Source organism: Bactrocera tryoni, chromosome 4, assembly GCF_016617805.1.
Source record: "Bactrocera tryoni isolate S06 chromosome 4, CSIRO_BtryS06_freeze2, whole genome shotgun sequence".
NCBI lineage: Eukaryota > Metazoa > Arthropoda > Insecta > Diptera > Tephritidae > Bactrocera > Bactrocera tryoni.
In genome coordinates, this window is record NC_052502.1 from 46,060,604 (window position 1) to 46,204,782 (window position 144,179).

At 36.1% G+C, this 144,179-nt stretch overlaps 1 protein-coding gene across 2 annotated transcripts; it reads right to left on the reverse strand.

Annotated features, from left to right (window-relative positions):
- Window positions 1-669: 669 nt before the first annotated feature.
- On the reverse strand, window positions 670-79,683 carry LOC120775324 (irregular chiasm C-roughest protein). 2 transcript variants are annotated; one of them, XM_040105463.1, is made up of 10 exons: window positions 79,211-79,683; window positions 4,529-5,438; window positions 3,904-4,104; window positions 3,671-3,847; window positions 3,496-3,598; window positions 3,043-3,170; window positions 2,535-2,961; window positions 2,130-2,457; window positions 1,739-2,058; window positions 1,182-1,675 (listed from the first exon to the last, which is right to left on the reverse strand). In XM_040105463.1, exons 2-10 carry the CDS (start codon window positions 5,279-5,281, stop codon window positions 1,182-1,184), a joined length of 2,931 nt encoding a protein of 976 aa, XP_039961397.1. In that variant the 5' UTR covers window positions 5,282-5,438; window positions 79,211-79,683. The 2 variants fall into 2 exon arrangements, with proteins under 2 accessions (XP_039961398.1, XP_039961397.1); XM_040105464.1 differs by lacking the exon at window positions 79,211-79,683 and having other exon boundaries at window positions 670-1,675; window positions 4,529-5,281.
- Window positions 79,684-144,179: the final 64,496 nt, after the last annotated feature.

The following is a 144,179-nucleotide window of genomic DNA, read 5'->3' on the forward strand; positions in this document are numbered from 1 at the left end:
TGAATATTGTATTAATTTTTTTTTTTAATTTTACTTTACGTTATTTGCAACTATTTTTAATTTTAATTAAAAATTAATTTATATTATAATTTATATTAATATTTAATACTTTATCGAAAAATATTTAATTAATATTTTATTTTCACATATTTAATTAAATATAAAATTTTTGGCGTATTTTATTAATTTTTTTAATTTAATCTGAAGTTCGTTGCAATTATTTTAAATTAAAAAAAAATTATTTTTAAATTATATTGTGTTAATGTTTTTTATTCCACTTTATTTTAATTTATTGCAATATTTTTGGTTTTAACAATATTTTAATTAGAATTAAATTAAATTTAGTTCATTTATTTATTTATCACTTTTTATATATTTATTTTTTTTTATATAGTTTTAACAGTTATGTTTGATTTGTTTTAAAATTTTTATAATTTTTAAATTTAATGTAATTTTCAAATTTAATTTTCTGTAATGTTTTAATGTAATTTAATAAATAATTTTATTTTTATTTTCTAACTTTATTTTTATAATGTTATTAAATATATTTTTTATACCAAAAATTTCATTTATTTTATTTTTATTTTATCTATTATATATTTCACTTTATATATTATTTCATCTTTTGTTTTATTTATTAATATTATTATTTTAATTTAATGTTTCATATTTTCCACACACCCCCTGTAGTTCTAACATTCAATGTAGGTATTTTCATAATTTTATGGTTAAAACTTTACAACTTTCACTAATTGACTAAAATCTCTGCTTGCTCTATCAGTTAGTAGCGATTTACAATAGGTTTTACGTTTACAGTTAAAAATTTACACTACAGATACGCTAATGATATGGGCGGGTCAGTCACTCACAGCTAACTGACCTGTAAATAGTCTTAAATACATACTCGTTAGATATACATATATGCATATAGTGGCACATACATACATACATATGTGTAAACATACATACATACATACATATATATGCGCGTGTGCGTAGCATTGACATTTAAGGACGCGTGGTTCTGACTGCGACTGTGGCAGCATCTAAGTGTGTCTCTGCGGCGGCGATTGAGTAGCGTGCGTGTGAATAAAGTACAAGGTGCTTCAAATTGTATACAGTGTGCTGCTGTGTACGTGCTTGAAAGGTGCCGTTAGTGGCGCTAGCGCCTACGCTTTCTCTTAGACGTGCGTAGCCAGTGCGCCTTGTTTGGCACTGCCGTTCGACGGTAGGATGAATTGACCGGAGGGGCTCTGCGCTACCGCCACGGACACCGGCGCCGTTGTTGTGACCGGTGTGGCTGTGGTGAGTGGTGCGCCCTGTGTGAGCGGTGTCATGGCCGCAAGCGTATTACTGCTGGCGGTCAAATTCGAACTGCTACCGCTAATGCTTCCGGCGCCGCCATTACTGTTGGCGCCCGTCATGCCGATGCCAGCTGTGACCGCGCTGTAATTTTTCAACGCATTCACACCGATGCCGCCGTTCATGTTCACATGCTGTTGGCTGGGATGGTGGTGATGACGTTGGTAGGGTGGTGGCGCAGGTGTGGCGGCGGGGTTGGCCGTGCTTGGTGGTGGCAGCGGCGGTAGTAGTGAAGAGTTCGAGCGCAGATAGGGGTTGCCGTAGATGGCGCTGAAGCGGCTATCTATGCCGTTCTGCAGTAGCGACTGACCGGCTGGAAGTTGAACACATATTGTTAGTAAACTGAAGGCAGCTGCATTGATGTAACTAAACTTACCGAGGAATCCGTTACCCATTTGAGCGGTGCTCTGTTGTGGCTGTTGCTGCATATCGTTGCGATTGCGTGGCAAACTCAGATTGCCGGTCGTTGTAACGGGGTTTGTGTAGTGCGGCAATGTGGCCGAGTTGATTGTGCTGGTTTGGGATTTGTTGACGTTATTAGCGACACCAGCGCCGGGCTTGCCGCCCTCGGTAGGTGCGCTATAGTCGAGCGCATATTCAAAGTAGGGCGCATAACCGTTGACAGTCTCCTTGTAGTCTTGATTCTTCAAATTCTTAATATGACATTGACGGCTATAACTGAATTCGCCGGAAAATCTGTGAATAATTAAAGAAAAAATGGTTATTCAAGTAATCGAAAAATTGCTTTAAATGAAGCTGCGCCTCACCTGTCGTCTAATTTCACTGGGCCAGCCAGTGGCACTCCCAATGTGGCGCCCTTCATTTGGACATCTGGCATTGGTGCTTGTGTGAGATTGATCGCTAAACCGTCGCTACCAGCCTCCGAGTAGTCCACATCGTAGGCTTTGGCACGCAATTCGTGTTTCAGACCGGACAGTTTATCGCCACCACGTGACGCCTCTGGTATGACATCCGCTGGTATGGGCTTCTTGTTATTGCGCTTCATATAGACAATCACCAACATCACAATCATGATGACAATAGCAACCGAAGAGAGTGAACCCATCACAACCAGCAGTATAGGCACCGAACCCGCTGGAAAAGCGAAATCGCGAACGGTTATTGAAAGTTGGAAAGTTAGGTAAAGTAAAATACAAGTAAGTTCAACTTACGCTCTGGTTTCAAATTAATCAACAACGAATCGTTGCCATATGAATTCTTCACCGTACAATTGTAGCGTCCGAAATGACTGGATCGGCTCTCTTTAATAATAAGTGCTGCACGCACACCCTCTGGCAAATGTTGCTCTTCGAATATATAGATATCCGGGTCGGCTGTGCTCATATTAATCAGCTTGTCATCGAATGACCATAAGATCTGCTCGGCTTTAGGCACACTAAATGCCACACAGTCGATCTTCGCACGACTTCCCACCGCACCGAATTGCACCTTATGTGAGGTGATAATGGGTGCACGCTTAACGTAAATTGTGGCCTCAGCACCGATCTCTGGAAAGCCAGTTACTATAGCCTTGCAGTAATAGCGTCCTGCGGTCTCGGTGGTCACCTTCAAGTTAAGATTTGCTGTGTTGCTGACAACCTGATTTGAAAAATATTGAAAAGGTAATTAGTTAGTTGAAAGTAGCCTGTAAAGAGGGGTCTTCAGCGGTATATTACTTACTTTGTCTGTGTTTTCGTTGATCCATTCAATTTCAGGTGTCGGGTTGCCATCGACGTCACAAAGCAAATTCGCGTTCGTGCCCAAATCTGCTTCAACTGAAATGGGACGCTGTTTGAAGACGGGTGCATCTAAAAGAGAAAACTTATTTAGGGCTTCTGTTTATAAAAAGTTGAACAGGCTATATTCTAGTGAAATTTTTTCATACCGGATAAGCTCTTGAGACTTTAAGGGCCGAAATTTTGATATAAAAGCAAGCTCTTAGGCTTATAAATCTAAGGTTTCTTTTTTTAACGATGAGGTTAAGTTTGCTTTCTGACCTCATTTTACTAATCTTCTCAAAAGAGAACGCTGATCACATATAGTAGATAATTTTTTACACACACACACTCTCTCTCTCTCTCTATCATATACTCTCAATTTGTCAAAAAGTTGTGAAGTAACTGTAATACTTACAGCTGATATCCAAAGTTTCAGTCTCTTCACTCTTGCCTACGGCATTGACTACCTCACACTTGACCAAAGCTTCGTGATGCTGTCGCGTTACATTGTGTATGATCTGTATAAAATATCATGAAAGTAAATATTTACTATTAGCTCCCGCTAAAGTTTAGTGCAAATGGAAGCTCACCATTTTCGTTGTATAATCACCAGTGACCAATTCTTCATTTATGAACCAACGATAGCTTTGCGCCGATGGATTTGCATCCGCTTGGCATGATAATATAACCTCGGAGCCTTCCAGTATGCGCCCGCCCGCCAAGGCACCGCTAATAACTGAAACCACCACCTTCGGTGCATATTTGACCTGAAAGAAATCGTAAATAAATATATTGCTAAAACAAATTTTTACGAATGACTCACCTCTATAAGTATTTTGGCGGCGCGATAAGTGCGATCCGCCGTATTCTGCGCTTGGCAAGTAAATGTCGTATTGTGGTGTTCCTTCTTGGGCACTAGCTTTAAAATCGACTTGGCCGTTATGCGACGAGAGTCCGATAAGGGTTCCTTCACGTATTCGATGCCTTTAGTGAGCACATTGCCGAGGCCATCAATCCAAGTGATCTGAAAGCGGGAAACAATTTATTTGGTGAATTTGATAAAATTTGAAATTTAGCGAGCGAAAAAGATAAGGCAAAATGTTGTTTGACTAATTTTGGTAATGTAGTTCCGCACTGCATTATCTTGTGTATATGAAATTGCTACGGTTCTAAAACCTGCTACAGCGAAGAGAGCGCCCTCTAGTTGAATTCATGAGCAGCGCTCAAACTGTGCACACAGTGGCACTGCAACTACTTTTGCGCTCGCACATCAGCTGTTGCGTGATTTTAATTAAAGTGAGTAATAAATTCCGGCGGATGCGTGTACAAGCAATAAAATGTGAGTTTTTGGTGTTTTAAATTAATTAAAAGTGTTTAATTTGGTGCATTACACTGTTTAAAGGGCGAACAACATTTTGCAAAGAGAAAGAAAACTGTGTACCACTCACCTCAGCCGCTGGCTTGCCACCAGCCGACACACACTCCAACTCAATTTCGCGGTCTTCCGTTGTGAATATAACTTCACCCTGTGTGATTTTCGGCGCTTCCGGCGGCACCAGCACTGTCAATTCGGCGAAACGCGAACGTATGCCCGCCTCACCCGCCGGGCCGGGTCCCACTTGGCACTGATATTTGGCGTCATCGTCCAGCATCACCGGATAGATATCTAGCGAAAAGTCACCCTCCTCATCGCTACCCACCATCGAGTAGCGTTCGAAGCCGCTCAAATTGCGATGCTGCCCCAGGCCAAAATCATCTTTCGTCCACTGCAGTGCACCCATTTTGCCCATCACCCGACAGGGCAGCGTAACACGTGAACCCACAACAGCGGTTTGATCCTGCGGCTCCATGGCGAAGCGTTGACCTTCGGTTGGTGATTTCTCATCATTACTATGATGACTGTTGGAACTTTTACGCGACTTCGGTTTGGCTTCTGCGGAGTGCCAGTGTGCGCTGAGCAACAACAATGATATTACTAGTATGCTGAAAAAGCCGGGGCGCGTTGCTGTGCAACACCAGTGTGCGGTGTGTGGAATGTGTTTTTGGTGGCATTGATAGTTATGCGGATGTGTTCGCTGGCTGGTTGCACATTTACAGTTGCTGTCTTTGCTGCTGTTGTTGTTGTTAGCGCTCCTGCTGTCAAGAGTGCTGCGTGGCCGGGACGTAAGTGCAAAATATGTGCGCTTTATTGATATGGACATTTTCGTTATTTAGCTATTGTTGTTGTTGTTGTAGCAGACGCCGTAGCAAATAATATCGTTGGTGGCGTTGCTTTTGTTTCGCCTTGCAATAAAACGCGATTTCGTTGATATCTCTTTTGTGTAGGCCCGTACACAAACCGTGTCAGGATGCGAGAGCCTGCAATTGGATAATAGTAAAAATGGTAAGCATGAGTGCCGATAAATACACATAACTGTATATACTCGTATTCATATACATATACATATATAGCAAATGCATGCAGGCGTTCGACACATATGACACTTTTGTGTTGCAAATTGTGTCATCTGAACCTCACTCTTTCTTTTAACGGCATTTTCATACTAAATGGCAGAGGAGTAAAAATATGGACAGAGCTTGCCAGCAACGTAAATATCTCCAAGCCACCTCTGTGGAGAAGTTATGGAACTTTTATAATAATCATAACTACAACATGTGTGTGTGTGTGGTTCGGGGAGGAGTAAACATATAGTATAATGTTGCATTGTTGCGAATGTGCATAAAACGAAATATTTATGCGATGATTGCAATTCGCTTGTGAAAATATTTGCGTGTGTGGAATAAAAAATAAATAATGCGATACTAAAGAGTGCACTATTTTAACGCCCCCGTTATAAACGATATTGTGAAATGTGAAAATGTGGATAAGAAAACAATGCAGAATGCTTGAAAACTGTAAATATGGAAGGAAGACGTGTGTATTAATAGGGAGAATAAGTAATATACAACAAATTTTAATGATGTAGTGAAACATAAGAATACATTTTTAAAAGGCAAAACAATTGATTAACAAAAAATTGAAAAATGTGATGTGAATTTGGACGAAGCCACTACTACAAGTATTTTAACTATTTAAATCAAATACCGTGATATAAAATCAAGAAAATAAAAGTTAAAGTTTAATTAAAAACATAAGTGTGTTGAAAGCGAAAGACACAGAAATAAATAAATATACAATTGACTAATGCCAACAAAAAAAATAATAATAATTAAAGTTGTGTTGCAAACTTTTAACTTCAATAAATAATAAAATGAACCTATAATTAATTTTTAGATAAGTTTCAGTAAAAAACAAAGATGCTAAAAATCTTAATGAAAAAAAAAACCAAATATATCGCAGAAAAGAAAATTTTACAGGTAATAAAAATAAAGTAAAATTACCGTTTAAATGAAACATTGAAAGCTTAAAAGTAATGCGAATAGTTATAAAGCTGAAAATAATAAGCTGAAATAACGAAAAATATATAAAGGAGGACTACAGAGAAAATTAATATTTGAATGAACTTGAAAATATTGCACTCTTCCCGAAAATTTTATATGTTGCAGCAAAATTTTATACAAAACTTGCAGCTCGTGGATATTGAAAAGAAAAGACACTAATATAAAATATTGTAAATACTAATGTAATAAATTATAAATACATAAATCGGGAATATAAAATATAAAGAATTTTTAATTCGTGAAAAATCAAAAAGTGGAAAATAAATAGATTGGTGAAAATGAAAAAGTGTGAATGGATAATAAAATTTGTTCTTAAAAAAGATATAATAAGCAATTAAAATTTTGGAAAAAATTAATAATTAAAAAATAATAAAGCAAAATTCATAAAAAAAATGTTGTGAATAAAAAAAGTATTTCAATTAAAAGTGCAAATAAATTTTAAGGAGAATAATTAATTAAAAAAAATTGTGTTTGCTTTTTTGTTTTCAATGTCAATATATTTAGAATCTATTAATTAAATTAATAGAAAAAGTGAAAATAAAAAAATAATATGTGCAAATAATTTGTGAAAAAATAATCTTTAAAGTATGAGTATACAATTAAGAAAAAAATGAAAAATATCCCGTCAAAACAAAAGTGAGTGGAAAATAAATCGGTGAAAATAGAAAGTATTAAAACTTTTGAAAAAATTATGTGAAATAAGAAATTGACGATGCCAATTAAAATGGCAAATAGTTCGTGCAAAACGAAATAAGTGTAAATTATTAATTTAAAAAAATATTGAAAATAAAGAATAATAACTAAATAAAATATATAAATATAAAATAAATTATAAAAACTTAAAAAAGTTGTAAGTAGTAAATAAATTGCAAATATAAAATCAATAAAAAGGTGTTGTAAATTAATAATGCAAATAGTGTGCGAATAACTAAAAAAAGTGGAGGTGACAAATATTTGCGAATAAGAGATGGGTTATGAAAATTAAAAGAGTAAAATCAAACGAAAAAGAAATCTGTGAAATAAAAATGGAAATGCTAAATAAAATGTTAAATAAAAATGTGCGAAAAAAATTGTGAATAATATGTGAAAATAAGTTGTAAAAATAATAACAATTTTAATATTTTGCTATATATAAATAATTAAAAATGTGTTGAGGAAGAAAAACATAGTGTAAATTAAGAAAAAAAAATCAGTGATAAATAAATCGGTGAAATTGTGAAAAAATTATAATCATGTGTGTAAAATCAAAAATGCGAATAACTGTAAATAATTAAAAAAAAATAAGAAAGAATGGAATTGATAAATAAATTATTAAAGATAAAGAAAAAAAGGATGTTCATACAATTAAAAATTATAATTAAATTATATATAAAGATATTATATAAAAATGTTAATAATTTGTAAATATAAAAAAAAGTAGATGTGAAAATAAAAAATTATAAATGAGAAAAAAACTAAGTAAAAAATCCAAATAACTAAAAAAAGAATGAAGTAATAAATGTATTAATAAATAAAGAAAAACAAATGTGTGCAAAAAATGAAATCATAAGTAATAAATAAATCGACAAAATTATAAATTACTTAAAAGCGTGAACAAAATAAATATGGCAAATTATTTAAAAATATTATAAAAGTAGAAGAGGTAAACAAATAAATGTTACAAAAAAAAAATTATAGTTGTAATAATATAATTATGAATCTAAAGTTAAGACTTAAATTCAACTGCATATGTATGAGAAAATTTTGAAGTAACAAAAAAGGTCCGAGAAATTAAGAAGCCGCAAAAACTGTTTGTTTATTAAAAAAATTGGTGAGTAATTTTCCTTTTTTTTTATTTTTTTCCTCCATTTACTGTTTATTATTATATTAGTTATTTTTACATATTATTAGTGCTTATTGTTTTTTTCTTATAGGAAAAATATAACGTCTGAAATATATTTTTGTTAAATTTTCTTCTTCCATTCTAAAATTCAGCTTTTCTAAAATATTAAGGAACAACAATTGTAAATAAAATTTGTTTAGTGGCTTTTTAAGGATGCAAGAATATTTTCCATTTTTAATATTTTTGACATACATATTTGCTTTTACTAGGTTCGAAGCTTGTTGAACCACTTGAGATTACATTATTTTCTGGGAAGCTTGTTTGATTGTCGAGTAAATATCGAACGTATAGCAGTTTCATGAAGTCTATCCACTGAGATTTTTAGTTGAGATTGTTCAGCTCAGTTTGGATTAGGATAATTAGATTTGTTTGTGAAGGGTCAAACAACTAAGTATACTTGTAGTTAGATATGTAAAAATTTCTGCAGATATTTTAGTTTGAGATCCGTGCCAAAGATAAATTTCATATAAGAACTTAATTCTGATTGTTCAGCTATAATGCTATAATATAGATACCAGCAGTTTCGACAAATGAGCAACTTCTTGTAGAAAAAAAGCCGTAAAAAATTTCCTGACCAATAAATAAACACAGCTCATCCCGCTGATCATTTATACATATCACTGTGATCAAATTAAAAGGTGAATTTTTAATTTATACTATGCGTGTTTTTCGTATCGGTAAATTTTTTTCTGTAAGTTGGTAGTACTGTTAGTGGCATCTATGCTAAATTTCATGTCAAAATAATCATTAGTATTTGAGAGACGCGTCGTTTTGTGAGGCTCTAAAAGTGAATTTTTCGATTTTTACTATGTCAACAACCACGCAATCACCCCATTCGCCTGATTTACCTTCGTGTGACTTCTGGCTATTCAGCAAATTCACATGATCACTCCGAGGATACAGTTTTGATTCAATTGAGGATATAAAGGCTGAATCGAAGGAGGCTCTGATGGCCATAAAGACGGAGGATTTTTCCAAGTGCTTAGATGACTGGAAAATTCGTTGGCATAAGTGTATTGCAGCGGGAGGGGATTACTTTGAAGGAGATGAAATGGACAAAGTTCACCTTTCAATTTGATCACAGTAGTATATATTTTATAGAGTCTCCGATGCTTCGTTCAGTGTTTTAGCAACATCGTGGTGAACTTCAGTGTATTTAAAAAGCTTAGTATACAAATTAAGCTTAAGAATTCAATAGGGACTTAATATACATGTTTTTGTGGGTCCTTAGCTTTTACGCTTGAACCCAAACCAAGAATAAGCAATTTTAAGCTTTACACTCCTTAGCGCCTTTAAATTACGCAGTCATCATCACTTACGTTATTTTATATAGCTACATTATCTATAAACCCTGCTATCTGGCAAACTAATGGGCATACAAATTCAACATATTTTCCTTTAACCCATTACCTTGGCGGAATGTGCATAAAATACGATTACATTTGCGATTAAGATTTTTATGAGCAACGCAACCTGAGTAATTTTTATACGAAATTATAAGGAAAAACATTAAGGTTTATAGCGCGAATGGCATTGCGAAGCAACAATGCAAGGTAGCGCGGGTGGTTGTTGGCGACCAGGCAGACTGGCGGTTTTGCTATTTAAGCGTGGACATGCGTGGGCGTAGAAGTACATGTTTACAAGCGCTATACACACATATAACTGTATACTTTATATAAATGTGTACATATATGTATGTATGTATGTGTGCATATGAGCGCCTTGCTGCTATTCGCCACGTTGAGCGCGCATTAACCGAAAAGCAATATCAAGGATGGCAATACGAGTATCTGGCTTACCTTGTTTATATGTATGTTTATTTGTATGTGTGAGTGCTGCGGCATTTTGCGCATTACTTTAAAATATATTTGTTTGTATGTATGCACCCACGTAACAGCCAACTACCCACAAACTTACACATTCATATGTATGTACGTGGATGTTTGTAGGTGTATGCGCTTGCTGGTGTGTGTGTATGTACATGGCAGTCGAATTAGCCAAATGCAATGAAACGCTGTTGCGGTAATGGATTCTTTTGTGGCGGCTGCAATGCCATGTTGCTGCAGTTCTCCCATACTTACCGTTACTTTTGTTGTTGTTGTTGGTAATTTTTTCATGCAGCGCACTCAACGCAATAATGATTTTTCCATAGAAAGGAATTAACTGTAAACACACACAGTGGGCGCCCACTAATTCATTTTTTATTCCTAGTTTGCGGGTGTGTGTGTTTGCGTGCGTGTTGCATGCATGCAAGTGTGCACGCGTGGCTGAGTATAAAATGGATTTCCGCTTTGTGCAGTGTGAATGCATACAAGTGAGAAAAATATATAGAAAAGTACCGTGGCAGTATAGAAGTGCAACCACAACAAGGCTGCTCCGCCTGCCACCTGCCGCCCGCCTGGCTTTTCACCGATTTCGCAAATACAAGCTCATTTTTTAGGCTGACGTATTTATTTTTCGCTCAGTTTTCGCTTTTTCTTCTGCCGCTCGAGCTTTCAACATTTCGGCTTGCAGTTTTTCAGTAATTTTCCAAAGCTGATGTAATTTTAGTAAACGCTTGGCAATGACGTCGGCCGCAGTGCGGCAGTGTAACGGTGCGTCATTGTGTCAGTCAGCTAGGCTGTAAATTTGTTACGCCAACCCACACAAATGTGTTGGCTTTCAGGGTCACGGCGCACATTGCACTGCCTCATTTTATTATAGACTTGCACATACACATATACACACATACATACATATAGGCATATTTACATTTATTCATTCTATATAAGCACATCAAAGCATTTGTATATATGCATATATACTTTTGCTTTTGACTTTTGGCCTGGCGCCCAGTCGTGCTGTCGCCTTGTCGTCCTGCCGCACTATGTTGCATGTTGTGCGGTGGCTGAGTTAGCGAAGTTTTGTAGGTCAAGTTTGTGCACACACATACATACACACATAAACATTTATATATATAGGCAGACGAAGCATTTCAAATTTCAATGCGCCTATATATATTCACACACACAAAGAAGTATTTTTAAGTATGTGTGTGTGTGTTTGCTCGCCTAGTTTTTGCTTGCACTGCCGACAGCAGTTAATGAAAGTGCACCAACAAACGCCCAGCTAACCACAATCATTTTATTTACTTGCCGTAGTCGCATGTGTGTACCGTTATATATTATATATATACATATATAGATATATATTACATTTGTGTGTGCTGACGCGCCATGCATCCTTTTAAAAGCAGCCAGCTTAATGCCAATTTAAATTCAACTCGAATGAATGCTTTAAAAAATGTTCACCATTTGCGGCTATTCGGGGGCTAATCGGCCCATTTTGTTTGCTTGCAAGCTGCAAATTTAAAATGCATCTTTATTATTTATATGCACATCAAATATGAATGGCGGTGGGCTGTGTGTGGGTGGGTTTCGTATGCCGTATGGCTTTGTAATCAGTTGGCCTTGGGAATTTTGAATTACTTAATGGCAGTGATTATTTGCACTTCGAGGGCTTTTTTGTTTTTTTGCTATTTTTATTTAGTGAATGCTTGCTCGGTGAGCTTAGAGAGTGTTTGTTGAATTTTGGATGTGGTAATAGGTAGTAGAGACGGTAATAGGTAGAAGAGTCGGTTATTAAAATGGGTTTGCTTTAAGATATTGCTGTCATGAGAGGAAATGCACTACTGCTGGCTTAAGAGGCATCTTTTGAGACTTTTACATTAATTCTTCATAGAAGAATGAGCTGTGTTGTTTATCGTGACATTAACCACACGTGCTTTTCTCACCCACAAGCCGTCTGCTCCAATTCAAAACCTGGTATGGAAAACTCTTTTATTTAAAAAGACGTCGCTTCAATCACCGCACATATTGTTCTGATCGGACCATTATAGCATATAGCTGTCACATGAATGAGTCGTTCATATTCAAGAAAATTGTAAATAACCGTCCTTTGTTTCTGTATATATGTACACTTATGTTCACATAATTAAATCGCTGCATTACAAAATCACGTTGCTAGAAAGACAACACCTAACGACTATAGTCAAATAGTACGGATGAGCAAGGTGGATAAATTTTTGACGTCAAGGGAAATTAGAGCACAAATGGAACATAAGCATGGTGTACGAGTATCAGCAAACAAAAAAAAAAAGATTACAGGAAAACTCCTCAAATGTGCGAATCGCACGACACAAACCGAACATATCAAGCAAGAACATCAAACGAAGGCTATTAATTGAGAGAGAGCATTAGCAAAGGAATCAGAGCTCTGGGATCTAGCGGTATGGAGTGATGAATCCAAGTTTAATGTCTTTGGGATTGACACCAGAACAAGAATTAAATACAAAGATACAAAAAAAAAACTGTGAAACATGGTGGATCATCTGTCAAGGTATGGGGATAGACCACTTGTACAAGTTGAGGGCAAAGTAACTGGTAGTAGTTACAGAGACATTTTAGCAGAACATTTGAATGGAAATTACGCCATGATTCACCACTAACTTGGATTTTTCAGCAAGATGACGACTCAAAACATTGCTTCAGAATTGTTAAGGACCCTCTAGCAATAAATCACATCAAGTGTATCGAGTGGCCTGCTCAAAGTACGGACTTAAGCCCCATAGAGAATCTATGGAGGATTATTAAGAGGACAGTTGCAGTGAGAAAACCCTCGAATAAGGTTAGATTGTGGCAAATCCTATTGAATGTGATTTTGAAAAAGTGGTTCCCAACAAAATACCAAACTAAAAAATAAATTTTTTTTTAAACAATACATCGAATTCTTTTATCTGACATTTTTTTGTAGCAGGTGGCCTAATTATATGTGCACGATAAATACATATTAACAAAGACGAAAGCAGATTTTTATGAATTTGTATATCATGACGTTCATGTGGCTTAATTGTGTCAACACAAGTGTATAAAGAATGTGCATTTATTCTTGAATATATTCCATTTGAAGTTGTGCCGGCACATAGTTCGGTGTTATGAGCATATTTGTAAGAATTTTTAAACCAAGTGTAATCGGTGAGAAAAATTCTGCTCAACAGCTGGACCGTGCGGCCTGAAACTTTTACATGGCATTCATAGATATACATATTTGTCGATAATCGAGATAATTATCGAAGAAATAAGCGATTAATTTTGATTATTGCTCAAGTGTACATTTTTTTATTTTTCAATTTTTTTTTTTGGATTTTCAAAAATCAAAGAATCAGAGTTTGACTAGTTCTTTGATCATTACGTTTATTCATCTATTGTAATATTTTTTTTTTATATATTTAATTTTTTGGATTTTTTAAGCAGAAACTTCTTTCTCACCTCCAGACACCTTTTTTCATCGACGCTCTTGGAGATTGGCTAGTATCAAGGGAATCCAAAAATTTTTAAAATTAATCGTCGATTATTAAAGTACATTAACTTTTGTAAATGTATGTTAATTTTATTTATTTCTGAAATAAAATGCTTTTTTTCGCACTTGCAAGTCGATATAACCCTTTAAGGTTTTCGATGTTAATGTGAAATTTTATTTATTCTAAGAATAATGTCCCAGTTTTGTATGTCTAAAGTCTAAGTTACATTTCCCTTTTTCATAAAGATTTATATTAAATTGCGTTTTCGTATGTCTAATTAAGTTAAATTTTCCATTTTATAATGACTCATATTAAATTGCTTTCCTTCCCAGAATTCATAATATTTTCCTTAATTAGTCTGACATCTGTGCAAATACATATGTGCTAACTACCTGCCATGTTGAAGTACAAACGTATCTACGAGTATAAATGAGAATGCTTGAGCGATCGCCTAAAAGTTGGCAACACGTGCGAGAATTACCTAATTTGAGGCAAGCATGTTAAAGATAGGTATAAACTCTTAAGCTTAGGCAAAGCCTAATAATATCTACCTGTCATATATCAAAGAAATGTATGTGCGTAGCACGCATAACGCGAAAATAACACATATAAATAATTTTTAAATCATTTCAAAATGTCTAGCTAGGTTGAAGTTGCTTAAAAGGATTGAAATATATGGAAAGGTTAAGCTTCTTAAAAGTGTGTTTATACTCAATCATAGATAGATCCATAGACCTACATATATAGCAGAATCAAGTGTTAGTTTTATGTGCCTCTCTATTCTGATTCCACTTTCATACAATAAGAAACAATCAACAAAGTTATAATATTAAAACAAACATTAACACCGTAAATGTAAAATCCTTAAAAGTCGCTAACCTGGCAATATTAAAGAATTTAATCTCAACCTGCTCAACATGTATACAATTTTTTTTTGTTTGGTTTGCCTTGCTAAAATTCATTTTATGGCTTCTGCATTTGTAAATAAACCGCTCTGCTAAGCGCGCCACCACATAGCCACGCACATATAAGCGCGCACTTGAAGTGCGGCTGTCAGCCGCTTACTGTTGAACACACACATATAACACAGACACACATACACATACTTATTTGAAATTTGACTGATCTGTGTCTGCTGGAGAAATATTTTCTGAAATGAGTGATTTCGTTATAAAAATTTTCATTTCCTTTTTAAGGTTGCGTCTATAATTGAGTTTTAGACACCCACCACCACTACATGCACAAGCGCGGTGGCCTTCTATACAGCAACACATTTGTAGCCACGAGCGTGAATCTAAAATGTTGAAAAATATTTCTTGTGGAAAAGTAGATCTCACACAAACACAAATATGGTGTGTTTGTATTACTTTGAATAACGGTATTTTATGTGTCATATAAAAATGTGTTTGTGTTTGTGCTTATTTCCACTTCTATATGTCATCGCAATTATGTCAGGTGATACCATAAATCATAAGAATACATAAAGTGGCGTGTAAAGATATCAACATTATATAATATGTATGTTTGTGTGAGAAAATGGTTATTCTACACTTATTCTTTGGCACGCAGGTGTTTATGTGGACTTTTGGTATGGTCATTATTTGGTAGTATTTTGCGTGTGAACGAATTTTGTCATCGAAAGTGGCATCAAGTAGCGTATTTTAAATTTTTTCTAGTAATCGATTAATCGATAACTTTTTGTTACTCGATTTTCACTCAATGTGTTTCTCTAACCTAATCGCTTCTCTTTCTCTCTTTTCGCTAATCACTTTCTATTTATCGATTAGTCGATAATTTTTTACTCAATATGTTTCTCTAGCTTATAGATTAATTAAAAATTTTTTTAAATCAATAAATCACTTTCTAGTAATCGATTGGTCGATGATTGTTTACTCAACACTATAACCTACATATATATTAATTTAAAAATTTCCATTATTCGATTAATCGATAAATCACTTTCTAGTAATCGATTGGTCGATGATTGTTTACTCAATATGTTTCTAGAGCTTATGAATAATTTACAATTTTTCCATTAATCGATAAATAAATTTCTAGTAATCGATTAGTCGATACTTTTTTACTCAACATGTTTCTTTAATCTATAGATAAGTTTAGATTATTACATTAATCGATACCTTTTTTTAATCGATATTACTCAATATGTTTCTATAACCTCTTTCTCTTTTTTCGCTAATCACTTTCTATTTATCGATTAGTCGATAATTTTTTACTCAATATGTTTCTCTAGCTTATAGATTAATTTAAAATTTTCCTAAATCAATAAATCACTTTCTAGTAATCGATTGTTCGATGACTGTTTACTCAACACTATAACCTACATATATATTAATTTAAAAATTTCCATTATTCGATTAATCGATAAATCACTTTCTAGTAATCTAGCCGATATTTTTTTAATCAATATGTTTCTAGAGCTTATGAACAATTTACAATATCTTTCTATAACCTATAAATAAATTGAAAATTTTTCCATTAATCGATTAACCGATAAACCACATTATAATAATCGATTAATAGAAGATTATTTTACTCAATATGTTCTATAACCTAAAAGTTGGAATCTCTAAACCTAATTATTTTTTAGCAATTAAGTGTTATTTTTCCCTTTCTCTCTATCTCAACAATTCATCTCTGCTATTCTACCAGAGTGCACCTTCCTCTAATTATCCTATTAATAAAAAAATTTAATATTTTTACTTTTTTGCTTTATTTGGCAATTTTTCACGGATATTTAAGGCTGTAGAGGCTACCAAAAGAAGGTCCATAGCATTCCTGCAAAGGAGTGTTGAGTCCTATGCTGTTTGTTTAACATTCTAAGGCGGGTTTTGAAAGCCAGATCTTTCAAAAGTATTATTATTTATAGCTGAGTTTATAAAAATATTAAACAACTTTTCTAAATTACTAATAATAAAATTTTTAAAATTACTAATAATCGATGAAAATCAGATTAATTGGTTTAATCATAGTTCTTCCTTCATCCATTTTGAACCAGAAATACATATCCCTAAGCACTGTAACTTCAAGCATTCAGCATTTACACTCCCTCCACTTTTTCATTTCTAACACTCCCTAAAATGTGTCGACAGAAAAAATGCGCTAGGTCATTGAGCCAATCCTTTTTGTCATTTCTCTTGACCGTTTTGCAATTTCCTCCGCTCACTGCTTTAAAGGTCGCAGGTCTGCACCAACGGCCCTGCTGTGTGCGCGCCAAGGCGGGTCAAAAGCATTTCAGCGTTAACTGACAACGGGCGATTGCGGCTTGTCGCTTGTTGCTGCTGCCATTTTTTCAGCGCATTTTTTGTACTTGCTGGAATTGTATAATTTTATTTGGTCACAGCATATACTGGCTAGCTTAGCCAGCGACCGAGTAAGGGCTCTACGTTGGTTCACAGCAATGGCGCGTTTCCACCAAACCAGCTATGTGGTCTACTAAGCTGTTAGTTCTCGCTTGTCTCTCGTTTTGTCGTTTTTCGTGCCATAGCTGTGGTTGTTGTTGACTTTACTAACTGGCTTTTTAAGGACTGTGGATTTTTATTAATGTGCGCCGTCGCGTTTATTTGCGTTTATTTAATGTTAGCTGTTCGGCTGACCAGACATACACACACCCAACTAGTGCTTTCTGGTATTCGTAGTTGCCTACATATACGGTTTTTGCAAATAAATAAGGCGCCTGTCTGTAGTAAAGCGAAATTCATCGCCAACTTATCGCATTGTTTGCCAAAAGGGCGTGTTTAATGGTCTATATTACAATTTGCACATTTGTACAAACAAACATGTTTCGATATTCATATGTACATACGCACATGTGTTGTTGTAAGCATATTAATGGTACAGTTGATTGTAAGGTTATTAACACATTAGCGCCGCTTCTTGTCATGCGCCACTTTATTGCCGCTTAATTTTCTATAAATGTGCGAAGAGGAAAGTTTTTAGAAATACATTATTAACATAAAACCATTAATAAAATTTTGAAATTGTCTTGTTCATTTCATTTAAATGTCATTTTTATACCTTGCACAGGTTATAATAAGTTGGCCACGATATTTATAAAACCCAGAAGGAAATGTTGGAGATCCTGTAAAGTATACATATAAATGATCAACGTGACGAGCTGGGACAATTTAACAATGTTTGTCTCTCTGTCCGCCTGTCTAGTTTTTGAGATAGTGATCTCAAATTTGAGGGCGATGTTATTTACAGTGCTTTAGGCCGCCAAATAAATGAGTATGGTCGCGAAGGCTTTAAAATTTAGCTTTTAAAGTCAATCATCATTCAATTAACGAAAAGAAATACTGCTTAATGGCAAAATGCTTTAAATCGCAAAAGTTTTTAAAGTTTGAAAAGTGAACTTTCTGAATATGTGATGGTTATTTTTGAGAAACGAAAATTAGAAGGTTAAATTTTAGTTTGAATGAAAAAACGAAAATTCCAATGTAAAATGTATGGGAACCTAAAAAAAATAGCGACCCCTTAGAGTTAAGCTACAGCGCCTGGCCTGGAAGATTTATTGTTTGTCAATCACTAACATTTGAGGGGGTAAGAGTTGAAAAAAAAATTCAATTTTTTTTTTTTTTAATTTTAATTTTTTTTTGCAGCACCCTAATATATACAGGTATTTGAAATACCACTCTTATGGAAATTTAGATTTTTAACATCTAAAAATCATAAGAATTTTCAATTTGCTTTGTGTTATTGTCGTTAGTTTTTTATTATTTTTAAGCTAGTTTTGTAAAGTCACTGTCATAGAAATCCTCCTCCTTATTGGCAAAAAACTTAGACTAACGATCTACACAAGTTTTTCTTGAGGCGTATACTCCACCAGCCAAATCATTCGGTATAGACAGGAACAGGTAATAATCACTTTGTGCCAGATTCGGGCTATACTTGTATGTTGAAGAATATCCCAACCAAGCATGCTGGCAAGTTGCCAAGCTCACACATATTGTGATCTGCCGTTGCTCTAATGAAAAATAATTATTTTCCTGTTGGCCAAAGCTACTCGACGATGGCTTCTTTAGACTGTCAATTAGCCTTCCAGAACGTGGTGCATCTGGCTTTTACAGTAGCAGGACCTTAAACACTATTCACATTTTTAGTATCCTATCTTATTTGGAACAAAATTTTATCTTGCTAACGCCATAACCAGAATTTGATCGATAATATTCCTTGCGTTTTTGGCTTTAAATTCGGACAGAATCATTGATCGTTGCGTTGGTGCATTATCATCGTGGAAAATCTATGAATTGTTCTTCCACAATTCCGGCCGTTTTCGACGGATGATCTCACGCCAACGGCTCAATACGGCCAAATAGAATTCCTTATTGTCTGTCCATCCGGAACACATTCATAATGCACCAAGCCATGAATATTAAAAAAAAAACAGTGATCATTTTAATTTTTGAGCGGCTTTGGTGTGTTTTATTTGGTTTCACCTCGTTTTTTCTTCCATTCAATTGTTTCCATGTCAAACTCATATCTCATCGGGAGTTATAATGCTCTCCATGAATGTGAGATCGGAATTTGTACGATCAAGCATGTCCAAAGAGACCTGTTTACGGTACTCGTTTTGAAAAAATTGAGCTTTATCGGGACGAATCGAGCAATAACGCGTTTCATCCCAAAATATTCACCAAAACCATTCGAATGAACTCGAGAGAGATGTCCAGCTCTCTTGCCATGTTTTAAACCCTTTTCTGATGACTTTCAAGCACCATATCTTTCACTTTTTAATATTATTTTAATCAGACGAAGAGGTCGAAAGTCGTCCAGAACAAGGCGTGTCTTCAACGATATCTCGATTTGTACCACCGGTAGACTTGTGTTTTTGATAAAACTGAATCATCGAAATTTGGTTAGAAATATAAAATTTCACACAAATTTTGTTTTCTAGATCTCGAACAGAAACCCTTACTTTTTAACACTAAACAACGGCCAATATATTCATATGCCTACATACATACTTCTAATTGTTAACTATATATGAGCAGATGGACCGAACATATGCTGTAAGAGCTACCCTATGAGTCTCAGTAAGATCCTTTCTTCTCTTGTTTTTGTACTTTACGCAGTTATTGTGTCGCAGCAACTAAATTTGTACACGCCCACGCCCACGCCCACTTCATCTATGCCTAACGTTGAAACTGAAATTTATTACCCGAAATTGTCGTCGTCGTGTCGCCGGTTGTTTGCACTTTGTTTTGTTTGGCCCGACCGAAATTGGAATTAGGAAATCCACACTTGTCGCGGTGTGTAAATAAACACACACACACGTGTGCACATCATCACAGCATGTTTACAACCGCACAAACACACGCGAATGTTCACCGCTTTGTAGTACGAAGCATCGATGAGAGATCGCCGTCGTTACAATTTCATTCCGTTGCACTTAGCTTAGCCGAGCTTAGCGCAGCTCTCAGCACGGATGGCGCCACTACTAGCGGCCTAACATTACCATTACATGCAGCTTTGTTTCAGCAAGCTGGTGCGCCTAAAAGTATGCCCCCTACATACCCTTACATACACTTGTTTGTCTGTATATGTGTGTGTGTGACTACAGTGAGCTTAGCGCAATCCTCCGCGCTGTTTGTATAGGCAACATTCGCAATATCCGCTTGCCTGATTGCCCCAACTGCCATCATCAGCGACAGCGTTGTTGTTATTTGCCCGTCAATAGCGCACGAACATGTGTTTTGTGCCGGTTTTTTCTAATTTATGACATTTCGAAGGCGCATAACTGACAAATCGCGCACAAACGCACTCACAAAGCCCCGTACACACACTTACATACACATAGTATGTAAACAAGGAGGAAGGCAACAATCGCTCGACAATAGTTCGTAGGTGTGGCAGCATGTAGCTGCTATTGATGCGAGGCTGCCTGCCAATAGCGCAGAAGAACCAGATGAAAAACAATCAAAGAACGCGCTAGTAACAATCATACACCCAGCGACACACACACACATATGTGCGCTTATGCAAAGCGCTCTGTTAAGTACACAGTGGGATTTCAAAAGCGCACAACAGCTCGGCCTCCCATGTGCCGAGTGCAAACACAAATTGAATTGTTGTTGTTGTTGTAGATGTGAGCGGTTAATGCCAAACGCCAAATGCTGGGAATTTGATTACAAATTTATGCCATAAAAAAGCGGAACTGTATACATGTGTACTCGTTACACTTTCATTGTTGTTGTGAATGTTGTTTATTAGGGTGGTGTTGGCCCCCAGCGGTGCAGTACGGCATATGGTCGTAGTTGTATATGTAAGATAGCATCTTGCAACAAATTGGGAATCACAGTGTTTTCAGTTTGAAGAAATTTTGTTTTTAGAAATAAATATGGAAAATAATACCTGTTTCTCAGTGTTGCTCAAGGTCTAAGGAAGAACTTGGCTACAAAGATACAACTGAAAAAAAACTCAGGAGGAGTCGCTAGCATGTGTGTTACAGCCTTTTCGCACAGCCAAACTAATTTAGTACATTAAGTTTATAATTGAGAAACCACTTTTTTACTTTCGCTCAGTCGTCTACTCGATTCACTATAGCTTCGATTAGTGATTAACGATAGCCTCGGTTAACGAAAGACGCAGTTCACGATCAGCTCTTATACTTGCTTATGTTTTTGATTTTGCATATTTTCAGCAGGTTGCTATTTTAGTAAAGCACACAACCTCATTTACAGCCTAGACAACAACCCACAGAGTCAAAAACAGTCAAATTTATCTTGGGGATAACAAACCACAGAGTTTCATTCCGGTTTATGCTAGATTTCAATTCAATTAATAATTAATATAGTAAAATATGGATTATATTTTGTTTGGTAAATAGAACTCCATTAGATTCAATTAGCGCTTTAATCTAGCAAAGGCCGATTAATTGATCAATTAACGCCTGTCCGAAAAGACTACTCGACTAATCTGAGGTTTAATTAAGTCCAGAAAGATTTTTCGCACACGCTTATTGACAGAACACAGAGTTTGAATTGAGTCTGTAGTTCAGAATCTCATTGGAATAAAAAATATATCGGTGTTGAAGCAAAAATTATAATTTTTAGAGCCCTAAGCAGCATTTTATTCGGAAACCAAAGCAAATTGGTGAAATGATGGTAAAAGGAGTTCAGTATGTATTTAATAATATATATTTAAGATATATCAAGACCGTGCCAAATAATTAATAGCAAAAACAAGGAAAAACATTGACTAACTAGACGACATTTTCAATACAATGCTAGGAGTACAAAAGTAAGCCGATTGAGACAGCAAATGGCGGCATACTTTTCCCGTTCTTTTGACATTTCTCTTCACTAAGAATTGCCATTTCTTCTTGTAAAGATATACGATCCAACAACGAGTAAAAATTATTAAAATTTACTACCGTAATTTGGAGTCAGTGGCCTCAATCTTAAGAGCGCTACGTCTAAATGATGGGCGTCATAATCGTCCTGTCAGATCAACAATTGAGCGTCTAGTAGAAAAATTTGAATCCACAGGCACAGCAGAAAATGTTCCCGTACCAGGGAGACAAAGAAGACTCAAATCAGTCTCTGCGACGTCCCTACGGCCTACATCCTTATACGATTGACGCAAGAACTGAAGCCGCTTGACCACTAGAATCGTATGTTCGTGATGGGGGTGAGCAACAACTTGAAAATTATTCAGATTTTCATCAAAAAATCGACTTCAGCGATGAAGTGCTTAATGGCTTCGTCAATAAGCGAAATATGCGTTATTGGTCAGGGGGCAATCTATACGTACTCCATGAGTCACCTTTGCATGCTGAAATTATTGGTTTGGTGCGGTTTATGCATCGGCATCGTCATTGGATCGTTCTTCTTCCGTGATGATCAAGACCGGCACGTTACTGTGTATGGGAATCGCTACCGCTCAAAGACAACCGAATATTTTTGGCCCGAATTGGATAATATGGACTTGAATAATATGTGATTCCAACAAGACGATTTACTGAAGACCAAGTGTTTGAATTGGTCTCCTCGGTCGTTACGATTTGACGCCGTTGGACTATTTCCTGTGAGGCTACGTCAAGTCTATGGTCTATGGCAACAAGCCGGCGACGATTGATGAACTTCGTACGAATATGGAACGTGAAATTGAAGCAGTATCAGGCGATTTATTCTTGAAAACCGTCGACAATTGGGTTCAGCGTCTGGACTTCTGCAAGTGTGCCCTTGGCTTAGAATATGCTTTCACAGAAATAAAGAATTTCATTGATATTCCAAACCATTTTTGTGTTTTTTTAAGAAAAATTTTGTGGCGCTTTTATTGAAAATGGTCGAGAGATCGCTGCAGACATGTCTCTTTCTGGACGACTTTTGACCTCTTCAACTGTTGAATGTATTGAAAAAGTGAAGGATGTGGTGCTCTAAAATCGTTAAGTAAGTGTTAGAGAGATGGCAAGAGAACTCTCGCGAGTCCGCTCGAATGATTTTGGTGGATACTTTGGTTATGAAAATCGGTTTTACTCGACTCGTCCCGATATCGCATATTGTACATACATATAAGTATTTGTATATATGTATGTTATGTTAAGTTGGAACTCCTGTTATCATTGTTCTGTGACGGCTGTTGTTGCCACTGTCGGTTGCAATTATGACAATGTGCTATTCAAGCCGCTGCTATGTAGCTGTTATTGTCTATGCTTATTGTTTAGCTTTGAGGACTGAGCTGTGTACATATTATATGTATGTATATTTGATGCTATGTTGCCATGGCGGAGGATATGCGGATTGTGAGGAAGCAAGGCAGCGAGGAAGCGCTGCTGATCGCATTGTTGAAGTCGTCAAATCGCGAAAATGTTTATTTACATGTTTACCGTTAGGAAATGAAAGCATCCTACACTGGCTGCATGAACAACCATAACACATACCACTACATGCATATTTATACGCCCACATATATGTAGCTGTAAGGGCGTAGCTCTGCGGCATGCTTGTATGTGCGCTTGGAACGTGCTGTTGGGGGGCAAGCGAGCGTCTGGCGGCGCATGTGCTGCACTGCAAGTGTATACAACATATAAACGTCTGCATGTGTGTGCGTTGGCGTGTGCGCTGCGACTACATGTGTGCACGAACACTTCCGGTGTAGAAGGATAATAAACACATGACACCCCCAGCAACGAACATTTAATGCCAAGACAAGCGAATAGACAAACAACAGACATTGAAAAAGTGACGGGTAAACCATACACGCGCACATACACATGCACAGACAATGCAATGTTGACGGCTGAAAGAGGTAAGGAGCTCGGTGGCGGCCCTTTAGGTGCCAGATAATATTTAGGCTGCGGTTATGTATTTGTGTGTGTATGTGGCTGCAAGTAACTTATAAATAATACACGCATAAAAAACATATAAAGTCGGGCAGCCGTGGGAAGAGCAACAACTGGCAGCGTGCTCCTGCTGCTTTAGTTGCCACTAAATGCTAGTGCGAGTGCTGCTGGGGTGCTGATAGTTTTGTCCGTTGCTGACATGTGCCAACGCAGCAGCAAGCACAACAACAATAGTGTGTAATACAACAAAAGCAGTGCTGTACAAATAAACTGGCGTTTAATAATAACAAACAGCCGAACGTTTATGCCGAATAGGAAATACTAATAAAAAGAGAGGCGTCAACTTGAGAAGACAAATAGAAAAAAAAATAAGACAAATAAATAAAAGACAGACAAAGAGAGTTTTAGTCACATTACTAAGAAGATGACAAGAAGCAATCTCAGAAAAAAACAAAAAAAAAAACCTAAAAACAAGCGTAAACGCTATGCTACCCATAACTACCTACCTAAATGCTACCTAAAACGCAAAGTAACGTAACATCACTTTTCATAACTTTACAGGAGAAGAAAAAACGATATAATAGAAAACATTCATATTGGAACAAAATTTTAGTTTCGGTTATCAAATGGTTATCTATTGGTTATACATTGGTTATATATTGGTTATAGATTGGTTACATCTATGAGCGGAAGCTGAAAATTTTATGCTACACACATATGTCACATCAGTTTACATCGTAAGCAATTAAAAATTCAATTAAAATTTTTTTGATGATACGTTATTTTGCATTTTAGGTGACTGCAAATAAAGAACTTCCCTATACAAGAACTTGAGCGGCCAGTTTGTATGTGTTTGGAGACTGTAGTGCTGCCTTGAGCAATAATTCATGCCAAATTTTGTGAAGATAAGTAGCTCGCCAAATACAAAAATTTTTCATGCAAAGACTTATTTTTCTTGGGTCAGTTTGTATGGCAGCTACAATTTCTTCGTAGATTGTTTCTTTGGGCTAAAATCGAAGCCAGATTTCGTTAAGATATCTCGTCAAAGACAAATTTTTTCTATATAAGGACTTAATATCCAATAGTGATTCGATATCAGGTGTTCCGATAAATTAGCAACTCCTCGCGGAGAAACGAAGGTATGCAAAATAACACTTTGATATCTCAAAAACTACTAGATTACGACTAGGCAGAAGGAGAGACAAATAGAAAGAAGAACATGACGTGACCATTTATATACTATATGTACAGACTTTATCGAATCTCTAATGTTTTATTCTTGGTTTTGTAAGCTTCGTGGCAAACTTAACATACCCTCTTCAGGCAGCTGAATATGGGGTGCCAGGGACAGAGGTGCATAAGTATATCTTCATGGTAGTATGTATTCATGGAATATTTCAAATTGATGAAGCAGACGTGTAAGGCAAGCAAAAAAATTGTGTTTGAAATAACAAAGCACAATCAACTATTAATAATAGAAACAAACTGCTGCACACCAGCGCCACTGCCCCAAGGAAACTAGATACTTACGATCTTCCAAGCCGACAACTAGGCCTTGCCAACTGCCATACTACATACACGTCTATATACATACACATACATAGGTATCTTCGAAATATACATATGCACGATACATATACACGATACGGAGTATGTATGTGCCTTGGAGAGCGCATTGATGCGTTATGCAACACAATGTGGCAGCCAAGTGATGGACACAAGTGATGATTATTGCATGAAGCAGGTGGAAAATTGAATTTTTTCTATGTGATTGCGCAATGGCAGAAAAATAGGTGAAATAGTTGAAGGCGAAACGCCGAGCAACAGCAGCTGATGCATTGGCAAAAAACGTTCTTGGAAGTTAGTAATTCTAAACTCTCCGACCGGCCAGTGTTCATACAGTTGCACGTGCAGACAATGAAGCTTACAAATTGCTGGTCATTGTTAGTGGCGCTGCAAGTTGTGCGAGTTACGTTTGACAGCTCAGATTGAACAGTTTGATTGGGTAGGCGCCGACGTAGAGTTGGCTCAACCCACAAGTCCCACCTATTGTGCACCTGTGTGTGTATATGTTTTCCTTCGAATTTAAATGAGTACGAAAGTTGCAAGCTGCACCATTTTTGTATTGCATTTCCTTTGCCACTTGCTACGGCGAGAATTATAATTTAAAACCTGGATAATTTTCTATAAGCCTGCAAATGAATGCTTGTAAATGGTGTGCCAAGGAAGTGGGCGGCATTTAGAAAACGTAATTTTGTTTTTACTTCAATATGTCGTACAGTTGAGTTGAATCAATAGCTAGTTTCGGAAATTTACTTCTTTAATTTACGACGTCAGGCTAAAAATGATTTATTGAAAAAAAAAGAAGTACCAATGTTCGATAAAAGTAGCAATCGAAATGCGAAGTACAAGCCTGAGGTTCTGAGAGTCTTCTGGCAAGAAATCTAGATATACAACACTTGTATTTACGTAATCCATTGATTGTTGCGATGTGTGGGAAGTGGCGCTGTCTTGTTGAAACCAAAAGTTCCCGAGATCACGAGCTTCAATTTCAAGTATTATTTTCTCATCTACATCATTTTTGAAGAAATTTGGATCAATAATTCCACCGGCCAACAAACCACACCAATTCGTTGTTTTTGCTGGATGAAATGGAAGTTCTTGAATTTCCTCAGGTTGCTCTTTGTCCCAATTGTGGCAATTTTGCATGTTTACATACCCATTGAGACAGAAATTGCCCTCAACGCCGAACAAAATTTGGCGCGAAAACGTCGGATCTTCTTGGAACTTTTCAAGCGTCCATAGACCGAGGCGAAGTCACTCGGAAAGATGGAGCGGCTTCAGTTCCTGCACAAACTGTATTTGGTACGCTTTCAATTTAAGATCTTGACGTAAATCTTAGAAGTCAGCTCTTATATGGAATACATTAACACTCATTGAAGTAAAACTTAAGCTCTTACAGGTATGAAAATTCTAGCGTAAAGTAAACAAATTTTGAGTTGTATAACATTTGACTTTTGAGAAATTAACATTTTTTGCTTAATTTTTCCTACAGGGCATTTATAGAATTTTTGATTTTTATATCCTGAACAGGGTATATGTATAAAGGATTAGATCGGACCACTACAACATTTACTGATCAATCAAAATCAAGTTCTTGTATGGAAAACTTTTTTCTTCCCCCCTCTTCCTATAGTTGAACCCCGTCGGAACAGCTCGTTTTCTGAGCCTACCGTTGGTTGGCCTCGATGACACCCTATCGGAAGCTTACCATCCTAACAGAGACTAGATAACAACAACAACAACAACAACAACGAGATTAAGATTTTTTTATATCCTTTTCAAAAGCAATGAACCTATAGAGACTATTATAGCTTCGGTGCTGCCGACAAAAATGTTTGTTTTTGTTTTCAATATTAGTTAACAAGATATTTTTTAACAACTGACAATGTAAACATAATTCGTCAATAACACATGAAGCCGTTGAAGCGGTTATGTCGCTACAAATTATACCCTTAATGACATGAACATCTTGAAAACAAGAAAATTCAAACGAAATTAAATCGTGAATAACTCATAATGAAAGAAAAGTAGTAATTTGAAAATTTAATATTAAATAAACAACAATAACAAATAAATATGGGAAGCTCTACTCGCTTATTATACAACAAATTGGAAATTCTCACTGAATTTGTTATATCGTCTGCTGAAAGCGCCAGCGAGTGAGGCAAACCAAAAAAGTACAAGCAACTTGAGCGCCCAAATGTAACCCATAAATAATTTATGAATGTACACATGTGAAAAAATGCGATCCAAACGATTGGTTGCCATCAAAGCAACGTTGAGAAGGAGTCGGACAAATGTAGGTGCTTTGCACGGCATTACTTAGAGTGAGTTGCAAGGGAGGACTCAGTAAGTTGCAAGGCGTTGGGCGCGCCAGACGCACGGCTGCCGCAAGGAGCCAATATCCGTTGAGGCCGCATGCCTGCTGGTGGCGCAGAAACACGCCGGGACAGCTGCAAAACGACTGGCAGCAGTTTGTTGTAGCCGCGTCCTGCCGGCCCAACCAACCGCTAAGCTTTATGAGTCTGGCCGCCGCGCAAAACTTTTATTACACTTTGTTGTGGCACTAATGGCATTGCCTGGGAATACTAACATTTCAGGCGCCGCAAAAGTTGTAAAACAAAAACGCACAAGGCGAAATGAAAGTGAGTAGCGTATGTGTGTGTGTGAGTGTGTGACAAGTAGAAGAAAGTAGTAATGCGATCGGTTGTGTGTGATTGGCAGCAAGCGATTATTGCAATTAAACTCATTAAAGCGGCACAAACAAAGCGTAATTGATATTGATATTTTTCTTCAGTGTATGCATGAGTCGGTTGCCATGTGTTTGTGTAACAAATTTTTCTGTCCGTGTGTGTGTTTATCGATATGCGTTTGTTTGAGTTTTAGTAAATTGCTTTTTGTTATGTGCTAGCTACGCTTCATCAAGCTAGAATAACGCTAAACTGTGAAAAGCTTGTCGAGCTAGTCTCAAGTATACAAGTATATGTATTGTATATGTATCTACCATAGTCTCTTTAAATACGTGTCTATTATTTCGATTACTATTGCACACATTGGTCTGTTATTTCCTTCAGTCATGTAAATTTACTTCTTGCCACGAAAAGTTAGTAAAATTTCATAGCTCACGTACGCAGTCATTCGCATACTTTGTCAGTTTTTGCTTGCTGTCTGTCGGGTCTGCAGAAAACTGCATAAAATATTCAATACTTTTTTATTGTTTATCGATCGCTGGGCTGCACAAGATATGCGCCAAGCAAGTTGTTGTTGTTTTTTGGGTACACAATATTTCATATTTTTGTATTTGTAGTCGACAAATATATTGGTTAATGGCAAAATTTTTGAACTGAAGTCGAACTAGTACCAAAAGGACCATATATGTACCAGCTGCATTTCTTAATGAGCTCTTTTTATAAGGAATTTTTTGTATTTGTTGTCGAGATATATTAATTTAAGCCAAAATTTTTGGACTAAAATCGAATTAGTACCAAAAGGACCATATTTGTACCAATTGCATTTTTAATGAGCTACTTTTAATAAAAATTTTTTGTATTTGTAGTCGACAAAAGTATTAGTTTGAGTCAAAATTTTTGGACTGAAATCGAACTAGTACCAAAAGGACCATATGTGTACCAATTGCAGTTTTTAATGAGCCAGCGATTTTTTGTGTTTGTAGTCGACAAAAGTATTAGTTTGGGTCAAAATTTTTGGACTGAAATCGAACTAGTAGCAAAAGGACCATATGTGTACCAATTGCAGTTTTTAATGAGCTAGCGATTTTTTGTGTTTGTAGTCGACAAAAGTATTAGTTTGAGTCAAAATTTTTGGACTGAAATCGAACTAGTAGCAAAAGGACCATATGTGTACCAGTTGCAGTTTTTAATGAGCTAGCGATTTTTTGTGTTTGTAGTCGACAAAAGTATTAGTTTGAGTCAACATTTTTGGGCTGAAATCGAACTAGTAGCAAAAGGACCATATATGTACCAATTGCAGTTTTTAATGAGATAGCGATTTTTTGTGTTTGTAGGCGACAAATATATTAGTTTGAGCCAAAAATTTTGGACTGAAATCGAACTAGTACCAAAAGGACCATATATGTACCAATTGCAGTTTTTAATGAGCTACTTTTAGCAATTTTTTGTATTTCTTGTCGAAATATATTAATTTAAGCCAAAATTTTTGGACTAAAATCGAACTAGTACCAAAAGGACCATATACATATGTACGTACCGATTGCTGCTTTTACGAGCTCTTTAAATAGCAATTTGAGAAAAGTGCTTCTAATCGAACTGGTCTATACTACTAAATTTTGAATTTTAATATATTTAGCTGCAGCAGATGGCTTATTATTCGAAAATTTGTAGCTTATTTTAAGCTCGAAGTAGAACCATTTTAAATTTTACTGTTTAACTAGCTTTATTTTCGCATCAAAATTAGTGCTTTCGGTTCATAATTGAATAAGATTTCTGCATTTTTTTCGGACTAGTATGAAATTGGTACATTTCTGATCGAAATCTTTCAGATGATTGAAGGAAAATATTTTTAGCGGAGTAGTCCGAATTGTGGTGCTCAGCAATCATAAAATAGTTCAAACTCAGTGTACTTCCCTGCTCAATGTTTGCTTCATAAAAACATATAAATTTATGAAGAGCCTGAGTAGCCAAAACGGCCTTGGCGCTTTCGCTATGGCTAAGTATCCGACCCGTTGTCTCACTCCTTACTTTTGTTACGCCGTGTTAGCTATGCATTATTTATATGATTTTCCCGCGATAGACAACGGTTTTTGTGAGAATATAATAATATTTCTCTTATTTATATTGTTTATATTCGATTTGTCTGTATATTCACATTAAAAATGTAACTGAAAGTCGTGGTGAATGGAGCGGCGTTATCGATTATTGTTAACTCATATTGGATATATGTATGTATGTATGATATATGTATGTATAATATGCATAGAAATATTCATGTTTGCTTATTCAAAGTATATATTTGCCACAATTGAGGAATGTGACCAACCTCTTCAAGGGGAGGATCTGAATCGCCCCTTGTAATATTTAATACTTTTTCTAAATTTAAAATTTTTTCGACGTTTTCATGTTTTTCCGATGCATTGAGACAATTCAGGTATTATTTTGAAAAATTTTTTTTATTCGTATAAATAAAAAAGCTACGAATATAATGATAAAACAAATTAAATATTCCTGGTACTTTACCGCTTGTGATAATTTTCTTCAATGTTAATAATTGGTCAAAACATTGCCGCACATTTCTTTCAATTTTCTTTTCATAAAATCCTAAAGCTGTTGGTATAGAGTATCTTACCTGAAAGGAAAGAAAAAAATGCAATTAGATGATTTATAATCAATGATAATCATATTTTTAAATAGAAGAGTTTTGTATAGTTTATAATCTGATCAAATTTGATTCGGACACGTTCATTTGAACTGCAAGCTAACCGAATTCTCATAGATATTTTTCCTAAATTGGTACAAACTTTTTAAAGTTTCAAGTTCAAACTTCATACGTCAATGAGTGTATGTTTGAACTACGATTGTGCGTAATTTTTAATCGACAATAAGTTAAAGAAACAGTGCTTGAAAATAGTCGTGTTAGCATCAGAGAGATAGGCATAGATAAGTTGCTGTGCCCTTAACAAGTTCTTGTGGATCGATTCAACACATCTTGCTTAATCTTTCCTTTAATGTTTTGGTTAATCTTTTGGTTAGTGTTTAAGGTATAAAGTGTACCAATGTTAGACTATTAATAAATACCTGATTCTTTTGCAAAAACGACGTCGCTTAGGTGCTGCAAAAGAGAAGTTTGATAACGTATCTGAGAACTCTACTTTCATCAAACAAAAAGAAGGAAGAAGTCAAAAAGGAGGGGTCGGAGTCCGAGAGGAAGACGACGACATGGGTTTCGGTCTCTTCGACAAAACAACTCGAAACTAAAGTTAGTCTTTACTTGTGATGAGATATGGGCTTATGAATATGACGGCGAAACAGTCCAAAAATCTAGCGAAATGTGCCGAAAAAATCACATAAGAATCACTTTCCTCAAACGAAAAGAAGGAAGAAGTCAAAAAGGAGGGGTCGGAGTCCGAGAGGAAGACGACGACATGGGTTTCGGTCTCTTCGACAAAACAACTCAACACTAAAGTTGGTCTTTACTCGTGTTGAGATATGGGTTTATGAATACGACGGTGAAACAGTCCAAAAATCTGTCGAAATGTGCCGAAAAAATCACATAAAAATCACTTTCCTCAAACGAAAAGAAGGAAGAAGCCAAAAAGGAGGAGTCGGAGTCCGAGAGGAAGACGACGACATGGGTTTCGGTCTCTTCGACTAAACAACTCAACACTAAAGTTGGTCTTTACTCGGGATGAGATATGGGTTTATGAATATGACGGCGAAACAGTCCAAAAATCTAGCGAAACGTGCCGAACAAATCACATTAAAATCGGATAAAATCAGGATGATTGCGCTCTTTGATTATGGTATGATCTTTCCTGTCGGTCGATCCCATCACCATAAAGGAGCTACTCCACAAGGATGAAGCAGTGGGTAGGGAGAAGCATTAACAATAACTGCTGGGCATGCGCCATGTCAAGTTGTTAATGGGTGGTTACAACCTTAAAAGGTTTAAAAATGTAATCAAGCTCCCAAGGGAAAAACTCAAGCTACTTGTCGCCTTCTACACTGGCCATTGTAAGCGCAAGAAACACTTATATAATATGGGCTTCTTGTGCGAAGTGCCGGTTCTGCGACTTGCAGTCTGAAACTCCAGAACACCTGCTAATTGACTGCACAGTAGTCTGTAGGCGCAGGCTAAAGGCGCTTGGATACACGTTTCCAAATAAGGATCACATTGCCTCAATAGCAGCTAGTAGTATATTAGAATTTATCAATGTTTCTTGCGCTGTTCTAGGTGAGTCATTGTGACTTAGGAGAGAGCACAATAGATCTTAGGTGGCGGTGCAATCCTCATTCACTTATCCAATCTACATCTAGCATGGTTTTGATTGACTTCTTGACTAAGTACGAGGCAAGAGTCATCGCTTAGCCACCGTATTTACTATATTTGGCTCTTAGCGATTTTTTTACGGTTTGGAAACTGAAAAATTCGCTTTGCATTAGGAAACCCTCCGTACGCTCTGAAGGTCAACCCAGCCTAGGCTTATAGCAAGTATATGGACAATTGAGTTAACCGTTAGCAGGCTTGTATTGGCTTAAAAGAGCATATTTTTCTGACGATAACAAAAAAATTGTATGAAAAATAAATTAATAAAAATTTTTGTTTAAATTTGCCTTTCGATAACTTTCACTAGCATTAAAACGTCTAGCTTTTGTATGGTGAAAAAATTAAATTGTCAGTATTCTAGAAAATTACAATAGCATTCAAATTTTCAGTTATCGGTATTCATTATAATAGCCATATTTTTTAAATCTATATTGGCTACCTGAAACCAGTTGTCACGCTGTCATTTGAATTCTCCCTTGAATGAATGATTCAAAAAAAAAATTCACTTGCGTTAAAGCAATCGTAAAAATCATTTAATTTTTTAACTGTATGTATCTTGTTTGACCTGTCATTAGTGCACAGTACTTCAACACAAAAAATATGGATTTATCATTTTAATTAGCTAATTTAGCCATTAATTAGCCGCATTTCAATGCATTAGTCATTTTCATAGAAATTTGTAAATATGTATTTCTATAGTGGGCAAAAACAAAAAAAAAATGAAGTGGATCTTATGTATGTAAAACTTCATATTTATATATGTGTATGTACAAAGGCGCGCTAGCACTAGACACTTTGTAATTATATTAAAAATAAATAAAAAAAATGTGGCAATGCCAATGGCCGCTAAACATTATTGTGGAAAAATATGCGTAGAATAAAATGTACATATATACAGATGTGAGTATATACGCCAAGTATTTGTTTAAGTAAATGCTACGGAGTGACAATGATGGTTGATATGACTTTGCTGTCGTCGCAGTTGACGTGGCCATGTGACACTGTTGTCAGCCATGACAGCGACGAGCGGCATATTGTCACTTAGTTTTGCTAGCTTTCACAACACTTCAGTAAATGTTAGTTTGTGGTTTGATTGTTGGCTTTTTCCTGCAATTAAATCGATATTAGGTTGGTTGAAGAGGTCGACAAATGACTGGATGGACTGACAAGAACGGCGACTAATTGCAAATGACACGGAAATGTTTGGCTGCCAGGCGACTAATTTCATGTGGCAAGCTATGGAGCACTAGTAAAGTGAATAAGAGAGAGAGAGAGGGAGAGAGACGGCAGTAGCTGGCTGCCACTTGGCTACGGAGGTACGAAGGCACGCAATAACGGTTAGTGAGTAGGATAATATGGTACTTTAGCAAATAAAATATAAATGCAAATGCTGCCACCGAAATTCATTTGCATACAAATGTCCAATTTATGTGTGTATTTGTGTATAGTCATGTAGTTACAGCGATAATATACGGTCTTATCGGTTGCTGTACAATGTCCACTCAACACCGCACTTGAGAGCATGTTGCCTACATTGTTGACATGTGCTTATACGACGTAATATACACACATACAAATACAACCACAGCGAATTGGCAATGCACTTGACAGAACAAGACAAATACGAGCGTTAACACAAATACACACATACAAGCGCATACAAATACAATAAGCGTCACGGCGCGTTTATAATGCCGCAAAGTGGCAGCCATGGAAAGCTTCAAGTGCCACTCCATGACTACATATTGCTGCTTGTCTGCTGTGGCTGCGCCAATAACGATAACCGACATTCATTGTTGTGTTTACAACTGTAATGAGCTCTCATAATGACCTCGAAAACAAAGCGCTACCTGCTGCCCACCCAACCGCTTTCTGCCCCCACCACCAACCAACTTTGCATGCGTCTCCTGCCAAAATTATTAATTTTAATTAATATTCCCGAGACGTTTTTAGTGGAAAATCAGCAGCAGTCAAAACGCTGGGCGAAAACTAAACGGCGCCGTCGCCTTTATGGCGCAACAACGCGAACGCCGTTCTAATCATACGAAAGCAGAGCTTAAGCGCTCCAGTTACAATGGCAAACAAAGAGCAGCGCTACGTCCGGCAGGACATGAATAATTTTGTTGTCGTTGAAACAGCTGTTCAAAAGCAACTATAAATGTCAGCAATACAAGTGAATTGTGCTGTTGGTGCGGGTCCTGTTGATGTGGCAGGCTATCGAAGACGTTTACCTCAATGTATTGTAAGCACTTGTATATATATGTATATATAATATATATAAATGAATTAAATAATGATAGGTACTCAAGCAGGAGTGAGCAGTTTTCAATTTATTAAACATTCTAAATGAGCTGTCAAAATGAAAGTCCTATTTAAATCTGTTATTCTGCGTCGTTTTGTCATCTAGCGGGACAATATACTAGAGGCATGAGTGGGAGCTTCAATGGCAAACCACCCGCTGGCTATTACTGTAATATAATATAAGGTGGTTAGAGTATGCTTTCATTATTATTTTCATTTCGTGGCGTTATTTGTTTGACAAAAAAAATATATATATGTATATATATATATCGAATAACAAGAGAAAGATTAGAAAAAATATTTTTTCAATGTTTGAAAAAGCTATAAGACGCTATAGAAAGAGAGAAGAGGTTTTGATGTGAACAAATATTTTCCGTTTGTTACTTTAAGTTTTAAATTAAAAAATATTTTATTAATTGTTTAAATATTAGACAAAAATTAATTATTTTAATTTTATTTAAAAAATTACTATTTAATTACGAAACCAAAATTTTAATTTGAAAATTTAACTTTTAGTCTAACCATAGAAAATTAAATATATAAATTCCAGCCGGTGGTTTGAAAAATATTTTTTTATTTATTACTTCAATTTCATAGCTAAAATATTTAATTAATTTGTTAAATATAAAAAATAACTCAAAAAATTAATTAATGCATATAAAAGACTAACTTGAATTAGAAAAAAATTAATAAAATTGTTAATTAATAATTTTAAAATTGTAACTAAATTTATTAATTTTTTAGTTTTTAATATGCATTAATTAAATAATTTAAAATATTTTTTTATATTCAACAAATTATTGAATTATTAGTTAATAATAAAATCATTAATTAATAGTAAAATTATTTTCAGAATTTCACCTAAATATTAAAATTTATTTTTGCGAATTCAACTAATTTCTTAAACAGTTTTATTTTCTTTTTATTTATTATTCCACTTTTATAACTAAAACATTTTTTTAATTTGTTAAATATATCTAATATATAATTTGAAAAAAAAATAATTAGTGTATATTAGATCGGATATTAGCTTTAATAAAAAAAATTATAAAATTATAAAATGATTAATTAAAAATAAAATCATATTAATAATTTAAACTAATTTTTAATAATTTGAACTAATCTTACTAATAATTATTACAATTTATTTTATCCACTTTAATTAATTTCATTATTTTTTTAAATTTTTTTTTTTAATTTTATTTTTATTTATTGCTCCAATTGTATAACTAAAGTATTTTATAATTTTTGTTTTGATATTAAATACAATCAAACAAATGTATTTAGTATGTCTAGAAATTAATTGTAATTTAAAAAAATTAACAAAATTAGTTAAAATTATTTGAATAATTCTAGCTAATTTTATTAATTTATTTTAGCCATTTTACGTATTTCAGTAATTTTTTTATTTTAATTAAAATTAAATTTTTTTCTTCTCTATATTCCAATTTTATAACAAACATATTTTATTACTTTGTTAAATTAAAAAAAAATTATAATTAATGTGCATTAAAAAGTAAATTTAATTAAAAAAAATTAGTTAAATATTTTTAAAATTATTAATTAGTTATTAAATGTTTTTGAATTATCAATCAGAAAAAAAATTATTTTAAAATGTTAACAAATTTTACCAATTTATTTCAGCGATTTAAACTAATTTCATTACTTTTTTTATTTTAATTAAAAATATTTTTTTTTGGCAAAACAATAATTTAAAAAAGAAATTTTATTTCTAATATAAAATTTTTTAGTCCGAAAATTCGCAACCCTATACTTTATGCTACCTTAAAAATCGTAACAAAAATAAATATTTAAAAATTTTAACTGAATTAGTAAATTAGTTAATATTTTTAAATTAATTTTGTTAATACTTTTTAAAATTTATTTTAGCCATTTTAACTAATTTCATTACTTCTTTAATTTAATTAAAAATATTTTTTTTATTTTAATTAAAATTAATTTTTTTTTTTTGCAAAATAAAAATTTAAAAGAGAAATTTAATTTCTAATGTAAAATTTTTTAGTTCGAAAATTCGCAACCCTATACTTTATACTACCCTAGAAATCCTAAATGGCAGCTTTAATCACCACACAGAAGTTCTGAAATATTTTTATTTGACTACTTGCAGAACTATTGCATTTTCTTTATAAATTTTACAAAAAATATTGAAATTCAATAAAGACAACTCTCCCGTTATTACATAACTCACAACAGCAGCGTCACATTAATAATGCACCACGAAAATACAGCAAGTAGCCAGCAATCATACCTGTTTCATATCCACACACACAGCTGTATGGAGCGTAATTTTAAAAATCTCTCGTAAAAAGTATAATAACAAAAATGCATGCACAACCACTTGAACGAGCTGGCAACACTGCAAACGGAACTTCTTGAATGTGCCACTTCAATGAATGCCATTCGCAGCAAGTTTCGCTCAAAAGGATTCGCATCACAGCGCCAACGATCAATGCTCAAGTGCTCTTTAAAAATGGAAATGGAAAAGTTTTGCGAATCAACAACCAAACAAAAAGCAACAATAAAATAAGAGCCAACATTGAAACGAGTCGAGTACGTAGCATGGCATAGATAATGTACGTGCATATTTGTGTGGGCGATTGTGTGTGTGTGTGTGAAAGAACTGCTGATTGAGTAACATTTTGCTGCAAAACTGAGCAAAGTTGCAAGTGAAAAGTCGATAAATTATTGATTAACTCAACTCAACGTCTACTTATGCAACGTGCGCTGCGCACACACAAACACACGCTGTGGACGTTTGGGCATTGGGTGGGTGTGGCGGCAGACGCAGCAAGCAGCTACACTTAATGCGGCAGTCAACGCTCATTACAAACGTGCCACAAGTGCGCAAACGACAGCAATAAAAAGCATAATAGCAATTGCAACACACACACATGCATGCGCGCACCGAGTGGAGTGGAAAGGAAGCGGAAAATAAGGTAAACAATAAGTGAGTAAAATTTATGCATGAGAAAATCTGCGAGCGAGACTTTTGCGGCAGGCATTTGCAAAATAGCAAGGATCTATAATTTTTTTTTTATTCTCTTATTGTTCACTTTTATTATTTGCTGTCGCTAACATTGTGCGGCTATTGTGCGGAGCATTGTCTGTCTGTTCTGGCGTGCTCTTGAGAATGGAGGCGGCCCCCATAGCAATTCTGCGAGCTTTATTTATTATGCCGCGCCAACGTTTGGCAATGATAGCCGCAAACCCCATAATGCCTGCAATACCCACACACACACACACACACACACACCACGGGCACACAGGCACCTGCGCAGCCGCGTCACAACCATTCATCCGCATAAAAGAATTCATGACAATCGTAATGAAATACAAACTTTATATGAAAACGACGCTGATTTCCGACGCAGCGTTAAATATGTCGAAAAGCCGCATGCGACGGAAGAGCAAAAAATAAAAATCGCACAAAAAACAAGGAAAAACAAGAACGAAGCTCGCGGCAGTGGAAGGCAGTGTTTTGGTGGCTGGTTGGCATTGAGCGCCGTTGCGGCGGCTTTTCCTGCAAGGGCGACGGAATTCAGGCGAACGAACGGTGTCTGACTTAGTGTGGGAGTAGGCCGCTTGCAGTGCCGCAAGTAAGTGAATAGTGTGACAGTTTAAAGTGTCCACTGGGGACGGAAGCACTGGACGCGCTATGTAATGGAAATGGATGGTACGTTTGTGGATGCTAAGTGGACGGCTGGACCAGCGATTTGCATGACAGTAGAATGTGGGCGGAAAGTGTCGTGTTGGTTAAAAGGGGGTGCTGGGTCGAGGTCACCCAAAGAGGTGTGGAATAACAAAATGTGCAAAGAAGTTGGGAGATGAAGAGTAACAGAAATTTCAAGTAAAATGAAAGAACTTCAAGAAGAGTGTGAGTAACATGAAAGAAAAGTAAAAAGAAAAGCGAAAAGCTAATGAAAAATTTTAGAAAATAAAAATTGATATTAAAAGAAAACGATAAAAATAGAAGCCAAAGATACAACTACGCATCAGGAACCCATTGTGACAATGTAGGAAGTGAATGAGAAATGCAATGTTGCATAGTGTTATAAGAAGGAAACAGGGGAATGTGAGTGAAGAAAAAAAGACAAAAGTTAAATGAGAAAGAAATGGGATATTAGGAAAAAAAACTTAAAAATATACAACAAGATGGTACCGTATATCATTACACTGCTAGTCGTGTATCAGCTCAGGGCAGCTGGAAATATAAAGAGGTCCGAACAAGGACACGTCGAAACCCTCTCCTCTATCAACTGCATTCCTGAAAACATGGATCACTTGGAGTCGCTGGAGACGGAGCAGTGAACTTTTCACGTATGGGTCGCAGCTAAAAGTGAAGATTAGAGGGTAGTTCTCTATAAGGAGATGTCCGTCAATAGATTTTAGCTTTTCCATATCGTTATTTTTTCAAGCAAAAGTGCATGCTATTAAGTTGTCAGTAGACGTACTACTGTAAGGTGCAGCCTCTTTCAGGGAATTTAGCATTCACTCATAAAGTAGAGCGACAATACTAGCGCTGAGCTCGCTAACTGTGTGCTAAGAGCTAGTCACGGAGTGCACTTTTGGCTTCCTGGACCTGCTAGTCAGATGGAGCCCCTTTACAACCATCACACCGACCAAGTTTGATCTTCGATGTACCTCGCGTGTGCTTAGCGGGCGCTGTCGCAACATTAGTTTGTGGATTATATCATTTTGAGTGAAGCAAATTTTGTTATTGTAAAAAAGTGAATACAAAGGAATTTCGAGAAAGCTCCGTGCAAAGAGGGTGCTCACTTTTGACAAAAAACAACGATGAGTTGATGATTCGGAGCAGTATTTGGAGTTGTTCAAGCGGAATAAGCCCGAGCAATTGCATCGATATGTCACAAAGAATGAAACATGGCGCCATCATTTCACTCCGAAGTTCAATCGCCAGTCATCTGAGTAGACTGCACTTGACGAACCAGCTCCAAAGCGTGGAAAAATGCAACAATTGGCTGAGAAGGTTATGGCGTCTGTATTTTGCGCATGGAATAATTTTTGATTGACTACCATGAAAAGTGAAGAACTATCAACAGCGACTATTACATACTTTGGCCCTTGGAAAGGACGAAATCGCCGAAAACGGCCGCATTTGAAGAAAAAGCAAATACTCTTTCACTAAGACGATGCACCGTGTTACATGTCAGTCAAGATGAGGGTGAAAATCCATGAATCGAGCTTCAAATTACTTTCGCATCCATCGTATTCTTCAGATCTGGCTCCCAGCGACCTCCTGTTTTCAGACCTCAAAATAATTTTCGCTGGGAAGAAAATTTCGTCGAATGAAGTGGTGATCGCCGAAACTGAGGCTCATTTTGAAGCAAATTTGAATATATGTGCATTGATTTGTATCTTTATATGTGACTTGGTCTACGGAAGGGGGGCTTAGGTGTCAAAAAATCAATTTTCACTTTTTAGTTCATTCGGATGTTGTTTATTTTTAACAGCTGTTTCCCAGAAAACTAGTTTTCGCACGTTAGCTCCCTTTTCGTAGACCAGGTCACATACATATACTATATAATAAGCTCGTGTCACGTTGTTTGTCCGCGATGGACTCCTAAACTACTGAACCGATTTTATTAAAATTTAGCACACTGTGTCCACTTCGAACAACTTAGAAGATAGGATAGTAAAAACAATTCATAAATAAAGAATATAGTGAAAGCTCTAATACAAAAACGCCTTACTAAGTGGACATCTCCATTAACCATGCACAGTGTTGATGTTTATTAAGTGCAATCTATTCAGCGGACAACTCTATTAACTGGACAGAAAGAATGACAACCAGACATTGAGAAAGCAGCCTTAAACTCGTTATTGTTTTCAATGAAATTTATTTGTATAAACATATTAATCCTTTGGATTCTTATACCGATAAAAACGTTTTCGCCTTTATTTGTAAATAAAGTTTTGACTGTATTGAATAGTTTATGATATGAATAATATTATAAAATGTATACCACAGCAACGCGTGACCGGATCCTCTAGTCTATTTTATACAATTCGTAATATCGAATCATAACGGTAAAAATTATGAATATTTAGGTTACATAACAATACTCAGCACTTCAGAAAACATCAAAAAGAAAAGTAGTCTAATAAAATAAGAAAAATTTAAGAGTAACGGCATGATGAAGTTATAAGAGCTGAAACCCTAGGCGCAAATATTCAACTTCTAATATTTATATTCGAGAGCAATAAGTCAGCTGAAAGCTCTTAACTGCTGGAATGAGTAATGCTGCTAGAGTATTTGTCACTGAAACGGAAGGAAACGCGCTGGCAGTTAACTGTCCTTAGCGATTTATTGGCTACATTCTTTCTACTTTTTCTCTACCGGATGTGGCAGGCAAGCAATTTTTCTTTGACTGAGCACTGAATGCCATTATGTGCGCTTTTAAGTTAAAAAATGTTAACAGTTTCATGTGAAAATTGAAAAAACGTGCTCCACAATGTACCTTTAGCCAATTTAACGGAATTGGCTTAGAGCCATAATTGAGTGCAGAAAGCGAGGGAGCTGCAAATTTAGTGAGATCGCTTGGCAAAGACGCATTAAAGCACTACAGGGAATATTTCAGATGCGAAACAAAGCAACAACTACACACATGTGCATGTGTAAGTGTATGTGTGTGAGTGTGAGTGTCTCAAAAAAGAGACAACACATTTTAGCCAACGATAGAGGCTAATATTTTCACGCATTACAAAGGCTTTTTGGCAGCGCTTCACTTAGGCGCGGCGCCATGCTCTCATGTGACTGACAATGAAGTGATTCTAATGACCTGTGCCGTCTGCACGCGAGCCTGGAAGAGGCGCTATTTTGGCATGCGTCTTCGCATTAAAATAAACTCAATGACATTTTATTTCGTATGCACAAGTGCTCTTCGCAAATAAACGTAAATGTATTTCGGGAATTCGCAAGAGACAATATTCGCGTTAAGGCATATAAAATGCAAAAGCCATCAAGACCGAAAATAAAATAGACTGACGAAGAAAGTGAAAAAGGCCAGCGCTTTAACGACAGCGCACATTTTTTTCCCCACTTTTCGGGGGTAAAGCGCTGTCATTGCCGCGCTGAGGTGCCTGCTGAAGTGCATAGAGAAAGCGCGGCATGAGCGCCGAATGAGAGTTCAAGTGCGACGTAATCGAGAAATTGGCAAAAATTCGATATATGTTTGTGTGTGCGTGTGCGTAGCGCGCCAAAATGGTGAAAAGACGCTTCGTGCTACGCTGCTCAAAGTTAATATTGTATTTACAGTTTGTTTTATTTTTACTGCGCGCAGCACAGCACGGCGCGGCACCGAAGCAATGTCCTGGCAGCCCGTCGTCTATGCTTTGGGAGCCATGCCAAGCTAAAAGCTGCTAAAAGCCTCGTACATAGCACCAGACCCGAAACAAGCACAACAATTCTCAGTGACTAAGTGACACTAGCAGTGGAAGTGGCAATGCCAAGCAGTCAGCGCATAGTCACCAAGCCGCCAAGCACTTAAGCCAGCCACTTCACGGGGGCAACACTGTGCCGGCTACCAATATCAAACTTATTTCGGGTTCGTGGAAATCTCATTGGGAGTCACTGATGCAGTGCTTCAGCGCTGGCACTCGCACTGTTGCTGGCGCTCTGCAGCCCGTCGTAGGAACCGTTGCGACATAAAGTTCACTAAAGTTTGTCGCCTGTGGGCACATACATATATTTAGATACAAACAGGCTGATATGTTGCACGGCACATATACATATGTACATATGTAGATCAGCCAGTAAGTTTGTGGGTCTGTGTGCCGCAAGAGTATTTTCGAATCTATCGTCTATCGCTGGTGCTCGCCAGTGCTTTCGCACCGCCTGTCAAAGCCATTAATCAATGGCAGCGGAATTTCAAGAATGACACAGCACGTTGCCGTTAGCACCGCGTCGAATGTCGTCGTGTGCCATGTGAATTCGCATGTGAAATGAAGTTGGCAATGCTAGGTCGTGCGCGTTACTGGACGGCTACAGACGCGCTGCCTGGCAACAGTGTAACGCGGCGTACATGTAATACTTTCTTGCTTGCAACATGCTACACACATTGCATTGAGTTTTTTATGTGTGTATGTGTGTGCGTTTTCAAATAACAGCTTGCTATGCATTGCGTTCGTTGGCAGCAATGCCAAATCACTCGCAGTCCTTCTTGTGCTAGCGCGCATACACTCGGCAACACTTTTTGCTTTTCGCCAAAAATAAATTGGAATTATTGATATATCTGCATAATGCAGTAGCTAAGAGCTCGCATTATCATCGTCTTCGACTTCGACTTCGTCATCATCGGAAATGCACAGCATTCTTTGCATTGCTGCCGAAAAGAAGCGCACCAGCTTTGAAGTGCGAACGATTGCTGGCACAAGTCATGGCAACATGCATACATACATATGTATATGTGTATAAAAAAATATGTGTTTTTTTTGCCAATTGACTGTAGTATGAAAATAATGAGCGGAATTAACAAAGTGTATGTCGACTGGCCCACACATATACTCTCTGTAACACAGCTTGGCAGCTGGCTGCTGAAGGGAAAAATTTACAACTGTAATAAAATATTAACGGCATTGCTTGAGTGCATGAGATTCAATGGAAATAGTAGCGTTAGCCGTAGTATAATTTATTCAAAGGCCAATACGAAATCAAAAATCAATTGATCAACGAAATGTATGCGAAAGAGATCTACAGTACTAAAAAAAACTAAGTTTTAGTAGGAAGCATAATTCGCATTAGAAGAAATGTTTTTTTTTAGTGAAAAGTGAGGCAATTTTTATTGCTTTGAATCATAAATATCATGGTAATCCTGCATTGAAGCTTTGCGCGACCTATAAACGATTCCGAAGGTCGAACTTGACTGAATCAAGCCTTTAGCAATTTCATATGAAGCCATTACGAAAACTTATTACCTAACACGAAAGAATTCAAAGGTCAGTGGATTTATTCTCAAGAATGAAAAAGAAAAGAAGTTGCTGTTACATGCGATCCCACTTGGACAGAATAGAATCGGTGCTTTGTGATACACAATTCGACAAAACGCTTGGACAATGCCGTAGAAAGTGGTTGAAAATTTTTAACTATCTTTTCTCCATACAACTTTCACAATTTGCGTCTGATAAGATTGAATATTATTGTCCAGCAAAAACTTCTACGATTACGGTAAAATAACAGCAAATAGTTCAGTGAATTTTCTGCGTTCTACTCTAGGAGTTTTTAATCGATCAACGCCTACTAAAGCGTCCCCACGGATCTCGCAGTCTCACAGGAGCTGTTCGTGGGCCAACGCGAGGCGGATAGATTCAGTGCTAGAACGTAGATATCTAACGTATTCCCACTCCCATGTAAATGGAACAAGTGTGCCGTTCCTTGGGACCAACTTTGCAGTTTTCAGCGATTCCACTATTAGTCTGGCATCTAGACAAGTCTGATTATGAAGTAGATTGGGACTATTAATATTAAGGAGAGACAATTCTTGACTAACTTTGAGCGCACAACTGTGGCTCACCTTTCAAAGTGAATGTTTACTATCCCGAAAAGATTTTATCAGAAACTTCTTCTACTAAAACCTCCTTCTAAGTTTCAAGTTGTTATAACCTTTAACTACATTGAAAGTTTTAAATATCATTTTTGGGGCAAGAAAAAATTAATTAGTAGCTTCTTTGCTTTCTTCTTTACTGATGTAGACCTCGCTATTCACGGTTAAAGCCGAGTTAACGACAGCGTGCCAGTTGCTTCTTCATTTCCCTATTTGACGCCAATTCGAGATACCAAGTGCAGCCAGATTTCTCTACCTGATCTCTCCAACGGAGTGGAGGTCTTTCTCTTCTTCTGCTTCCAACGACGTGTACTGTTTGGAAAAACTTCAAAGCTGGAGTGTTCTCTTCCATCCGAACAATATGACCTAGCCAGCGCAGCCGCTGTCTCTTGATTCGCTGAACTACCTGGTATGTCAATGTTGCCGTATACCTCGTACAGCTCTTTGTTTTATCGACTGCAGTACTTGCCATTACAATTGCGCTAAGGACCATAAATCTTTGGCAAAACTTTTCTAGCAGAAAGGGAATATCTGGTCTTTGTTCTTCGGGACGGAGACTTTACTCTTCAATTGCCTACTCAGTTTAAAGTAGCATACGTTAGCAAAAGTGATTCTGCGTTAGATTTCAAGGCTGATGTTGTTGTTGGTGTTTAAGATAGACGAAATTATCTACGACTTCGAAGTTATGACTGTCAGCAGTGACTCCCCCGGCGAGTAGGGGGGACCCCCTTGGGTTCGGGGGGGAAACCGAATATACCCGTGGTAAGGCATGCCTGTCGTAAGAGGCGACTAACATTCTGGCTACCAGTCCAGAGAAATATGGAAGCTCAACTGGTAGTAGCTTCGGCTACGAGGTCTGACCGGAGACTTAATTCTGGTACCACGGGGAGCAGTAGCCCTTGGAGGTAACTCCAATCTCCTCATTGGGTTTGGCCCTTTGTGGAGATTCGTGGTGGTTGTGGTTAAAACCCAAATCGCGGGAAGAACTGACCTTGTCAGTTGAATGTGGAGTTGCATTGCAACCAGTTTACCAAGGTGGTTAGTGTGTCCATGCCACACTGCCAATTGGTACTGAAAATGCTTAGCATTCTCAGGGCGCTGATCAACGCATTGTTTTGATCCGTGTTGCTTTTGAGCGCCGTGGAGTAATTCTGTCGTCAGCAGGTACGCACGTAAAACACACCGGATGTTGTCAGCAGTGACGTGCGAGCCAATTTGCGAGTGTGACGACTGTTTGTTTGATGGCAGGAGACAACTCGTCTGGTCCTAGTTCACAAAGACCAGTACGCCTTGCTTCTTTATCCAATGTGAAGAAAGCAGAATTAAAGGGAGGCCCCTAGTTTGAGACTCGCCTGGTATCGAGCGGTTTTGAGAAGTCCTTTCAGATCCTAACAAAGCTTTTGGTGTTGCTCAACGTCAGCTTACACTTTTTCCTATGTTCTTTATCCCTGTTTTCAAAGAAATTAACTATATTTGTTAATCACTAAGAATATCAAGAAAATTGTCCCATTGTTGAGTATATTAACAAAATTAATTCCCTTTAGAAAATTTGGAAAATGTACATCCTTTCAAATCAATATCTTCTAAAATATTTTTTTTTTTACATTAGAGAAGAATACATGCCAATTATTCGAATATTTATCATCGCGTCCATCTGTACACATTTCACTGTCCATTCATCTTCATGAAGGGAATTAGTGAAGCAAGTATTAATTACAAAATCAATGCGCTTTTCTTCGACGAACTAGCGCGCAGCTATCGATTACCTGAAGTTACAAATTACAATGGCTGAAAGGCAATAGACTTAGCGTAGTTATCATTTATCAATTCCACCGCGTACAGTTTCTGCACTTAACCCACCTACACAACGCGCCGTGCTGCCCGCTTTGGCAGCAGCGAGTAATTTGCGCAAATTTTAAGTTATGACCCAAAGTGCACAGAATAAATGTTCATTTTCCTGTCGTTCAACACGCGTAATGCGCCAGCTAGCGACGTACCTTTTCGGCGAGTACGGTAAGTACCGTTGTAAGCGCAGCTCGAAAGTTTCGCTCACTCAACGCCGCACCGATACTTTACGCCATCTCGCCTTCAAAGCTATCCAAAATTACATCCATACAAGAGAACAAGCGAACGAGTGAACGAGCGGCATTACAATCTCATTTATTTGTTGTTCAACAAACTTAGCTACCGTTACTGCCAACAAATTAATTGCATTTCAAATTTACGACCACCTGAGTCGATTTTGTTGCTGCGGTGGGCACTTCTTCTTTACTCACGACACAGGCGTTGCACTTAACATTTTCGGCGTAACTACACAGATTTGTTGTATTTGTTGGCACATTCTTCTTCTTTGCCTCACATTAAACACCTTTGTGTGGAGATTCTTTCGCTTTTTAATTTTCTTTTCAAAGTAAAAGTGATTGTATTTTTCTGTGCCTAATTTTCGTCGCTATTTAGAGCAATGAGGATGGAAACTAACCTAAATTTGGCATGAAAAGCATCATATTGTGTGGGTGTGCGGTGTGGTACGAAAGGGTGTGTATAGCGGAAAACTTTTCACAGAATAATCACTCTGTTAACATTTGAGATGAACGATTTCGGCGAAAAATTGCGGTAGGCATTTCAAAAAGGTGGATACGGAGGTAGAGAGAACATGAGAAGGGCCGAATGTTGATATACAAAGTGCCTATTGTAGTGTTAGTGAAGGATTTGAGCCTTTGCGATACAAGACTAGAGAGAAAATTGATTGCGCGTGAGATATTATAAAAAGTTTGAAACTGATTTGGACCGTGGCATATAATTATTTCGAAAATTGAATATAATAACCTCAATAAATCTTCGCCTTCTTCTTTGGTGGCGTAGACACCGCATACGCGGTTATAGCTAAGTTTACAATAGCCAATCGTTCTTACTTTGCGCTTTTTGGTGTCAACTGTAGATTCAAAATGTAGCCAAGTCTTTCTCCATCTGATCTCTCCAACGGAGGGGGGTCTTCCTTTTCCTATGCTTCCCCCTGCAGGTACTGCGTCAAATACTCTCAGAGCTGGAGTGTTTTCATACATTCTCTTAATTCGCTGATCTCTGTCGTCGTATATCTCGTATAGCTCATAGTTCTATCGACTACGTTATTCGCCGTTGCCAATGCGCAAAGGCTATACATATTCCGCAAAACCTAGAGAGAAATGCTCATAATGCCGACTCCTCAGATGTTGTCACTGCTGTCATCGTCCATGCCTCTGCAGCATATAGCAGGACGGAGAGGATGAAGACTGTCACGGGTTTTTTCAAAGATATGGCACATGGTGAATATCTGGTCAGTTGTTGATTTTCCAAGCCTAAAGCCATACTGATAAGGTCCAAACAGTTTGCTGACTATGGGCTTTAATCTTTAACACAATACGCTCGATAGAACCTTATATGCGAAGTTGAGGAGGCTTATCCCACAGTAGATGGCGCAGATTGTAGGGTCTCCCTTTTTGTGTATTGGACAGAGCACATTTAGTAAATTCCATCGTCGGGCATGCTTATGTCCAGCAATATTCTACAAAGAAGCTGATTCATGAGTTTATCAGTTCTTCGCCCACGTGTTTGAATAGTTCGGCCGGCAATCTATCGGCCCCCGCCGTTTTGTTGTTCTTCAGAGGGGTAATTGCTATTCGTACTTCTTCGTGGTCGGGAAATGGATCGTCTGCTCCATCGTTCTCGATACCAAAGCTTCGACTCTCACACTTTATGCTCTATCTAAAGTCAGGCCAGCTTTCAGAGATTAAATGACATGGTATTTGCATTCAGCCATGTGACTTCAGCTTTTAAGTATAAAAGTTCGTGGTCAGCAAATGGCGATATATTGGGAGGAGAATCCTGTGAATTTTGCCAATTTCATGAAAAAACGAGTGGTCAAAGCTAAGATCCAGATACCGTTACAGTTACAAAAAAAAAGTAGTTGAAAGGAAGCACAAAATGCCGTTATATGTGTGCGTGGTATGCCTTGATTGCAGCGCGTGTTTGACGCAGCAGGATTGAGGTCATTGGTTAAACCGCCGCATTTCGCGGTTTGCGAATATTTCGAGTGCCACGAAGGAAACGATAGATAGCTGGTAACTCTTAGATACGTTACTGCAGTTTTTACGGATATTGCGGTTTCCTGCTTACTTTTAGCTTTGGTTCGTTTATGAGTGGTCACTTTTATTTTCTTCTATACTTAAATTCGCCGTTTTTACCGCGATTTTTTCGCCTGTTTGAACATTTTCCGCAATATTCGTTTGCAGTTCCACTCAACATCTCATAGCTCCGCCTGAGTGTGTGGAGAGTCTAGAATTCTCAGTTTTTTCTGCGCTTTAGCTTTGTGTCTCTCCGCTCTCTTTCTTTGCCACGGCAACTTATTGCCCACCTGGTAATTGTAGGTGGCGCTGCGAAATGCGCAGTCATGCTTGGCTGTACCGTTAGTATTGCAGAGAAAACGTGCTTGAGCTAAAAGTTAACTGTATTGCATTTGTACTTGAAGGGGGGTGCGAGGCGCAGCAGTTATTATGAATGTCATCTGAAGGCAGTTTATTGAAGGCCGTACTATTATAGAGTCCTTCTAACGTTACTTACATTAACATGCTTTTATGCACATAAGCCAATACACACCTACACGTGCTTATGTTTGTGAGTGTGTGAGTGCTTCATTAATAATTGAAATGCTGTTGAAATATCAGCTGCTTTTGTATTTATACACTAAGCTTATGACTGAAGGACGCAATAATACCTTTGATAAGGATAAATCGGTGGCAAAAAGCAACGTGCAACATGCAATCTGATGTAGCAAATGCGATAAAGCTAACAAAAGTGTATTATTTGTTATTGTTGCTTGGCATTGTACTTGTTTTGCCTTGTTGTTGCTGGGTGAAGTGAGTTTTAAGCTTATGTTCTGGTAGATACATATGAAAACATATGTACATGCATTTGCGCTAACATATTTATCTTTTAATTAAGTGGGTGTATTAAGCGCATCACGTGGGCAATGGGAGCACACATACACACACACTCAGCTTTAAACTGTTTAAATATATGCGAAATTGTGTGAAAGCAGCTTTATCTTGCATTAATAAAAGCAACAACGCAGAGTCATATGTTTGTATGTAGATATGTGATATGTATTCATATATTAGGGTGGACCAGAAAAAAATTTTAATTTAGTTTCATTTAAAAAAAGAAAAACAGTTTAATTAAATTCAATTTTTTAATTTTTAATTAAAGAGAATAATTTTTAAAGATAAAAATTAATTAAAAATTAATGAAAAATTAATTTAATTAAAATTTTATTTAATTAAACGAAATTTGTTTTCTTTTTTGATTTAATTAAAAATTAAAAAAAATTAATTAATTATAATTTTGTATGTAGATATGTATATGGTTATATGTATATGTATGTACATACATATTACATATGTATTTAATTTAAAAGAAAAGAAAAAAATTAATGTAATTAAGTTTTAATTTTTTAAATTAAACTAATTTTTTTAATTTTTAATTAAAGAAAAAAATGTAATTTTTAGAAAAAAAAATTTAATTAAAAAAAAATTTTTTTTTTAGTTAACTAAAATGTTTTGTGCTTAGAAAAAAATTACACACTTAATTAAAAAAAAATAAAAAATTAAGGCAATTACGTTTTAATTTTTTAAATTAAACAAATTTTTTTTTAATTTTTAGTCAAAGAAAAAAACGTAATTTTTAGAAAAAAAAAATTATTTAAAATAAAAAAAATATTTTAGTAAATTAAAATTTTGTATGCAAAGAAAAAAGATTTAAATTTTAATGTATTAAATCACTTTTTTTTGCCAACCCTAATGCATATATAAGTGTTTATAGTTTATATTATTGGACTTTCCGAATGGACCACCTAAGACGCAGCCGCGGTCAACATTTAAATGAAATTATCTTCAAAAAGTAAATGTCATGAACCAATCTAACGTTTCAAATAAAGAACCGATGAGATTTTGCAAATTTTATGCGTTTTTTTTTAAAAAAAAGTTATCAAGCTCTTAAAAAATCACCCGATATAAGCAGATTAAATTATTTATAATGACCTGTTTGTATGTAAGTCTGTGTATACAGTTCATCTGCCAAATTAAGGGCGTGAAAGCGCAATTTATGTTCAATGGAAATCGATTAATTTAACAAATTTTCAGAAATTGTTGCAAAAATAATTATAATTTTCTCACAGTATATGCACACCATATATACAGACTCATGCAGCAAACAGCAAGCAAATAGGAGCGAAAAACGCTTATTATCAACAAGCGCCCAAAATTGCTTGCTGTAGGCGTTCGTGTTATGTAATCTTCTACAAATTTTGTTGCCATTCTATCCAATCTAATAATGATTTATGCTATATTGCATGCACTATATGCGCCTAATAATAATTTTACAGTTACACGTGCCTGCATATTAGTTCGCCCTTAATTGGTATGTCAATATATAATTATCTGTACATTGGCGCGCATGTATTGTCGGGGGGAGGAACAGTGGATTATTGATTTTACTACTATTTTGCTAAGGAGATTTTTCCTAACTACATATGTATACGAGTATATTGCACATATGTACATATACTCTCTGCATTTATATGTATAAGTGTGTCAGCGCTGCATGATATTGCCTTTGTGTTGCCTTCATGCACATTTCTCGCTTACATCCTTCAGTTATTGCCTTGTATTGACCATTGACAGATGACTGGTGTGACAAAACATTCTATTAACTGTTTGCATATGAAGCATGTATGTGCTCGTAAGTATGTATGCATGTGTGCTGTCATTGCCATTCCCTTGAGTACACAAAGCCATATTAAATGACATTGGCATATAGTGGCGAAGCATTCTATTACACAGCACTTTTATATACTAATGCTCTATATAAAGTTGTTTTAGAAAATGTTGAGCGTGAGTTGTATTTAAGAGGCTTCGAGATGGTTTTGCTAAAAATCTCAGAATTTAATTTATAATAAAAACGTATTCAATTACTTCTTAAAATATGGATCAAGAAGCACTTCAATTAACAAATTGTGGCTGTTACCAGATAGGAGGTGAAAAAATTCATTAGTACCAACTTTTTATCTAAAATTAATGAATTGTGGTGACTGTGGTAAAGACAGAGCATTAGATTCGATCTTATTATCAAATCACTACCAAACCTTAACGTATTGCGCCCTCTCTTATTATCATATCACTATGTACCTAACCTTAACCTAGTTGAATTAAAGATGCTTAGTAAAGCTCATTGGTTAATGGATGTTATATGTCTCATCGTATTCATTGTACCAATAACCTGATGCCAGATATTATGTCACAAAATTTCGAATCCTTGTTGTTTTGCGAAAGTTATTGTCGTTCGTCCCTATGTTGAGTGTTCTATGTTCTGTGACTTACTACTACAGGATGTCTTTCAACCAACATTTTTTATGCGGTCTCAAGATCGTTCTAAAAGTTAGATGCTTCTCCATTAACTATTAGCACCAAAAAATCTGTCATTAAGTTTTCGAGTATAATCTCCTGTTTATAATTTAAGCTAAAAAAATTCACGTTCTTTAAGGAATGTGTTTCACGTTTCATGTTTCTCAACTTATGGTCAACATAATCGGCATACTTAGCGTACTATTCGCAACAGCATCACCATCTTGAGACCCAGCAAATATTATTGGATAATATTCGACCGAATAGGCCACATCCAGCACGCAGTAAAGAAAATATAGCAATCTTCGGTGTGGTTTGTGAGCCGGTGGAATCATCGGTCCATATTTGTTCGAAAATGATACCGGTAACAACGTCACCGTCAACGGCGACCGTTATCGCGCCATGATAACCGACTATTTGATGCCTGAAATAGAAGGTCGTGATCCTGGCGATATTTGGTTTCAACTACGACGGAATCAATTCCCACATATCGCATTAACCAATGAAATTATTGAAATACCACTTCTGTGAGCAGATAATTTCACGTTTTGGGTTGATCGATTGGCCACCAAGATTTTGTAATGTCATACCGTTAGGCTTTTTCCTGTGGATTATGTAAGACCTAATGTCTATGTGGACAATCCCACCTCGATTCAGGCCTTGGAACAAAACATCACGCGTGTCTTGCCGGTTACCAGTCGAAATGGATGGACCATTTGAGACGTAACCACGGCCAACATTTGAAAGAGATAATCTTAAAAAAATAAATCCGAAAGAATGTTTTTTCGAATTATAACAAACATTCACTATTAAATTTGAAGTTTGCGGGTTTTTTCTTAAAAAGAGTAGGAATTCCTTAATGCTTGAGCTATGATACATAGAGAGAAACTTCTAATCTGCCCTTTTCGTCGATAACCATATACAATAAATTACCATAAATTTTGATAAAAAAATAATAGTCTAGTTACTGTTAGTTCTTCTCCAACAGGTTAAGACCCGTTTTTACTGCTTTTGCATTTTTATTTACCGTCTGGATACACTTAAATCACACAGTGCTGCAACTCCCACAATTCTACAAGTATATTTCCAGGGCAGATGACGTCAAACAAACGCCCCCAATAAGCCAAGCGGCGCCACTCTCACTAGTCCATTAACAATGCTATGACAGAAATTTGACTTCTAATAACTTTTCAAAAGTAGCTAAGCCAACTTCCCAACTGACTGATTACACCGATTAGCGTTGATTTATTGACGTTACAAACTTCGAATGCCAAAGTAGCATATTTCGTTTGATATCTTTCTTATTTGTTTGCAATGCGGAAGTCAAGCCGGGTTCATTATATTGTATATAAGAAATATGCGCAACGAGTAAAATAATATTTATGAAAACATTTTCGGATTTTGAGTGGCGAAAACTTGGCTAATTAACGCCATATACCCTGCAGAGGCGCAACGCTGAGCAAAAGTATCAAATGAAAGGAATCAACAAAAACGTAAAAAAAAGTGCTTGTGAACTTACACAACACGCCGCCTTTTGGTATTTGCGGGAAAGTGAAGAAATTAAGCGCGCAGCAACGAAGTCATGGCCTCCATTAGCCATATACTTCCGACGTTCGCCTGGCTGGTGTTGGAGCGAAAACAGCCGCCATGCCGAATGGCAGCCAACAGCCGCCAGCAACAGTCAACTGTCATTTCAAGGGCTGTCAACACATTGTCGCATTTGCTTTATGCCACCCATTCGCCTTGGCAGCCTCGACTACCGCGACGCCTCGGTGGCCGATAATAATACTCATGATGTTGCTGATGATGATGCGCTCGCTTGTGCGAGTTTTCGTTGCTGCTGCTACTTCACAGATTGCTGCTGTCTTTCGCTGTGGCAATTTGGCGCTGTGTTGGCAACGAGCTGCCAGCAGCAGACGCCAAATGAGCGGAATGCACAACAAAACGACATTGGAGACATTGGCAAAAGTGGACGACGACAGCAATGCGGAACGCTGGACAATGGTGGAGGGGGTGAGAAAAAGTGTAACGCTCGCGGAGCGGGAGGCAAAGAGGGACACAAGCACACACATTTATACATACATATATATGTATATAATTGTGTATATTTAATAAGTGGTGGAGGTCAGCCGCCCATGTTGGCCATATAATTAACAGATTTCATGCCATTTTAGCCGTAATTTTCGAACAAACAACAATAACAAATACACCCATTACTCATAACACCATGGTTGGTGTGTCTGTGTGTTGCGGCTAAAAAAGAAAGCATAAAATATGCGGAAGCCTTGCAGTGAGTAAAAAAATGTGCAGCTTGTCTCGTTTATTTGTTGGTGCAGGCGCTCGGCAGCCGAATGGCCAGTAATATAAAACGCCACAAATTGGCTGCGACACGCAAATTACAGTAATATGCCATGGCCTGTATTGCCACCGTCTTCTCCGCCATTTCTTTAATATTATATACTTCATTCTCATGCTTACTTATTGTTTTTGTAAATATTATGAGTTTTCTTTCCCTTAATTTATGTGCGCTTACATATTTTGGCAACAATTTTTTTGGTCTTAGATTATCTTTGATGCCTTTGCGGCCTATAAGCGACATTAACACTAGCATTTGTAGGCTTTCACAATCACACAGAGCATATATTTAAGCGCTGTGCGCATTTAAAGCTTTAATAATCTTAAATTAATTAAATATTAAGTGCAGAAATATTGCACATTACACTCACTTCAAGTAGTAGCCTCGCTTGAAGATATCATACAAATTTATGAGTCCTACGCCAACGCGCCTAAAAGCATGCACTGAAATCGTAGATTATTTGCTAATGATGCCCTTCGGCGTTACGCTAATCAGCGTCGAATAGCATGCTTCGTCGCAGTTCGTTGAACAGCTGAAATTTATTGCTTATTAAAAAGTTCTGCCACAAAAAAAAAGAATTATCAATGATTTTGCTTCAACCAAAAATGATAATTTTGCGCTGTCGTGAGCAAAGTCTCAAATTATAGGCAAATATCGCTGAGTAATAGGTGTGTGGCCCGCAGGTGTCAGATTGGTGAGAAAATAAATTATGATTTGGCTCCAGCAGCCAAAGCATACTTCGCAGCGCCATCAAGGCTTTCACCAAATTATTTTTTTCACCCAAAACAGCTTGAACTTTTTCACGTAGTTTGCCTTTCCTCTTCATCACCGTTGTAATAAGCTCGCTGCCCGCTCTGCAGTCGCTGACTAATTGCTTAATAACCGTAAAATATGCTATGCGCTTGCTGTGCGGCTGTTGCTAACTGCCTAAAATTATACTACATTAACTGAGCGTTGTAGTGCCTAAATAAAGAGGCTTGTGATTGCCGTATTCCGCTCCAGCGTAAAAATTAGTTAATAAATATATACACTATCACACATACAGTTATATGCATTTGGGCGTACACTATCACACATACAGTTACATGCATTTGGGCGTAAAAAATATTACGTGCGCATAAAAGTATGCTGTGAAAATTCATTAAATGTTCATTTAGAATATCGCGGCCTACTCAATAATGATGGGTTTAATTTGAAGACAGTTAGACCAGCGGGCGACTTAATCATTTTACGGTTTGATTTGATAAGCCGCTTGAAGTCCAAGTGCTTGAGCAACTTAAATTCAGAGTTTTCTCTGGAAACTTTATTGTGAGGCCTGTTACCTTAAACCAGTGTGTATTTTATATTTTTGAGTATATTCTCAGTACTAATAGCTCTAATGTCTCTTGATAAATATTTCTAGCTACTGCGAACCGGGCTTTTCAAACAATTTTAAACACATATAAATAAATTTTAATTATATTAACCATATATAATTCTATAAGTTACCGATTAGGTTACCTGGGTCTACTGTCAAGGGCTTTCTATATACTTTAGTTACAGACTTCTTGATTATTACAGTGTCTCCCAGGCCAAAGTTGCAGCTAGGTAGCAGTAGATTTACCGCTCCGGAGTGCAGCTTCCTTGAGAGCAGTGAACATCCCCTCAGATAGCAGAGCGGCGTTACTAGCCTTGAACTCATTGTAACAGTGCGTTCAGGGCTGGTCAAAGAGTGCCTAACCTTGCTTTCATCAGCAAGCTGTAAAGCTAATGGCTAGCAAGAAAAGGCACCCTAGAATCGCTATCGGTAGGAAGGAAGCGGGTCAGTGCTTCTGTATACTGTTGAATTTTGCTATTAAATACTAGCTGAGCTGCGCAAAAGCTTGGCCAGTGCTGGCCCAAGATTGATCCAGTGATCTCTTTGGCTAGCCTCTCCGTGGTTTTGGGGCTTTTAACGGGACTATGGACTACTATATATAGTACCTTGTGAGTAGTGCGAAAAATTTCAAAATCTCCACAGTTTTCGCGTAAAATATATGTTCGAATTTTCAAACATTGATATATTAAACAACCTGTAGGCAAATGTGTGCCAACACTTACTATGGTCCATCAGACCGCAGCAACGAGCGCCAATTCCAAAAATCGTGTAATTAAGTAGTTCTGGAAAATATTACCAAATTGCGACATTGCCAGATTGCGGCAGTATATACGAGTATATACTCAGATTCATATGGAGTGGATATGGGTGTGCGCGCTAAATAACACTAATTATGCATAAATTGCCAGTGAACATGCGCGTACATACGCACATACATACTTATGTGTATACATGTATATATATGTATGTGTGACGCCGCAGCAAATAAATAAGTACTAATCAGCCGCGCAAATATTGATGGCCATGTCACTTGGCATGGTTGTTTTGGAATTTGTTGGACGCGCAAATTATGCAGGTGTGTGAGATATAATGCAGTGATGCATTTAGCGGCCGAACGGATGGTGAAATGGTGAGTGCACAAATGCCTGAAGTGGCATTGATTCACGCTACAAGCGGATAAGCATGCAAACATAATTATATAAGCTTATATATGCGTCAATTATGATGGCAGTGTGTTCGCCGTATGCTTGCCATGCATATGCTGCAGCGCCTAAAAGCATGCCACTTAACACCTGCTGAACATCGATAAATTGCAGCGTACTTAATTGAAATTTATATTGGAAAAATTACGAATTTCTTTTCATTTGTTGGATGGAACAGCTGGCGGCGTTTGGATTGAAGCACTAGTGAGCTTTGAAGAATGGTTAAAATGGTTTAGCTCGATTTCCGGCAAAACTGCGGATTCTAGAGAAAAATTTTATAGAGCAAAGTTGTTGCTAATGAAAAGATCTGCAACTTTTGTATATACACCTTTTTCAAATAACCTCAAAATTTAAGTTAAAAATTCATGTATCCAAGATTTTTAATTTTTCTTGTTTTCCTTTCACGAAATTAAGAGTAAACTTAGCTTACCACTGATTTTTTATTTTAAATATTAAGGAGGAAATTTTATTTTTTTTTTAAATCAAAAAACTACATTTTTCAATCAAAAGTTCCAAAAAATCAATGGCTTTATGTCGGCTGAAATTTCTTGTGTTCAGTACGCAGTATATAATTAGTCATGTTAGCTTACCGAGGTCACACATATAGAAGTATCTTTGTTAAATTTCTGTTTTATCGGTAGGAAAAATTCTCTTATTTATGGCATTCGGTGATGATTGGTGAATTTTTTGTAGTAACGGTTACTTGGTACTTGATTTCATATATTTTTTACATAATATCTTTTTACTAATGGTCCTTAAAAAATTGACTAACTGCACTTTTTCTTCGGTATAGTACTTATTTCTGATTAAAAATTCACTGCATTTCCTACAGGGTCACCTGTACCTTTTGTTACATAATATTTTTTAATGAGCGGTCCTTAAAATTTGACTAACCACACTTTTTCTTCGGTATAGTACTTCTTTCTGATTAAAAATTTACTGCATTTCCTACAGGGTCACCTGTAGTATTTTTTATATAATATTTTTTTACTAATGATCCTTAAAATTTAATTAACTATACTTGTTCTTCTGCATACTATGTATTTTTGATTAAAAATTTCGCTGCATTTCCTACAGGGTCACCTGTACCTTTTGTTACATAATATTTTTTAATGAATGGTCCATAAACTCTGGCTAATTACTCTTTTTAATCTACATAGTACGTATTTCTGAATAAAAATTTCACTGCAGTTCCTACAGGGTCACCTGTACCATTTTTTATTTAATATTTTATAACTCACTGTCCTTGACTAACCATGTTTTTTCTTTTGTATAAGACGTATTTCTGATTAAAAAATTTTACTGCAGTTCCTACAGGGTTACCTGTACTAATTTTTATTTAATAATTTTGAACTCATGGTCCTTAAAATTAGAATAACTACTCTTTTGCTTCTACATAGCACTTATTTCTGATTAAAAATTTCGCGTCATTTCCTACAGGACCATTGTGTATACAATACCTGTACCATTGTTTATACAATAGTTTTTAACTAAGGGTACTTAAAAATCTGACTAATTATGCTTGTTCTTCTTCATAGTAGGTATTTCTGATTAAAAATTTCTTTGCATTTCCTGCATGGTCACTTTCATAATACCATGAAAAATATGTCCAATTATTGAAAACCGTTATGCAAAGTGTATAATATATAATTCTACATTTCATAGTGATGCGAGTTGTTCTGGTAATAACTCAAAATATTCATTAATATTTTATGATATTACAAAACCCCACCAATCTTCACGTTTGATAGAAAAACGTTTAGTGAACTCCGAAAACCTTTTTGGCCGGCCATTTCATGTGTGCAAGAGCGATTTTACTTGGCATTTTTATAAACACTTTCACTCCGTGACCATCCGCTGCGCTGTCCCACTTAAGGCAACGGTGTCGCAGTCATTATCCTCGAGCAATAGCACGCTTCCCACATGGTGTGTGGGGTAAATTGGGCGATTTCGTAAGGCAAAGTGTGTCACGAACTGCGCTCAAAATCTTTAGCAACCTCAACGGCGTAACGCTCAACCGAAAATATGTGCGTTGCTTATACGCCCTGTAGTGCAGCGCCCTCTGAGGCGGGCTCACAGCAACAAGCGTACTCGGCAACGGCGCTGGCAGTGGCACTGTTTGACAAGTCGCGCGCCTAAAGTATATTTAATGTGCGCGTGCTAGGCGTAGGCAATAAAAAAATGCGATAAAAACAAATACAACAACACACTGATGGCAGTATATTCGAGGGCAGCTGTGGCATTGGGATAAACAAATCCACTGCTGTATATTTGAGCACGTGAGTGTTGTAAAATAAGGGCAAATAAATATGTCAGCGAAGCACAAGTTGTCTTCCAGATAAAATTATAGCTAGGCAAATTTATTTGATAGGGTGGTTCTTAAACACGAAATGTGTTATTTTCTTTAGTCTAACTGCGCCACTAGTTGCTTTTATAGTTGAAGTTAGCTGATATAAAATAAAAAAAGTTGGGCCTAACGGAACTCTGTCAACTTTAAGACACTTCTCAGTTGTCTGCAAAGGTGTTAATATTTTTATAAATACTTATAACGACTTTGAGGTTAGGTATAAGAGTTAAATAAAATTATAAAACTCTTCGTCGTACCTTTAAGTACCACCCTAATGTGTATATGTGTTTGCATTTTCGCGGAAGCACGCGCGTGCCCGCTTGTCATAAGTTAACAAAGCGGCATTTGACATTCGATTTCATCCTAAAAATTCAATACAAAAGCTTCAATAAAGGCAAAAATATGCCACATAAATATTGTAAGCGCGGATCCATCAGATACAAGAAGAGGAAAAGCGGCAAGTGCCACTTAAAATTCAAAACGTCGGCAAACAACTTCAATATTCCTTCACCGCTCCGCAATTCTGCTTACCCTCGTTAGGCCGCCAATGCTTAAATTTTATGTAAACTTTGAAATTTGAAGGCCGCCAACGAAAAGCGCCAGCATAAACCTGGCCAATGGCTTGCGGCGATGTTTTCATACTATTTATTTTTCATTATCGCGTATTCGTGTTTGTGTTTAATTGTAATTTTTGTTTATTGTAGCATGTTTTTAGGCGATTTAAAATAATTTTAAACTTGTTCGCGTTTATTCGCCCTCGAGCCCCAACCGAGACACGCACTACCGCGTGCAAACACAACATTCTTACGAAAATAGCCAAAATAATGCGGAAAATTTGCAACAGCCGCGGCGCGGGTGTGGGTACGCCAAACACCAGCACCAGCACCATCACCATCCTGCGTCAGTTTGAGTTTTTGCGTTTGTTGTGTTTATGGTTTTTGCTTTATGCTTCGTTTGCAGCAACATTTCATTTTTGTTGTCAGGTCACGAAATTCGCTTCAAAAATTTATTGCGTGCTTCTCATTTGTTATTTGACTGCTTGTTAGTTGCCTAACTAAATCTGCGAAAAATCCAAAGGGGCGGGCGGCGGTGGGTGGCTTAGGGCTTGTGTGGCGTGTAGGTCAATAAAGGGAAGACCATAACTCACACACGCTGCTTAGTGCGCTGAATTACGAATTTGTTGTTAGAATTTGTTAGAGTGCGTGCACGTTTGCACGTGTAGTTGTTGTTGTTGCTATAGCAAATCTTTTCTATTTTGTTAGGCAATGTTTTTTTGTTGTACACATGTTGATTTACTGTTTTTTGCACAATTACAGTGATTTCGTAAGTTCAATAGTTGTTGAGAATATTTATAAGAAAAAATGTTGTTTGATAATATGTATATTAGGGTGTTTTTTTAACTATTTTTTTCAGTCCCGTAAAGAAATTTCCTTGGAAATACCCTAACAAAAATTCCCTGAAAATTTTAGCCCTTAATATTAACATTAAGAACTGGACCAAGGCCTGTAAAAATTAGAAAGTACATTACAATCGGGAGTTTTTATCTTTAAATTCCTACAGATCGGAGGTATTTTATGGCATCGCTTTGACTTTAGGCGCATATTTCTCAGAATTGTTCACTCTACAAAAGTGCCCTGTGCGACAAAGTCGTCACTCACACCGGCGAGGTAGTACGGCGCTCTAAACCCGATTTTTCCAAGAATTTCGCATTTTTTTGTATATATCTCGTAAATGACAGGAGCTATAGAAAAAATGTACACAACAAATTTGTAGGAAATTTTATTTGCTATAAAAAAAGTTCAAGGTCAAAATCGCTATCATTAATACTTCTGTAGTTATTCGACATTTTAATTGTCCTATCCAAAAACGAATCTTAAAGCTCAATGGTAACTCTAACAATTCTATAGAAACAATATTTTTTTCTAAGGGTACATTACTTACTAATGTAGTTAGTAAGCGGAATGCTCTGAAAACGTTGTTTCATTTCACACCGATCAGTGCCATTTAGAGTTATAAATTCATTTTATTAAATTGTGTTAGCTAATCGGAGAATGCCGCGATAAAGAAAAAGGTGCTATAGACGCTTTGAATGGTGAGGGTTTGACCAATCGCGCCATTGCTCGTAATTTGCGAAAATCGGTGACAGTGATGTGTAATTACCTGAATAACAAAGCAAATTATGGCCAGAGAACTTACTCTGGTCGATAATAAGTATTAACACGCCACTGGAAAGAGAAATTTGTCGACACTTATCAAATAAAACGACGTCAGTACGGAAAGAGAAAAGAGAGAACCAAATTTCTGCATCTGCTTCAACAATTTGAAGTGCGGTGAAATTAATCCTAACATTGTACATGAGCAATAGCAGAAAGCATCTCTCTAAATCACACCATAAAGTCTCTGGTCTCAGTTTTGTCCGAATCCCATGAATAAACACTGGCATCAGATAGGGTTAAGAAAATCAAAATTTTGAACAATACGGCTTCGGCAAAGTAGACAACGTACATACAAAAAAACTTTACTATTGGTCCTGGGTAGTTTTTCCGATGAGAAAAAGTTTAGCCTTCAAGGTCCAGGCGGCTTTTTGGGATTCTAGAGAGTTATACGACAAGAACCGCAATTTTTCTTAAAGCCCAATTTCGGCTGATGATCACTTACAGTGTGGGGCGCATTTTCAAATTCTGGGACAGTACCGTTGGCATTCACTTCTTGTCGAATGTATAGTTCCGAGTAGCTAGAAATATTAGAAGCAAATTTGCTACCCTATATACACAGTCATTTGCAAAAATCGTTCTCTTTTCAACAAGACAACGGACGAATCCGTACTAACAGGCCACCTTATTCTCCTGATGTAAGTTCTACTGAGAACAATAAATTCATGATGCATCAAACCACAAATATCGAAAAAAGCACTACCTTGATTGTTGAGCGGCTTTGGCGTGGGTTTTTGGTTTCGGCTCGTTTTTCCCCTCCATTCCGATGATTGTTAATTTGTGTGCGTCAAACTCAAAAACCCATGTCTCATGGGCAATTATAATTCGCCATGAATGTGCGATCGGAATTCGCACGATCAAGCATGTCTAAAGAGACCTGATTACGGTATTCTTTTTGAAAAAATTTCATCTTTATCAGGATGAGTTGAGTAAGAACGCATTTCATACCCAAAATATCCACCAAAATAGTTTCATTCTTCTAAAAAGTTGGAATTACATTAAATGTGTTCTTTCAAAAAATAAAGAAAATTTAATTTAAAGTTAGTGTCAAAAAATTCTTCAACCACGTTGGCAACCACTCAGCTGTCAGGCAGATGATTTTTTCTTGTTGATGGTGTTTTGGGAAATTGCGGCATTGTTTTTTTATAATTTTCTTAAAATTTTTTTCCAGGAAGAATTCCATATTTGAAGTGGATATTTTCGAAAAACCACAATGAACTCAGAAAATTACTCGAGAAAATTCTTGTAATTATTTTAGTACTAGTAGCAGCTTATTTTCACCGAAAATTGGCTCATAGTTTCATCTCTGATAACGGCTCATGCCTGAGTATAAAAAAGCGAGTGGTTTCAACGGCGTGAGAGCCTAACGCTTCCAGTAAAGGATGAGTTCAAAAGCTGTTAATAGTCATTTAAGATGACTTAGCATTCTGGGCAGAAGTAGGGACTTTTTTTGGAGGCGTGAAAGTTCAACACACCACTCCATCCTGTTTATAGTTCGGCGCCGCATTAGTTTTAATCCTTTAATATTATTTATTCATTTCAGTCGCCTGTTTAGAAGGGTGCCTGTTTGTTATTAAATAACAATTAAAATCACCCAATAAATATACTATGTAATGAAACTTGAATTGCCATAACAATAACAATAACAATTTTGATATTTACATTTATCGCTTTAAATAAAAACACTACAGAATTTGGACAAAGTGGAATTTACAGAGCTTCCCAACTAAGCGCTTATCACAATAGAACGCTTGACTTCAGTAAATACGCCCCTTAATTCGATTACGAACACAACGGAGCACAAACAATTCAATTTCGATTGTTATGCAATGAAAACATTAAAGGTGAAAGTGAATTTATATAAACAAATCGCCTTCCACACAATAAAACTAAAGTTATTTTGTTTGTTTGTTGTCACCAGAAGCAGCGCATAATGAATATATTATGAATACAAATAGAAAATATTTAATAAAATGAACAAGTAATTAAATTGCTTTTATGACTGCTATAAATTTTGAATATGCACACACCAATGCCATGCTATTTATGCATACCAAAAAATTTCGACTATTTTTCTGGAACTAAAATTTGAGGTCAACAGTTTGCAGCTGCTGGAATAATTTACAGTTCGTAAATTTGTAATTTTGTAGATTTGGCAGTTTTTCAAAGCCTAATGTGTGCGCTGGTGTACGTAGTTTTGCTGAAATTTGCATATAACTGTACATACTCGTATAAGAAATATAATTAAAAGGAATTCTAAACATGAAAAAACATGAGCTTCGATTGCACGGAAGCAATAATACCCTTTACAGTTAATTTTTCATAATGTTAAAGATCAAAGCTAAAATCTTTTTATTAAAAAAAGTCCATCTAATCGAAATTATTAAAATTTACTACCGAAATTCGCAGTCAGTGGCTTCAACTTTAAGAGCACTAAATTCAATTTATGATCCTCATAATCGCCCAATCAGATCAACAATTGAGCGTCTAGTGGATAAATTTGAATCCACAAGCACAGCATAAAATGTTCTCATGCCAGTGGAACAAAGAAGTGCCTGTAGTGTCGAGAATATTGCTGCCGCTAGTGCCTTAATTGAGGAAGACTTAAAACAGCCTCTCACACGTTCTCAAGCGTTGCGCATCTCTGTGACGACGTTGTGCCAAATTTAGACAAAAGACCTTGGTCTATATCCTTACAAGATCAAATTAACGCAAGAACTGAAGCTGCTGTATGTTCATGATTTGTGCTGAGCAACACCTTGGAAATGATCTGGATTTTCATCGAAAAATTATCTTCAACGATGGGGCTCATTTCTGGCTGAATGTCTTCGTCAATAAGCAAAATATGCGTTTTGGCCAGGCAGCAATTCACACGTACTCCATGAGTCCCCTTTGCATCCTGAAAAGATTACTGTTTGGTGCAGTTTATGGGAGCAAGGCCGGCACCTTACTGTGAATGGAAATCGCTACCGCTCACTGATAACCAAATATTTTTGGCCTGAGTTGTGTGATATGAACAGGACGGCATTTAGCAGTATCGTGAAATTGCAGCAGTATCGCCCGATTTATGCTTGAAAACCGTCGAAAATTGGGTTCAGCGTCTGGATTTCTGCAAGCGTGCCCGTGATGGCCGTGCAAAAAAATCGAGTTCCATACAAAATGCCACCAAATGTACTTTCACAGGAATAAGGAGTTTCATTGATAACTCAAACTTTTATAGCGCTCTTATTGAAAACCCCGTTATAAATGCCAAATAATGTTCTTGCCAATGATAATAAACATTTTTCATAAAATTTGAAGTTTTTCATAGAGTGAACTCGCGAATCCGAGCCGAGCGTAAATTCGAGAGTTGTGTAACTGGGAAATTGCGCTCGGCTCGGCTTTCAGAGTCTACTCTGAGGGCACCCATAAGGCCGTCTACAATTTATGAGTGCTACAAAAATAAGGGATATTCAGGTATATTTTGAAATTGTAACTGCTAAAGAGTATGTTTACTAGAGGATTTTCCAAAAATAAAATTATTTCGGACATACTAATGCAGGTATTTTGGTATCTGGTTGATTGTTTTGACCAGAATTGAAACGCATTTTTGTTGAAACTGTCTTCTTCAAAACGATTTTTCAGGTTCTATTGGAGCGATTTGTCTAAAATCTTAGGATAGTCTTCTTTATTGACTTGTCCAAGCTTGGAACTATCCATACCACCAAATTTTAATTTTTAGTATTTTTAAACAATTCGAAACAAAAAAGTGATACAAAAATAGTTTTTATTTTTCTCCAATCGCCGCTTCATATTTTTTTTTTTACTTTCGCGTACAACTTGGTTTTGCGTAATTATTTTACATTAATAATTTCTAGTGATTTTGGTTCCGGATTGCTAGGAGCATTAAAATCGTTGATAAGGTCACATGCCAATTTTGTGAGACCACACTTTATAAGCTGTTAATTTAGGACATTTTTAATTTTTTAATTTTCTTTTCTTTTATTATTGTTATATTGCTAAATATTTAATAGATATGGATAGTAGAAGTAAATAAAAAATTAGTAATGAAAATAATTCCCTTTTTTCAAGTCACTTTAAAAATTCCCCGAAATTCACGCCTCTAGACTAGAGTACCCCTTAGTATGTATACTTTGTTCATGGTATAAGAATAACGCAAAAATAATTTTATTTTCATGGTAAACATATACAGCAAATAAAAGCAATTAGTAAACAAAACATAAAGTGGATAAATTTAATGAATTTTTTTCTTTTCCAACAAAATGCAAATTCAATACGCAAATGTTAATAAAACCATTATTTTTATTGTGCTTTTTTATCATATGAATTAATATTGTATAAAAGCCACACTTCCATTTGTGAAAAAAGGAGAACATTAAATTGAAAGAGAGCGGCTAGAGCACAAAAAGCTATGCATTCATGATTTGTAATTAAGTTATCTATATGCCATGGGAAATTGGCAAAATAAAAATTAATAAACGAATAAAGTAGAGCAAATGAAATTCATGTAAATAACAAAGAAAAACTATTTATGCGCAAAAGTTAAACCAGCCGACGCGGATATGAGCGGATTTCGCCAGCCACTTTTTGCCATTTCATATGTGCACAGCCTAAAAAGACTTGAAAACATATGCAAACACATTTGGAGCACATTTCTATAGCAGTATTTATGCATGTGTATTTATAAATAACTATAAGCAAATATATTTGCACTTACACACACACACATGCTTTTCATTGCACTTGTAGCACGAAAACATTTGTTGCTATTGTAAATTTATTATTATTAATTATATTTCCAGCCATAGATCATTAGTTATTGACCGCAAAGTGAATGTTTGCTTATAAGTGCCACACACACAGACAAGCAACTACTCACGTATTTGTATGCGCGCATGTGCAATGGCTATAAATTAAAAAAGTGTTAATTTCACTTAAGTCATTGCTTTAATTAATAATGTCTGCAATAGTTTGGCAGCTGCATTATACATTACAAATGTGCCTGCGCCTTACTTGTGGCATTTCGGTGTGGAGAAATGTGAAAAACTAAATGGATTTGCCCGCCATATGCATTTAAGGCATGTTTTTTGACAAAAATGTTGACAATTATAGATGTGTGAAAAGCTGCATGCCAACAGCGCTCGGCCAGGTGTTTAATAAAAGCATATACATTATTTATAAACTATTAATTTAAGTGTAGAGCAAACGAAAAAATTATAATTTTAATTTAAAATTGAAATATAACGGTAATTAGACAGCGCACACTAAAATGTGCACAGTTATAAATTAATTATTAATTAGAAGGAGAGGAATATGTAGGGCGAATGAGCAAAAAAGTCTTGAAATTTCATAAAAAGTGCATAATTTAATTAGAAGAATAATATTTGTATTTACAAAAAAAAAATGAGATAAGACTCAAACATATCGTCACCTAAAATGCAAAACAAGGTATGAAAAAAAAATTGAAATTGATTGCATTGTTTACGATTCACTACAGTCATGTTACATACATATACTTATATTCAATAATATTTGCAGTTTCCGCTGACAGATATAACCATTATATAACCCATATATAACCATTATATAACCCATATATAACCATTTTATAACCAAACCTTAAGTTTTGTTTCAATATGAGTGGTTTCTATTATATCGGTTTTCCTTCGACTGTGAACTAATGATGTTATGTTATTTTGCATTTTAAGTGACGATATGTACTTTATATACATATGTATACTACTTTACCTACGAAATTTTATACCAATTACTACTACTAACGACCAGAGAAAAATCTGAAAAAATCCAGGAAAAAACGGAAACCTTTAATGTTGAAAATACTAAATATCCTGCTACACGGAACAGTGTCATGAGCAGACTAATTGAGGAAAGTAAACGACGCAAGCCCTGGAAAAGTGAGGGTAGTAACTGCAAATTGTACAGTTACTGAGGAATCTGTATATGTAAGAACCGGATACACGCCAATCGACTTATTAGCATTTAAATCAAAGGAAATGCAGACGTTGAAGAAAACCAGAACAGATATTATCACCTGGAAAAATGGCATGCTCGCTACGGCAGATGTACGCGCAGGCTAACCAGATCACATCATACTACACAAATGTATGTCTTAAGACGAGAAACCACCCGGAAGTATTGCGAAGTGGTCTCAGGGTTGGCGACGGCACCCTAGAGGAGAGTTTTTTAGTGAACTGCAAGTGGTTCATACCATTGTTGTACCGACACAATGATGATGCGGAGAAGGCGTATTTCATTGGCCTTCATCACACATTGGAGTCTTATAGTCATCACAAACTTAAAATAAGCAAATTAGTGGTCATAAACGTTTAGGAAAGGCGACCTATTGTCCCCATATCACAAGCCAAGGGCACAATAAAATTTTGACGGAGGCAGACGTACTTATGTCTTATGATTCTATTCAGTCACAACTGAATAGAAACAAGCACTTGACACCAAAAAACGCATTTATATAAATAAATTAGTTTGCTAGTAAATGGAGTGCCAGCACTCCTTGGCATTGGCTCTACATTGCATTGTCTGTATAGAATGTTAAGGAACAGTTGAAATTAGCCAGAGAGCACCGAAATTAGATAGCAAAAGACTAGAAGCTTGTAATTTTGTCAGTCGAATCTAAATTTAATAATTTCCAACCAGTTTGCAAACAATATTGCTGACATTGCATCCATCCAAAGGAACCATGATATACAAGTAATGAAGCATGTTAGAAGGGCCGACATATAGCACCTTAACAAAATTCTATGGAATAATGAGGAAAGGAGATTATCTGCATTTTTTGCTGACTATATACCCGATTTTGTGGAAACGAGTACTTGTCGTAAAGAAGAAGCCAATCGGAAAATGAAAGTTAAAAAAACACCAATCAATCTCAACGAATCTGAACGAGTTTCGGCAAGGGTTACAGCGTTCATGACATGCCGATATCGGATCACTATAGCATATAGTTGACCGGAATCAAGCTCTTTTATGGAATGTTCTTTTTTAGTTGTTTAAAACAACGGTAGAATTTCCGAAAGAACTGTTCAGAACGGACCACTAAGCATATACCAGGTTGTTCAATAAGTCGTTCGATAAGAGAGGGCATTGCTGCTAGCGCAACATTTTTTTTTGTTGGTACACTCTTCATATAAACGTATGTGAAGTTTCATTTCAATCTGTCAATTCATTCTTTGTATACAAGTCATTTAGTGTCGCCGTGTCACAGTATTTTTTATCACTATGGATGAGACTTGGGTCTATCACCATGAAACTGAATTAAAACAAGTGGGTAAAGAATGGTGTGAACCCGGTTGTTCGGCTTCGAAACGAGTTCGTGTCCGGAAATCGGCCAAGAAGGTTATGGCATCAGTTTTTTGGGATGTAAGAAAATTTTGTTTGTGTATTACTTGCAAACTGGTAAAACAAATTAGTTCTGAATATTATTGCAACCTTTTGGACCAGTTGAAGGAAAAAATGTATGAAAAAAGACCCGGTTTGCAGAAGAAAATAATTCTTTTTCATCAGGACAATGCACCGTGTCACAAGAGCATTTTGACACTGGCTAAAGACCGTGAATTAAAGTTCGAATTGTTGGAGCAGCCACCGTATTCATCATATTTGGTCCCCAGCCACTTCCATTTGTTTTCAGAACTCAAAAAATGTATGCGCGGCAAGCGTTTTTCATCAAATGAAGAGATCATGACGGCTGTTGAAGCGTATTTTGCAGACCTTCCGGATTCTCAATTCAGGGATAGGATCCACAGATTGAAGGATCGTTTGAGGAAGTGTATAAGTGTTCAGGGAGATTATACTCAATAATAAAGTGTATTTTGAATCATAAAATTGTGTTTTTCTTATCAAACGACAAAACAACATGGTATTTGCTTTACTGACCGATCGCAACGTAGTTATTGTATGAAATCGTTTGTATTACATATAGGTTTGATTGTTTTCGGTTGTTTTTTAAAGCCTTAGCTTCAAACCAGAAAATGTTTGAAAACAATTTTTGCAACCAGATTTTAGTAGGAAAATGTAAATATTTATGGCAAGAAAGTAGTTATTAGTTTTCACTAGTAATTTGAGTAAAGAAACTATTACTTCTGCTATGCGAGCGTTCAATCTTATTTTAATTATTGTAAATTATTTAATTTTTTATCTCTCTACAAATGGCTTTAATTTGTTTTACTAACTTTTTATAGCATTATTCAAAAGCATGCACTATCGTTGGAAGTATAAAAACCTATAGAAAAGTTTATAATGAATAAAAAAATCCGTAATAGTGTGAGAAAAACAGATGAAATTAAAATAAAAAGTTACAGATGTTTGCAGTGCTATTTTTTTAAATAACTGCTCTCAAAAGCACTACCCTCAAATCAAAATGATTTTTTTCGCATATTTTGTTTATATATTTTTCGTTATACTATGTCCTAGGGGCGACACTTGATTGCGCTGCTCATTTACATGTGTATGTAGGTATGTAAACAAGCACAGACAGTTTTAAAACTTGTACAATAAAAAAATATATAAATATATTGAAATATGAATGAAAAAATCATATGCTGGGTGTAAATAGGCCCCTATGAGCTAAGCGTGTGACAAAGCACAAAAACTTTTCTCAAAACTCTTGATATGCCATTTTTCTATTAGATATTCATTGCTTTTTTGCTTTACTGATTTTCTTTTTATATTTATTTTTTTTAAACAAACTCGTCCACAAAAGGAGTCACTTTCTTGTTGTCTTAACACATATGTAAAAACTAAAAAATAGACAGCAAAAAAGAAGCAAAAATGGAAGAAAGAGAAAGAAAAAACAACAGCGTTATCAACCTTTTAAGGCAAACACACAAAGCGTTTTTTAAGTTACACACCCTTCGTTGACTGCTGGCATAGTTTGAAAGCCTTTCTATTGTTTTGTGCGCGAAACTTTATCAGCGCCAAACAACGCCGACACACACATGCACACAGCATGGCATAACATAGCATAAAAAATAGCATAGCATAAGCGCACATAAAGCACACTTTAGCGCCTACTTATGGCGCACACACAATACACACAAACATAAAAATGGCGTAAAAAATGCGCCGCTTCAATTACAGTCCCCTTTGGGCCGTTTAGGCGTCACTTCAGCGCCACTCAGCCATAACTTTTGAGTTCTCAGCACAAAAAATTGTGTTTCATATATATTAAATAAATATATATATGTATGTATGTATGTATGAATACATAGTGCTATTTGCATAGCAAAGGCTGCGCGTGGCGCTGAGTGGCAAGTTAAATGAATAAGTTAGCAAACTATTTACGCTTTACAAATCCCTCACCTTGGCACTTCCGTTAGCTTTGCATTTTGCAGCGGCTATAAATGCAACGCTGCCCAGCAATTTCCATTTACCTTTCCACTACTTTATTTATGTCTGCATAAACCGTTACAGCTGCTGGTTGTTGTTTTATTGTTGTTGTTTATGGCGCGCGAGTTGGCTAAATTTAATTTGTTCCGTTGCTTAACGCTAAACTACGAATAATGCGACTGCAAAACTGTTTTCAAAAAAAAAAAAAACAACAAAAAAAAAAAAACAACAAAGCATAAAAGCAGACGTAAATGCAGCGGCAAGTGGGTCCTTCTGCCGGATGTTGCTGTCGCACTGCTTGCTTTTGTATATACATGTATGTATGTGTGTGTGCAATTTGCTGTTGCGCTTTTCTTCCGTTCCCTTTCCTTTCCTTCTCTTCCCCTCACTTCGGCGCTATAATTTGCTTTTGTTAACCCTTTCTATGCTCGCATTTGTATGCTCTCTGCTTCCTCTTAACTCTCGTTGTCCCAATCAACACCCACATCACTGCACACAAGCTCGGCTGTTTGTTGTTTTTGTTGCTGAATTTTTAATTTTCGAAAGTATTAAAAAGAGATTTTGGTGCTTTCGAAAAGTTGTTGGTTTTACCGAAAAGCTACTGCTGTTGCCGAAACACACGTTTGCTGTCTGTACGCGTGTGTGTGTTTGTGTGTGTGTGTTGCTCACAAGTTGTGTCTACACGATTCCCAAATGCCAGCAACAGGCGCTTTTGTTGAATTGGAAATTAGTGCAGGCTTTGCCAGTCAGCTATAATTCGTGCCAGTTCTCGAAGTTTGGGGAAAAAAGCTTCGCAGCCGGATTATTTCAAAGGCAAGCGTTGGTTGTTTCATTAAAGTGATAATGATTGGAATTAGAATGTGAATAGTTAATGCCGTAATCCACAGCCGATTGTATTAGTTACGCAATCCTTTCAGTTGTGTTATTTTCGAAATAAAATATTTGGAAATAAAATGGCAATAAGCTCGAAATAAATTGACTACAGAAATATTTCATTGAAAGAGACTTGTATTTATACTATGCTAAGCTGTTTGGAAAGTAAGGTTAGGTGAAGTAAACTGTAAATTTTCCTTTTCATATTTATGTTTGTATTTTTCTGCTAACAAATTTTCTGTATAGACATTCTAGTTTTATTTTCAGAAACAAGATTTGACGTGTTTCTTCTAATAACGAGTAAAGCTTATATGAACTGAACTAAGTTGTTAAACACGAACTAAATTTGAAGAGCTTTTTATATTAATGTATTATGTAGACTGATGACTACTTCAAAATTTCAAATAAAATTGATATATATGTATATATATATATATTGCGAAACTGGGGAAATTTGTCAAAACTTTTTAACTTGACCTACTCTATTCTTTTTTATCCTCTCAAATTCTACACGGAACTAGATGTTCTTTTACACTTTACAACTAAACATCTCTGAAAATTTATCGCTAAGTAAACCATATTCGTAAACATGGTCTTAAATATTTAATGTTTCTTCGAAAGATCAGTTTAATGTACGCAAAGCAAATCAAGGAAACTTGTTATGTGAAAAAGCAACAGAAATATAGAGGGATAAATGAGTCTCATCCCACCACCTTAACATACACACCAGATTAGCACACAACATCGACTGAAACTCACAACACTGATATGCAACCTTCACCATATCATCACATACAGTTCACATTATACACTTCCTATGACAGTATCACACATCGACATCCACAAATAAGTACACCACACATAATCACACCACACAAATCACATCACAATAGGGAATAAAAGGACCGAAGAGGGGATCCTTCGCACTTCGATAACAACAGCTATTTTGTACGCGTTTTCGCGATCATATCACGTCCCGAGTGTCTGGAACATCTCCCTCATTTATCATATAAAGTCGTTCTTCCTTTGATTTGAAAAAGTGCTAAGGTTAACTAAAAAAGGGGATAATACAATAGGGATATCGTTATGTATTATACCTGAAGTAAATTAGTCATGCGTAAAAAGATTTTTCTGCTAACCTTAATCGACAAACAGGTCGAAATTTGCTTATACTTCAAAAAACTTAGTCTTCATTGACAAAAAATTTCGGTCTAATACTATTTCATTCCTTTACAATTCATAATTTGAAAATAGTTACATCTCTATTTTCCTCAAGAAGTTGGGAAAATGAGAAGCCTTGCCTATAGTAACTCTATTTTTCACTATTTTTCAGCTTGTTGTTCAGTTATTTGCCCTAGTTATTGATCTGGTTTCTTCTTTTACTTAAGGAGTTGGGACAGTCTGTCAATCGATTTTTTATGGCTTAAGTAAGGTACAGTTCAGGGTTCTGAACAAATTATTCAATTGTTAGAAGTATGATAAAATAAATTGAGTTTTACAATTCGTTGCGGTATCGAAGCTTTTGGCTCAGACAGCCTTAATATGTAAAACTTGAAACGTGTTGTTTTAGAAACTGCTCACTTCAAAGGAGATAACTAAATAACTGGTAGTCTAGTCTCCAAACACATTCCGAAGACTCTGAATCGAGCATTTTAAACTAAATTTTTATTGCAGATCCATCATTTTGGTAAGCATTGATAAATTGCTAAAAACGTATGTAATTTACTAGCAAGTTCCATGTAGATTAAGGTTAATTTCTTATTTTGCATCAAATGGCACGAGTTTCTTACACCATGGACGCTTGAAGAGGTCCGCTTGAAAAATATGATTCCGAAAATTGGCACGGTAATCAGTACTGTTGGCATAAAAGCGTCATTGCATTGAAACCAACTGGTTGTTTCTCAGTTAAATCAGTACCCTAAAAAATCCTTCGCCCAAATATTCCAGGCATAAATATTGCCGATTTAAGTTTAGTAGTAGCATTAAGGGAAATTATTGAGTAGGTTCAAACAGATTAAATAGAAAGTTGATTGATGAGAACTAAGTGAAAATGATCTATTAAAAACTGTTTCCAGACTCAGTTGTCATCTATAAAGAGCAAGTACAAATATGCTAAAAAAAAATATTTATTTTTTTGATCATACGATATACTATAAATCCAATTCATTACATTTCATACATTTTTATATTTTTAAAATTTTTCCAGATTTTGCCTGCAAATACATGGACGTGAGTTGTGTTAAGCTGGGTTCCTGCACCAAAGTACAATCCACTGTTATAAAAAGTAAGTATTTAGCACTAATGCAGACTTATATACCATATAGACACATATGTTGTCCATTATTTCCCAAGTTTCCGCAGCTCCCTTTGCCACTATAAAACCATACAAGCAGCCTTCGTGTTAGTTGCAACTTTTTGCGATTCTTGTCACCACGATAAGTGCATTTTTTCGATACATTCTCACCACATACGAGTGTATGGGTTTTGTCAAGCGCCGGCACACCACTAACTGCAAGTATAACTACGGCTAGCTGCTAGCGCAAATGCTTTGAGTTGCCTGCCATAAAATAATAATAAACTAACCGAATTTACGGAGAAAAGTGGCAGCGTGGAAAAAGAAAAATCCGCAAAAAACATATTTTTTATAAAATTTAAGTTCGCTAAGTTCGTTATTTCTCGTTGCTTTTATGACCGAATCGCCGGCGCCGGCATATGCCGCAGCAGTGGCAGGAAGCAAGTGGCGGTTGGACAGTTAAATCGGTTATGTTGCCGTTGCAGTGGCAAAGTGGGCGTGGGTGCATGATGGTGTGGCAGAAGTAAACTTACTTTAACAAGTTTTATTCCGTTTTGCGCTTCATTTTTACATACTTGCATTTGACCAAGTTTCGCTGGAACTTCTGCAGTTTTACTATTTTCCATTTACGTCAATATTTTCTTGCGACTTTTCTACTTTTCTCCCCACTAAGTCCGTAATAATTTCGATCGTTCGTTTTAGTTTTCTTATTATTTCTTATATTTCTTTGCTCTTCTGTGCCGCTCTGTTCTGTTGGTCATTGTACTGTCGAGTGAAGTGCCAAGCGTTTGTGCAATTGAGTCGAGTGTTTGTTGCTGCTGCTGTAAGTCAAGTGTGCGAGCAATGGTTAAGTGGGAGGTCCTGCTTGTCAATGTGTGTTTTAATTCAATTTTTTGCACTTTTCCTGCCAGGAAAAGTTTTATTTATTTATTGGTTTACGGTCGAGGGCAGGAAACGCAGTTGAAATTATGCTAATATTGAAAAATTGTATTTATTTGTATGGGAAATGATTGAAGTTGCATTGATTTGCAATAAAATAAATTAAATTTCGACTATTACCACAAACTGTGCCTTCACGGAAAGTTTGTTGATAAGAAAATTTGTTTGTTGTTTTATGAATTTTTTAGTCTTCACCGTTGCAAGACTCGATATGAAGACAAGTAAGGAAGAGCTTCATTCGGATTTAACCGAACATTTCATAGTCTTGCAAGGATTAAAGCCAGGAAAGTCCTTTTGGTACATAAAGCTAGTTAGTTGTATGGGGTGTAGAGCGAGGATTCACCCTAGTTTTGTCATTCTTAGCACAAATTTCCATCGTTATAAGAAGAACACGTATCGTCGCGGAAGTTCGATCTTTTTATTAGGTACATAAGGCTAAAGGAAGTATTAACTTGGTTCAACCCATTTGAAGCACACATACATACTACTATCAGGAAAGGATTTTCATGAATTTCAGTTATAAGTTTGACACATTGACCAATATTTTCGATGAAATTATTTAATTTGCTACTACACGTTGGTTTTACTTGATATTGAATGTTTTTAGTCCTGTATGCCGTTGAGTCGAGTCTCCTTCGTAATAGTATTCATTAAAATAACGCTTTCCTAACAACAATAAGAACTAGAACAAGTAAGGAAGGGCTAAGTTCGGGTGTCACCGAACATTTTATTCTCCCGCATGATAAAGTGATAATCGAGATTTCATTATCCGTCATTTACATATTTTTCAAATACCGTATAAGTTTTATTCCGCTATCATCATTGGTTCCTAATGTATATATTATACAGAGAGTGCATCAGATGGAATTCAAAATAGCGTTATATTGGAAGAAAGCGTGGTTGTGAACCGATTTCACCTATATTTCGTACATGTCATCAGGGTGTTAAGAAAATATTATATACCGAATTTCATTGAAATCGGTGTAGTAGTTCCTGAGATATGGTTTTTGGTCCATAAGTGGGCGACGCCATGCCCATTTTCAATTTTTAACAAAAGCCTGGGTGCAGCTTCCTTCTGCAATTTCTTCCGTAAAATTTAGTGTTTCTGACGTTTTTTGTTAGTCGGTTAACGCACTTTTAGTGATTTTCAACATAACCTTTGTATGGGAGGTTTGCGTGGTTATTATCCGATTTCTTCCATTTTTGAACTGTATATGGAAATGCCTGAAGGAAATGACTCTTTAGAGTTTGGTTGACATAGCTATAGTAGTTTCCGAGATATATAAAAAAAACTTATTAGGGGGCGGGGCCACGCCTTATCCTTCTTATGGAGCTAAGAAATACGTTTACCAAGTTTCATTATGATATCTCAATTTTTACTCTAGTTACAGCTTGCACGGACGGACGGACGGACAGACAGACATCCGGATTTCAACTCTACTCGCCACCCTGATCACTTTGGTATTTATAACCCTATATCTGACTCTTTTAGATTTAGGACTTACAAACAACCGTTATGTGAACAAAACTATAATAGTCTCCTTAGCAACTTTGTTGCGAGAGTATAAAAAGGCCTACACAACTGCTTTGACGAAAAACACTTTGCTCTGAAGTCTCAACTAAATTAATAGTAGGTTGCTTCTTTGATAAGATTTCTACGAGTTCAATCAAAGAGACAACTGTTATAAAATCAATAGAAAATACCATAATAGTAAATAGAAAGAATTAAGGGTTTGTCCTGACTTTGTCCTGTTTACTATAAGTCGGTGGGTAGAGACAAACCTCCAACGCAACTATCGCAACGAATGTACTTGTATAGTCTCAGCGACAGTCAAGTCGCACTTAAAGCGATCTCTGCTTACGAAATCCAATTACTATTGGTGCAGAAGTGTATGGAACGGATCAATAGTCTATCAAATCGTAAACAAGTGCACCTTATCTGGGTGTTCGGTTATAAAGGTATAGCCGGAAATCAATTGGCAGCATCCACCAACATGGTAGGACCTGAACCTTTCATTGCGGTTGGTCTCTGTACCACAAAGGTGCTGCTCGACAGGGATAAGAGTGTTCAGGGAGGGGTATTGGCAACAACTCCAAGGCATGCGCCATACCAAGTTGATAATGGGTGGTTACAACCTTAAAAGGTTTAAACATGTAATTAACCTCCCAAGGGATAAACTCAGGCGACTTATAGCTCTCTACACTTGCACTTATATAACATGGTTCTATCTTCTTGTGCAAATTGCCGGTTATGCGACTGGAGCTTGAAACTCCAGAACATCTGCTAATTGACTGCACAGCAATCTGTAGGCAAAGGATAAAGGCTCTTTGATCTACATATATTTCCAAATAGGGAACACATCGCCTCAATAACACCTAGCAGTATATTGGAATTTATCAATATGCTGGGGCTAAGTGAGTCATTGTGACTTAAGAGAGGACACAATAGAACTTAAGTCGCGGTGCAATCCTCATTTATTTATCTAATCTTTGCCCTGTTTCTAAAAGGAAACTTTTTCGACAAGAGAGCAGCGCTCAAACATTGTGATTAGGTAATCTTTTGTTTCTTTCGCATTGCTCGGTTAAAAGTTGGGAGTCGAATCTAATATAGAGATTATGCAAATGAGAACGATGATGAGTCAAAACACAGTTCTTAATATTAGTCCCTTTAGCTTTCAGCGTAAATACGAAACGAAACCTCAAAAGTTGTGGGCTCTAACAAAAGCTCTAAATAGCTTCTGATAATATATTTCTCGCTATAAAAAGAAATTTTACTTTTATGTATAGAAGTAAAGAAGTTATCAACGCCTTCAAAAGTTGTCCAATTATCCATAACAGAAAACATTGTTCCTTTTAGAAATTTAACAATTAATGCGCACTAGACTTCATCACACACTCTTGCCTTTCAATTTTGAGCGTTCTTTCTATTTAAACTTTTAGTGTAACCAAAGGCGCTGGTTTGCATATTAATACACAGAAGTTAGTTAAAAATGTCAAACTAAAGATGGCGCCAGTAACTGCTAGTGAAGTGGAAAGTCGCGTACCAATACGGCAGTTACGCAGACCAAGTGGCATGTGGCAAGCAAGCGCTTAGTATCGAAATTAGCACGAGCGCGCTGTTAAGTAAGTTTCGTTGAACTCACATTAGTGAATTTTCGTAACGCGAATATGACACTTTTGCACAAGTTAGTGCAGAGTTCAGAGCGAGTTCAAGTGGCGTATTGAGGTAGCTGATATAAATAAATGTCACGTTTAATGCATGCGACAAAATGTGCGCTCGACTTTCGGTAGTCAATGTGGGCAAATTAAGGAATTGTGCGTGGCACGAAATTTAAGTTAGCGGCAGGTCTTTGAACTTGACAAGCAATTTCGATTATATATTTAAGAGTACGAAAGTTTAGCGAAACTAGAATCATTAAGAAGAATGTCTTATGTACTTATTTTTTTGTTCACAATCATTAGAGCATAAGCTGATGATTACAACATAATGTAATTCTTAAATAACTATATAATGTAATTAGTATAAAAAATAGTCAGTGCAACATAATGTAATGATGATAACATAAAGTAATGATTACAATGATTACCAAATAAAGTGATGATAACAACATAAGATAATTATTTCAATGGAAAGCAATACTTATAGCACAAAGTAATGCTTACAATATAAAATAATGATTACAATATAAAGTAATAATTACATTAAAAAGTAAAGATTATAGTAAAAATTAATGAATACAACATAAAGTGGTGATTACAATGCAAAGTAATGATTAAACATAATAGTAATCATTACAATAAAGAATAATGAATACAATTCAAAGTAATGATTACAACATAAAGTTGTGATTACAATACAAAGTAATGATTACAATACATATATTATTAAAATATGAAGTATAGATTACTATATAAAGTAATGATTAAATATAATAGTAATCATTACAGTAATTACAAAAAACATAAGACAGTACATGACCACACATGTAAATGCATGCATGCTAACTCAAATGTGCCATAAACTGCGCTTTAATAAGCAGCGCCTCACAGTATGCAACAATTTTTGTCTGCTTTAAGCCATAACACCGCTATTAACTGGTATTGGTGGCGCAATCACGTCTGTAAGCGACGTCTAGGGCACAGCAAAACCACAAAGTCACCACAAGAAAGAGAAAAATTGAGAAAAACGCCGAAAAAATTGCCGGGTGAACTTTCCTACGCCGCAAACATGCCGCAAAGCAGCCAAGTATGCTTAGCACGGGCAGAATGTAGAAGCAAAAAACCAAAAAAAAACGAAAATAATACGCAAAGTCTGTGCAACTTACCATAAAAATTGCGTTTCCCTTTAATGAACGGGCCTCAGTGCTGCGCTGGCTGCGAGGCGCGAATTCGCAGACACATATGTATGTGTGTGTGTGGCAGCGAAGTGACTGGCGGCAGCGGCTGTTTTACACTTATTCGTTGCACTTATTGCTGCGCTACTTTTTTTTTTTGTTTTTGTTGTTGTTTATATTATTTTTTGCCTGATTGCTGCCGCATAAACGAATTTATTTATTTGTTTGATTGCATGGAAATTATTCGCATGCCTCAATTTTTGCTGCTACTTGTCACAGCATGTACACATGTATGTATGTTTGTGTGTGTGTGCGGTAGAATTCTTGCAAAATTCGTGTATGTTTTGCTTGCAATATTTTCGTTGTGGCTGCAGTTGTTGTTTGTCATTCGATTGCCGCAAGCATAATTTTTATTTGCCTACTTTAACTTTTATTTTATTATTTATTTTTTGTTGTTGTTGTTGCTGCTTTTTTCAGTTTTTCCACACTCGTTGTTAGTTGTTGCGCTTTGTTGTTTTAGTGCATATTTTTGTTGCTTTTGCTGCTAGAAATATCACATATACATACTTGCCGTTATTTGCACATATGCACGCGTTGTTGTTGTTGTTTTGTTTATTTTTAATGCCGCATTGCATGCAAACACGCATGGAATCGGTTATTTGTTTTAATTTCATAAACTTTTTTGTTGTACATATATTTTTACTTTTTCCTTTCTGTGTCTGCGGCCTTTTTTCGCTGGTTTTCCGTATCAATCATGCACTCTTTGTAATTTTTTCGAAAATACTTTTCGCTTTTATTTCATTGTATTGCACTGTGTGAGCTAAAAATAAAAAGAATGCAAAGAAAAATGTAATTTACTTTTTTTACTTAGTGAAAATAATTTAAATACATGCATGTGCATGTTTGTAATCGAAAAATTATGCATATTTCGTAATAACTGAAATTATGGTAAATTAATGGCACTACAATTAGTAGGCTTTAAATAATTTTAATAAAATACATAAATGCAAATTTGAGCATTTTCTGCAATTTTCTTTGTACACAAATTGTGTGTTGAAGCAAATATAAATACACCTTCTCATTGTAAAATCTCACAAAATTTATTCGGAAATTTAATTATACCGTCTCGATATTTTTTTATAAGAATTTTTAGTCGCCTAAAGAAGATAGCGAGATAGCAATATATCGTCACTTAAAATGCAAAACAACTTATCATCAAAAATTCGAAGTTTAGCTTCTTATTGCTTACGACTCACTGTATCATGTTATATATATGTAACACACAATTTTCGGCTTCCGCTCTCAGATATAACCAATATATAACCTATATAACCAATTTATAACCATTTTATAACCAAAACTCAAATTTTCCTTCAATATGAGTGGTTTCTATTATAACGTTTTTCCTTCGCCTGTAAACTTATGCAAAGTGAAGTTGCGTTATTATGCATATTTGTTGACGATATACTTCAATTTCTTCAACGAATTGAGTTTTAAGTTCGCATATTTTAAAATTTTATTAGAAATCTTTAGTCGATCAGTCGTCTTCAAAAGTTTGTTCTGCAGGCAATTTTTACATATCCGTTTTCTCAAGACTAGTTTTCTAGAGCAGATTTTTGAGGTTTGCTCAAGACTACTTTTCTATAAAAGATTTTTGAGTTACAGTGAAAGAAAAAACGAAAGAGCGCGAATACAGTTAGCGATATCCTTGACAGCCCAATCAGCCGCCAAAAAATGTTAAGTCGATCTATAAGAGTTGCTGAGTGCCTCTACTATTTCACTCGAAAGGGGAAAAGTTTCACAATCTCACAGTTTTTAAGAGAAAGTCATCACTCCAAAGCCATTTCGAATACTTTCATTGATTCTACAGCTTTTACGGCTGTTTTTGAATAGTGTTTGAGACCACAAATACCGAAAATCGATAAAGTATGAAGAATTGGATGACTAAATCGCATGCCTTTTTAAATGTATTGATATTGATTTCAACACCCAAAGTATTTGAATTTACTTCTATAGGTCAAAGACTGTTAGCATTATTACACCTTATGGAAATTTAGAATTATACAAAGGAAGTTCTTGATAACTTTTAATAAAATGGAACTGGCGGGAGTGGAAATTAAACGCCTGTGCGTTACTTGTATTGACTACTAAGCGTTTTGTTAATTTATAAGTTCGAATCCAAGAGTTATTCTTTTCTAAGGCTTCATAAAGAGCTATATACAGCAGTCCAAGTGCGATCTTCGATCTGCCATTTTATCTATCCTAAGCCTTAATAAAACGGTTATCTTCAAATTTTTCAAAGAGAATACCTATGCACTTAAGCACTGTACTGACCTTAAGTCCATCTTTAGACAGGAACTTCTTAGCGCTTTTAATTCCTTAAGGCTTTATCGCCCGCACAAAAATCTCTCTCTCTATCCGGTCTTTTAGAAAATAACTTATTACATATTATAAATGTTCAGGAATATCATTTATGGACTTACGATTCGAGAACATGCACTAAAAATTCCAGGTCAATGCTATCACAATATTTGCGATCTGGCAGGGAATGAGGAAACCGTTTTCCACTTTAGACCAACTCTAACACAAATCGAACACAAAATACTTAAATCCCAACAGTCACAATTTGAATGGCTATCCACAACAAGTATACCAGGTATATAAATAGTTTCATAAAGAGGACCAAATGGTTCCACGATAGTTCATCAAAATTACCATTATCGCAGAGTGGCAGCACTGCTACTTAACTACCTAACTTCCCGGAAAAACTTTGATAAATCTTCTGTCTTCGAACTGCCAATATTTATAGTTGTACAGTTGTATAGTTGTGTACTTTATGTATTTTCTGGTTTTATATGCTTTTTGTATACACTAGACGAAAACTTTTATTATCCCCTATATGATGCCGTAGATGTTGATCCTCCGAGCATGTTGAGCCTCTGCACAAAAAACAAATATTTTTATTTTTATTGAACCCTCGTTCGTGTTTCGAGAAACTTAAAAAAAAATTAATTAAAAGTTCCTGGCCGAACCTCGGCATCTAAATAGTCCATCCAGTTTTGAATATTTGCAATACAATATTATAAGCTAGCCATCCGGACTGGTCAGTCCTAATAGTATATAAAATATGTAACAAGTATGAAAAATACCTCAGATTTGTTTATTACTGGAGATCTCAAACTTAGAATCCGACTTAAACTTTATTTATATTTAAATAGCTCGATTTTCATTTCTGAACCCATAGAGATCTTAAACCTAATTTTTGTATTTCCAACAAATTTTCTTAAGGCAGTAGGACTGTGCTTCAGTTAGTTTCATTATAAATGTTGACCTAGAAGGACAGCGAACTCGTACTTGAATTCTCCTACAAGAGTCTCATACAAAAGCGTACTTGAAATGATTTCAATGGTTTTTCCAAACATTTATTAACTTCGACTTATTATTTGCCTGAGACCTTGAAACTCGACTTCTTTTTAAAAAAAGAAGGGTAAAAATTCTAAAAATATTTGCGTTTTCCACTAATAGTTCTTAATTTTTTATAAAGAATCGTAAGATCCTACAAATGAAATAAAAAGAATCACCTTGACCCCTTTCATGGCACTTTTCACCGCCGTCTAAAAAAAATATCTAAAAATTTGCACTAAACTTTGCTATCTCTTGGTGTTCGAAATTTAATTTGTGATGCCACAAACGAAAATCAAGTGAAAGAGGTAAAAGAACGCGCGAAAGATGTGAAAAAGAAATTGACAAAATAAAAAAAAGGAAACAGAATGTTGCTTCAAACGAGTTTTTGCGGTCTGTATGCAGTGGTGAGCTATTGTTTGGTGTTCGCTTGCAATGGAGCAAAGCTACACGACAACAAAAGCAACAATAACAACAATATAGACATGTATCGTGTAGAGATCGCTTAAGCTACAAGCCAATTGCAACAAAGGCATCCACTGGACGATTGGAGGCTGTGTGCAACAGACCACGAAACTGGTTTTTCCGCAGAACGATTGCTTTGAAGGTTCGAGCGGAAGCAAGAAAAGTGGTAAGTAATTCTTGATGTTGCTGATGAAATGAGGAGCGAGGGAAAGCAACAAGGTGAGGGAAGGCAACAAGGCGAGGGAAAGCAACCAGGCGAAGCGGTGTAAAATGATGAAAACGGGAAAAATGTTAGGCTTGGCATTAAGTACTCTGTCGGGTATACACACACTCGCTTGTGATACGCGTGCACACAAAGCTTAGCTGTCACTGCGTCGCTTTTACGCCTTCGCTTTGAGCGCAATGCTGTTTAGTTGCGCTTGTTAAGCAGCTAACTTAGTTAGGCTTGATTCTCTTTATTGCATTTCAACTATTTTATACTTTTACGCATTTTATTGCTGCCTCACAACATCACACACATACATGCATACACACATACTTATATGTTGTTGCTTGTAGTTGCAGCAGACACTCGTTTTATTTCGTTGTTGTTGTTTCTCAGCTTCACATTTATACATTTTTTTGACTTTTCTTTTGTTTTTTATTTATTTTCTTTTGTTTTTATAAAATTTTCGTTTGTTTTTTTATTTATTTTCTTTTATTTTTTATTTTTCTCTTCTTCTTTTTTTATGTATTACATTTTTTATTATCAGCGTTGTTGCAAATTCCTTGCCTTTTTCCTGCTTTGGGACCGGTTTGGCAAGGAAGCTTTGCTCAGTCTTCAGACTGTGGCATGTTGTTGTCGTGCAGCTTCGCGTCCTAAACAAACATACTCATATACACATGGAGTCACGCTTTGAAAGCCAGCACACAGCCAGTTAGTCAACCAGTCAGCCGAGTAAGTGAACTGACTGGCAAGCAGGCAGCAGCAAGTCTCTGCAAGGCGTCCAGCTACGCGTCCTCCAATTTATGTTACTTTGGGGATTTATGATTGCCGATTTTTGTTGTTTGTGTGGCACTACTAAATGTTGTTACTTATTTTGTTGGATGTTGCGGTTGAAACTTTTCTGTTAGTCTTAATGTTTTGCTTCCTTTTGTTTTGTCATTTCTTTTGTATGTTTTGGCGTGGATTTTATCGGTCTTTGTTGTTTCTTTAATCGCAATACATGTGCGTATGTGTGGGTGTGCACGCTCTCCTTCTTCTCCTTTGCTATCAAATTAAAAATTCTCCGCAAAATTCTTTTATCTGTTAAATTATTTATTTACTTTTGCTTGAAATTTGGCTAAATTTATTAGATTTTTAACAAAACAAACAAAGTTCGTTTTTATAGCTTGCTGATAATCAGTGTGCCTCTGTAGAGCTAGAAACGAGTTGCAGCCTACGAATTTATTGACCTTTGCGGTTAGGTATTTAGGTTTTGCTCAAACAGGTTCATACTAAACATGCAACATTGCTCAATACTTTTACTTGTACTACAAGAATATAAACATGTGGAAGGCTTAGAGAGAGCTGCAAGGCCACTTAGACATATACAATTGAACATGGATACATAATAACTGTAAAATATCGGACTGGATATTAAGACAATTTAACTTTTTCGACAGATTCAGTTGTAGCTTTGAAAAACAGCCCTAAATGTGCTTTTAATCTTTCGGAAAAGAAAGAGAAAAACTCGATTTTGCCGTATCGTGTTATAGAAAAAAAAAATATTAATGAATTTTTCGGACTTTCAGTCGGATTTTTTTTGAAAAAGCTTGCTCAAAAGTATGTTCAATGTCCCAAAATTAAAAATTAAATAGAGTATAAATGACACTGTAGCAAGTTATTGAACTTGTGAAGCGCAATCAAAACAATATATTGAACTTGTGAAACGCAATCAAAAAAATTTATTGAACTTGTGAAACGCATTTAAACATTTTTATGGCAGCTTAAAACAATGCTCGGTGCTTTTAATTTCTATACAAATTTAATTTTGGTTTGAAAATCGAAGAAATATATTTTTTCTACTGATTATTTTTTGGATGTTAAAATTTCTTCCTTTCACTTTGAAGACAAGTCGAAATTTGATAACTATTCACTAATGTTTGTGCAGAGCAGACTGTTTACAAATTTGTAGTATACCTTTAGGAGCGAAATGCCCTAAATAAGTACGAGTACGCTCATTTGCTACAAAAAATATATTAAATTTTTCAATAATTTACGCAAACTAGTAAAAAGTTTTAAATATCAGCACTGCATGACACTTTAAAGCAAAAAGTATAATATACATAAACTTAAAGCTTTAATAGCAATTTCCGCATTGCCTACAGTAAGGCGCTTGACAGCATACTCCTTCGGCACTTTGTCTGCTAACATCACCGTACTTCCTTGTGCGAAGTCCTTGCTGCTGCCAAGCTGCAAATTCACCACTTTAAATGACAGATTCAGCTGTTGAGCTCACCGAGGCTTGCTGGCAGCTAGAAAAGACGCACACACACCGATACACATGACTTACTCACTTACTCATTACATGCATTTACGTATGAGTGCTTTTGTTGTGTGTGCTGGAATTTCTAATATGCCACACATACATACGCACACACATGCACGCTGGTGTAGCGAGCGACCAGTCGAGGTTAATAGCAAGCAGCAGAAACGCTCATGATTAGCATGCGATGAAAAGCGATGACGAGCAACATTGCATGCAATTTGCGGTATGTAGCGCCAACTGAGGCGCATATATACACACTCACAGCGGTATAATACATATATGTATGTAAGCGGAATGGCTGATTTAATGGCATTGCGCCTAAGTATATTTTGTGTTTAACGGTTTGAAGGTGGAAATATCGGTTTTCTGTTGAAAAACTTTTGCTCAGGAGTTTCATTGCTGATTTTATTTTTGATTTAAGTTAACATTTTTAGCAGAAATCACTTTTTTTGAAGTTATATAAAGGTTATTTATTTTTTGAATAAATTTTAAAATTTCATACTTGATTTCGGTGGAGTAATTTTTCATTATTAAATATCTGCATTCAAGTAAGAATTTCATTAAAAATAATATTATTATAAAAAATTTGTTAAACATTTTTTTCATTAAATTTTATTGTTTGCCTTTCCTTTTCCAGTTTTGTCTTCAAAGATTTTGCATAATAATATAATGGTAATATACACTCACTTATCGCTTGATTTGTTTAAAGTTTTTGAAATTGATATTTCTTACTGTTTTTGTATAAACTTTTTGGCATTTTGCATTTATTTAACCGTTATAACATTTTTGCAAATATTTTGGTGCAAATGATTAGTTTGCAACAAACTTTTCTATTATCTTTATATTATAAGAAAATAGAGTATATTATAGAACTACTTTTTCTGACTTGTTTTAGGGGTTTCTAACTTATATACAACATAAAAATACTTTAATAAATTTAAAAAATATTTTTTTAAAAAAAGACACCAACTTTTATTAATAAATACGTTTAAAATAATTTATTATTTATTTATTATATTATATTTTAGTTTATTTTATTTATTTTTATTTTTTTAATTATTTGTAAAAGTTTTTGTAACAAATTTAATTGATTTAATTTTTTTTATTTTATTTTTTTTATATTTTATATTAATATATTTTTTTTTAACATTTTCTCAATTTTTCCCCGATGGCTTCAACTCACTGCCGCATTTGCAACATAAAGTATTTGCGTTTACAAGAAATTCGCACTCGTTATATGCCACAAACTACGGTTTAAAGTTCACTACCTTCTTCAGCAACACACAAACGCGTATTGCTGCTTGCCACACTCGCTCATATTTCAGCGCAGCAAACGCGCCATAGGATTTTATATGCCTTTAGGTCAAGCGTTGGGTCAACAACACAACAAAAATAACTAACTGTGTACCTACAACAACAAACAAACTCTTCAAAAACAAAAAACAACAACAACATTACTAACACCAACAATAATCACACTAGCAATTTGAGCGTGAATTCAAGTGCGTAATACGCACCAGCGTCCATTGTGGTTGGCAGCCAGCAAATAGACGTTTGTTAGCATGCCTTAAGGCGTTTGCGAGCGCTAACAGTCGGTGGCGCGTTGGGTGAGGCGGCGGGTGCGCGTAGTTACCGACAGCCGAACTAATTGTGGCAAATCGATTCTTTGCTGCCCTGGCCGCGCACCGAGCTAGCAGCAGCGGTGGAAGCATAAATAAGGCTGCATGTTGCACTTGAAGTAGAAGGAGGTATAGAGAGCAAAAATTACAATACTTAAAAGTTTAACTTTTTTCGAGTTCTGATTTTTCATGTTTTACTGGCAATTATTTACACCATTGTTGCCACACTTTTTCACAGTTTTGAGCACAAAAGCTGCCCGCCGTTTGCGAGTCCACTGACACGCGCTATTATTTACTTCACATTACTATTTTATTGTCGATTTCACTCCAATTGCACGAACATAACGTGCTTTTTTGCCGTGTTGCACGAGCGCACATACACACAAACACATGCAAGCATATAGAACGGACACTTGAACGCTTGTATGAGTAGTTATGAGTTGCTAAAAATGTGTGTAGGTGTGCGTGTGTATGTGTCAGCATATTTATGTTTATGTCACAACAAGAGTAATTTCAAAGCATAACCACATATTTCGAGACACATTATTGCTTCAACAGAATTCACTTAAACATAACTGTATTTCATGGCGAACACAAAATATTTTTATTTACCTCACTAGCTATGCAATTAACCGCATTGGGTGCTCGTATACAAGTATATACATACATATGTATTTTTTGGTAAATTCTAATAAGAAAATTTTTCACACACACTCGCGCGCGCGCCACACTGTCATGAGCCAACGAACGAACTGTTTTCAAACACGGAGGAACACGTACTAAAACTTGATTTCCACCGAATCCATTGCTCGGCTGCTGCTAAAAAGAGCTACGTGTGCTGGCATACACCGCTGCTGCATTTGAGTAGCGCGCGAGTGGAGCTGCGCGTCGTCGTGTGTTGGCGGCGATGGCACGCGGCATCCAGCGCACGACACGGCCGCTGTTAAGCCATTGGAATGTCGTTTAGCGTTGCAGCAATTACATTGTGTATGTGTGTGTTGTAGCAAAACATTCTGAAGATTGACTGTTAAAACGGCCCCAAAATGTTAAAGCCTGAAAAAAAGCGTGAAATTCTGCACAACACAGCGCGCTGTTAAAAATTCTAATGTGCATTTGACTGCTCACTGCTTGCTGCAAACTTTTCACTGGTTGCTGTTAACTGCACACTGCATATAACAGTACCATTGATAACTCTGTTAATACAGCTTAGCGCTGTTACAGTAACAATACTGCTAACGCTTAACAGTTTCTAATGTTTATTTTTACATACTGTTTAGATAACTTAACATTGCGCTGCTATGTCTTGTAATTATCTCTGCTGTTAGTCTATTTTTACTATGACCACATATGGCACATTACCTTCGCTTCCACTTTAGCCGCTGACACGTTTGATTGTTTCCTCTTCAACACCGATTTCCGTTTGCGCTTGTTGTTATTTCTCTTTTACATTATACCTTCGGCTATCGGTTGCATTCTTACATAAATTGTCCTGCCTACACACCAGCAGCACGCATACCGTACTCATTCATTTTCATTACAATCACTCAACATTACTGGGTGGCTGGGGTGAGTAGCGGCCGTATTCAGGTCGTATTGCATGCCTTTGTTTAGTCGCAGTTATGTGTATTGGCGTTGCAGACATGCCACCTAAATAGTGTGTACATTGTTGTACCACATATTTGGTTGCAAATAAGAGGAAAAACCTCACAACTATTGAATTTGAGTTAACAGCGGTGTGTGGGTATTGTATATGTATGTACATATGTATGTGCGGAGGCGCCGGAAAAAAATTTGTTTGACTGTACGTAAGAGTTTACATTTGCGCAAAAATACTGCTATGTTAGCAGCGTCTGCTTTTTACTATTACATATTTATTGTTTTCTATTTTCAAATCGTTTCCTTCGCCAATACATTTTTTTCCGATGCTCTCGGCTACTCAAATTCCTGAAGAGTTTATTCGGAAAAGTTTGCGCTTCGTTACTTTTTTGGAGAAAATTTGGTTAAAGTCTCTCTTAGTTGTCAAATAAAAAAGCAGAATGTTTCTAACTTGTTTTAAGAGAATAGTTAACTTTTCTTAAGAAATTTTTATATTAAAGTAGGTGCAGAATTGGGATATTTAAAATCATATTGAAAGATATTTTGTGTAAAAAAAATTATGACGTTTTCGAAAAACGAAAATTAATGAGGATTTGCAATTTTTTTTTGACTGAAAAAATGTAGTACAGGGTATATACTTTCCTATCAAAACATTAAATTTAAAAAGCATATTTCTAGGTTTTTATTTAATTTCTCATTAAAAAGATGTAGTCGATTTTTTTATTTAATTTTCTATACTTAAACTTTTTTTGTCGTCTTTTAATACCTAAGTTGTTCAAAATAACAATTTTAAATGTTCTAGGATGGGTAAAGAATATATTTTCGGTCGGGTACTCTGAAAAATAGTTTCTTAGACACCACTAAGAAAGTCTCTGCAAGTAAGAGCTCTTAATTGCAACGGGATGGTCCTCCGCTTAACAGGTTTCGATTTTTTCTCATTTTTAGATAGAAAAATTCAAATCTTGCTTCCAGCTACTTGAAAAATTATCTCATCTCATAGATTTTGTAGTAAATTTCCATTACTTTTTGAGGCATCTCTGATGAAAAAGCGATGACGATTCGTCAACCATCCTCAACGAGGAAGTCAAAATCAAAGATCTGAACCAAACATAAATATTTTTATAAGTCTTTCCAATAATTGGAAATTGCTCGCGTTTGCGATCAGGTGTAATATTCCAATATCTACTTCGTTTGAAAAAAAACGTCCTCAATTCTTGTTTCGACGCTTGCTAAAGGTCTATTTTTAGTCTTCATGTTAGTGAATATCAAATTTATTAAATGCTTATTTACCGGCCTAACAGATGACTTATCTTTTAGTAATTAAAAAAAATAATATTCCACATGTTTTTGTATCATCCATGCAGTGGCGTAGCAACAACTTCGGGCGCCCGGGGCCAAGGTTGTTCTGCCGCCCCCCTATATCTACCTATCAACAAGTTTCATGAGGTGGTTCGAACAAAAGTGATTATTTACAAAATATCTTCGATATTAAGTATATACAATTTAGGAACTACAAGCCACGTAAATTTTGAAGTTCCAAAATTCTCACAATACGGTTTTTGAGGAAATTGATAGTAAATTTACAAGACATCTTATTAAAAGCCATAGAAAAAACCCATTTTCGCCCTATAAAAGTGTACAAGATTTAAGACAATTTGCAGGAATTTTTGCCCGAATTGGAGTTTTAAAAAACAGCGAAGATCGTTTTGCCGCCCCCAAGACGTTGCGCCCGGGGCGTCGGCCCCCTTCAGCTGCTGCCCAATCAATACGACTAAAAAATCGCTGAATATAATATATTTACATTAGAGTGATTCAAAAAAAAAAATTTTCTTTTTTTCGATTGGTACTCGGAGAATTAGTTTCCTAGACACCTCTAAGAAAGCCTATAAGTTTCATTATTCATAATCATTTTTTTTTCATTGAGTTATAAAATTCATAAGAAATAAAAAATTTTCCTAAAAAAATTCAAACTTTAACTGTTAATATCTTTTAAACGTTTGGGTTTACGAAAAAATCATAATAGACTTTTTTTGTAGAGCATTCAATTTCCTACAAAATCTAAGGAACAAGATATTTTTTCAAGTAGTTGGAAGCAAGATATACTTTTTTATCTGATAATAAGTAATAAGAAAATATAGAAAACTGTATGTAGGAGGACCTTCCCGTTACAATTAAAAACTCATGTTTGGAGAGGCTTTCTTAGAGGTATCTAGGAACCTATTTTTCCGAGTACTAATAGAAAAAAAAAATTTTTTTTAATCACTCTAATGTACATATGTATATCATGCCAGTGAAATAGAATTTCCAATAAAACTCCTTGCTTAAATCATTATAGTAGATAATCAATTTCAGGTTACATTACTTGAGGTCACATCAACTAGACAGTAACAGAAACTTCATTTAGTAACCAAAATCTCATGGCTTGTTCAACCAGAAAATCATATGGTATTATTTTATCTCCAAGCCTAATAGCTTTATTTTATCTACATATATAGGGAAAATCACATCAAACCGTTTCACTTGACAGTCTACCAAACATTTTAAATAACAGAACCATCATTTAAAATAAAATAATTTAGTATTCTGTTATCAAATGAATCTTAGAATAGTTTTGCTCTCAGTATTTGGCAGTAAAATGAATGATAAATCATCACATGACGTGATGTCACAATATAAGCACAAGATATTATATCATAGCTGTAGTATTGTTAAAGAAGTTATCTTTGCCAAGTAACGGATAGATTAGAACCAGGATATTTTGTGAAGTGATCTGAAGTAAAAAATACATAAACGTTCAAACCATACAAAATTTCATCACGAGACATGTAAATATATCAATTGATACTACATCACATCACACAAATTAAATTTTTCTAATGTGATTATAACATAAATTTCATATATTATGAACGTAGTTTGAGGCCAAGCTCAGAAAAAATTAGTATTTTTATATTATTTTTCAATATTATCATTCGTATTTTATTAACAAAAAGAGAAAATTATAAATTTCAAGGATACCGCAGTGTACAAAAAGGATATAGCACTCAGAAGTACCGTCTGATTTGAGTAGCTTACAAATTTTCATTAATTAATGCCATGATATTCGGCGAAACACTTCTTTTTTCATTTCGAATGAGGTTTGGACTGAATCTTTTTCAAGCTGCACACCACACATCTTCCTCGGCTTTTCACAAATATTGGCCAATGTGCTCCCAAGTTATCTAATCGAACATCAATTGCAACCGACGCAGCCTTACCAGGACATTTTATGCTTGACTGTGTTGTCGTCTGACTCAAGCTTCGTATATTGTCACTAATTTCCTTTTGCGGCATTAGGCCTACAGCAATGGACCGCCTATATTCCAGCAGAGTGTTTTTTTCATGTGTTTGAAAGTATACGACATAAGAATTAAAGAACGTTATTACCAAAAGCTCCAAAACAATCTATGCCACAATTTTTTAGATCGTCTGCCTATCCCGTAGGTAGTTCGCAGTTGATCTCCATTCCTTGTTGATCGTGAATCAAACTCGCCTCTTCTCATTTGCTTGTCAGGCTTCATGTCTGAAAGAAGTCCTTTTCGATTGGCTCTAATTGTTCCACATGCAAACACTTTCTGAGACCAAATCATACGTACTTTGTTTTCACAGTTTCATCTTTTCGTTGCTTTATTTGGAACTTTTAAATATTTATTAATATTTATACATCTTTATTGATCCGACAAACACCACAATTTATAACCACGCTTAATTGGTTTCATGGGGTAATATTGTTTAATGGCGCTACTGCCCTTGAAAAGAATCATAGGTTCGTCAACTGATAAATCCTCGGTTCCGTGATACACCTGCTGAAAGCGTTTGTGCAGAGCGTCAATCATAGGGGGTATTGTGAATACCGGTCTTTGTTGAGTTGTTGTTTAGAGCCAGGTCTTTACTCGCCAACTTGGAAGTTGATGGTAATCCATTAAGAAGTTGTTGCCTAGAAATGCAGGTAATTAAGTGCTTTGTTGTTTTTTACCGAATACAAATTTGAATTAAATATGGTTCCTTCAACAATAGTTTCAATGTACGACAAGAAAAATTGTGTGGACACGCCATATCCTTAAAAAACCAGTTAATGACCACACCAATAAGTTAAACTGTGAAATTTCGATTGTTTTTTAATTTTTTTTTTATTTTCGCATTGGTTTCTCAATAACCGCGTTTTAGAGATTTTTTTTCTCTGCTGTTTTTTCAGCCATTATTTCATGTAGAACGTTACTGAAAAACTGATCTTCATTATCTTCAATAAGTATACCTTGTTCTTATTCATCATCAGACTCGATATCCGTGCTTGATTCATTATCTATTGGAATTTTTTCTAAAATTGAAGCAATTTTATCTTTCTTCAAAGATTTGCCTTAAAAAGGATAAATAATGTACAAAAATTATAATGGGTTGTCAAAAAAGTCTTGCGGTATTTTTATTGAATTTGTTTTTTTTTATTGAAATTGAAATGAATTTTTGATGACTCATGCCCAGCTCTTGACCGATGCAACGGCTGCTACTATGCCGGTCTCTTTCGACCAATTCAGCGATTTTATCGCAATTTTCGACGACAGGCCTTCCGGAGCGTGGCGCATCTTCCACCACCTCTACACCAGAACGAAAACGTTGAAACCATCGTTGTGCGGTGGAAATGGAAACTGTATTGGGTCCATAAACTGCACAAATTTTATTGGCGGCTTGAGATGCATTTTTGCCCTTATCGTAGCAGTACTGTAAAATATGCCGTATTTTCTCTTTATTTTGCTCCATGTTTTCGACGCTATAACTCACGAACGACTTAAAAGAAACGACAATCAATCAGACACGTGTTAGCGCGTAAAATGAGCTTTCCAAAAAGGTATAAAAGTATGTATATAACGGTATAGGTACAGTCGAACGACAAAGGGTTAAAGAAGGGAATATTTCATCTTCATTTTCATCTTATATACTTCAAAATCCTTTATATTCACTTCAAATTAATATCATGTATTGATTTATGCTTATTAAAAAAGTTTTGAAAAGTTAAAATATGCTAAAACATATTAATTCATAAACTCACATCACATTATTACATCATATTCTAAAGATCACATGATCATCACATCACAAAATTTCCAGAATTGATTAACACTTAAAAATAGTGGCCAATGAGCTATTTTTAGACTTGAGAGTCGTAACATTAATCAATATCACATCATTATTCCCACACTGTACCGTCTACCGTCACATAGCAATAAAAAAAATGTTGTAATAAAATGACTGCGTGAGTCCGGGTACTGAGCCCTATTTCCAATACTATTGCTTTAAATCGAATGTATCTCACCTCGAAGCCAAAAGTGGGCTTAGTCCCCTAACAAAAAATGAAAAACTCTATGCTGAGCTTGTCACATAAATAATATTTTCCCGTTATTCCCTTCACGTTTAATTATGCATTCAAATAGTTCAAAGCGCTTTTCTATTGTTAAAATATGAAGCATCGCTGTACACACATCCACACACATACAGCGCCAACCTGGTTTCGAATGAGTGACAGCTTAAATCAATCAAAATTTTTTAACTGCACATTTGCTGCCATATCACACGCTGTATACACATATAACTTATACATATGTATGTGTGATAGGTGTATGTGTGTGTGTAGAAATGTGTGTCGACATTAGCGGCGAACAAATTAAAGATTTTCGACTTTCAACTTAAGCTGCAACATTGCAACATTTGCATGCTCCCCTATGATAATACGAAATGCACGAAAATGTATGTATGGGTTTATAAAATGTGTGTGTGTGTGTGTCCGAGTGCGCATTTATAAAATTTGTGTATGTGTGCGAGTGTGCGCTTAGAAAATATGTGTGCATGTGTGACAAACTTTGAAGATATACTTCGTGTAGCAAGAGTTTGTCGCGTAAATACCTTTTATCTCGTAGCTAGTTCGAAATAAATGCAAGGGGGAAAATGCGAATGGGGCAAATACAAACATACTAACAAACAACTGTAGCGTACACAGTGATAGCGCACGCCACATTCGCGCTCGCAGCCAAACGCCCGCTCGCATTCTGATTGTTTTGCTAGGTAGGTGGGGCGGTAAGTAGGGGGTGGGAGAGGGGCAAGACTACAAGCGCATCTGCTGCCACCAATCATGTGCTTAATGGTTCCCTTAAGTCCTACAAACAATGTTGTTGCTGTTGTTGTTGTTGTTGCTTTTTCACTTGGGGTGACTTTAATTTATCGCTGCTGCATGTGTTGCATGTGGTCGCTACGGCGTTGGTTGTTGGTGTTTTTGTTGTAGTTATGTTGTAAGAAAGTTGCTTACTTCAAGCACCTTTGTAAGTGTTAAGCAACTGTTTGTTGCATGTGACATACATTTTAATGTTACTCCGTCGCACCATGCTGCAGCATAAACACAACGCTTCAGGTGCGTCTTTGGTGACAACGAAGTTGCGTTGATAACATTGTGATTGCAGCTGAGTTTTCACGTACATTTCGAGCGTAAGTCACGTAAGCCGCTGCTACTTGATGGACTCGCAACAAAGTCAGCACTTTTAAACAGTTGACCACACTTAATTCAATACTTCTCAAGTTTAATATGGAATATAAGAAGCGATTGATATATAATTACTTTCATTGTTCGGTGCCTTAATCTCAATCAGTGATTATCTTTATTTATTTGGTGGATTTATCCTGGTGAACGTAATTCAAAGATCTGGTTTCTCCAAAGTCATTCAGCTGACACCTCTCTGAACTCTCACACCTCGAATTTATCCATTCCGTTATTTGTACATAATTTTCGAGTATTGTACTAAATATTCATAAAATAACTAGTGATCAATTCCTTATAATAAGACACACAATATACTATAGTTTTCTAATTAGTAACTCATGTTGGCAAGATCAAGTCTAAATCTTTCACAAAAAAATTTAGGAGTATGATTATGAGTCACCTGGCTTTTAATGGAAGGTGATCTAGTTAATGGCTGGACTAAACATTTTTATTATTTTGAAACATAGTTCCTATTGAAGGCACCGATGATAGCGACTTTTCAACTTTTCCATACCATTCTAGCAATGAAAGATATATTTTCTATTAATAGTCCTGAGTTTCAATTATTACCACTTCATTGCCGCTAACTTTCTTTCAAGTGAGCACTAAGGACAAGAAAAACCACCAGAGGCAACCAAAATTATTTTCCTCTGTGATATTTTCGTCTGTATTTTAACAAATTCGACTTTTAACACTTTAATGATGCCCAGGGCCTAGGTAAAAGTCAATAAACCACTTTTTGATATGAGCAGTGTTCCGTTGTTCCAAAAAAGTGGTTCCCTTTGCACATAATTTTTATTTTTTATCCAGCGTTTTTAAAATACCAAACCAGTGTACGTATATCTGCTGCCTTGCTGTTGTTGGTGTTAATGCGGGTTCCAAGATGGACGCAATTATCTAAGATTTCGAAGATATTACTGTCAAACGTGACGTGGAATGCGACGACTGTTTGTTTGATGACAGGAGATATTTCGTCTTGCCCTCGTTCACTGCCAGGCCCAATTTCTTTGCTTCCTTATCCAGTCTGTAGAAAGCAGAACTAACGGTGCGGGCATCGGCGGGTACGTTCTTGTAAAAACTGTACCTTCTCTATTCAGCTCTGCATATCGAATTATTTTATCCAGGAGTAGAAGAAGAAGAAGTCACACGATAGGGAATCACCTTTTCTGAAACCTCATTTGGTATCGAACGGCTAGGAGAGGTCCTTCCCGACCTGACACAACTTTTGGTATTGCTCAAAGTCAGTTTGCACAAGCGTATTAGCTTGACCTTTGGTCTATTCCAAGATTTAGTGCATGGTGAATATCTGGTCAGTTGTTAAGGTCCAATCAGCTTGTTGACGATGGGCTCTAATCTTTCACACAATACGCTCGATAGAACCTTATATGCGATGTTGAAGAGGCTTATCCTACAGTAGTTGGCGCAGATTGTGGGGTCTCTTTTGTGGATTGGGCAGCACACACTTAAACTCCAATCGTTGGGTATGTTTTCGTTCGACCATATTTTTCAAAGAAGCTGATGCATACTCATTACTAGTTCTTCGGCGCCGTATTTGAATAGCTCGGTCGGTAATTCATTGACCCCCTTCGCTTTGTTGTTCTTCAAACAGGTATTTGCATTCGAACTTCTTAAGACATTTTTGGTCACATCGTCCTTCTTTTCCCGCGGGCAGTGGGCGTTAATCAGCGATTTGTGGAATTACTCCACTTTGATGTGGATTGTGGTTAGACGTTCATTCACCGGGATGAATGGTAGAACCCGGCAACGGAGTCTTTCTCCCATCATGAATACCGTAGTAGATGCCACAAGGACCTACTCGTATCAGTCCTTGTCCCATCCATCGCTGTTCCTGGGCAGCGACACTTTCTGCCTTCACCTTCTCACTTTAGCTCATCTTCGAACGGATATTTTTGGGCTACCCACAGGATACTTGGTTTAAGTCCGGAAGTCGTGAGTTGCTTAAGCCATATGTAAATGAATCGTTTCTGGTCACTCCCTAGTTACTGGCGCTCAGAGAACTTTCCTTGTGGTGGCTCCATCCTCCGTTAGAGATCCTAGAAATTAGATATATAAATGATCAACGTGATGGGCTGAGTCAATTAAGTCATGTCCGTCCGTCTGAATGGTATACGTTGATGGGCCTGAGGGCGTGAGCAACATTGACGTGACGCTTGAATCAGGCAGCAAATAGGACTTTCCGCGTTGGATGGGGATTAATTCAAATTATGGTTACCCCTCAATCTCCTCCCTTGCCGTATTAGAGTCCAGTGGCTTGTTTGTGGCCTGTGTTAGATATGGAACCGCTGAATGGTGGGAAGCAGCCACGACTGTCTTAGGGTCCCAAAAACTTCTCTCAATTCAGCGTTGCGTGATGCTTGCCTGTTTGCCGGTATGTCGCAGTGACTCAACGGATGCTATGCGGGTTTTGTTAGGTGCTCTTCTTCTTGATTGTCATACAGCGTGCTGTTGCATTCAAGTTAAGAAGGGACTTGAGTGTGTCATTGCTGCGGAATGATTGGATTTCCGACGATGATGTGGAGAGGGAGGGGCATCTAGGGAGCAGGAGGCTTCTAGATGATAAGTTTAGATGTAGGTAGCAAGAACGTTGGAAAATAGTCCTAACGGCCGAGTGACCTACGAGTATATTCGGAACGCTGGGTTTTTTGAGGATAACTTAGACTTCAGATTTTGTTTGAGTCTGGGTTTTCTGATAACGGGGCATGGGCCACTGAATGCATTTTGGCACCTATCTGATAGGTTGGGTTTTTTGTGGGTCGGGGGTTGCCCGATGTATTCGCACATTAGAGATCTGGGCGGTATGGGGATTAGCTGGACTGATGGACGATTAGATGTTAGTGGTGTGATCTTCACAGGTCGGAATACCGAACTGTTAGGGTCGTTTGCGCGTAAGTTGTTAAAGCGGCGAAGGCGTTGGTAGTAGCTTCGGCTACGAGGTTTGACCGGATACTTAATTCTGGTACCACGGGGAGCAGGAACCCTTGGAGTTTTCTCCAATCTGTTCATGTGAACTGGCCCCTCGGGGAGTATTGTGGTGGTTGCGGTTAAAACCCAAATGCGGGAAGAACTGACTTTGTCAGTTGAATGTGGAGTTGCATTGCAACCGGGTGCCGGATCTAAGGCACGGCAGATCTTTTAGATGGGCCTCGAATCCTACCAAGGTGGTTAATGTGTCCATTCTACACTGCCAACATGCGAAATAGTCCCTTTGGTTTTTGAGATATCGATTTGAAACATTGCACCTGTTATTTTCTCACCAAGGAACTCATTTGTCGGAACTCCCGATATCGGTCCACAAGAAAATATAGCCGTACAAACTGAAAGATCGGAATCAAATGCTTGAATTGAAATTTTAATTTCAAAGATATCTTCACGAAATTTGGCATGGGTTATTGTTTAAGGCCAAAGCAACATCCGAAGATTGCTACGGATTGCTACAACATAAACATGGCGAACTGAATGACCGGAATCAAGGGTTTGTATAGAGAGCCTTTTCATATGATGAGATATTACCACAGAATTTGGCATGGGTTATTGTCCAAGGCAACAGTTCTCTGAAAAAATTGTTCAGATCGAGTCACTATAACATATAACTGCTATTTAAATAGATTCACCAAAGTTCTTGTATTTGTGCAGGGTATAATACTTACTACAAACAAAACCCCATCTATGTTGTTTGAGGACTGGCACTTAAACGAGTGACTTTATGGGTTGTATCATGTCGTTTTCATATTATCTTAAAAACTCTGGTGCCGGGATTATCAGGTATGATATGCTCAAATGAAAAAGTGCGGTTTTCACGTACAAGTTTGAGAAAATTATCTGCATTTAATCTCTTCATGATATGCTATAAATATGCTTGACTCTATAATTATGCTTGACTCTATGTATAATGTGCTTCCAAATAGCTAGTACATGAATGAGAGTAAGAACCTCGTACCTTAGGCGAGAAAATTATGAGATTTTATCGTGATCGGTATTAACTTAATCGATCTAAAATATCACCTTTATTTCTTCGTGATTACTGAAATCACCAAACTAAATTACCAAAAAGAATACATTGAATCAATTTGAGTATCCGCCAATCCACATAAATTTGGACATGGAGTAATATACATATGTACTTTAGAAAACCATTTCCGAAAGCAAATCTATAAATTTACGAACCATTTAAGAAAACGTTCAACTAAGAATTTATTAGATTATTAGGATTACAGATAGAATGGATAAAAATACAAGCGGGGGACAAGAGATCAACGTCGGCGTATTGCCGAAATTTATGCATTACGTGCGTTGATGGCAAAGCAAACAAAATTACCAGAAAAATGTGACGCCTGACAACCTAAAAAATTTATGTCTACTAAAGTAACAACAAACCAATTCAAAGACGAGTAGGGAATGCTTAGGATAAACTAAAGGCAGGAGCAAAAAGTGCCCGCCTAATGGCAGTGAGCTTGAAAATGGCGTGAAATGGGGTCAAAAATATACAAATCAGCTGCAAAAACAGAGCAGAACGCATGATAGAGGAGGCACAGGAAGCAACAAAGCCATAATTAACTGTGTCGCGCACTGAAAAATGAAAATATACCACACACACACACACAAATTTTTCGATACAAATTTATATACAAACGCATATAGGCGCATATATAATAGGTGCATGTTGCCTAAAAAAATATACAACGCCGCCGAAGAAAGCGTGAAAAGCGTATATGCGATGCTGCGGCGAGATAACTCGCACAGCTGACAATGTTTTGACAGCGCCCGATATTTATATGTATGCCCAGGCATGCAGTTGCGGGTGTGCGGTGCATATGTACCGTTAGTGATCGATGTGAACTTCGGTGATCTTTTGCTGTTAACTTCACTGTGCGTTCTTGTTAATTTGCAGCTTTTCAAGCGAGAATGCACAAAAAGACAAAAACAAAGAGCACAAAGCACCAGCGGACAGAACAGTGATGAACCAGGAGACAAAAAGTCGGCGGTGGGATCGGAAATAACACAATGTAATGAGACGTGCAACTGTTGATACTTCAATGACAATGAAGCCACAAAGACAGCAACGACAACAACAACGCAAAATGTATTGATATTCCATAAAATATGGTAAGGCGACCAACGTCGGATGGTGATCTTGCCACAGGCGGGCAAGTTTTTGTGCGTCGTGTGTGTTGTAAGGCGATATGCATGATCTGTGCTGTTATATGCATACAGACATATGCACATGCATGAGTAAATATGTACTTGCAGTTAACGTAAACTCATGCATATTCACAAGAATTGCAGTTGGAAAGCGGGGACAGTGTTCTTCGCAATTGTCTTGAGAGGCACGTTCTTGAGCAGAGCGTACGGCTGTTTTTTTTTTTTACATATGTATGTACATATGTGTATGCATGGCGTCTGCCTCGCCGACGAAAGCTTGTTAGCAGCACATTTAGCCGCTTCTTTCAACACAATAGCTTTTAAATGAGGGTCTTCCCCAAATGCATGCCGGCCACCTCCACACAGCCACGCAGTACATATGTATGTACAAACATTTAAAAGTCGTTGTTGCTATTTGAAGTTGCTTGTATGTTGGCATAATACAGCACTTCCGTTGCACGACCAAGTGCCAAGCACACTCGCTGCTGCTCGTCTCGCATTTTCGCTGTCAATGTTGTAATGATCGCTGACATCGCTACTGATCGCTCTGTTACTCTTCTTGCGAGTGCACTCACATGCATTGTTCAGCTGTTGCAAGTACTCGCTACCGGATTAGTTGCATTTATGCGCACTGATGTTCGCTTCCGGTATTGCGGCACTAATTTTCGTATTGAAAGTGAATATTTTAGTTGGACTTGACAAGATTTTTATGGTGAAATTGTGGGTGGCAAGCTTTTCTGCGGAAGAGAGGAACTGAATGTGATAGACATTTTTTAATGAGAAAAGTAGAAATTTGAAATTAGTAAATCAAAATATGACGCCTCAACATTGATACGAAAAAACAAGAAAAATCGTTAACTTCGGCTGCACCGAAGCTAATATACCCTTCACAGGTGCATTTCTTTTAGTAACTATGCGTTCAGTTTGTATGGAAGCTATATGCTATAGTAATCCGATCTCAACAATTTTTCCGGAGATTACATTGTTGCCTTAGAAAATAATCTATACCAAATTTGGTGAAGGTACATTGTCAAATGGGAATGTTCTCCATACAAGAACTTGATTCCGATCGTTTAGTTTGTATGGTAGCTATATGCTATAGTTAACCGATACGACCAGTTTCATCGGAGATTACATTGTTGCCTAAGAAAATAATCTATACCAAATTTGGTGAATATATCTTGTCAAATGTGAAAGTTTTCCATACAAGAACTTGATTCCGATCGTTCAGTTTGTATGGTAGCTATATGCTATAGTTAACCGATACGACCAATTTCATCGGAGATTACATTGTTGCTTTAGAAAATAATCTATACCAAATTTCGTCAATATATCTTGTCAAATGTTAAAATTTTCCATACAATAACTTGATTCCGATCGTTCAGTTTATATGGCAGCTATATGTTATAGTGGTCCGATATCAGCCGTTCCGACAAATGAGCAGCTTCTTGAAGAGAAAATGACGTTTGCAAAATTTCAAAAGGATATCTTAAAAACTGAGAGACTAGTTCGTATATATACAGACGGACGGACGGATAGACAGACAGACGGACATGGCTAAATCGACTCAGCTCAACATTCTGATCATTTATATATATACTTTATAGGGTCTCCGACGCTTCTTTCTGCGTGTTACAAACATCGTGACAAACTTAATCTTCCCTGTTCAGGATATAATTGGTCTGGTTGCAGTAATCAACAGCATAGGCTCATCACAAAATCTTACCGATCCAAACGAGGTTAGATCCTTCGACTTGAGTCTAACAAACTACCAGCATGGCTTTCGAAAAGAGCGCAGCACTTTGCGTCATAAACGCCCAGATAGTTCATGGCCGCAACGAAAAATCACCTGCGAGAGACGATCTTGGTAGCGCTGGACTTGCCAAAAGCTTTTCACACAGTCGACTACACAACGCAACTTGAAGACCTCGCAAAATCTACGCTCCCTCCAGAGTTGAATAGGTGGATTATGAACTACCTCAGCGATCGAAAATCATCCGTAATGTTTCGAGGTAAAAACTCTAAATTTAGAAGAACTAAGGGTTCAGCAAGGTGGTGCCCTTTCCCCGTTGATGTTTAATTTCTACATATCGAAAATTCCTACTGGCAAATAACCATAAGAGTTTAGATGTGGCACTTGACGGCCTGTGCTCCTTTACTCCTTACACGGCCGCGATTATTCCCAAAGTACTGAGAGTACAGAGCCGCAAATAAAATCTAAAGTCGCTAGCCGGCAGCATAAAAGACAAAAAGATGTTTTGGGAAACATACAAGGCAATCGATCGGCCGGTTCTTAACTACGGCGCATCAACACGGTCGCCTGGATGCAGTGAAACGCAAACGAAGAATATGTAAGAACACTGCACTCCGGACTATAACGGTATGCCTTTTGATGCCTTTTATCGAATATCTGCCCAGTTATGGATCATGTTGAACTCCACTTCAAGCAGTTTCTGCTGTGTTGTTTTCCTTCGAACATCAAGAGTTCCTTCCTTAACTAAGTCGATGACAAAAGACAATACACCGATCAGACTTCGGACGCAACCAATTTCAGACATGCACTGACCGCCATTCACAGTGCAGCCATAAACATCTTCACCGACTCCCTCTCAATGAATGGCATACTTGGAGTCAAACCAACACCCATAGCAGACGACGAGCTGGAGTTGCCGCGGAAATCGAGAGTGAGCTTTGCGCAGCTTCATTCTGGATACTGTAGCAGGTAAAGCTCCTACTAATCCAGAAACGGCCCCGACATATCAAATATAAGTCCAGCATGCAAAAAGTCTCTACAAGACTCTAACCACCACTTTATTTGCCCAGCTAAACCTATCCATTAGACACCCTTCTCCCTATGAATGTTGAAAAAGACCTTCGGTGATAATTGTTTGCCGCAAGCAAGTGTTTTTGATTGGTACGAATTATTCAAAACGGGTCGAAAACGCGTTGACGACGAACCGCGTCCAGGATGGCCAATAAAATAAACCAATTGGTGATTCAGAATCGACGATAAACAGGCAGAGATCTTTCCAAAATATTTGTTCCAAATCGGAAGGTTCACTGAAAACCAGCGTCGCACTGTGTTAGGGCTAGTGGAAAAGTAACTTTTCTCCGATTATTTTTATACTCTCGCAACAATGTTGCTAAGGAGAGTATTATAGTTTTGTTCACATAACGGTTGTTTGTAAGTCCTAAAACTAAAAGAGTCAGATATAGGGTTATATATACAAAAGTGATCAGGGCGACGAGTAGAGTCGAAATCCGGATGTCTGTCTGTCCGTCCGTCCGTGCAAGCTGTAACTTGAGTAAAAATTTAGATATCATGATGAAACTTGGTACACGTATTCCTTGGCTCCATAAGAAGGTTAAGTTCGAAGATGGGCAAAATCGGCCCACTGCCACGCCCACAAAATGGCGGAAACCGAAAATCTATAAAGTGTCATAACTAAGCCATAAATAAAGATATTAAAGTGAAATTTGGCAGAAAGGAATTAAAGAGGTCCAAATATGGACGTAATTTTTTTGGAAAAGTGGGCGTGGCCCCGCCCCCTACTAAGTTTTTTGTACATATCTCGGAAACTACTATAGCTATGTCAACCGAACTCTATAGAGTCGTTTCCTTTAGGCATTTCCATATACAGTTCAAAAATGGAAGAAATCGGATAATAACCACGCCCACCTCCCATACAAAGGTTATGTTCAAAATCACTAAAAGTGCGTTAACCGACTAACAAAAAACGTCAGAAACACTAAATTTTACGGAAGAAGTGGCAGAAAGAAGCTGCACCCAGGCTTTCTTTAAAAATTGAAAATGGGCGTGGCGCCGCCCACTTATGGACCAAGAACCATATCTCAGGAGCTCCTAGACCGATTTCAATGAAATTCGGTATATAATATTTTCTTAACACCCTGATGACATGTACCAAATATGGGTGAAATCGGTTCACAACCACGCCTTCTTCCAATATAACGCTATTTTGAATTCCATCTGATGCCTTCTCTGTATAATACGAGTATATACATTAGGAACCAATGATGATAGCGGAATAAAACTTTACAAAAATACGGTATTTGAAAAATATGTAAATGACGTATAATGAAATCTCGATTATCACTTTATTGTGCGAGAGTATAAAATGTTCGGTGACACCCGAACTTAGCCCTTCCTTACTTGTCTTCAGTGCTTTTAATGATGCAATTTTATCACAGACATTCCAAGTAAACAAAAAACACATAAAGCTTATTTTTATGTTGGCCCGTTGATTTTTAATTGATTTCAGAAGTCAAATATACAACATTTTCACGAAAAGAGGGGATTTCATGGCTGTATTCAAAATGATCTCATTTGATTTTGGTGACAGATATTTTGATTCGGAAAAAAAAATCTGCCTTTGGACAACTATCTTCTGTAAAACAAGGGAATGTTGTTTGAGACATTTTTATATGCACCTTTTTTAGAGCGAAAACCCGACTAAAGGTCCATTTTTCCTTTAAATTTGGGTTAGGTAAACAATATCTAAAAAGTCCCAGAGAGTCCCAGTTCCAAACCACTACAGAAATATTACATGATTTGTTTTCAACGAATTGTGAAAAAATCAGCTGCCCATAACTGCCTTCCTGGGAGTTATAGCGATTTTAGTATATCACTCTCAGTATTTATTCCATAGAAATAGAACGGAAATTCTTGGAATCACTTATTGAGTAATTTAATCATATTGGTTTTCGAAAGAATTCGTTCTTTTTTGGTCCCCATTGGGCAACGATCAGAAGAAGCATTGGAAGCAGGAAACAAGGACTTAAGAAACACAAGGCTATTACGTTTTCTGCTCGCCAATTCTGATCCCAAGGAGGAGAATACTGAAGGAGAAGAAACACCTGAAATCATCAGAGGAAGCAATGAACTTATTGGTAGATGACTGATAATTTGTAATTTTTCTGTAGAATGCAATAAAATATGAATGTGTTTTAAAAAAGGATCTTCAAACTTTTTTTTTTTCTACATCTATTCTAGCACTCCACATAAATGAGCATAACTCTCTTAAAACTGAAGCTATTGACTTCAAATTAAGGCTTTTATTGCCACCTTTCAAATAAGAAATGAAATAGATTTTAGTTTTATATAAAATTTCAGAGTTTTTCAACAAATATCGAAAAATCATGAAAATTTGACGTTTATAATTCTTGTTCGGACCACCCTATACTTTATTTAAAAAACTAATCATAGGGTATTTATCAGAAATAAAAGGAAAATTAAAATAAATTTCTTTTGTAAATTTTTCGAACAACTTTTTTGTTTTTTTACTTTTGTTGAAAATTTGACCCAACAATTTTTTTCGGTGTAAATTTTTTTTCACTCATTCTGTTTGGGATTTCATTCTGACCAATCTGTAGAACTTTCTCATCGATACAATTAAAATTGCAGTTTAGGCAATATGATTTCCAAAAAATTCCGGTTTCGCAACACTGTGCGTCGCGTTAACGTCTGTGGAACAATACTTTCTGACTATCAGGACGTCATGAAACGTATTATTACTAGCGATGAGTCTTGCATCTATTCTTAGTTTTCTTCTATTATTCAGTTGTGTTTGAAAGAAATTGTGAAACTAAAAGTTAGGGTTTGTAATTCTGTACTCTAGCGCAGTTGTTTTGTCGATTATTAAGCCCCTCAATGAGTATAAAATAATTATTCTCTACTAACAAGAATATTCAAATCGGATATCTAAACGATATTGTAAAACAAAAGTCAGTGAGAACGTTCCAGTGAGATAACTATTTCATAAAAAAATATTTTGATCTGCTTGCGAGTCGACATTCAGACATACATACACATTTATATTTACATATAGTATGTATATGAAATGTATAATAACAAAGGATATACGTAATAATATTATGAATAAATTTGCTCGCATTTGTGCACTAACTTTTTGCCACCTGCTGTCATAAAAATTCTTTAAAAAATTCAAATTTTTATGCGCAAATGCTTTTTTCACCGTCAATTTTCAGCTTTCGTTGGTGCCACAAATATTTCCGGCCAAATGAAAAAAACAACAACATTCATATGCACATTTACATACATTGTGTATAAATTTAAAGTTTACTCTAGCCAATGCACTAACACCAAATTGCCGGAATTCGAGCGGAAAACGGAAGTCGAATAAAATTCATGCGCATGTTTGGCCACCGCGTCGCAATTGTTGTGCGCGTCCTTACATTTCCCGAACGGTTGAACCGCTTGTACGCCTTCAATAACAGCGCACAGCTGGTTTTTTGCAAGCGGCAACAACAATAAAACTACAGCAAATAAAACAATTACCACAATAACAAGCAGACCAAGCAACAGCCGTCAAGTGTGTTGATTCAACACTCGGTGCTAAAAGTATGCATACACATTCGCATGTAGTCAAGCTGCTGTTGGTGGGTGGGTGTTGAACACTTTGGCCTTTCTTAGTCATCCATTGGTGGTGCTGACGAATTCCCAGAATTTCAAAGTGCTTCCGTGGCGTTTGGTCAATGAGTACTTAAAAATAAGCACGCACACACACACTTGCACTTACTGTATGCGTCATTTATTGGTGTGAATAGAAAGGAACTATTTGCTTATTAAAATTTGAACTCGTTAATATGTTATGAGGTGCGGTGGTGTAATTTCAAAGGAATACTCAGAACCCCAAATAGTATTGTTTTTCTGCCAAGTGATTAGTCATATGACTGTTTTGGTTAAAGAGGGTGCGAAAATCATAATAATTTTTGAAAGGCAAAGGTAGGAAACTGGATTATTCTGGTAAAAAGGGAAAGAAACACAAACACAAAATGTCTAATTTATAATCAAACTGATTGTGACTAGGGTATTTCCTTATATTAGAGTTGTAGAAGATAAGGACCGTTCTCTTGCTTCTCTTTTCTATATATCAGTCATCAGTTGTCTCGATGATAACTGTGTAAACAAGCGACTTCACATGACTCCACAAAAATAGTCTAGCGGTGCTAAAGACCACATTACAGGCGCACAGCGCAAGTTAATCCAGCCAACAAAGGTTGCTTCAATAAATTGATTGTTTCGTTGGCTGTATGGCATCTAGCGTCATCTTGTTGAAACCACAGGTCGTCCACACTAACATACTCCAACTCAGGGACGAAATGGTTACGAGTATTAATCACGACTATATTTCCCCATTGATAGTTCTGCAGCGTAATTTTTGAAGAGATTTGGATTAATGATTCTCTCTGCTCACAGCGGTGAGACCCATTTCTGGCTCAATGAGTGTGTAAATAGCAAAATTGCCACAAGTGGAATCATCAGTCCACATTTCTTCAAAAATGATGACGGTGAGAAGGTAATCTCAATGACGCCCGTTATCGCGTCATGATAACTGACTATTTGATGCCTGAAATTGAAGCTCGCGATCTCGGCGACATTTAGTCTTAATAAGACGGCGCCACTTCCTACATATCGCATCAATGAGTGGATTTATTGAGAAAATGCTCCAGTGAGCAGATAATTTTAGGTTTCGGGGCGGTCGATTGGCCAACAAAATCATGAGACATCACACTGGTAAACTTTTTCTGTGGTGATATGTAAAGTCTAAAGTCTATGCGGACAATCCCACATCGATTCAGGCCTTTTAGCAAAACATGACGCGTGTCATTTGCCAGCTACCTGTCGAGATGCTCGAACGAGTCATTGAAAATTGGACTCAATGATTCAGCCATCTGAGACAAGTCGCGACCAACATTTGAAAGAGCAAGTGATAATGTTTAAAAAAAAAAATGCCAAAGTGTTTCTATCAAATGATAATAAGCATTCCCATTATATTTGAAGTTTATGTGTTTTTTCTTTAAAAAAAGGGAACTTCAAAAAGGATCACCCTTTATGCTTTAAATTATATTTTTCTTAATATTATTTGAAGCGATTTTCACTGTGTCGCCTAAGCATTGTATTTAGCTATTACTTTAAAGAAAGAAATGTTAACGAAATCATGTTTAGTCATGATTAGTCATTTCATCCTTGTGAAATATCTACTAACAATAATTACATTATTGCTTTCGGTTCACCATATTTACAGTATATGGTTAGAGCGTTGATTTCTTGTTCACAAAATTGCATAACAATTGCTTCTGTTGATTACCCAAGAGAGAGGTCAGAATGTACTATTTATTTGTACTATCTATTTAATTATGCCGAGCGCTTTGATCTACGCCATTTGTTTGTTCGATTCGCTACATTTCAAGTTTGGACGAATCAGCAGCAGCTATTGTAGGCATATCAGGACACATCGCCTTTTGTATTCGATTAACTTCATAAATTTTGAATCTAATATCAGTACAATTATATTGGCCCTATTTGCTTGCGACGTTATCTTTGACGCATCTACGTCATTTCCATGGCGTCACCGCAACCAGAATATCATTAACCAATTAACCGTAAAACAAGTAATTAACGGCATTACTTTTTTTGCTCGCTTCGTCTGCCATTACGTGCGTTTGTTTGTATAGACTTATGACATCCATTTTTATGAATATTTGCCTATTTTTGTGTGTCATCCCAGCATACTTACCGATTTATTTTTGGTACGAACTCTTACCGTCTAAACGGCGTGGCTATTTTTGACACCTACGCGCGCCTTTTATTCAAGCTAAATGTGCATGGATATATTATACATACATATAAGTATATACATACATATATACATATGTATATGTATGTACACGAGTACAGCTAGAGTGCCTATAATTCGCCCTTCTTCTTTGCAGTAATTTCTCTTTTATTTTAGGCTTCTTATTTGTGAAATTTCCTCATTTTCCATGCTCGGATATAGCAAATATATATTTATATTTGGAGTGTGTATTTTAATATACATACATACTTATATGAAAATAAATATACATCATTTATAACGTCAGAGTGACGTGTCTTTCGGTTCTATTTTCGAACTTTTACGGATATTGATTGCTGCATCTAGTGGTCATCATCTGAGTACATCATAGCGGTGCTTTCGTCATAGATTTAATATTCACTATATGATCTAAATAACGCACTCTTCATGAATATATTGCGTAAGTGGCTCTATTCTTAGTTATTTATTTTAAATCCAATTACTGTTTCTTTTTTTAGGATTTTCCTTTGACATAAGATGTGTTTGGAGTGCGACTCATTTCATTCTGTTTTGCATTATCTTCTCACTATCGCAATCATGTTTCCGAAATGCGAATTTTTGTATGATTGAACATGTTCTAAGTAACCGTAGGCTATCTATTATTCTCTATCGTTATAGTATGTCTATTCTTATTTGTGTTTCAGTTTCAATACTAAATTTACTTAAATAAACTTAGTGAGGGCTGAATGTTGGGGACTCCAAGGTGGCTATAACTGCCAAGCTTAATTTTTTAAGAGTTATTTTATTTATAAATAAATAAAGTTACATATATACTATTTCATAATGTAATGTACTTTAATAATCGGTGCTTAATTTTTACATTTTCAGAATTTCCCTGATCCCGTAGCCCATTTCAGGAGGACCTAAAAAATTAGCTGTCTGGCGGTGAGTAAGACTTTTCTTCTTAAAATTAGCTCAAATCCCGAAACACAAACATTTTAGTATTAAAATAGATGAATACTGGTAATGACCGAAAGGATAGTCAAAATTCGATATTACTATCAAAAATTATATTCCTTCCAAAAAACCTCTAAGAAAGACGTGTGAAAACCATAATTTGATCAATCTAGCCATTTTGGAGAAATGTTCCTCACAACCTATGATAACAGCGTTTTGAGATCTCGCGTTTAAAGTTTCGGACTTATTTTATTATTTTTCCCCATGAACTTTAAAGTTTCGGGGAAATTTTAAAATAGTCTCGATACATAAAGTAAGTTTCGGTTGCACCCAAACTTGGCCAATCTTTACTAGTGTTTTTTTTTTATAACTTACAATAACCCGATTTTTCCCAATTAACATATGTAAGTCGGTTCTGGTGCTTTAGCATATTCCAAATCAATCCAAGGAGTGATCCAAGGAGTGGTATTTTTTTATTGCTCCTTTCTTAAAATCCGGATCACGTGTGAGTCGAATCAAGATGTCATGTTATTTTTGTTCAATATTGTTTGGCATTTCATTATGGAACGACTTACGCCTGAACAACGTTCTACAAATCGTTGAGCTTTATTATGAAAACTCACATTCTGTAAAGAATGTGTTTCGTGCGCTTCACTTTATTTATGGTTAACATAATCGGCCTACTGAGTGTGCTAACCGCAACACCTTCACCCATGTGGAGACGCAACATTCATTATTGGATAATATTCGACCGAATACACCACGTCCAGCACCCAGTGAAGAAAATATAGCAGCCGTAGCTAAGAGAGAGTCAATTCAGCGTAGTTCGCAGCAACTCTGACTGACGTATGGCACGATTTGGCGTATTTTACGTTGAGATCTTAAATTGAAAGCGTACAAAACATTGTGCAAGAATTGAAGTCGCTCGACTTTCCAAAGCGACATCGCTTCACTCTATGGGCGCTTGAAAAGTTCGAAGAAGATCTGATCTTTTCGACCCAATTTTTTGTCAGTGATGAGTTAAATTTCTGGCTCAAGGGGTATGTAAATAAGCAAAATTGCCATATTTCGGACGAAGAGCAACGTAAAGCGATTCAAGAGCTACCATTTATACCCAGAAAATATAAAAAAATAATGGTGGTTTGTTTTGTGTGCCGGGGATCAATATTTCTTCGAAAATGATAAAGGTGAGAACGTAACCGTCAATAGCGACAGCTAAAGCGCATTAATGCCTGAAATTGAAGGTCGTGGTCTCGGCGACATTTGGTTTCAACAAGACCGCGCCACCTTCCACACATTGCATCAATCAATGGATTTATTGACAGAACACTTTAGTAAGCAGATATTTTCACAGATGGTATGATGATATATAAAATCTTAAGTCTATACAGACAATCCCGCTTCAAGTCAAGCCTTTGAGCTAAGCATCACGCATGTCATTCGACAGTTACCAGTCGAAATGCTCGAACGAGTCATCGAAAAATGGCCTCAGCAGATGGATCACCTGAGAGGTAGCCGCAGACAACATTTGAAAGAGATAATCTTCAAAAATGAAATGCCAAAGAATGTTCTTTTGAATGATAATAAACATTCCCATTAAATTTGAAGTTTCTGAGTTTTTTCTTCTAAAACGTAAAGAACTTCGAAAGGATCATCCAATATAAGCACCTCAAAAATGGCTTAGTTCTACAGTCACTTATGTATGTACAGTATGTATATGTATGCTTATCAGCACTTTCGGCTTTACCGCAATTTCGACATTAAATTTTCCAAATATTATTATGTACTTCCATAATAATTATCTTATCGGAGTTGTTCAATGTTTTAGCTCTGTTAATTATTGTTGTTGCTTAATTTTGTAGTTTTTGTTACCTCCAAATAGCTTAGTAAATATTGTGCCCGTCATTTGCTGACTTTGTTTATATGGATACTGACATTTATTTATTTGAAGACTATCCTCCTTTTATTGGAGTCAGCTCATCGGCTTTTTCGGTTGTCTTTATTAATTTATATTTACTTATAGCCTCAAACGTTGAGTGATGCATCGAACAACACGTTGATAACAATAACAATATGTACAGTTGTTGTTTTTGTGTATTCAACAATGCTATTGTTAATATTGACACAAAAATGTTGTGGACAATTTTGTTGCTTCCGTGCAGCATTGCCTCTTCATCACCTTACCATAAACGTTTTCAGACAACGTTAGCGTTTATAGGTATATCCAATAATCCACTTCCTCACCGTGTATTTTTTGTTTACATTGACATTTTCATTCTTGGTTTCAGCGACAATGTGAAGCTTCAGGTGTTGTGCGTCTGCCAACCACCGTTTGTAGTTACAGTGTCTCTTGGGCCCATGGGATTTCACAGTGTCATTTGTAAACTCCAAAATATATGTGCATACAGTTTTCGTCATGTAAATAGCTACACTTCGTTTTAGTTGTGTTTTAAATTTGTGGTTTAGAAAATTTGAAAGTTGTAGAGAGGTTTTATGAAGTGTATTGCCGGTTTTATGGGTGAACTAAACGAATGCTTCGACTAGTTGACTGCAACTCGCTAATATTCCCAGATTTCTGGGTTTTGCTTTATACACCACTTGCTTGACATAATCCTATAAAAAGATCTGGTGGAATCAGGTCGGATGACCTTGGGAGCCAGCGAAAAGTGAAGTTTCTTGATAATATTTTTTTTTCACTAATCTTGCTGAAAGCAAACGTTATTGAAAGAGATACATCTTTGGCGCAGTTTTGGGGAAAAAAAAACTCATTAAAAATACTGTTACACGGTTTTCTTCAAAAAAGTCTGACATGGCAATACACCTCGATGAAACTGCGCACCACACACTGACTGGTTCTGGGTGAGGTTCCGTCTCGTGGGTTATTTATAAATTTATCCCATACACGACAATTTGGTTTGTTTATATTTTCATTTAGACCAATATGAGCCCTATCAGACATAAACAGGCAATTTATCAAGTTATTGTCTTCTTCGGACATTTCAGTCATTTTATGGCAAAGTTCCCGGCGAATAGGCAAATGTTGCAGGTTTAACCGACTTGTTTTTTGAACTTTGTACGGAAACAGGTTTAAGTCAACATGAACTATCTGATGAAATGATCGTCTGCTAACTCCAAGTTGCGCCAATAACTTTGCATTTGTCTGATTGACGATCCAACAACCGCTATTGTTGCTTAAACACGAACATACGGATCTAGATTGTACGGTGTTCTTGCGATACTTCCAGATTCGGCAAACATGTTTACCAACCTCACTCTGTGGCTATCTATATTACATTACTAGTGTTTGATGCGACTATATGAGAGGGCGAATCGAACAAACCACTGATATAAAGGTATTATAAGATCTAAGTATATCTCTTGTGTGGAATTCAATTAGTTAACTGTCCAAAGGCGCAACGAAGACATCAATTAGGATGCTGTAAACTCGCTAAACTTCTATTCAAGACAGCAAAACAACTAAACGCTACTATATTAATGAACGTAGCCGTACCGTATAATCTGCTGCATGCCGTCGTAGTATTCTTATGCGTCATGTTTATTTAAGTGCGTTTTTTTATTACCTTGTGCTTTATTTCTATTAAAATTTTATTTATTTTCTTTCACTTCAAGTTTTATTACAATACGTTTTGCATTTGTTGTTGTTGCGGTCAAATTAATTGCTGTTTGATAGAATCCATTGTCGTTAAATTATACAATCCCTAGGCAATAGGTACAGCGGTTTTTGTGCTGTCTCAATAAGCCTGTGATATTTTTACTCACTTCCTTCAACTCAATAGTTACTCAACGTCCCTTTGTTTTTAAATGCGTTAATGAAGTGACAGTTGTCCTAAAGGTATACGCATTTCATCAACGGGGTCGCACTTGCTCATCAAATACCCGTTGCTTCGAATTGTCTTCACTCTTGTTTAGTTATCATTTCCTCGTTTCACTTGCATTCGCACTTTAGGCATTTCCTTTACATTTTCCTTTCATTCCAGTTGTGTAAATGGTTCAGTGTTTTTACGCGTCATAATTGATTCATTTTTTCCTCCGCAGCTGACTGCAAATGAGTTTTTCATGGTTTCGTTGGTTTCCTTTTGATTTCTCTGCTCTTCGTGAGTTGCAAAACTTCATCGAATGAAGGCTTCTTTAGGCACTCTTTTTAACCATTTTAATTAGTAATTTCTTATTTGAAAATACTGCACTTTGTTAGTGCTGCAAAAGAGTACTATACCCCCGGGTACATAAAGCTTGCGACGAATTTACCCAGAAAAAAAAAGCGGGGACCCAATAATATATGTACAAGTATATGTACATTTGCGTGATGAGCCATGTTTGTCAGTCTGTCCGTCCGCTTCGTTTTGCACACGTTTTCTTTGCTCTAAGGAGACGATATCGGACCACTATAGGATGTAGTTTCCATACAAACTTAACGACAGGATTTCTTCACGAAATTTGGCTCGAATTATTGTTTAAAGCAACGTTACAATCTCTGAAAAAATGATTCATCAAAAATCTCATAATTGTATGGTATTTTGGTTGACAAAATAACTTCACGAAATTCGACATGGTTTATTGTTCAAGACAACGGTAGAATCTTCGAAACAATTGTTCAGCTCGGACTCTTATAGGATGTAGCTGCCTGACTGATCTAAATCAAATTATTGTCTGATATCTTTTGTATTTGTGGGGATAGTATAATTTTGGTGCAACCGAGATTAACTTTATTTCTTGTTTTATTTTCTTTTTCTTTCTTAGAGCATTGTTTCGCCAAGGAGCATTGATTCTCCTACTTCTCTCTCTGATTTTCCAATGCTTATCTTTCGAACGCCACTAATTTGAAAGAAATTAATTACCCATCGTGTTTTGTATTTTATTATTCATCATATCTTCTAGATATTCTTAATAAGAGATAAAGAGATGTCCAACTTCTCTCTCAATGGAAGTGAGAGAGCAATTGCTAAACGTCAGAACCTACTGAACTATGACAGCTAATCGAGTTCAGTAGGTTTTGACGTTTATCAATTCGAAACGAGCAATGGCCAGATTGAAATCTTACCAAAAAAATATGTAAACGGAGGGATTTGTTGCATCGTTCAAGACCACTTATAAAAAATGTAAAACAATGAAAATTAAATAAACTTGTGAAATTTAAAGGTATTTGATGAAACATTTTGTAATTTGAAGCATCTTAGTATTATTTTTAATGGAAAATGAATATTGGGTATGGAAAGGCCAAAAGTCAGTTGTTCTAATATGCTTTGAAAAGATTTAAATAGTTTCTCCACATAATAAAAAACCGCTATATAGTAATTTTTATTCATACTAAATGTTGCGTGTTTCAATTTAAATGCCCACAAATTATTATTTTGTTCAATCTGGACATAATGGAAAATGTTATAAAAACGCTAATTTTGAAGCGCTCTCACACCGGAATAAGTTGGACATCCCTTTATTCCTGTTCTTAATATTCCACCGGGACTTGAGTCGAGATTCATCAGCGCCAATTGCTGATTTAGATATTCTATTTGATCTAGGGCAAAAAATACTATAATGATACTTTGGATTCATAGCATACAAAAATGATCTCAAGAAAGAGTGTGGTTAAATTTTCGGATTTCGCCGTAGTCTGCGCCATAAATTAAATGGCCTTGCTGTGAACTGATTTACCGGTCTCTCTATTGAAACAATCCACTAATCGCCTATGAACATCTCATACGTATACTCACATATTCGGCTAGAATTTAGTAATAGAAAAGGATTTTTAGTTGAATCACCGTATACGTCTAACCACATATGTTAGGTCGATTCTGGATAAGTAGGAGTTTAACCTGCTACAGTATACAGAATGAAACTGCACAAGGGTCAGTCTGGATTCTCGAGGCAGCTTGATTCCAAGTACGCCATTCACCGAGAGGGAGTCGGTGAAGGTGTTTATAGCTACACTGTGAATGGCGGTCAGTGCATGTCTGAAGTTTGTTGCGTCCGAAATCTGGTCGGCGTATTGTTTTACCTATATCGTCGAAGTAGTTGAGGAACGACCTATTGATGCACTCAGGATTTCTGCGAAAGCACCCCAGCAGAAACTGCTTGGAGAGGAGTTCATTATGCTCCTTAACTGGGAGCATGCAGGTTTCATTGTGCAGATATTCAATAGGAGACTTCAAGAGGCACCCCGTTGCAGTCCAAAGTGCAGTGTTCTGACATATCATACAAATGTAGTATATTATACTACCAAATGTATGTGGACCAAGGAAAGGAGTTATTATTGTTTTTTTTAAGGGTTGAGACCAATGAAATTCCACGTCCAGTGGAAGCAAAACTTTCTACTTTACTTGACTGAGATTTGTAGATTAGTCTAGTGGCATAGTAAATAGAACCTTTGATTGCTTACATAAGTTTTTTCCTGAAATCTAACATCTTTTCAATTAATTTTGGTAATATGTGCCAATAAAGGTATTGGTATTGGGTGTTGGCCTAATTATCACTGCAGGATACTCTATATTTAGTTGATTAATTTCATGGGTTGGCTGCCTTCTATACAATTGATAAGCCAGCACCACATAAATACATATATGTACGTGTAGACATGAGCATTTATACCCGCAAATCCATTTACATCGATACAGTAGGGCATTCATTAACATAATGGGTTGTCAAAAAAGTCTTGCGGTATTTTTATTGCATTTTTTTTTTATTGAAATTGAAATGAATTTTTGATGACTCATGCCCAGCTCTTGACCGATGCTACGGCTGCTACTATGCCGGTCTCTTTCGACCAATACAGCGATTTTATCGCAATTTTCGACGACAGGCCTTCCGGAGCGTGGCGCATCTTCGACCACCTCTACACCAGAACGAAAACGTTGAAACCATCGTTGTGCGGTGGAAATGGAAACTGTATCGGGTCCATAAACTGCACAAATTTTATTGGCGGCTTGAGATGCATTTTTGCCTTTATAGCAGTAGTACTGTAAAATATGCCGTATTTTCTCTTTATTTTGCTCCATGTTTGCGACGCTATAACTCACGAAGGACTTAAAAGAAACGACAATCAATCAAACACGTGTTGGCGCGTGAAATGAGCTTTCCAAAAAGGTATAGCATGACCCGATGCGACAAATAAAACTAGAACTACGCGCTTTCAGCGCCAACTAGCGAAAATACCGCAAGACTTTTTTGACAACCTATTATATGTATGTATGTACATAAGAACGGGTCGTTTTGACGGGGGAAAAAATGAAAAAATCGCGTATGCGGGAAATGGTTTACGGATCATTCTAAAACACAACGGAAAAATCACGTATGCAGAAAATCATCTACGGATCGTTCTGCACAGCTTTTCTTAAGACATTACTGCTCTAAAACCAATTTCGTGACAGTGATTTTAAAGGCGAAGTTTGTTAGAGATTATAGAACCTTGTTCGTCAGTTTTAGAGTTATCCGAATGAAATTTAATACGTAATAGCATTTTAATATTCTATCCATCATTTGTGGGAATCGGCCCATTGGACAACCATATCACATATTTCCCATAAAACTGATTATTCAGATTTTTTAAACTTCTCTTTAAAACTCGCAGGCTCGAAATCGGTTTGACACCCATATTCCCTTTGACAAAATTTTTCGGAATGATCCCTACAACATTTGCCGCATACGCGATTTTATAGAAAAATCGAACCGTTCTAATGTACATATGTACTATATGTATACATTTCGTTCATTCCAAATCTCAGATTTTTCTATGTATGTATGTATACTTCTGCTTGCAATTGTTTCGCTAGTATTACATGTGAATATTTATATATATATACATACATATATATGTAGCATATATGCATGTACTTATGTAATTCTAAGTAATGCGCGATATGCGTTTAGCCTAATTGAAGACGGAAGTATGCATCAGCAAGTTGTCGCATGTGCTTTGTCGCTGACACTGCTGACTCCTGCTGTGCGAGTGTAATAATTTTCAATTTAAAAATTTTCAACTTTTTCATTTATTTCGCTGAGTATCAGAAGTAATTTAATTTTCTACTTTTAGCGGGTTCGGCTATAAGGGACATATAAGAAATGTTTCTACATACATATATATTCATATGTAAGAAATTCGTAAAAACATACTTACCTAGCATATAGTATATTATCTAATCTGAGAATACAGTAGCTGAAAACAAAAATCCGACATGGCGTTAAGAATTAGGCTGGATATGCAGATCTACGATTGGTTTACAGTGTTTGGGAAAATTGTTAAGTATTGCCGAGGCAGTCTTCTTAGTAGCGTAGGATTTCATACACCATAATATGAATGAGATAGTGTTTCCTAGTACCGTTTAATGGCAAGTTGTAAGACAGATATGACGATTTTCTCTTTAGATATTCACTAATATATGAGTGTGTGATATCTAATTTCCTGCGATAGTAATAATATCATTATCAATACAACAAGCAGTCTTCAAGGTAATAAAGCTGCGATTCATGTTGAAATCATTTAAGAGGCGTCTGCCGTTTACAGGACAGTGATGACAAAATCCCGAAGACATAAAGGACAAGCTCCTACCTCTCGCACGCTACTAAAATCTGCAGTAGAAACCTTCCTTCCAGCGGAAACGTTTCAAGTATATCACTTAGAAGAAACTGGAACAATTACTTCACCAGTTACCTACAAAGAGGTTGTGGAAACAGTAGAGCGGTTCGCCAACAACAAAACCCTAAATATCGCTGTTAAATACAATACTCACCCGTTCACAAAACTGTTCGCAAAGTGCCTACGAGAGGGCATATTTCCAAAATCTACGAAAACCAAACAAACCACCAGGAGAATCCAAATCGAACCGACCACTATGCATGCTAGACACGGTGGGGAAAATACTGGAGCAAATAATAAGCGTACATCTCGAAAAACGACTACCGGGGCTGGCCGTTAATCAATATGGATTACGCAGGTCAACAATTAACGCAGTTAAGAAACTTACTGATGTCGCAATTGAAGCAATATAAGGAACCAGATGGAGGTATGGCTCAAAGGAGTATTGTGCGGTAATCACATTGATTGTTAAGAATCCGGCGGCGGAGTTTCACAAGGCTCAGTCCTGTGCCAACTTTTGTGGAATATGTTATATGATGGAATGCTGCGCTTCCCATTGTCCAAGGCGGTACATATAATTAGATCGCATCGCCAGCGAAAAAGCGGAGATAATGGCTAACATTTGTGAACCGAACCAGAGTAGTCGACCCCTTTAGGCCAAAATAAGTCAGTCCATACTTATGTGGTTGCACCTATTTGGGGGTCAGCGCTGCAACAGAAAACCTGCTCAAAAAGTGTGCAGTCAATTATCCGACCATGTGCAATGAGGGATGAATGTGCCCACCGAACTGTATCATATCAGCCGGCTAGGTCTTATGCCACCAGACATAATGGCCACGAAATTAAGCGAGTTTTTGATAAAACAAGAAAGGAGCCTAAACGAAAGGCAGAAACGATGGAACGAAGCACAGACTTATTAGAAGCGAACAAGCATGGGTAGAAAAGAAACATGGCGAAACTGATTTCTATTCTACGCAGTTTTTAACAGGGCATGGTTGTTGTAGATAATATCTTAACAAATACAGACCCGATGACAAAAGAAATTGCGCCTTCTGCAGCAGCAACGCAGAAAAAGCTTTACATATCTTCTTTTCCTACCCAAAGTAATGAAAAGACAGATTTCAAGATCAAGACTTGATAAATTATCGATCCGAGATTGTCGTGCCTTACATGCAGGCGCGGATAAAGAGTATAATTTTGGGAGGGCGGCAACTATAAAATTTTGTACTTGCAACTCAAAGTCATTCTCTTCGCACAATATGACTTATGATGGATGTATAACCGTTAGGTGAACGAAGCTATTACACTCTCCGCAGTTCAAAAGTTAAAAATTATGCATTATTTCCATCATAAATATATTGGATCCTCCTCTGCTTACATGTTCCAATCGAAGGTGATCTGGGACATAGTGAGAGCGTGAATTACGATATAATAAAACTCCGGTTTACCGTACTGAGCGGCTTGCCGTCCAGTTTATTAATCATCATTTTATTCTTTACCAAAAATCTTATTTCCTAAATTTACCTGAAACCTTTATAAAAATCTTACTTGCTAAATTTACCTGAAGCCGTTGTGCTGACTTGACATTCCTCAGCATCAACGACCCGGCATATCTTATATTACAATTTTATATGTACATATGTATGTAGTTGAATCTGAAGATTCAACTTACATTTCAGACAAATACAAATATTTAAAAAATACTTGTCTTTTTTGTGTGTCGACGAGTTTGACAGTGGTGGAGTCGTTTGACGACGCAACTCCCCCAGCGTTACTGTTTGAACTCTCCTGAGTTCTTGTATTTACAATTTTTATTTTTGTTGTTTTTTCTTTAATATTATTACTAGGATTGCTACTACTACCATTACAATGATTATCAATGATATATTAATACCATATGATACATTTTTATGGTATTTTAATTCTGCAATTTCTTTTATGTTTTCTATATTTTTTTATTGCAATATCATTGAATGTTAATTTTGGTGTGTAACTTTGGTTTAATTTTTCGGCAGGGTATATAATTGTATGAATATATTCTGTTTTATTATTTTTAAATTCTTGTTTTAAAATTTCCATTTTACAATTTACAAATTTGATTATATAGTTATTTTTTAATACAATTTTTCTGTCATCGCAGTTTTGTTTTATTACATCATTTTTTGCATTTCTTATTAATATTGTGTCATCGCTTATTTCTTGTATTGCTATTTGGTTTTGTATGATGGACTTCTACATTTTCGGCATTTAAATATTTTATTAATTGTTCTGCTCTATCATTCAAAAATCTCTGAAAAGTAGCTGGGGCATTTTTCAACCCGAAAGGCATTTGGACGTATTCATATAGTCCTGCCGGAGTGACAAAAGCTGTTTTCTGGATGTCCCTTTCTGCCATTAAAATCTGATGGTAACCTTTTGCTAGATCTATGGTGCTAAAGTACTGTGCTTTTTCCAATTTATCTAAGATTCCTTCGATATTCGGTAGAGGATACTTATCGTCTACAGTCAATTGTTTTAACCTCCTATAATCAACCACTAGCCTGAATTTTTGTATCCTGAATTATCTATCTTTTTCTGTATTTTTAGAATAGGTGAGCTATATCTACTGTGACTTTTTCTAATTAGATAAGTTTATTGAAATTCTTTAATAATTTTTTCGATTTCCTTTTCTCATTTGATTTTAAATGATCAAGGTTGATGTTCTTTACTTCACTTATATCTAATGAATAAACTTGCTCTTGCATAGTTTTCATATAGAATGGAAGATTCACACCATTTTTCAAAGTTATTGTCATTTTTTCGATATATAGATAAGTTTATTGAAATGCTTTAATAATTTTTCGATTTCCTTTTTCTCATTTGATTTTAAATGATCAAGGTTGATGTTCTTTACTTCACTTATATCTAATGAATAAACTTGCTCTTGCATAGTTTTCATATAGAATGGAAGATTCACACCATTTTTCAAAATTATTGTCATTTTTTCGATATTGAAATGCTTTAATAATTTTTCGATTTCCTTTTTCTCATTTGATTTTAAATGATCAAGGTTGATGTTCTTTACTTCACTTATATCTAATGAATAAACTTGCTCTTGCATAGTTTTCATATAGAATGGAAGATTCACACCATTTTTCAAAATTATTGTCATTTTTTCGATATCAATGGTTTTGACGTTTTTAAAAAGGAAATCATTTCCTATTAACAAATCATATGGTTTATTAAAATCCATTAATAACCATCTCATTCTGGCGTTTTCTGGGTATTTGAATTCTTTGGGACAAGGGCTTTTTACCTTAACATTTGGCGTTTTAATTATTCCGTTTAAAGTATTCACCAAAGTGCTTTCACTTTCAAGCACTGGTAATTTAAATTTTTCGAAACTAGATTTTTTCATTATACTTATGGTTGAACCTGAGTCGACCAAAGCATAAAATTTTTTCTCAAAAAATGTTAATATTATTATAATTTTGTTTGATGATTCCGAGGCTAATTTGTAAAAAACTCCTCGTTCGTGTTTGATTCTTGTGAATCACCTCTCCTACTCATTGTGTCTACGTCCATGGGTTCTGGTCCCCTATTTTGTACTTGTTGTCTACTATTTACTGAATTTCTTTGCTGTTGTGAGTAATTATAATGATTTTGATTTGTTGAATTTCTTTGCTGTTGTGAGTAATTATAATGATTTTGATTTGTTCGAACCTGTTCTGAATAATTTGTACGATTTTGCCATCGAGGCTGTCTTGTTTGATTGGATTGCTGTCCATGAAGGTTTATTTGACGTTGTCCGGATTGTGGACGATACTGCTGCTCAGAAAAATTTTGATTTTGTGAACGATATTGTCCTGAATAGAAATTTTTGTTGTTAACACCATTATTTTTGGTAATAGCTTGAAAATTGTTTCCCCCTTTTTTTAGATAAGGATTTAGATTTCCTTCATCCAACCCAATAAATTTATAAATTTCATTCGCCATTTCCGTTAATGATGTGACCGATTGCACTGTATATGCAAATGTCCCTGATGCTAATTGCTTTATTCGCTGAATTAGCATTCCCGAAAAAATTTCTCTCATAGTGTCACCATTTTCGCTTAGTGCACTATATTCTGTTATATCATCCACGATTTCGTTTAATCTTTTACTTAATTCCGCTATACTATTTACTTTAAGAATCGAAATTTCTTTTGTGATCAACATTTGATTTTTTGTGGGTCTATAATGTTGCCTTAATTTAGTTTTACAACTTTCCCAATTTTCAGGTGGGTTTATTTGCAAAAAATTTTTTGCTGATCCACCAATTTTCAAATCATAAATAACCCTGAATACTATTTCTTCCTGTCCTACATAGTCCCTTCGTACCCTGTCAACTGCTTCAATGAAAGATGGCAATTTTTTTACAATTCCTTCAAAGGGAGATACATATCTTAAGTCTTTTTCGACTCTTTGCCTAATTGTAAGTTGATTTATTGCTGCATTTTGTGAAGCTATCTGTGTTAACGATGCCAAGCATCGAGTTAGCATTTCTATTTGCTCTGCCATATTTTTTTATTTTTATTATTTTTTTTTTTTTTATTTTTTTTTTTCTTTTTTTTTTTACAAAGAAAGTAATGGCTTCAAATAAAACTACTACTTAAATTACTAAATTATTAGTTGGATATTATTTTACCTTGCTGTTGGTGCTGCTGTTGTTGTTGTTTTTTTTTTTTTGTTTTGCTAAAGCTGCTGCTGCTGTCTTCTCTGTTGCTGCTGTTGATATTGTTGTTTTTTGTTTTGTTAAAGCTGCTTCTGCTGTCTCCGCTGTTGCCGCCGTTGATGTAGTTGTTTTTGTATTAAAGGTAATCCAAATGCAGTAATCCAATGGAATATTTTAGAGCTCACTTTTAGGGTTTTCAACAGTTTTCTTTATTTTTTCTCAAAATAATTTTTGTTTTGCACTTTCACAAATTCTTTCACTTTTTGAATTATGTTTTTGCTTTTGCTATAGTTTTCCAACTCAAATGTATTATTTTGTTCTGCTTTGGGATTTATATAATTAGCTGTATCTTTGCCACTTTTCTTTTAATAACAGTACTTTTGTTTAATAATAATTTATTTAGCTTTTATTTAGCTTTTCTTTGCTAGCTGAGCGAAGCTGAGAGAGAATATGGAATCGTATCCTACCGACTGCGCCAATTACGATATAATAAAACTCCGGTTTACCGTACTGAGCGGCTTGCCGTCCAGTTTATTAATCATCATTTTATTCTTTACCAAAAATCTTATTTCCTAAATTTACCTGAAACCTTTATAAAAATCTTACTTGCTAAATTTACCTGAAGCCGTTGTGCTGACTTGACATTCCTCAGCATCAACGACCCGGCATATCTTATATTACAATTTTATATGTACATATGTATGTAGTTGAATCTGAAGATTCAACTTACATTTCAGACAAATACAAATATTTAAAAAATACTTGTCTTTTTTTGTGTGTCGACGAGTTTGACAGTGGTGGAGTCGTTTGACGACGCAACTCGTGTGTAGCTATAGCTATGCAAGAACTATGGAGAATAGAGTGAGAAGGTATGCCGAATACAAGCAATAACCACGGAGTTTAGGGCTTAGTACGTAGGCGTACTGTGCGTCAAGTCTTGCTTGGGCGTGGTCCCAAAGGATGTTTAGCGGCTAATCGAATCGTGCATATAGTCCGGAAAAATGACGATATCTTTGAAGATTACCGTTCCGGGAATAAATAAAAAAAAATAAATTATCTAAATTTTTACTCAAATTATCGCTTGCACAGGCGGACTGATGGACAGACAATCACTCGAATTTTCACTCGTCTCATCGTCCTGATCATTTATAAACATATACATACATATATTACATCATATCTAACGTTATTATTTTTAGGTGGTTGTGTCACCGTTAGGTGCACGAAACTATTATACTCTGTAGCAACATGTTGCAAATGTGTAGAAAAAATCTTTCGATCAGATGCAACAGTTTTTTCATTATAAAAGAATAGGAGAACTCTTTGCTAATTATCGAATAACTCAAAAAGTATTTGTCGGATTTACTTCAAACTTTCAGTTAATATTTCTATCATATTATATTTTAAGCAACTTATTGAAAAGTCTCTAAACCCATAAATTATAAAGACAAGATTAAAACTATGTTACCCTATTATCACAGAAATCTTACAGAAATATTTGCCAATTTAACTTGCGATATTCGAATATTTTCCAAATACACTGTAATATCTTCTACATACATTTGTACTTCATGCAATGTGTACATACATATGTATGTATGCATATATGTAGGTTCAAATAATCTTGCACTTCGAGAGCATTGGTTCACCACAGCAGTAAGCTAATATGCGGCAAGCAAATATGCATTTGTACATATGTATGGTGTGTACGTACAGGTACATATGTATACCATATATGTGTAATACATATATGTACATATGCATGCAAATACATACAGACAGAAGTCAAAGAAGGTAATTTCATTAATGTTACGCAATGAAAATTTAGGTGTCACTGTTGCTGATGGGTTAACGCGCATACATATGTATGCACTAGACATACATATATGTAAATATGTATGTATACCTCTATTTGGGTAGGTCTGTCATAGCCAGACGCAAAGGTATCAGTGCATTACAATATTTTACTTTAATGTGGCGCTTACATATTACGGTAACTGAAAGTCAGAAATCTTTGCCAGCTATGTGGATAGGAATGTGGTTGCGGTTACGTCTACTGTGTCCCTTTGAACATTTCCTGCGGTTTTTAATTATACTTCTTGTGCCGCAAATGTATTTACTAAGTCATATAAGAGCACGCACGAATAGGAAGTGTAATTAAAGGTGCATATGTATAGTTGTATTTACGTAAGAATATGTCCGTTCCTTTTATGAATAAATAGAAGAAGATATCTTAGCTCTCCGCAAGCATTTTGCAAATGACGGGTATGAAGGCAATAAAAAGGACTGATGGATGAACATACGCGAGTTTGTATAGTCTAACAAATGACAGTTATTTTACTAAAGTACTGCGAAAGACGACTCCTTCAAGTTAGAGCTTGAAAGAATGTAAATACATATGAATTGTTATTATCTCTAACCGAAGTAGACATAAGCCGCCTCAACAAATTTGTGATAGGTGCGTTTAACTCGGGCTGAAAATTTATGTTTCCGTAAACGGAACCATGGATGTGTATTTTTCGGGAGTCAGCATTCTTTGCCACGAACACACTCCAGCGTTGGCTCAGGAGCCTATTTTGAAGGCGGTAATAAGGAAAATTCTACGAAAAGATGCGGTGACTAGCAGATGGTTTCAAGAACCCCCCGAGATTATCTAGTGACTGATACCCAGAGCATACTGAAATTATAGAGGAAATACTTCTCCAGTCGGATGGCAGTGAAAGCATGATAATGGAGCAGACGTTTCATTGCCAGACAATGAAGAAGTTCGAATAGCAATTCTGACGAAGAAAAAAGCGGCGTAGGCCTATGGATTGCCGGCCGAGCTATTAAAACACGTAGTTTAATTGTGTTCTAGCTAATCCACAAAAAGAGAGACCCCACTTTCTGCGCCAACTGCCGTGAGATAAGCCTCCTCAACATCGCATATAAGGTTCTATCGAGCGTACTGTGTGAAGGACTGTTGGTCCTTATCAGTGTAGTTTTATACTTGGAAAATCTACAATCGACCATATTTTCACCATGCGCCAAATTTAGGAAATGACCGGCGAACGAAGGATTGACACCCACTACCTCGATTCAAAAGCCGCGTTCGACAGCACGAAAAGGAACTGCCGCTATGTCTGAGTTTAGTATCCACAAAGCCAATCCGGCTGTGTAAACTAACGTTGAGCAACACCAAAAGCTCCGTTATGATCGGGCCTCTACGAGTCGTTCGATATTAAACGAGGTTTCAGACAAGTCGACTCCCTATCTTGCAACTTCTTCAATCTATTGCTGGAGAAAATAACTCGATCTGTATGGCTGAAAGGTAAAATCTTCTACAATAATATAACAAGAGCGCCGCTAGTTTTGCTTTCTCCACGTTGGACGCAAATAGGTCTAGTAGTGAACGATGGCAAAACGAAGAATCTTCTGCCATGAAACAAACAGCAACACACTCACGACTTGGCTCCCACGTCACTGTTGATAGTCATAAATTCGAAATCGTGGATAATTTCGTCTATGTTGGAACCAGCATTAACACAAACAACAATTTCAGCATCGAAATCGAAATTTTTACCAACAGGCAAGACTCAGTAGGCAATTAAAAAGTAGAGTTCTCGCTCAACGAACAAAGACCAAATTCTAAAAGTTTTCGAAAGACGGGTTCTCCGGAAGATTTATGGTTCTTTGTGCGTTGTCAACGGCGAATACCGCAGTAAAAGGAACAATGAGAGGTACGAGATATACGATGATATTGACATAGTTCAACGAATAGATTCTTCTCGAGAGTATTCGACTCAGTACCCGCCGGGGGAAGCAAATGAAAAAGGAACTTTGGCGATACTTCGAATCTCCAATTGGAGCCAAACGGCGCAAAACGAAGAATGACTCGTGCGCTGTTGGAAACTCGGCTACAGCGGCGTAAGCGGTGTCTACGCCAATAAAGAAGAAGAAGAATAAAGATTTGTATTGAAATATGTGAAGATATATTTTTTCTGTCAGAGTAAAATTTGATCAGTTGGTATGTTATCAGTTGTAATCCAAATGCAATACAAATATTAATCCACTATTTCCGAAAGATATAAGCCGCCGTTATTTATGCGGAGCACATGATCAAAACGAAACAGGTCGACCTTGCGAAAAAACGAAAGAGAGGGAAGCAGTAAAACCAATACTCTCTGCGTTTAATAAAAATTACCAAAAGTTTATAAAAAGGCCCGTCATACCCTCTGGCCTCTTGTTTATATTTAGCCCTATCTATTACGTAAGGCCTCTTATAACACCTTAACAGTCTAACTCTTCAGAAATTTTGACTATTTTCATTTAAAGAGCCGAGTATGGACGCAAACATTTAATGTTTGTATTTATTTACTCTGGAGATGAATTCAATCCCCCGCGGATACAAGTAAATTACTTATGTTTGCGCTTCAAAACATACCACGTTATTTTTAAGGACCTCCTGTTTGAAATGCCCGCCCAATAATTGCGCTGGCCAATAAATGCAACCTCAAATTACACTAAAATTAGAGAGCTGCTTTTAGGTAATTTTGGGCAGAAATATAAAAATCAACAGAAAGTAAAAATAAACAAACATATGTATGTATGTAGGCAAGTAAAGTGGACGTAAAAAGAGTAATAAAAGCGGCGAGAATGTGAGGCAGTCGCAAAAACCAGAAGTAATAGCAGATCGTAAAATTTCAAATGTCAACATGTTACGGGCGGTGAAAACCATTCATAAAGGTGTACGTTTCATTTGGTGGGCACACACATGTTGATACATGTATGTATGTGTTGGTGCAGGAGTAGCTGTTTTGAATTTTATTTTATACCCACACGATGGTCATTAAAGTGTGCCATTTGGAGTAGCGACAGTGTGGAGGCAAACAAATTTTCAACATATACATGTGTATGTATACATATACAAACATACATATGTACAATACTTAGAAAATAAAGTTCTATAAAAACAATGCCTAAGGGACTAGATTTTATGTTTTATGAAAAATTATGTCTACTTAAGAGATACCGCCGGTTGCAGAAGCCGGTTTGAGGGAAAGTCGCTGGCAGCTTGTAGCGGCGAATATCGAGTTTGTCGCAGAGTAAAAACCGGAAAAGTCAAATTTCTGTAGAGTAATTGTGGGCGCATGTCAAGCAGCCACGCCTCATGTGTTAGGAGATTTATAAATAAATGCGCATGTGCATATTGCACATAGATATATGTACATATGTACATGTATTTACATAGATGTGTAGGCATGCCTGTATGTGGGTACTTTGAAGGATCGTAAAAAATGTAAAAGTCGCAAAAGGGGTGCATATGAATTAGAAATGGAAAGCTGGTGGTCCTGACAGATGTATGTATGTATGTATATCTATTATAGATACATACATATGTATGTTGATGTACGTAACTGTATGTGTGCAATCAATTGGGGGAGGCAACTAATGATGGTAATAAAAGCAAAGCAAAGTAAAGTATTTTGGATTTTAATCTGCTTTATGCCGACTTCCTTGGATAGGGGATTTGTTGACAACTGCTTCCTTGTTCGCACGTATGTACATATATACACTTTATACGAGGTTTTTACAAAAATATCGCGAGTTTTGAATTTTCGCGGTCTACGTGTATTGGATTTTCGATTGCTTTGTTGCATTATATTGGTATTCGTAGCCCTTACATATGTATGTATTTACGTATGTAGTATGTCGGCCATTTTGAACGGTTACTTAATTTTTGAAGGAGATATTGCACTGAATCCGCGACGACTCAAATCTCCGCCAGAGAGGATTCATGGTTATAACGTGGAAATTAAAGCTCAATTATTCCAATAGAAGCTGCCGCATGAGCCAAGCGAGCCAAGTAAGGTAGAATGTGAAGGTTTTGCGGACAGTTTTCTATGATTGCATAGGCTTTTGCACCATGAGGAAGTTCAATATATCTGGGGGTGATTACTTTGAAAGGAACAAAACAGATATTCATAGATAAATAAACACTTTCTTAAGCAATACAAGTTTTGGTATACTTTTTGAAAAACCTTGTATGTACATATATATAGATGCATTTAGTTGGTATTCTTAGTATTTATTTTGTTTATGAATATCATTTGAAAAAGTTTGTTTCATTTTTGATATATTGTGGAAAGTGTTGTTGCATATTTTTATTTTTTTATTAATTTTTAAAGATTTAATTATTTTCAACTACTTCAACTGTGCATACTATGATTTAAAAATATATGTAAGTACATTTGATTTATTTACCGAAAAAGTTATAAATAACATTTTTTACATTGAAATATTGTCATCGCATCATAGATACATACATACATATGTACAAAATCTATTTTAATTTATAACCCATTAAAAAATAACGCGTTACTTAAAAGAAATATCAAAACTACCGTAATTCATGCGCGAGTACTTTACTCCTTCGCTCGCTATGTCGCTCACATTATGCTTCTTTTATAAACACGAAGGTGAGTGCACTATTTGCACAACAAAAAGCCAAAAGTCCATACTCACCGAATGCATGCATGCCTATGCATGCCGAATTTCTAACAATAACAAACATCACACCTACTCAATGCAAGTCAGCTCGTGTTCAATTAATTTTTCTCTTGCGGTCATCGGTTGTATTGCGCATCAGTTCGCTGTCTGCAACAAATTAATAATAACAAACGTTATAGAAATTGATAATTGCAATATTTGGCAAAATGATATAAATAAATGAAAATAATAAAATGTGTTGTCGATTTATAATAAAATAGTGATGAAGTTAGTTAAAATGTTGAAAGTGAATGTAAATTCGTGCATGCGTTAGTGTTGCAAAAAGTTTAGTGCCAAGTTTTTTTTCAATTTCGTTAAGTGTGAAAAGTTTTATTGTAAAAGGACGATTCTTCGGTTCGCGATGTTTATAAATAAGTATTGATGTGCAAAGCCGTGGATAAATTACATTTTATCCATTCATTAATATACAGGTAAGAGTCGGACTTTATAAAATAAGTACATATGTATGTATGCATGTATACATATATATATGTGTATGTATGAAACTTATTTTAAAAAACGAATTGTCCTATTTTGTGAGTATATCAAACGAATGCTCGACTCGTCTGAAATTTCCTTGACAATATTTAAGGCGCGCACTTAGTGTGACATTCTAAAAAAGACAATTTTTATGTATATTTTGATGTGTGTATGTGAGTGTACATATAAGTATATGGATTGAATATTTGTTATGGAAGCATTTGGCATAGAGTGTGAAAGTCAACGAAGTTCGTTAACGTTAAATTCCGAATTTTTAATTAATTGGTGTCGTCATTATTCTTGATTGAGCTTATGGCACTTTTTCCCCACCATTAGTGCAGATTCGGGATGTAAAGTTTTCTTTTGTTGTAAAGAATTTCCTAAAAAATGTATACTGGAATATAGGCTAGGAAACTAAAAAGTTTTAATATCTTTAACAATTTTGAAATTTAAAAGAAGTGATCAGAACAATACGTGATATTTATAAATTATATTAAGCATGTAATTTATTATCAAGCTGTTATAGAATAATAGCACTGTTCAATAAATCTGAAGGAAAAATTTAAGGCTGATGTGCTAAGAGGTCTGTGGGGTATTTGAGGCGTATTTCTATTTCAGTTCAAAAATGTTCCATAACGTACATCTATTTTTGTCATTTTAGTGAATGGTGGTGGTTTGACCTCTACATCCCTTGACTACAACACAAAAAAACCTACGTGTTAGGAAATTTTTACTATCATTTTCCGTTTAAGCACCCCAAAATTAGCAAGGAAGAACCTCTCACATCACAGTCGAACAATTATTCTAAACTAGTGTAATTATTATACCGCAGTTTAGCGATAGATTCTCGCGTTTTCAAGCATTACAGTGCATTAACTTCATATTGCGAAAAAAATACTTAAGATCTTATAGAAAAACAAAAGCATCGCGAAATTTAGCAGCAATTTTAAGTGAATTATTTGGAAGCAAAGAAATAACTAACCTTCGAGTTTTCGATCTTGACGTCATTCGTTGACGGCAGTATGGACCTTTGAATTCATTAACCTTAAATTAAAATAAATTCTAAGTAATAACTGCTATATACATATTTATAGCTATTTATTTTTATACTTTCTTCATGTTTTACTGTTAATGTTTTTAAATTGCTGTTGCTGCATTTATTCTCATACAGGCGCCAGTAAGCACTCGAACTTCCAAAACTTGCCGGCTACCGAAATTTCAATTTAAAAGCATAACCGAAACCCTCAAGGACTCTTCAAAGGTACTCCTAAAAACTAAAATTCATTTGAAAATAAATTTGTATAACTTTATTTCGCATGCGAATGCACTTAACAGCCCAAAGTCAATTAATTATTTTATCTTGAAGTGCCATAAAAGTGATACATTTCAAAATCGACTTTGGTATAAAGCACGCCGCTTCATAAAAATACGTAAATACATACTTATAAACAAACATGCTTTTATCGGCTTTATTTATACAATTTAAACTCAGCTGGTTGTCAATTTGATTGAGCGAATCCCGCAAATTTCACACCCTTTCCTACATTTACGAACTTATCTCCGCTTTGCGGCTTCCTTCACCATAATTTAAACAATAACAAATATATAGGGATTGAAGATTGCGAAAAGATAAAATTGTATTCATTGGCAACGCCCACCTAGTGTGACGCAAGGAAGCAACAAATGAACCAACAAACACCGCGGCGAACAGAACGCGAAACTTAGAAACAAAAGTTAAAGCTCACAATGGCTTGAGCTCAAAGACAAAGACGATTCACAGCTGGTGATGTGATTGTGATGTCGATAAGTTCAAATAAATAACTTATATGTATGAGAGGTCGTAACTTTCGAGCGCTTGTGTGCGCGATATCATTCGAAAAGTTGCGAGTCTAAATTGTAGTCCAAGCCAAAACCTAAAACTACTGGTAGTGACTTGGCAGAAAAAGTAAGCAAATCGTGGGAAAAGCTGGGCCAAATATCTAGGAAACCTATAAACACTTACCAAAACCCTTCTTCGTTTGAAAAAAAGTTACAAAACAAATCCAATATTGAACAAATAACTTTTTACCGGTTTTAAGGAATTTCGCGCATTTGAGTATTAAGTTATTAGCAAAGAGCCTTTAAAAAGACATCGTATCACATCTATCGTACCATAATTTGGTTGGACTAACTGTTATCTCAGTTTATAAATAGTTATTTGATAATATGGACATTTATTTGACGGAACCCAGTATTGTAAGGTAATGCACTCGATAATTTTCAACAATTACGGTTCCATTCTTCATGCAAATACATTTTCAAACTCTTAATTGCATCGGTAGCTTTTTGAGATAACTTGCAGTCAAAGGTGTTTCAAATGCCTCGACTATTAAAAATATGTCTTGTAGAGGTATCGACATGACATGACTAATCCAGTATCCGCAGGAAGTAGAATATAAATCATAAATTTATTTTAATTTCTTTTTAGGTTTATTTTCGTTATTTTTTGCGATATTTTTCAGCTGTTATGGTATTTATGTTGAATGTTGAAGGTCTTTTGATTTCAGGTTTCACTGCTTTTTAACTTTTATTTGCTTGAAATTCGCTGTGCAATGCTGATTGCGATCGAAAAACATTTATTGAGGTGTTAAAATCAACTACCTGTAGGAACTTATAGTATGTGTTTTCAAACTCAAAATTTTTCTTTTTTCTGCTGTTGCATTAAGTGTGGTCTTTAACAAGTTCTAAATTAGAACTAGAAACTCAGTCAGATTAAAAATCTTCTTATTGTAGTGTGTGTATTTTACACATTTATAATTTTTATTGCATATAATTTACTGTCATGGCTGAGAATTTAGCTTCTTTTATAAAGATAGGCGTTTTAAAAATTATTTCGGGCAAGTGGCCGTCGAGGCTGGCTCGAGTGACTTTCAGCCATATGCCTAATTATGGACCACTTTTTGCAGCTATTGCGTCCCTCGGCTCGGCTTCACATAACCCCACAAAAAATAATTCCGCGTTGTTAACTCGCTCGATGTTTGAAGCCGTGTTTCCGGTGCTCTACGCGAATTGGTTTTATAAGAATGCAAATTAATTTATTTCCGTAAAATTTTCTATTGAGTGGATGGGCGCATCTTCAATTGTTGCGCATGATGGTGGACAGATTCAATCGGTTCTTCTTCAATACTTTGCCCCACAGCAGCAATGGCGTCTTCGGTTAGCACTGTAAGGCGTCGCTGAGAAAACGCATTATCCACTAAAGTAAACGTGGTGCGAAACCGATCCATGGTTACTCAAGGCATTATTTTATATTTATATATATTCATAAATTTGTACCATTTGCAAACGTTGTTTCGGAGTAAGTCTGTTAATTATGAAATGGCAAATCAAACTGAGCATAAATCAAATAACAGGTGTTAAAAGGACCAATTCGTGTTGAGCCTAATATTTTCCGGTACCCTCAAAAAGGTTGTGAATGGATGTTTCAAAAGGTGGGTATGACGAAAATCTAGTTATTCTAGTGGCAGACTACTCATAACTGTTTCTAGGTATTTTGAATTCATGAATGTTTAATTTAGTAGTACACCTTCTGGGAATTTTTGGCTTGAATATTACATATACTCGGAAATTGTAAATAAAACGCAAAATAATTAATTATTCTTCAATATTTATTTTAAGTAATCTCCAAAAGATGTAATATACTTAAGCCAAAGATTTTTCCAGTCCTCGAAACACTTCCATAAGCACTTTTTGGGATGGCTTTTCAGCGATTTTTGTTTTATCTCTTCGATCGACTGAAAACGGGTTTCAAGGAGCCGCAGTTTCAGTTTGGGGAACAAGAAAAAAATCACACGGAGCCAAATCTGGTGAATACGGTGGTTGATCGGTGGTATTCACTGCGTTTTTGGTTTTAAATTCGGTCACAATCGTAGCTCGATGCGATTTTGCATTATCATCGTGCAAAATCCATCAATTTTTCTTTCACAATTCCGGCCGTTTTCGATGGATATTCTGAAGAAAACTCCTCAATACGGCCAAATTAAACTTCTTATTGACCGTTTGTCCCTCTGGAACAAATTCATGATCCACCAAACTACAAGTATCGAAAAAGGCATTGAGCATCAACTTGATATTTGAGCGGCTTCGGAGTGATTTTTTTTTTTTATTTCGGCTCGTTTTTTTCCTCTATTCCGATAATTGTTGACTTATTCCCATGTCAAACTTAGAAAGATAACTTGTTCCTCATCTCATCCTCATCTCCGTACACTGTTTATACATCCCAATTTTTCCTACTGGGTCGCTTTAACAACACTCATAAATATTTGCAAACATAAATATGTACGTAAGCACTTGTGTTGGTCAGCATTTGTCAGATTGCATTTAATTTGATTAATTCATGCTGAGGTTTTTCTTGACTAAAAAACCCGTTGTTTTGTTTATTTTTCAAAAATTAAAAATATCCATAGATAAAAATACAGCAAACTTTAATATGACGAAAAAGCACAGTGAGATGCGAGCGCGATAAAAGCTGATGAAAAATGCGAATAACAACAAAATGTTCAGCATGACGACAGGTGTTGAGTTTTTTATTATTTACTTGTTTGTTTTAGTTTGTGTTTTTTTTTTTTTTAATTTTCAAAGCAACAGTTTTCATTGCTTGCAATACCGTAAAACGCCGCAAAATATTTTTAAAAAAATTATGCGCGAAATAAATTGTAAATAAAGTATTTTTAATAAAATATATATATTATATATATAGTATAATTATATTGGTATATATGTATGTATGTATTTATACCCTTAACAGGGTATATTCAGTTGTCACGAAGTTTGTAACACCCAGAAGGAAGCGTCGGAGACCCTATAAAGTATATATACATATATAAATTATCAGTATGTTGAGCTGAGTCGATTTAGCCATGTCCATCTGTCTGGCTGTCTGTCCGTCCATCCGTCTGTATATATACGAACTAGTCCCTCAGTTTTGAAGATATTGTTTTGAAATTTTGCAAACGTCATTTTCTTTTCAAGAAGCTGCTCATTTGTCGGAACTGCCAATATCGGACTACTATAACATATATGGATTGTATTGTATGGAAAGCTTTCACATTTGACAATGTGTCTTCACGAAAATTGGCACAGATTATTTTTTAGGACAACAATGTAATCTCCAAAGAAATTGTACAGATCGGATTACTATAGCATATAGCTTCCATATAAACTGAACGATCGGAAAAAAGTTCTTGTATGGAAAACTTTTGCATTGGACAAGTTATATTCACAAGATTTGGTAGAGATTATTTTCTAAGGCAACAATGTAATCTCCGAAAAAATTGTTCAGATCGGCTAACTATAGCATATAGCTGCCATACAAACCGAACGATCGGAATCAAGGGCTTGTATGGAAAACTTTTGCATTTGACGTGGTATCTTCACGAAGTTTGACATGGATTACTGTTTAAGGTAATATTATAATCTCCGAAGAAATTGTTCAGATCGGATTACTATAGCATATTGCTTCCATATAAACCAGTTACTAAAAGAAATGCACCTGTGAAGGGTATATTAGCTTCGGTGCATCCGAAGTTAACGTTTTTTCTTGTTTTTTTTTTTTTTGTATTTAGAGGTCTTTCCCATATTACTTTTCTGTAATTATATTTTTCTTACGACTCAATCAAAATGCTGATTAATTGCAAGCATTTACTTAAAGTCTGCCGCGGTAGCGCTAGCAGCCGAGTCTAATGCGACTTTTGTTTATTATTTCCTGGCGATCTGCTGGATCTGGTCATCATTATCTATTATTTACCAATGCCACAGCATGCAACGAATTACGCAATGGCTTGAAAGAAGCGAGATGCGTGACGAATGTATGGCGCCCGGCATGGACTCACGCTGCTGGTGGCAAAAACTGTGAAAAATTAATATACGATAGCTTTGTTTTTAAAGAAATACTAAAAAAATTGTAATACCGTGAAGTTTTGTGGGAAAAAACCACACAAGTTGCCAGCGGAATTGCTTTAATTGAAAATTTTAGTTGTTTGCTTTTGCCACAACTTTCTTCTACACTCGCCTCTGTGGTTGTTGTTACACTATGCCATTGCTTAGTATCTGTGTTGTTGTTGTTGTGCGACTAAGAAAACATTCAACATTTGTGTCATATTCATTCAACAAATGGATAGTGTTTCCTTTTACCCATTTCCAATTGCGTAGCCGAGTAGTTCGCTGGAAGCGTCGTGTAATCTTAGAAGATTTCAAACGCTTCAACCGAAATTGTAATAAATATAAGCGTGCGTACTCTTTGCGCAGAAAAAATATAAAATTGTGGCATAATATTTACAAAATAAATATACCGTTCTTCAACTACCAATGCGGAGCAGAAAGAGAAGTGGTAGAGGCATTGGCAGAAATAAAAAATAATAATAAATGGTAGATAGTTATGCGCTTATCCTTCGCAGAATTGCAATTTATTTATATGTGTGTTGGTATCAAATTTCCACCCTTCTGGTAAGACTGCTCATAACTCAAAATATTGTATAGTAGTTTTAGAGTGTGCTAAGTTTAAGAGCTTGGTTTGATCAATGTTACTAGTCGGAAGTTAATTTTTCCTAATTTATTTCCCTCTTCCCGAATATTCATAGAATAGTCAGGAGCAGTGTTGACCAACAATTGAGTATGAGTTATCTACGAGTGAGAAATAATTTTTACGTTCTACGAGATGATTATGAAAGTTCATGATTTCATTAGATTATCACGAAGCCTTAGTGATAATTTGATTGAGGTTAAAGTCTAGAAATCCTCATATAGGTACATACATACATTTATAATAACCTATACTTGAAGAACACTCTTACAGCTTGTTGGTTCACGTCTATCTTAACCTTTGAAGGAACTTACTTTCAAAGCCAAAAGTTCATTCAAACAAACCTCTCGTGGTGCGCTTGTCTTGTCTTTCTTGAGTGCATAAAATGCATTCGGCGATTTTTACAATGAGTGAAATTATTCTACAAATAAGTTCCTTTAATTTTTGTGCGCTGAATCAAATTTCTGGTGTTGAAACGTTCAGAATGTTGGAAAAGGCCTTCGGTGGTAATTGTTTGTCGCGAGAAAGTGTTTTTAATTGGTTGAGAACACGTTGAGGACGCACCACGTCCAGGACATCAACTGATCAATTAAGTACATAAATTGACGATTAACAGTCAGAGATCTTACTTGCATCGTTGGAATATCGGGAGAGTCACTAAAAACCATTTTAAAGATCATTCGGTCTTAATAAAAGTGAAAGCACAATTGTTCCAAAATCATTAAATTTTTTCGAAAAACGGCGTCACGGTAACGCCAATGAAACTATGCATTCCAACTGCGACGAATGTCATGAAACGTATTATTAATAATGGTGAGTCTTGGATCTTCTTACTACCCGGAAACAGACGATAAATCGACCGAATATCGTGGCAAAGGTGTCTGACCAGCCAAACTGTCAACAAAGAATGTTATTTGAGTTTTGTGCGTCGTTTGCGCGAACCGACAACTCTTGGCTTTCGAAGCACGTTTTGAACCATCGCATACTGCTTCATTCTTCGTGAGTTCTTCGCCAAATTTTCAACCAAGTGTTTTGGGGCCAATAGATATTACTTTGAGAGGGACGAGATAGATTTAGAAGAACAAATTAAGCGTTTTAAAATTATGAACAAAGTCTAACATTTTTGGCTCATAGTGTACGTACCTCAGCGTCTAAGTCAAGCTTATGACATTTGTGATCTAGACAACGTTGGATTTAATTAATTTCGAAACGTATGTAAAGTACCGGAAGACTTTAAAGGTGTATTTCTTATTTTTTATATTCTCAGTTAATTACTTACTTTAAGAAGCATGGCAATTATTTTCGTTTTTAAATTCCGGATCACTATAGAAACTTTCAGAATATTAGATTCTACAGGACCCTTTATAAGACATCAACATAAAATAACCAAGTAAAGCATTTCTATTTTAATAACGTTTTAGATTTTCCGTTTTGTAGTGAAAAACTCATGTGCCAGGTTAATCTAATACGACAACTTTCTGTTACCATCTAAATCATGTAGTTGTAAGTGGTCATCTTTCATGTCTGCACAGGCCAAATAATGAGTATGGCTCCTCCCTTCCAGTGCTCTATCTTAATGTTTCAAACTGCCACAAATCAAGAACTAAACATTCCGAACAAGTGCACCTTATCTCAAGTACTTGAGCACAATTTCACGCTCTTTATGCAAATGGAGATCACTTGACAAATTTTTCAACTGCGAGTAGTTAAATGTATGCTTAGATATTAGTTGACCCTATAAGGATACTTGAACTACAAAAACAAAAAAACATTTAAATGTCATAAGCACCTATACATATATTTAAATATATGTAAGACGATACTGAAATATTGGTTTACATAAGAAATACATTTGCGGCAGAACTCGCACAGAATTTGTCCTTTCGAAAACACAAGAGAATTAATGATTAATAGAATAACTGTATATTTGAAAAATATGTTGAGAGCAAAAATACTATTTTCCCAGGTTGGAAATTAAGTATTTTGAAAAATACTAGTATGGTATAATCGCTAATCTTAATTGAGGTCAATCGAACACAAAACTGGTATAACAGTCTTAGTCGAACATAATTAAAAAGCAAATAGTTAACCGTCAGTTCTTATCGTCATCATATTGGTTCACTAGCAGCAAAACTAAATACATTTTTGATTATATTTGGAAACATAAGACTTAAAATAATCAACCAATTTCTCAATTCAATTTTTTCTACCTTGGACCTTCTTTATATATTTCTCTATGGTTGGAACTAGGATTATTAAAACAATTTTGATATTTGCTAAAAACCGGGCTAATTCTAACAGTCGCCGTTTACTGAAATAATTTTTTTTATTTATTCTAGTTCAGACGATAGCGGCATTTGTACTGATTTAAAAAAAAATTTTTTTTTTTTTGAGATCACCCAAAGTGTTGGAATCGTGTCAGGAAGGGCGCACCCTTATTTTCAACCCTTTTTTTTTGTATTCCTAAAATTTCAATAAATATCTGATAAAAAAATGGATACTAAAAATGTTCATAGTTTTTTTTTATTGGACTTTAAAAAATGTCGTTAAATAGCATTTCTAGACTAGAATAGTCCCTTAAAAATCCCTAAACACTTTCCAGATTTATTCCACTAAATATGAGCGATTTCCCCTTCTTTAATTTTCAAATCGCATAGAATAAAAATAGCATAGCTTAGCATAATCATCAACAATCACTTAACATTATTTTGCGACATTGTAGCAACAATAAGTTGGCAACAATAATAAAAATTGCATTCGTTAAAACCCCAACAACACACACCATGAGCTGAGTGCAATCACCTCGAACTAAACTCAAAGAAAATCAGAAGAAGGAAATTAAATTACACCCTAAGCGTTGTCGCCTTGTTGCCATGCGCTCGACGACTAAGTCGCTGTCACATGTAGTCAACCAAATAGATAAGATGAGACATGTGTAGCAGACAGGGAGGATGCGCCTAAAATAGATATGCATATATAGGAGTGCATTCCAAGCACTATAGTACACGATTTAGCGCTAAGTGCTGGAGAAAACGTGGCGCACCATCAAGCGCAGTCGCGGTAGTTGGCATTCCCCTCTCTATGAAAGGCGACAATTGATTGGAGGTGAGTGAATGGACCGACTGCGCGTGGGGGAATGCCGCCGACATGTCGTGAGTGGGGTACGCATTTGATAAAGGTGTGACATTGTGCTGCGGCGCGGGTAATAGAGTGATTTTTAGCGATCATTCACGCGTCAAAAGCGTAGAAGAAAACGAAGCACAGTGGAACAACTCTGTAGAAAAATGAACGGGGCCGGACTTAAGGATCTTGTCACTCTTTTAACTTTGTTGTTGAAGGACACCTCAAAACTTTATTCGAATCGGTTTCGGATATTAAAATAAAATAAATAAATTTTTCAATTAATTTTACACTCTCATACATAAAAGAAATGTAGTTTTAGAGACGCAACTGATCTACGAAGTGGTAGTAAAGGGTTTTTACATTAGAGCTCTATAAAAGTTTTTTTTTTTAAATAAAACAAAAACGGTTTGGGATATCAATGTAATTCTTTATTCCTGTGAAAGTATATTCGGTGTCATTATGTATGGAACTCTATTTCTTTTGCGTAGCCACCGCGGGCACGCTTGCTGAACCCAATTTTCGACAGTTTGTTCAAGTCCACATCATCCCACAAACCGCATCAAACCGTAATTTTTTCGAGATGCAATTTTGACTCATGGAGTAATTTTGGATTGCTGCCCGACCAATAACCCATATTTTGCTTATTGACGAAGCCATTCAGCCAGAAATGAGCCTCCTCGCCGAAGATGATTTTTCACGAATATACCACGATTCTGGTGGTCAAGCGGCTTTAGTTCTTGCGTCTATTTGATCTTGTAAGGATATGGGCCTAGAGCTTTTTTCAAAATTCGCCACCATGACGTGCCTAACGCTTGAGATACTGATTTGGATCTTCATCAGTTGATGCGCTAGCGGCAGCAATATTCTCGACACTCGGGGCACTTCTTTGTCTCACTCTCACGGGAACATTTTGCACTATGCCTGTGGATTCAAATTTTTCCACTAGACGTTCAATTGTTGATCTCACAGGAGGTTTTGTGACGACCAAAAATTGGACGTAGCGCTCTTAAAGTTGAGGCCACTGACTCCAAATTTCGGTAGTAAATTTTAATAATTTCGATTCGTTGTTGGATCGTATATCTCTCCATTTTTCCATTATGAAATGACAAACCTTACTGAAGAGAAAGCAGAACATGAATTTATTGACTGTTTATTTGATGATATGGGATTTGGTTTTTGAGAACTCTCATTGACTTTGAGAAAATACCTCTTACTTATAAGTATGTCAAAGCTTACCCCAATTTCCCATTCACATGTTATAAGCCTCGGCTGGAATGGCCTTATGGTCAGCTATCACCGAATTTATGGTATATGTATACTATACTATGTATACATACTACATATATATATATATTGAGCGCCGCTATATATTCCTAAATCCAATTCGAATCACATTTGATCACATGGCATAAACTTTGAGTTTGAAATCGAAAAAAAAAATATTTTTTTTGGACTTTTTAAACTGTTTTGTCCCTTCTGAGTATTGCGATGTCATTGCGTCACTGGCGCATGAATGCTTCGACTTCCTTCCAACAACTGCAGTTCGCTTAAAATAGCATATGTTGCTAAGCCTGATATGTAGTATCTGATCTTAATGGATTTTTATATTAAATTTTCCTACTGTGAGGGTTAAAAATATACGATTTGTGTGAAATTCTTTTGTTTTTTGCTATTAGGCCCTTTTTCAAGGTATTTTGCACCACCCTAACTTAGAATATGATTTCCCTTGCTCTTGCTTTTTTAGTCTTTTCTAACTTTAAAATGCATTTGCTCCCCTCAAATGTTAAAAATTCATTGCATTTTCGTCTCAAATCTCTCACCTTCATTTTAATGCCATCACTCGTTCTTTTAGACGCGCCCAAAGCCATAGAGACGCACCCTCCAACCAAGTTTTCCGTTCGCCAGTTAGTCAGCCAGCCATTCAGGCAGTCTAAACAGCCGTGCGCCCTGTCTATGGGCATCATGCGCCAGTCTGCGTCTAATTTATTTCTTTCGTCTGTTTGTCATTTTGATTTAATCTGTTTGCACGATCACTTTCGCATTGCGATCCCCCATCATCAACACTGTACACATAACATACCTAAATATAACTTGAATGTGGTACGAACGAGAGTCCCCAAATATACGTTTGGTAGTATTTTTAGCAATTTTATGGCTCCAACTCACGGCAACAATTACGCGTGAGTTGTAATGTAATGTCCCTTGGTGGTTTATGCATTTTAAATGATCGCGGCAGCATTGCGGCCTCAAATTGCGAGGGGGTCTACGGCATACGGTTATGAAGGCAATTTAAGTGCGATCATTGATCTCGACAGCACATGGAGCTTGTGCATTTCCATTCATTTACGTTTTAGCGAAGTGACGTGAGGTGTTTCTCTATCACATCCATATGTTCTTCGTTGATTGTTATGAGAACCACGTGCGCAATATTATTTAGTACTTTCTTACTACGAAAGTGAGAAAGTTATTATCAATATTTTATGAGCAGTTTGGACTCGAACAATATGTTGAATATGAGTCGATTGCAATTTTTGGGAAAAAAGATTGAGTTTGTTTGATTATTTGATTTTAAGCTAGTTAGTTGTTCTTTTACTAAAGCGGGTTTCATAGTTAGTTCGGATTAAGATTACTATATCCTTCTAAAGATTTCGGATCATGTTGGAAACATTCCTTCTCACACTTCAGACATAGTGAAAGAAAATACCGGCATAAAATTGTGCACTAATGGTGCCTTCAAGGTGCTAGTTCTCACCTAAATTGTTGAAATCGGACTACTACTTCTTAAGACCCTTAACCCTAGAAGGGTACGGTTAAATTGTATTTTTTTTAATTTTTTTTCAAACACCATTCAAGCACTGCTAGTGGCTTGACTTTCAGTGTGGCCAACCTGCTGATTTACGAACAAATCTATTCCGTATGTGAGTAAATTTTACTCACAGTACCCTTCTAGGATTAATACTTAATACCAAAACCGACGACCCCAGTGGTAATCGCTGATATTTTTTACCGAGCATATTGCTCAACCAATACAATAAATAAATACCAGTGAATATGTGAGTCGGCTTTAATTGCGAAAGCGCTTTCTACGCCAGTAAAGAAGAAGAAGAATATGTGAGTGATAATAATGATTATCGTTATTCTTGTGGACTCTATGCCGAATATATCGGTCACGTTGTAAGTTATCGTAATAAAATTGCATGAAAATATGTTTTCAAACTCACTTTAGCTCATTGCCAAAGTAAATGGAATAAGCATAGGTCTTTCGCAGGCGCATTATAGTGGCCACCCTCGACTTTCCAGTTGACCATATACCATTTGTTCGTCTTCTTTAATGGCGTAGACACCACTTTCGAGGTTAATAACAGCGCGCCAATCGTGCCAATCAGATTCCTAAATTGCCAATTCTAGATACCAAGTGCAGTCAGGTCCTTTTCCACTTGATTTCTCCAAGGGAGTGGAGGCTTCTTCTTCTTCTGCTTTCTCCTTGGGTACTGAGTGGAATTCTTTGTTGGAATACCGAATGCGGACATCGCGGCATAAAGGCAGCTCCTTTTTGTTCTGTCAAAAGCAGCCCTGAAATCGACGAAGAGGTGGTGTGTGTCGATCATCTTTTTCAAGGTTTGGCGCATGGTGAATAACTGGTTCGTTCTTGATTTTCAAGGCCTAAAGCCACACTGATAAGGTCTAACTAGTTTGTTAACAGTAGGATTTAGCCTAATATGCGCTGTTTAGGAGACTTGTCCCACGGTAGTTGGCGCAGATTGCGGGTCTTCCGTTTTGTGGATTGAGCAGAGCATATTTAAATTCCAATCATCGGGCATGCTTTCATCCAATGGATCGTCTGCTCCACTAAAACTGCTAATTTTAGACAGCAGAACCGAAATGAAGGTTCATTTTCAAATTCACAATTGTGCCAATGAATATTTAAATATCACTAAGTGCTGCTGTGCCGAAAGCAGTATGTGGCAACACAGAAACTGCTGCTGTAGCGGCGTCGTCGGCAGTTATTTGGATCTCGAAACTCATTTGGTTTAATTAAAATTCGCATTTCAAGACAAAACAATTTTCTCAGGCAAACTTTGCGCATTTTCAGTAGCCAAAGTTCCTTCGACAGCCCCACAG

Excerpts from the sequence above, each read along its gene's own strand:
- LOC120775324 (XM_040105464.1), bottom strand. The coding sequence starts at position 5,281 with ATGTCCATATCAATAAAGCGCACATATTTTGCACTTACGTCCCGGCCA. Across the intron at positions 3,599-3,670 it reads GTGATTATACAACGAAAATG|ATCATACACAATGTAACGCG; the intron begins GTGAGCTTCCAT and ends TATTTTATACAG. Across the intron at positions 1,676-1,738 it reads AATGGGTAACGGATTCCTCG|CCGGTCAGTCGCTACTGCAG; the intron begins GTAAGTTTAGTT and ends TTCAACTTCCAG.